At 43.6% G+C, this 144,179-nt stretch overlaps 2 long non-coding RNA genes across 2 annotated transcripts; one reads left to right on the top strand and one right to left on the bottom strand.

Annotated features, from left to right (window-relative positions):
• Positions 1-31,054: 31,054 nt before the first annotated feature.
• On the bottom strand, positions 31,055-44,457 carry LOC140074947 (uncharacterized). Its single transcript, XR_011849317.1, has 3 exons — positions 44,372-44,457; positions 34,836-34,913; positions 31,055-31,186 (listed from the first exon to the last, which is right to left on the bottom strand). It is a non-coding gene; the product is annotated as an uncharacterized lncRNA (long non-coding RNA).
• Positions 44,458-59,973: 15,516 nt separating this feature from the next.
• LOC140076020 (uncharacterized) lies at positions 59,974-128,581 on the top strand. Its single transcript, XR_011849496.1, has 3 exons — positions 59,974-60,063; positions 128,286-128,423; positions 128,509-128,581. It is a non-coding gene; the product is annotated as an uncharacterized lncRNA (long non-coding RNA).
• Positions 128,582-144,179: the final 15,598 nt, after the last annotated feature.

The following is a 144,179-nucleotide window of genomic DNA, read 5'->3' as shown; positions in this document are numbered from 1 at the left end:
ACAACCATACACCTGGGAGGTTACTTATACACAACCATACACCTGGGAGGTTACTTATACACAACCATACACTTGAGTGGTTACTTATACACAACCATACACCTGAGCAGTTACTTATACACAACCATACACCTGAGCAGTTACTTATACACAACCATACACTTGAGTGGTTACTTATACACAACCATACACCTGAGCAGTTACTTATACACAACCACACACCTGAGCAGTTACTTATATACAACCATACACCTGGGAGGTTACTTATACACAACCACACACCTGAGAGGTTACTTATACACAACCAAACACCTGAGAGGTTACTTATACACAACCATACACCTGGGAGGTTACTTATACACAACCATACACCTGGGAGGTTACTCATACACAACCATACACTTGAGTGGTTACTTATACACAACCATACACCTGAGCAGTTACTTATACACAACCATACACCTGAGCAGTTACTTATACACAACCATACACCTGAGCGTTTACTTATACACAACCATACACCTGAGCAGTTACTTATATACAACCATAAACCTGTGCTGTTACTTTTACACAACCATACACCTGAGCAGTTACTTATACACAACCATACACCTGAGCGTTTACTTATACACAACCATACACCTGAGCAGTTACTTATATACAACCATAAACCTGTGCTGTTACTTATACACAATGATACACCTGAGCAGTTACTTATACACAACCATACACCTGAATGATTACTCATACACAACCATACACCTGAGTGTTTACTTATACACAACCATACACCTGAGCAGTTACTTATATACAACCATACACCCAAGAGGTTACTTATACACAACCATACACCTGAGCAGTTACTTATGTACAACCATACACCTGGGAGGTTACTTATACACAACCATACACCTGAACAGTCACTTATACACAACCATACACCAGAGAGGTTACTTATACACAACCATACACCTGAGTGGTTACTTATACACAACCATACACCTGAACAGTCACTTATACACAACCAAACACCAGAGAGGTTACTTATACACAACCATACACCTGAGAGGTTACTTATACACAACCATACACCTGAGCAGTTACTTATGTACAACCATACACCTGGGAGGTTACTTATACACCACCATACACCTGAACAGTCACTTATACACAACCATACACCAGAGAGGTTACTTATACACAACCATACACCTGAGTGGTTACTTATACACAACCATACACCTGAACAGTCACTTATACACAACCATACACCAGAGAGGTTACTTATACACAACCATACACCTGAGAGGTTACTTATACACAACCATACACCTGAGCAGTTACTTATGTACAACCATACACCTGGGAGGTTACTTATACACAACCATACACCTGAACAGTCACTTATACACAACCATACACCAGAGAGGTTACTTATACACAACCATACACCTGAGTGGTTACTTATACACAACCATACACCTGAACAGTCACTTATACACAACCATACACCAGAGAGGTTACTTATACACAACCATACACCTGAGTGGTTACTTATACACAACCATACACCTGAACAGTCACTTATACACAACCATACACCAGAGAGGTTACTTATACACAACCATACACCTGAACGGTTACTTATACACAACCATACACCTGAACGGTTACTTATACACAACCATACACCTGAGCAGTTACTTATACACAACCATACACCTGAGCGTTTACTTATACACAACCATACACCTGAGCAGTTACTTATATACAACCATAAACCTGTGCTGTTACTTATACACAACCATACACCTGAGCAGTTACTTATACACAACCATACACCTGAGCGTTTACTTATACACAACCATACACCTGAGCAGTTACTTATATACAACCATAAACCTGTGCTGTTACTTATACACAATGATACACCTGAGCAGTTACTTATACACAACCATACACCTGAATGATTACTCATACACAACCATACACCTGAGCAGTTACTTATATACAACCATACACCCAAGAGGTTACTTATACACAACCATACACCTGAACAGTCACTTATACACAACCATACACCAGAGAGGTTACTTATACACAACCATACACCTGAGTGGTTACTTATACACAACCATACACCTGAACAGTCACTTATACACAACCATACACCAGAGAGGTTACTTATACACAACCATACACCTGAGAGGTTACTTATACACAACCATACACCTGAACGGTTACTTATACACAACCATACACCTGAGCGGTTACTTACACAACCATACACCTGAGCGTTTACTTATACACAACCATACACCAGAGAGGTTACTTATACACAACCATACACCTGAGAGGTTACTTATACACAACCATACACCTGAACGGTTACTTATACACAACCACACACCTGAGCAGTTACTTATACACAACCATACACCTGTGCGGTTACTCATACACAACCACACACCTCAGCGGTTGTTTGCTTGGCCAATCATGACCATGGTTATTTGCTAGGGGCATAAAATTGTCCTAGTCAGGTGGCTGAACACCGAGCCCACACCCGACCATCTCATCTTTGTGTCCTGCAAAATTCTGCCACGGTTTGGGTCCGCTCATCACAACTGACTATACATTTTTGGAGATTTTAACCTTCACTTTTGGATACTCAGTACACAAGTCCTCAATCCTACGTTTTTACACATCCACAATAACGGATCACGTCGGACTGACACGTGGACCGCTGTTTGCACCCTGTTCACACTATTAGCAGAAATCTTCCAGGCTCCTAAAGCTCCATAATAAAAAAAACTGACCCGAATCCGACTCACTCCCCGATCCTCCTGTCACACCATGATGTCAGTCTACAAGGAGGACATTAGGTCGACTACATTGATGTCGATAAGTTGTCGCTATTTCGAGGCCGTGACATAATCGTTAGTTTGGTTTCCAGGGTAACCGTGCCAAAATAATTAATACAAAGTTGCAAGTGGCGGAGAGTGGCTCTACACGCGGATGTGTTACGGAGCCCAATAGTACCGGTGCTGAATGAAATCACTTCCTCTCCCAAGATCGCGGCCAGTCACTGACTCCAAGTGTTTCACAAATTACGTATTAACCCTTGCCGGCCTGGAGATGGTTTGAGTTAGTTGCTAGGCAAAGGGTCCCCTAACATTGCGTTTAATTGGGTTTAATAACGGTGCTCCAGGACCCATCGTCGCCCCACCCAAGCCTCACTATACAACATCCACATTACGAGTTTCCAATGAATCCCCTCCAGTGGAGTGAGTCATTTTTGAAAACATTCCAGAGAAAGAAATAATTAAAGCGAAGCTGAAATTGATGTCATGGTGTTTTCACGAATTCTCTAACGAGGCAGCGCGAGCCCTGAGCAATGGTCTGGCGGATGTAATGGCCCCCAATATCACATTACACCACTGACCACCAAAGGAGGGAACCCCTAGAGCCCCAAGATGACAGGTTACCTGCAAGAGGAAATGTTTCTACAAGCCATAAAATATGGATTATACTGGATATGTGATGTACATACATTTATTATAAGGAACGGTTTAAAGCGGAGCTGAGCAGATTGTACATAGTGTCCTATCTGCAGGCAGCATATTATAGAGCAGCAGAAGCTGAGCAGATTGCACATAGTGTCCTATCTGCAGGCAGCATGTTATAGAGCAGGAGGAGCTGAGCAGATTGTACACAGTGTCCTATCTGCAGGCAGCAGGTTATAGAACAGGCAGAGCTGAGTAGATTGTACATAATGTCCTATCTGCAGGCAGCATGTTATAGAACAGGGGCAGCTGAGCAGATTATACATAGTGTCCTATCTGCAGGCAGAATGTTATAGAGCAGGAGGAGCTGAGCAAATTGTACATAGTGTCCTATCTGCAGACAGCATGTTATAGAGCAGGAGAAGCTGAGCAGATTGTACATAGTGTCCTATCTGCAGGCAGCATGTTATAGAACAGGGGAGGCTGAGCACATTGTACATAATGTCCTATCTGCAGGCAGCATGTTATAGAACAGGAGGAGCTAAGCAGATTGTACAAAGTGTCCTATCTGCAGGCAGCATGTTATAGAGCAGGATGAGCTGATCAGATTGTACATAATGTCCTATCTGCAGGCAGAATGTTATAGAGCAGGAGGAGCTGAGCAAATTGTACATAGTGTCCTATCTGCAGGCAGCATGTTATAGAACAGAGGGAGCTGAGCACATTGTACAAAGTGTCATATCTGCAGGCAGCATGTTATAGAACAGGAGGAGCTAAGCAGATTGTACAAAGTGTCCTGTCTGCAGGCAGCATGTTATAAAGCAGGAGGAGCTGAACAGATTGTACATAGTGTCCTATCTGCAGGCATGATGTTATAGAGCAGGAGGAGCCAAGCAGATTGTACATAGAGTCTTATCTGCAGGCAGTATATCATAGAGCAGTAGGAGCTGAGCAGATTGTACATAGTGTCCTATCTGCAGGCAGCATGTTATTGAGCAGGAGGAGCTGAGCAGATTGTACACAGTGTCCTATCTGCAGGCAGCATGTTATAGAGCAGGAGGAGCTGAGCAGATTATACATAGTGTCCTATCTGCAGGCAGCATGTTATAGAACAGGGGGAGCTGAGCACATTGTACATAGTGTCCTATCTGCAAGCAGCATGTTATAGAGCAGGAGGAGCTGAGCAGATTGTACATAGTGTCCTATCTGCAGGCAGCATGTTATAGAGCAGGAGGAGCTGAGCAGACTGTACATAGTGTCCTATCTGCAGGCAGCATGTTATAGAGCAGGAGGAGCTGAGCAGATTGTACATAGTGTCCTATCTGCAGGCAGCATGTTATAGAGCAGGAGGAGCTAGGAATGTAGTGAAAATAGTCTTCCCTATGTTATCATATAACCCAGCAAGGTATTGTAACTCTCTAAAATAGGAGTACCCCTTTATAGTTTTGTTCCCCGACCTGCTAGCGAACTATAGGTCCCAGGAAGGTAAGACATGGTCATGTGGTGGATTCAATAATAATGGAGTTAAATTTAGCGAAGTGTTTGTCCTGAAAATTCCATTAAACTTTATATAAAACTATACGCTTGGATGTAGTTTTATGTACTTGTTAATAATCAATTCCACATGTGCAACTAATTACAGTGCGGTCTCAGGGCTGTGCGGCTCTGGAAGAGATTCTCAGGCCTGATCTTACTCCATCCAACCCTCAGCCAGATTTAAAGGGACATCTGTGCATTTGCTGGTTATAGACGATCTGATATAGATGTGTCAGTATATGGGAGGTACAAGTCCTAGAGAGATCCATAATCACAGCGTTATGTATGTAATGATAATTTATACAGTATATAGATACTTGATAGATAGATAATAGATGGACAGATACAGTATATACGCTGCCTTGTCACAGAGATGTGTTGACAGCGGCAGTGATGCGCTCAGTACAGTATATCCCTGTATATATTTATATATTCTGTATTTTCCGGATTATAAGGCGCACTGGATTATAAGGCGCACCTGATTATAAGGATGAATGACCAGAAGGTGGCAGAGCTGTGCACAGTACAAGGCAGCTGTTGTCTGTAAGTACGGTTCATATATAAGGCGCACCGGACTCCGCACCATCCTCCATGTGTATATATATACGCTGCTTTGTCGGAGTGATGTGTTGGGAGCGGCAGTGACGCGCTCAGTACAGTACACCCTCCCTGTATATATATATAGGTGCAGGACAGTATATACGCTGCTTTGTCGGAGTGATGCGTTGGGAGTGGCAGTGACGCGCTCAGTACGGTACACCCTCCCTGTATATATATATAGGTGCAGGACAGTATATACGCTGCTTTGTCGGAGTGATGCGTTGGGAGTGGCAGTGACGCGCTCAGTACAGTACACCCTTCCTGTATATATATATAGGTGCAGGACAGTATATACGCTGCTTTGTCGGAGTGATGCGTTGGGAGTGGCAGTGACGCGCTCAGTACAGTACACCCTCCCTGTATATATATATAGGTACAGGACAGTATATACGCTGCTTTGTCGGAGTGATGCGTTGGGAGCGGCAGTGACGCGCTCAGTACGGTACACCCTCCCTGTATATATATATAGGTACAGGACAGTATATACGCTGCTTTGTCGGAGTGATGCGTTGGGAGTGGCAGTGACGCGCTCAGTACAGTACACCCTTCCTGTATATATATATATAGGTACAGGACAGTATATACGCTGCTGTGTCGGAGTGATGCATTGGGAGCGGCAGTGACACGCTCAGTACGGTACACCCTCCCTGTATATATATATATAGGTACAGGACAGTATATACGCTGCTTTGTCGAAGTGATGCATTGGGAGCGGCAGTGACGCGCTCAGTACGGTACATCCTCCCTGTATATATATATAGGTGCAGGACAGTATATACGCTGCTTTGTCGGAGTGATGTGTTGGGAGTGGCAGTGACACGCTCAGTACAGTACACCCTCCCTGTATATATATATAGGTGCAGGACAGTATATACGCTGCTGTGTCGAAGTGATGCATTGGGAGCGGCAGTGACGTGCTCAGTACGGTACACCCTCCCTGTATATATATAGGTACAGTACAGTATATACGCTGCTGTGTCGAAGTGATGCATTGGGAGCGGCAGTGACGCGCTCAGTACGGTACATCCTCCCTGTATATATATATAGGTGCAGGACAGTATATACGCTGCTTTGTCGGAGTGATGTGTTGGGAGCGGCAGTGACGCGGCTGCTCGTATCTCGTGAAGTCCTGTCACTTATCCGTTGAGTGGTAAGTAGGTCTCTCCCTTCATCTGGCGCGCTGATGGGGTCTTCACACTCGGCTGGGCCTGAGGTGCGTTTGTGTAAAGCCAGATTGTTTTCGTTAGCATAATCACTGAACTCACTGTTCTACCTGGATGTCTGGGAAAATTGCCAAAAGATTTCTCCACATTTCAATCAGAGGCAGAGTCTATAAAGCTGTCACATTTCTTGTAGGTCAATTTACGCGCACAATGGCTTCAGCGTTGTCTCCATTTACGAAAAAAAAAAAAACCCTGGGCACGTGTTGGTGGCGGCCATAACTCATATCCTGCTCCAAAGAAGAAGAATTACTACAAAATCTCCAAACCATTTCCGGATATTTTATGTCTTCTACGCAAGAAAAATCGTAAGAGCGTTAAAACATTTTCATTTAGGTTTGCAAATGTGTTTCGCAAAGCGACGTCTTAGACTCAGAGATTTGGCCGTGACTTATTACAAACAACCTTGCACTTGATATCCTTATTGAAAATGTATTTATGGGCCATTAAACAGTAAAATATTTCATACTGATGGATGAAGCTCCGGGAAGACGCTCCCTCCAAAACCTGAGAGCAAATACATCTACTCTGGGCTCCGGAACTTTAGGGGGAAACCAAATTTAAGGGGCAAGACCACTGACCTATCCATAGTAGAGGTCATTGACAGCCCCTAAGACTCATAGGCCACAAGTGAAAAGTTTAGCTTAGAGCAGTGATGGCAAACCTTTTAGACGCAGAGTGCCCAAACTACATCCAAAACCCACATATTTTTCGCAAAGTGCCGATACGACAATTTAAACAGTAACTTATTACTCCCTGCTCTGTCACAGGATTAAATTGTATAGGCACCTGAGGACACCAATACAGTAGAAAGAAGGAGAAAAAGCTTTGGTTATCATTGTAGCTTCCTTCTAGGGTCCTGGGCTGCCTGGGACTGCAAGAGGCCTTGAGTCCTGACTGGTGCACTCTGCGGTGGGGTTATGGCGTGGGTGCCCATAGAGAGTGCTCTGAGTGCCACCTCTGGCACCCGTGCCATAGGTTCGCCACCACTGGCTTAGAGCCTCACAAACAGCTTTGGAGCTGGAGTTTTCTTGGGAAGATCCTACAAGTTTCTCCCCCCCAGGATTTGGGGATCCTCTGCCTCTGCCTTGATTGCAGATCTTCTCCGGTTCTCTCAGGTTGGAAGGTGAAAGTTAGTGGAGGCCATTTTCAGGTCTCTCCAAAGATGCTCAATTGGGTTTAGGTCCTGGCTCTGGCTGGGCCAGTCAGGAATGGTCACAGAGATGTTCTGAAGCGTTTGCTTTGTTATTTTAGCTTTGGGCTTAGGGTCATTGTCTTAATGGAAGGTTCAGCCCAATCTGAGGTCCAGAGCCTCTGGGAGAGGATTTCATCCTGGATATCTCTGTACTTGGCCGCATTCATCTTTCCTTCAATTGCAACTAGTCATCCTGTCCCTGGCCCCATAGCATGATGCTGCATCTGAATCTCTGGAGCTCAGCTACGGTGATCCTGGGGTTCTTCTTTAACTTTTTTTTTTAGTTTGGCTGGACGACCAGGTCGAGGAGGATTTGCAGTCGTCCCAAACTACTTCCATTTAAAGATTATAAAGGCTACTACACTCTTAGGATCTTTGAGTGCTGCAGAAATATTTTTGTAACCTTGGCCAGATCTGTGCCTTGCCACAATTCTGTCTCTGAGCTCCTTGGGCAGTTCCTTAGACCTCATGATTCTCATTTGGTCTGACATACACTGTGACCTGTGAGGTCTTATATAGACAGGTGTGCTCCTAATAATCAAGTCCAATTAATTTAATTAAACACAGATGAAGGAGTAGAAACATCTCAAGGAAGATCAGAAGGAAATGGACAGCATGTGTGTTAAATATGAGTGTCAAAGCAAAGGGTCTGGATACTTATCACCATGTGATATTTTAGTTTTTCTTGTTTAATAAATTAGCAAATATATTTAGATTTCAGTTTTATTCTGTCAAAATGTGGGCAGAGAGCACATTAATGAGCAAAACAATGGGGCACATTTACTTACCCGGTCCATTCGCGTTCCAGCGGCGGCTTCTCCGACGAGCATTCGGGTCTTCCGGCGGTTCATGAAGGTCTTGCGCCCAATGTCCACCAGGTGTCGCTGCTGGGCCGAAGTCCGCCGAGGTGCCCCGGAGTTCATCGTCTTCATCGTGGTGCAAGTGAGTATGGCCCGTGCGACCAATTTTTTTTTTTTTAAATGCGGCGGTTTTTCCGAATCCATCGGGTTATCATTCGCCCCCCGATTTCCGGCGCGTGCATACCAGCGCCGATGTGCCACAAACCGAGTGCACCAAAATCCCGGGGCAATTCAGGTGAAATCAGCGCAAATCGGAAATATTCGGGTAACACGTCGGGAAAACGCGAATCGGGCCCTTAGTAAATGACCCCCAATAACTTTTACCAATTGCCTGCAATAAAACAACTAGTGGGTCTGAATATTTTCTCTACTCTCTGTATATGTCATTTGTTGCCCAGTAGATAACTTTTGTTAATAAAAATGTGAAAAAATGCCCCCAAACTAAATGCAGTTTATTTCTCGGCCATATCCTGCTGACTGCAGACGTCATGTAGTAACATTCGTAGTGCAAGGATACAGTATCCCAATGGTGGCTACGGAGTGCAGCATTGGTCAGTATCAAATCTTCTATCACCCCTGGTCAGAAAATGACATCACATTTTACTTCTTATGGCTCAGAGTTCTCCATGTTCTTCTCTTTCGCCTTTAATGATGCGATGGGTGTAAAAGAGACTCAAGCTTTTCCTCTTGCGCTTCTTGCATCTGCCGTAATCTGTTTATAGAAAGTGACATGTGACAAATTAAAGTGACATTTCTGTTTATTTTTACATGTAATTAACCAGTCGTGTTCCACTAACCGGCCTTACCCTTAAGATTTATATCCTAAGCAGAACAGAAGGATATAACAAAAAGCAGAATCTGTGCAATCAATGCCGGGTATTACGTCTCTTATCCATAGACCTACAGCCATTATTAGAGTATGACTGGCTCCCGAACCAGACTTGGTAACACAGTCTGCACTGTTAGGTATACAGGGAACCCCTCACCAAATAACATACAGCACCTAAGATCATGTAAAATTGTACTACTACTTCAATCCGGTATATGGACACAGTACTACTACTCCTATCCTGTATATATGGGCACAGCACAGTACTACTACTCCTATCCTGTATATATAGGCACAGCACAGCACTACTACTCCTATCCTGTATATATGGGCACAGCACAGTACTACTACTCTTACCCTGTATATATGGGCACAGCACAGTACTACTACTCCTATCCTGTATATATGGGCACAGTACAGTACTACTACTCCTATCCTGTATATATAGGCACAGCACAGCACTACTACTCCTATCCTGTATATATGGGCACAGCACAGTACTACTACTCTTACCCTGTATATATGGGCACAGCACAGTACTACTACTCCTATCCTGTATATATGGACACAGCACAGTACTACTACTCCTATCCTGTATATATGGACACAGCACAGAACTGCTGGACACAGCACAGTACTACTACTCCTATCCTGTATATATAGGCACAGCACAGTACTACCACTCCTATCCTGTATATATGGGCACAGCACAGTACTATTACTCCTATCCTGTATATATGGGCACAGCAGAGTACTACTACTCCTATCCTGTATATATGAGCACAGCACAGTACTACTACTCCTATCCTGTATATATGGGCACAGAACAGTACTACTACTCCTATCCTGTATATATGGGCACAGCACAGTACTACTACTCCTATCCTGTATATATGGGCACAGCACAGTACTACTACTCCTATCCTGTATATATGGGCACAGCACAGTACTACTACTCCTATCCTGTATATATGGGCACAGAACAGTACTACTACTCCTATCCTGTATATATGGGCACAGTACATTACTACTACTCCTATCCTGTATATATGGGCACAGCACAGTACTACTACTCCTATCCTGTATATATGGGCACAGTACGGTACTACTACTCCTATCCTGTATATAAGAGCACAGAAGTATACTACTACTCCTATCCTGACTATATGGGCAAAGCATAGTACTACTACTCCTATCCTGTATATATTTTTCAGCACATCCCAGTACTACTACTCCTATCCTGTATATGTGATAGACTACAGTATTACTCCTCCTATCCTGTATATATGGGCACGGTACAGTACTGCTACACCTATCCTGTATATAAGAGCACAGCACAGTACTACTACTCCTATCCTGTATATATGGGCACAGCACAGTACTACTACTCCTATCTTGTATATATGGACACAGTACAGTACTACCACTCCAATCCTGTATATATGGGCACAGCACAGTACTACTACTCCTATCCTGTATATATGGGCACAGCACAGTACTACTACTCCTATCCTGTATATAAGGGCACAGCACATTACTACTACTCCTATCCTGTATATATGGGCACAGCAGAGTACTACTACTCCTATCCTGTATATATGGGCACAGCACATTACTACTACTCCTATCCTGTATATAAGGGCACAGCACATTACTACTACTCCTATCCTGTATATATGGGCACAGCACATTACTACTACTCCTATCCTGTATATAAGGGCACAGCACATTACTACTACTCCTATCCTGTATATATGGCAGCTTTTCGCTTGGGGGGAGTGGGGCTCCCAGCTTTATAACCTTTGCACTTTCCCACCAATGTGTTACATCTCTGTTACATTACACTATTACAATAATATAACATTATTACTATATTATACCCTCCACTAAGGCAAATATTTAGATTTCACTATATTTTGACTTTAAATATTTGTACTTCAGGTTTATTTTATGTATAATATTTATAGATCGTGAGACAATATTGGGCAATTCTCACAAGGACGATGACTCCCCCCCCCCTTTTGCCTCTGGGGGTCGTGTCCTTCCACCACCCACTAGATGAAGGTGATAGACTCTGAGGTCTCCATAGACATCTTCAGGTTTCCGGAATAAGAAAAGGAGACAATTCTTTGATTTTCTGTTTGAAAAAAATCTTAAATATTAGTTTTAAATATTAAGCAATTTACCCCAAAAATAAGCGAGGGATAAAACCAGGGGTTTGGCTAATGGAGTCAATGAATGGAAGTGGTCGGAGGTCGTGAGCGCCGGTGCTAAAGAGCGCAATCAACATCCGAGGAAGAGATGAAAAGCCGCCGTTTAGTGCAGGTATCTGACAACCTCAGTGCGAGGAGCCGCTGCCTCCACTAGACGCTCGCAGTTCATTATCATCCCTAGAGGCGAGAGGAGAAAAAAACCTGAAAGAATCAGGAAGATGAAAAGAAGATCTGCTGTAGGAGGAAGGTTAAAAGCTTCATGCAGCAGGGAATCCTGACACATTAGGAGAAGCCACGAGGGAGAAGTGAAAGGGATTCCAGGTAGTCTTTCAATATTGCAAGAGCTCAACACAAGGAGGCGGTTTGCGCTATTTTACATACAAGCTACAAATGTGTCAATGGATATTCCGGAATTTTAAGATTTAGGCGTCGATAGTCAGATACGACCAGTTCCAGTACAGAAGATTCTCACGTATCCCTCATGCCGCCGCATCTTAAACTTTCAAGATTTTAAAGGGGTTGTCTGAGAGTTCTGAAAAACACGAAGGTTAGCCGGGAGGGCGCTGCTTAAAAAAATAAAGTCCTACTTACCTTCCGGTGCCCTCCAGTATCCAGCGCTGTGGTCGCTCCGGTCCGGGCGCCATGTAAACAAACATGGCCGCCGGAGCAGCGCTGGATTCAGCTTCCGGCCGGCCGTGGCCGGGTACGCCTATCCGTCCCTATACACAGCATTGTGTATGGGGGCCGGAAGGTTGTCAGGTCCGGCCGGAAGCTGAGTCCAGCGCTGCTCCGGCGGCCATGTTTGTTTACATGGCGCCCGGACCGGAGTGACAGCAGTGCGGGACACCGGAGGGCACCGGAAGGTAAGTAGGACTTTATTTTTTTAAGCAGCGCCCTCCCGGCCAACTGTAGTTTTTTTTGCAGAACTCGGACAAGCCCTTTAATTGTGTCTATTGAACAACGGTCCTTTAAAGGAGTTTTTAGAAAATCGAAAAACATGGCTCCTCATGCTCCATTCAGCTCTATACAGCTAAGCTGCAATACCAGCGCATGCCACGATCAGGTGTGGCACTGTTTCTCTGGACAACCCCTTTAACGGACATTACCACCAGGATGAAAGATTGTAAACCACGCGCACTGATATACTGGTGTGTGCTCCCCTCTGGCAGGATCTGCTCTTCTTTTAGCTTCTTGGTACCCTGTTAATGAAAAAAAAGTTTTTCAAAATTATGCAAATTAGTTCCAGGCTCTATTGATATCTATGGAGCCGCAGAGCCCCTCAGGTTCACTTTCATGATTTTTGAAACTTTTTTTTTTTAAAAGCACAAGGTCCTCAGAAGCTAAAAGAAGAGCAGATCCTGCTAAAGGGGGCACACACCAGTATATCAGTGTGCTTGGTTTACAATCCTTTATCCTGGTGGTAGATCTACCACCAAAATCCATCAAGATAAACCCGGGACATTACACATAGATCCAGGCACCGGGACTGTGGTAATCCTCTTATATTTGTTATCCATGGCCTCCTTCCTTCTACAATCAACTTTAGAAATTATGCTAATTAGCTTCACAGGCTGTCTCCCTCCCCCCATCTGTTCCTGCTCAGCACTTCTCCCCTCCACCTGCCTGATGTAATCTCACTGCAGCACAGGAAGTTGCAGCACACAGTGGGAGGGGGGAGTGCTCCTTGCACAGTGTAACAGCCCATGAATTTGCAACACAGAGAGACTCTGGTAATGCCCCCCTTCGGGCTCATTAGCGTAATTTAAAAAGTTGATTTTAGAAGGACGGAGGTCAAGGATAACACAATATAAGAATATTATCACAGTCCAGTTCCTGGATCTATGAGTAATGTGCCTGGTTTATCATGATGGATTTTAATGATAACTTTCCTTTGAGTGAGCATAACTAGATCTGATTGGGCCCCAAACGTGTACCCATTTTGTTTTAGACCTTCTTTTACACCCCATTTTCATAGATTCCCTTCCTCTAACCTCCCCCCTTTTGTGCTTAAATTAGAAAAGAGAAATCTGATACTCACCTCTCCCCTAGTGGTGGCAGAATCTGTAATACCTGGAGGTAGAGCAGAACATCAAATGCCCTAAAATAAAGTGATAATATTTTGTCTCTCTTCAGCCACCACTAGAGGGCGCTGAGAATCTGTCTGCATACATGTTCATTATTGACATCAAAAGTGTAATATATACAATGAAATAAACCTGCACAGAAATGTTGCCTTAGACCAATGTAATGTAACAAGGTGGAGATTTTCTTATGAACGTTATTTTTAAAAATCCAGGATAACACTGTATCAAAAAAACAAGGTTACATCAACCTCACGGAGATCCTGACGGCCACGTCCTTGTGTTCCAGTTCACTAATCTACATCCAAGGTTTTCTGCATAATTCTAATATTTTATATCATTGTCCATGACACCCATAAGACAGAGAGCAAGCAGCGGTCAGTGATGTAGTTCTGCGGGTCAGGGGTCACGGGCGCTTCTCATCTAAATGCATTTCATATGTTATTCCGGAATTTTTGATAAGACTTCTATATACTTAGCCAGAATTTCTCCCAGAAACAGCGCCCCCCCTTTTCCATGGGATGAGTCCGGTATTGCAGCTCAGCTCCATGTACAAATGTCATTTGCTGTTGTCATAAAGCCAAAAAATACATAGAAATAATAAGCCTTATGCTCCAGAGCTGCATTCACAATTCTGCTGAATACTTCCTGCACAGAGCTTGGTTATTATTTATTATCTTATTTTTTTTTTTTTTTGTAATTTGCATTCAGGGAACTTTAATCTTTACATCAAACCCTGTATTAGAAAAGATAAAGGATGTGATGCTCTAGAGCTGCACTCACAGTTCTGCAGAAGCAGGAGCTGAAATCGTATTGCAGTTACATTGTCTAATCAGATATTGTATATTTTTCAATTTGCACTTTGGAAAGTTTAATCTGTTTAACTGTAATGTAATAGGAAAAAAATACAGACGGTCCCCTACTTAAGGACACCCGATTTACAGACGACCCCTAGTTACAGACGGACCCCTCTGCCCACTGTGACCTATGGTGACCTCTCTGGATGTTACTATAGTAAACTTAAGGTGTCTGTAAGCTTTATTGATAATCCTTGGTCCCATTGTTGTCTGGAGTTACAATTATTAAATATACAGTTCCGATTTACATACAAATTACGTATGTACGTAATCTAAGCATGGTAACACTTACTGATAGATCCCGGCACAGTGACTCTGGTAATCCTTATATATTTGTTAACTTTGGCCTCCTTCCTTTCAAAATTATGCTAATGAGCCAAATGAGATTGTAACCAGAACCCTTCCATGCTGTAGCTTTGCATGCTGTTACACTGTCTGACCTTACCATCTGCTCTCTCAGCAATTCCCCCTATTTCTCTCTGCTATAATCTCACACAGTGGGAAGAGCGAAGTGCTCATGCATAGTGTAGCAGTCTGTGAAGCTACAGTATGGAGGAGCTCTGGTAACACTCCCCCCCCTTTTCCTGGCATAATTGTAATGTTGTTTTCAGAAGAAAGGAGGACATGGATAACAATTAAAAGAAGATACCACAGTCACGGTGCCTGGATCTATGAGTAATGTCCCTGGTTTATCAGGATGGTAGATTTCCTTTAAGGAGAAAATACCTTTAATTGCTCAGCACTGACAATATACAAATGGGTCAAAGATCCGTATAATAAAACCATGTATCACTAGAGTCACATGACCCATGGAGTTGGAGAACACTTAAAATTTAATGCTCACACAGTGGGAAGGGGAAGTGCTCCAGCACAGTGTAACAGCCTGTCAAGCTAAGAGTAGCAGCATAATTTAACTGTTGATTTCAGAAGGAAGGAGGCTATTGATAACAAATATAAGAAGATACCACAGTCCCGGTGCCTGGATCTATGAGTAATGTCCCTGGTTTATCAGGATGGTAGATTTCCTTTAAGGAGGAAATGCCATCAAATGCTCAGTACTGACTGACTGAGATCCACAAAATAAAATACAAACTGTGTATCACTCCAGCCACATGACCCAAGGAGTTGGAGAACACTTAAAATTTAATGCTCACACAGTGGGAAGGGGAAGTGCTCCAGCTCAGTGTAACAGCCTGTGAAGCTACAGTATGCAGTAGCTCTGGTGTAACACCCCCCCCCCCCCCCCCAGCATAATTTAACTGTTGATTTCAGCATGATGGAGGCTATTGAGAACAAATATATGGAGATTACCACAGTCCTGGTGCCTGGATCTATGAGTATTGTACCTGGTTTATGATGATGGATTCTGATGGGAGATTTCCTTTAAGGAGGAAATGCCTTTTAATTGCTCTGCACTGACTATATACAAATGGGTCAAAGATCTGTATAATAAAATAGAAACCATGTATCACTCCAGTCACATGACCCACGGAGTTGGAGAACACTTAAAATTTAATGCTAAAGGTATTGATTGCAGCGTATGAAGCTGAGAGGATAAACCTGGGGTCACCTCTGGATTGTAATATCCCTTTCCCTGTATATTATCTTTTCCATAGTCAATAATCCTTCCGCGGGTTGAACATAGGAAACGATTCGCTCGACTTGGCAGATACACCATGAACAGGTAACAGTCGTAAAAAGGCTCCGGAGAGGGTGAAGCTGAGATGTTATTTTTGGCAGGGTGCTGGACGTGGCGGGAACTCATTTGCTCTACTAGGCAGATCGCCCTCCGTAATACAGAGTCAAGCATCGGGGTTAATTGATTTAAAGTGACAAAGTTAAAACGATTCAGCGCGAGTCACTGACGGGCGTAATCACATTCTGTAGTCATATTAAGGACAATCTATGAGTTATTAAGCTGTGAACAGTCCATCCATTTTTCACAGTCCTGCTGTTACTAATGGTATATATAAAGTTATTATTGGGCCAATCAGTAACAGAACAGGTAACCAAAACTTGTCCTATGACCCCACTCCCCCATGACCACCCCCAGCATATAACAAGGTCACTATTAGAGGCTCTGATCCTAGTAGTCTCCTACACTTTGATTTCTCTTCTATTTGTATCAGTTTTCATCCATTTCTCTTCTTTTGATCCTCTCGGCTTCCCCCTGGTAGAAGCAGAGAACTGGTTAAAGTATGTGCGAGGCTGCACGGGACTGCTCGGAGAACAACTCGAAAATGTGTTTTCATTCCTGACAGGGGATTATATGAAACAGATGACTTGCGCTTCTAATTTGTGGCCTTAAATTGCAAACAGAATTTCAGGAGTCGAGGAGAGTAATAAATGGCTACGGAGAGAGCCACACACACAGCCAAATCAGTATGTGGTGCTTGTAGGTTAAACTAAATGGGAAAAGACAGGTTATGACGGTTTAGTGTGTTACAAAAAGGGAAAGGTTTAAATTACTGTTACTGAGAGGTCGTGATTGGGCCGTACAAGACAGCGCTGCACCGGGACCGGCAGGGGACTGCAGCCAAGCCGAGGATTGATACATAGAAGCCGTCATGTAAGGATTTGTAATAACCCCGAGATCATCATGTGTTCTCCTCAACTTCATCTAAGAATATATTACCCAGTGGCACTCATATGGGGGGCACATAAAAATGCAGCCCCCAATATAGTGTTCCGCTATACCCCATCCACATGGGTCCTGGGCTGTACGAATATTATTGCCCCTACAAGTCTCAAATCACTTCCTAAACCTGGTGCTAGAATCAGCTTCTTGGGGAATGGAGGATGCGTCTCTTCTGCCGATTCAGGAACTTTAAGGGTCCTGAAATGGCTCATGTGTACATGTAGAAGAACATAAGTATGAGGATTTCATGGATAGTATAAAATTTGGTGGGTAGTTTAGGTGGCCATGGCCCCCTAGAAGGCTTCGGCCCCCGGGCTACTGCCCAAAACTGCCTATAATGTATTCCAATACCACCTATCCATGACTATTGTACTCATGCACCCAACCTCATTGCAATTCAGTTTCCTAATGAAGAGGGTCTTGCACAGTTTCTTATCATAAGGGTATGGGCAGCTTGGTGGCTCAGTGGTTAGCACTACAGCCTTGTAGCGCTGGGTTCATATCCCATCCAGGTCAAGTTCTGCAGTGTTGTATGTTCTCTACATGTTTGCATGGGTTTCCTCCAGGTCCTCTCCGGTTTCCTCCCACACTCCAAAATAGACCGGTAGGTTGATTCGATTATGAGCCCTGTGGGGACCGGGACTGATTTGGCAAACTATGTGCAGTATTGCAAAGGACAGATTTGACTACAAAGCAACTGAACCAATTGTTCAAGATCAGGGGGTCCTACATGGTAGGTGGATATAGCCACTTCTCCCACACCAGTTGTTGAAATATGTGAGATTCATTTTGGTTATTCTCCCTACAGTGTTGGACTGTCCCACCAAAGCACCAGAAGATCTTCCAGTAGACCCAGGCTCTGCCCTAATAGAACAGATACTGCAGAAAAAAAGCCTGGAGGCTGATAAAGTCTATTTCTGGGGGATGATGAACGGTGGAATAATTTTATATGGTGGACTCAAGGAACCACAGTCCAGCACTGTCTGTCTCTAAGCTTTACATTTGTGACATTTGTTGTTTTAAGTTATAGATTTGCAATGCATTAGGGGCCCCAGATATAAATGTGCTTAGGGCCCCAGAAATGGGAAATCCACCTTACGGTAAAACTTATAATGGACCCCTAATAATAACAGTACTCCAAACATTCAGCAATAGATGTCCCCATCTACATGTGACTTGGGATCCAATGACTTGCGATCTTCTGTAAATTAGCATTTGTCTCCGGATTGGGCACGTGAAGTTCTACATCTGCTACTCCCTTTGCTTCAAACGGCCACCAACTTCTGCAGTTAAGATTTCCATGTAGTGTAAAACTAAACCAACTACTAGGAAAAACAAACTTAGACTACACAGTCTTAAAGGGGATTTCCATGAAAACCCTCAGATGGGCGGAGCTATGACTGTAATAACCCTGCTAAGGCTCCAGGTTTCCTGTTCTTTGTCACTGCCAACTGGGTCGAAAGTAACGGACAACCGGAATGTCAATGTGCGGAACTGTGCTACAATGTTGCAACCACAATGTAACATGAAATGAGAAAATCTCAACACCTTTTGAAACGGAAAGTTGTAGACCCCGAAAATACGTTCCTTAAAGTTACAGAAATTCCTTTAAAATTTAGGGAGAAAGTTCTGGTTTCATTCTGTGTCCTTTACGTCAGGAAAAATGCAGGTTTCTCTAATGACAGTGCAACCGAATGTAAGAAGGTCTAAATCCGGTTGATGTGTAAGTGTGGTTTACATAACTCTACTCTCTCCGTACACTCAGAAACCTGATCATTTCATTATACGTAGACTCAGAATAACAGGTTTGCTCAGTAAATACCGTTGTCAGGCCCGGCCTCACTTTACCAACTTGCTAACCGCGGCTCCAAATAGGACATTGAGTAGCCAAGCTATAGGAAAGACAGTCGGGAAGGGTCACAACGGGTTGTTATAAGTGTTCCTGGCTGTATATTATTATAATATAGTAATGGGATAGTCTAACAAAGGAACATGGATGTCTACATAACAGCATATACTGTATCCGCAGTAGTTACAGATTGTGAGTATTATTTATAAACAAGGGGAAAATTGATTTGCATGTTGAAACTTTTATTGGATTGGGCCGTGTTGCTCTTATCGTATTATCTTCTTGACCCATTCTTGGTTCCAAAGAAAGCATCATGCCATGTGTCAGGGAGGCAACACATCCTTCTAGTCCATGTAACTGATCCTACTGAGAAGTTGGTGGTTGGTCTTTACAATGCCATGGGTCTGTAAGAGGGTTAGTGCTTTTGGTGGTCTTTGGCCTATAATTTTGGGTCCTACTCAAGGATGGAACAGTAAAGAGGCTGGTTTTAGTTTAACTTCAACAAAAGGCACAAGGCTTGATGGTTACTACATTATAACAAAAAGTCTTTGTTGCTTTCGGCGACTACACATTCTTCTGGTGGTCCCCATAACGGATCCTACTGAGAGGTGGGTGGTGGTCTTTACAATGCAATGGGTCTGTAAGAGGGTTAGTGCTTTTGGTGGTCTTTGACCTATAATTTTGAGTCCTACTCAAGGATGGAACAGTAAAGAGACTGGTTTTAGTTTAACTTCAACAAAAGGCACAAGACTCGATAGTTTCTTTATAACAAAAAGTTTTGGTCGTTACTGGAACAGAGCTTGGCAGGTAATGATGGTTATGGAAAATCTAACATAAGAGGGACTCATGTATTAGGTGTTTTTTGGGAATATTTAATGTGGTGGGGAAAAAGGAACACATGCTTTCTGGCTCCTGGTTCCTGTACGATTTTGATTTTTGATGTGGAAGTCCTGGGGAGTTATGGGACCTGCTTCGACCAATGAGTGGTCACTTTGGACCAGGGGACAACACAGGAAGTGAATTCCCCTGGAAACTGAAGTGACACCCCCTAGTCTTAGGAGACCACTAATGGATGAAATGAGTAATGTGACCCCTCCTTGGACAATGGCCCAAAAATTGGAAGTGCTGGAGAGTCGTGGGAATCGGCAACCAGAAAGGGGTATGTGTATTATTATTTTCCCCCCAAAACACCTGGGCTTTTCCATATCCCCAGGAATTATTTCCATATACCCTAGCTGCAGGGTACCAGAACAAAGTTAAAATGATCATAAGGGATGTAAGTAGCTGTACTTTCCTTTGATAGGTGGAAAAGGGTTGCCCCAGACTCCTTTCACCAACATAAGTAGAACGACTGAACTTGTAAGTAACCATTTCCTCTGTAGAGGGTGTTCCGTAGGTAAAAGTTAATCTAGGGGACATTAACCCCTCTGACTTGAGAAGAACCATTACAAATTACAGCTCAAGGAACTTGCAGCGATATTCATTCCAGACGTAACTCCCACCATATATTTTCTGTGTCAAACCTGGTCATCTGGATTTTTTTTTTTTTTTTTAAAGTCTTGTTCAGCTCGACAAAGTTTTTGACAAGTGAGATTAACCTAGCCTGAGCCCTAGGATTATCCTGAAAAGGATGTGTGCACGTAGGGGTCTGCATTGTAGCTTAATACACTTAGGGTGTAAATGACCCCCTCCTGGATGGTATGCGGAGAAGGCTCATTGCATGAAAATATATTACGGCTGTGATTTGTAGATGGGTTTTCCTTTTAAAGAAAAAATCAAAAAGTTTGGGAAAAAAAATTCAAATATTTACTGACGTTAAAATGGTTCTTTTTTGAATCTTTTTCTATGTGGAGTCTTTTATTTATTTGCAATTAGTAAATATTGACACATTTAAAAAAAAAAAAAATATATATATATAATTTAAAAAAATTGAAAATAAAAAATTGTATGGATAGTAATAAAGTGTCATCTGGGTTTTAAGGCTATTAAGGATTCACGCTGTGCAAAAAAACTGCTTCCCCAGCCGAGGAGATATTGTTTTAAGCAGAGCTATTGATTATCTTGAAAAAAAAATAAGAGCCTGACTAAATACATTTGATTAGTCTGATGGAACAATGCTGGCGGTCAGGCCCGGCTTTGTATTCTCCATCGCTCTCATCTCCTTTCAATGTTTCTTTTATATCTGTTATGATTTTAGGAAAAAAAAAAAATCACCTGGTGGGAGAGCAAAATAAATTTTAGTTGAAAGCTTTTGTCGGAGGCGCAGTCTCTATTCTTCCATTTTCATCCCCTTAAAATGCTCAATTACTGGCCGTGCCACAGGGAGAAAAACGCAGCCTAGACGGGACCTAAACCTGTTTTGAAAAAAATTTTTGTTTTTGGTTTTTGCACCCCATCAACACATCCCACCTAATTAAATCTGATGCATCGGGTCCGAGAAATAGACGCGTCCGGAATTTGTTTTATTTATTTTCGAATTCGCTTAGTGAGTTTTGATATATATATATTTTTTTTTCCGTTGGGATTAGAGTTGTTTTTTCCCTCCCAAAAATTAGGGAATAAAGTCAAAATAATGCAGTCTGATCCTCCCCTCCGCTTCCCGATTCCTCTCAGAAGAAAAACAAGCCTTATTTTATTCAAATATTGGGGCACATTTACATACCCGATCCAGCCGCGATCCTGCGGCCCGTTGACCGACGCTGATTCGGGTCTGCTGGGATTCACTAAGATCCATGCGCCCGATATCCACCAGGTGTCGCCGCTGCGCCGAGGTCCGCCGGAGTTCACCTTCTTCTTCCTGGTGCATCTGAGTGCTGACCTTGCAAAGCAAATTCTTTTTTAAATTCTGCATTTTTTCAGAATCTGTCGGGTTGTCCGATGGCCACGCCCCCCGATTTCTGTCTCGTGAATGCTGGCGCCGTTGCGACATAATCCCGGGGCAGATCGGAAATATCCGGGAAACCCGACGAAAGTGCGGCGTTCGGACCCTTAGTAAATGAGCCCCATTGACTTGCTAGAAGATAACTTAAAGGGGTATTCCAGGAATTGGCATAAATCATATACAAAAGGGTCAGTTAAACAAAAGCTAATATGTAATTAGTTGTTATTTAAAATTTTGCTCCCCTCAGCAGAAAATTCTGCTGACACACCCAGCAATACGGAATTCAAATACTATTGGCCCTTCAATCAGTCCAGGGCAGGTCATGTGATCACCACTACGTTTGGCTGTAGTCGGTTGGTTGAAGTGCATCCAGTATGGCCGGTGTTGTGGTGATGCATCCAGTATGGCCGGTGTTGTGGTGATGCATCCAGTATGGCCGGTGTTGTGGTGATGCATCCAGTATGGCCGGTGTTGTGGTGATGCATCCAGTATGGCCGGTGTTGTGGTGATGCATCCAGTATGGCCGGTGTTGTGGTGATGCATCCAGTATGGCCGGTGTTGTGGTGATGCATCCAGTATGTCCGGTGTTGTGGTGATGTATCCAGTATGGCCGGTGTTGTGGTGATGCATCCAGTATGGCCGGTGTTGTGGTGATGCATCCAGTATGGCCGGTGTTGTGGTGATGCATCCAGTATGGCCGGTGTTGTGGTGATGCATCCAGTATGGCAGGTGTTGTGGTGATGCATCCAGTATGGCCGGTGTTGTGGTGATGCATCCAGTATGGCCGGTGTTGTGGTGATGCATCCAGTATGGCCGGTGTTGTGGTGATGCATCCAGTATGGCCGGTGTTGTGGTGATGCATCCAGTATGGCCGGTGTTGTGGTGATGCATCCAGTATGGCAGGTGTTGTGGTGATGCATCCAGTATGGCCGGTGTTGTGGTGATGCATCCAGTATGGCCGGTGTTGTGGTGATGCATCCAGTATGGCCGGTGTTGTGGTGATGCATCCAGTATGGCCGGTGTTGTGGTGATGCATCCAGTATGGCCGGTGTTGTGGTGATGCATCCAGTATGGCCGGTGTTGTGGTGATGCATCCAGTATGGCCGGTGTTGTGGTGATGCATCCAGTATGGCCGGTGTTGTGGTGATGCATCCAGTATGGCCGGTGTTGTGGTGATGCATCCAGTATGGCCGGTGTTGTGGTGATGCATCCAGTATGGCAGGTGTTGTGGTGATGCATCCAGTATGGCCGGTGTTGTGGTGATGCATCCAGTATGGCCGGTGTTGTGGTGATGCATCCAGTATGGCCGGTGTTGTGGTGATGCATCCAGTATGGCCGGTGTTGTGGTGATGCATCCAGTATGGCCGGTGTTGTGGTGATGCATCCAGTATGGCCGGTGTTGTGGTGATGCATCCAGTATGGCCGGTGTTGTGGTGATGCATCCAGTATGGCCGGTGTTGTGGTGATGCATCCAGTATGGCAGGTGTTGTGGTGATGCATCCAGTATGGCCGGTGTTGTGGTGATGCATCCAGTATGGCAGGTGTTGTGGTGATGCATCCAGTATGGCCGGTGTTGTGGTGATGCATCCAGTATGGCCGGTGTTGTGGTGATGCATCCAGTATGGCCAGTGTTGTGGTGATGCATCCAGTATGGCCGGTGTTGTGGTGATGCATCCAGTATGGCCGGTGTTGTGGTGATGCATCCAGTATGGCCGGTGTTGTGGTGATGCATCCAGTATGGCCGGTGTTGTGGTGATGCATCCAGTATGGCCGGTGTTGTGGTGATGCATCCAGTATGGCCGGTGTTGTGGTGATGCATCCAGTATGGCCGGTGTTGTGGTGATGCATCCAGTATGGCCGGTGTTGTGGTGATGCATCCAGTATGGCCGGTGTTGTGGTGATGCATCCAGTATGGCCGGTGTTGTGGTGATGTGCAGTGATGGCAGTCACACAGGGTGCAGTTACCTGTTTAATGTGCAGGGGGCGCCAGATTCAGGATTTCTGGCGCACATTCTTCATGCATCTGCACCCCCTGCCCCACCAACTTTTTTTGTGCAACTTTTAACATAGGCCATGCGACACACTTCTGTCAGACAGTGCATGATAAATGTGGCGCACGGTACGACTGAGCACCGGAACGCCCCCTTCAGTGCAGAATTTCGTGTTACATCGGGTATAGTGCAGCTGTGACACAAATGTGTTTTTTCTCACAAGTGAGAGAAGGCCTACGGCTATACTTGGCTCTTTCAATAGTCCCATTGGCAGTAAATTGAGGGACAGGGAGCATATTCCATTGCCGATCCTTTGTAACTACGACAATTGGCTTGGGACTTCTGCTGTAGTGATCAATGGAGATGCTAGTGGGGTGAGTCCTAGTAGAGATGAGAAGGATTGCTTGGGTTCGTCGTATGCAACTTGGACATATATTGCCGGATTGGCTGCCATGCAGCCGCTGTGCCCCTGGCTACTACCCGTGGCTGTGATTGGTCGGGGGCGTCAATTCGCTGGATTGGCTGCACGACCGTCAGTCTGGCAATATGTCCAGGTCACTTAGGATGCTCCTGAACCGAAACTGAATTGAACCGCTCATGTCTAATCCCTCGGGAAAAAGGAGCAATGTATAAATATCATGTAAATAAATACAATTGAGTACAGGCGGTCCCTTACTTTAGGACACCCAACTTTCTGATGTCCCTGACAGACCTCTCGGCCCACTGTGACCTCGGGTGAAGCTCTCTGGATGCTTTAGTCCCAGGCTACAATGATCAGCACAAAACTTTGAAAATCCAAATGGGACAAAAGAAAATTTGGTCTGGAGCTACAATAATAAAATTTACAGTTCCAACTTACATACAAATTCAACTTAAAACATAAAGAACCTATCCTGTACGTAACCCAGGGATTGCCTGTAATGTGTTTTGTTTTAGTAATAATAATGAAAACAATAATACTTCAATCAGAATCGGTATTTTTATTATAAAAAACGTATTTTATTACTGCTGTTCATAATTATTTATTTTTTATATTATGTTATGTTATTCATAGTATAAACACACATATATTTAAATGAAACTACTAGTATTCTTCTAAGATTTTTTATTGTTATATTTTTATAAGTAATAAAAATGTTAGCAATAATAATAGTAATAGTAATAATATTAATAAAAATGGATTATGTATAATAATGCAACTGAAAATTATCTAAAAATACTAAGAATAATAACAATACTTTCTTTATAATAAGAAGAATATTGAAAGATCAATACAATTCATTGTATTAGTATGAATGATAATAATAATAATAATAGAAATAATAATAATAATAATAATAGTAATAATAATAATAGAAATAATAATAGAAATAATAAAAATAATAATAATAGAAATAAATAATAATAATAGAAATAATAATAATAATAGAAATAATAATAGAAATAATAATAATAATAATAATAATAATAGAAATTAATAATAATAGAAATAATAATAATAATAATAATAATAATAATAATAATAATAATAATAATAATAATAATTTATTTATTTAATTTTCAACAATAACATTTCCAGAAGAAACAAAAATATTTTCCATCCCCTGTCGGTTTTGAAAACAAATCAGAAACAATCTTGTTACCGTGCTCAGAGATTCTGACTGCTGATCCGCTATTTGCCCGTGGTAACAGCGTCAAAGCAGAACTTTTATATAATTGCTATATTTGCAGTCTGGGGAGAGAAAGTCGAGTAGATGCTGAAGCGGCTGAAAAGGAAAGAAACTGTTGTCTTGGAAATATAATGCAAACGTGGAGAGAATATACAAGATTTCCCAAATCTAATTGTGTGGAAGTCGGAGCAGATTCCGAGGTTTTTCCTACCTGTGATCAATGTTTAGACGCATCTCCTGATGCCAAATACAGGGAAAAGAAAGGTGTGAAAACTTCCTGAAGACGTTATCAGGTTCCAGGTCCAGTTTGCTTCACAGAACTCCCGTACTTGTTATACATTTTCTTCGGAAGTTGGACACAAGGAAGATTTTTCCTACTACAGCAAAATACTTTTGTCTTGTGACAATCATATGGTTATTTGCATCAAACCGAAAGGATCTGGGCCCCATTTGTGTAAGATAATGATAATGTTTTAAAAGACTTTATTTTTACTCAAAACAACCGGAATTCAGAACCCTTTCTTCAGGGACGTAATAAAGTCACAGTTCAACTATGATTGGTCAGCACAACAGAGTCAAACCCCTTATTGGTCGAGGTCTACCCCTGATTGGTCGATCAGCACAACAGCATCACTCCTAATTGGTCGATCAGAAAACAGGTACACCCATAATTAGTTGATAAGCACAACAGGTCCATCTCTGATTGGTCGCTCAGCAGAACAGGTCTACCCTTAATTAATTGATCAGCACAACAGGTTCACTCCTGATTGATCAATCAGCAAACAGGTTCACCCGTCATTAGTTCATCAGCACAACAGGTCCTCCCCTGATTTGTCGATCAGCACAACAGGTCCACCCATGATCAGCACAATAGGTCCACCCATGATCAGCACAACAGGCCAACCCATGATCAGCACAACAGGCCCACCCATGATCAGCACAACAGGCCCACCCATGATCAGCACAACAGGCCCACCCATGATCAGCACAACAGGTCCACCCATAATCAGCACAACAGGCCCACCCATGATCAGCACAACAGGTCCACCCATGATCAGCACAACAGGCCCACCCATGATCAGCACAACAGGTCCACCCATGATCAGCACAACAGGCCCACCCATGATCAGCACAACAGGTCCACCCATGATCAGCACAACAGGCCCACCCATGATCAGCACAACAGGTCCACCCATGATCAGCACAACAGGCCCACCCATGATCAGCACAACAGGCCCACCCATGATCAGCACAACAGGTCCACCCATGATCAGCACAACAGGCCCACCCATGATCAGCACAACAGGTCCAGCCATGATCAGCACAACAGGTTCACCCATGATCAGCACAACAGGCCCACCCATGATCAGCACAACAGGCCCACCCATGATCAGCACAACAGGTCCACCCATGATCAGCACAACAGGCCCACCCATGATCAGCACAACAGGCCCACCCATGATCAGCACAACAGGTTCACCCATGATCAGCACAACAGGCCCACCCATGATCAGCACAACAGGCCCACCCATGATCAGCACAACAGGCCCACCCATGATCAGCACAACAGGTCCACCCATGATCAGCACAACAGGCCCACCCATGATCAGCACAACAGGTTCACTCCTGATTGATCAATCAGCAAACAGGTTCACCCGTCATTAGTTGATCAGCACAACAGGTCCTCCCCTGATTTGTCGATCAGCACAACAGGTCCACCCATGATCAGCACAATAGGTCCACCCATGATCAGCACAACAGGCCAACCCATGATCAGCACAACAGGCCCACCCATGATCAGCACAACAGGCCCACCCATGATCAGCACAACAGGTCCACCCATGATCAGCACAACAGGCCCACCCATGATCAGCACAACAGGTCCACCCATGATCAGCACAACAGGCCCACCCATGATCAGCACAACAGGTCCACCCATGATCAGCACAACAGGCCCACCCATGATCAGCACAACAGGTCCACCCATGATCAGCACAACAGGCCCACCCATGATCAGCACAACAGGTCCAGCCATGATCAGCACAACAGGCCCACCCATGATCAGCACAACAGGCCCACCCATGATCAGCACAACAGGTCCACCCATGATCAGCACAACAGGCCCACCCATGATCAGCACAACAGGTCCAGCCATGATCAGCACAACAGGTTCACCCATGATCAGCACAACAGGCCCACCCATGATCAGCACAACAGGTCCAGCCATGATCAGCACAACAGGCCCACCCATGATCAGCACAACAGGCCCACCCATGATCAGCACAACAGGTCCACCCATGATCAGCACAACAGGTCCACCCATGATCAGCACAACAGCATCACTCCTAATTGGTCGACCCATGATTAGTTGATAAGCACAACAGGTCCATCTCTGATTGGTTGATCAGCAGAACAGGTCTACCCTTAATTAATTGATCAGCACAACAGGTTCACTCCTAATTGGTCAATCAGCAAACAGGTTCACCCGTCATTAGTTGATCAGCACAACAGGTCTACCCATGATCAGCACAACAGGTCCACCCATGATCAGCACAACAGGTCTACCCATGATCAGCACAACAGGTCCACCCATGATCAGCACAACAGGTCCACCCATGATTAGTCGATCAGCACAACAGTTCCACCCATGATTAGTCGATCAGCACAACAGGCCCACCCATGATCAGCACAACAGGCCCACCCATGATCAGCACAACAGGTCCACACTTGATGAAAAAAGTTACAGTGGGAGCAAGTGGGAATATTTGGGCAAAAAGTCAAACTAAACAGTGTTAATACCATTTTTATTGTAAGAGCTTATTCTAGATGATACAATCAATTTATCTTTTAAATGTCTATTCTATGTTTATACCATTTACAGCATTGGCAACAAACAATGGGCCTGGTGCTGTTGCTTGTGGCCTGATCCACCGCGCCGCTCGCCCCACCGATGTCTTCACTGCCCTGGTCACAGAGATGGGGATAGGCCACAGGAAGGAATAGGATGGTCAGCACGGTTCCGGCGTGGTGATCAGAAGGGCCAATGTTCCACATGTGATACATCTAATTCATACCTTATGTATAATGTTCCCCTCCCGAAACCCTGTGAATCCTAAGCTTCTATTATTTAAGAGTTGCTATTTCTTTGTCCACAATTCTTGTTTGCAAAAGCTTCTAATTTGATTTAATGCCTTAATTAATTTCAAGCCCAAATGTCTTAATTAATACATTAATATTTAATGTCTATTCTTAGCTTAGGAAGGGAATATAATTGTTTACATACATGGAGGGATACACTGTATTATTGTCATTGTGAAAAGAAGGGATGGGAAAGTCTCGGAAAAGGGGTTTCATTATCCGTGGGCTACAATTTGGGAGTGGGAAGGAAGAAGTGAAGGGTCAAGACCTGATCCAATGGTAAGACAGAGACAATAGTGATATTATTATGTAGCGTGCTCCATATTTCTTGACTTCTTAAAGGGGTTGTCTCAGGAGGTCAACAATGTCTGTATGCCTTAGGAGACTTTAGGGATGTCATAGGATGGTGGTTCCTGACTGTGGACTTCTGCCAGGACCTGTCATCTAAAGGCTACCAGGCCAACTTGCTGACTCTGCTGCTTCTTTGTCTAAGCTCTCAAAACCTTGAGACACTGGATCATTCAGAATCACGGAGCAGGTGGAGAATGAGACAGTGTAACAGTCTGTAAAGCTATCGTAGCCCCTCATGCTCATTAGCCCTTCAGGCTCATTAGCATCATTTTAAAAGTTGATTTTAGAAGGGAAGAGGCCATGGATAACAAATATAAGAAGATGACCACAGTCCCGGTGCCTGGATGTATGAGTAATGTCCCTGGATTTTGGTGGTAGATTTTCTTTAAGAGCAAGTCATGGCTGTGATTCTTTTTATTGCAACTCCTTTACACTTCAATGATATTCAGATCAGGGAGCCACAAAAAAAGTGTCCCTGGAAGACTTGGTCAGTTGTGTTTTACTCAATTATGCATTTGGCATCATTATATTTCGTCATAATATACCTATTTACTGCCCCCTTCAGATCCACGTGTGCCCTCAGATTACTGGGAGTAATCTACTTCTGTCGTGGTGGGATGACTTCACTTCTTCTGGTTTCTCCATGGCACCTACTAGAATTATCGGACATTACAATAGAACTAGAGATTCACATATTCGGACCCTTTAAGACCCAACATTTCAGTTGCTATTGACATTTATGGACATGTATGTGTCTCATTGAAACAAAATTGGGGCAACACATTTTGGGCACCTTACAGATGCTAATTCTTCCTTGCTATTGACCTGACATGAAATAGAAATCATTCTAAAGAAACGGAAGTAGAGGAACCATTTGGGGTCTCTCCACAATTTATGGGAATGTAGTTGTCATATTACAATAGAACTGGATGAACGCGGTTGGAATTACCGGATATGTATTTGCCGCATTGCCACAAAACTTGGAGAATTTTTGGGATATGATGTATGTTACGTGATATTGACCTATTAGGGGTAGAATTTGTCACAATGCAAAGAACCGCATGGAGACACTTTGAAGACCCTAGACTTACCTAGGATTGTAAACTCTTTCACACGCTACGTGTCCCTTGTTATAGATCTATATTTGTTATCATTGCAATGGACTTGGAGGCGGTGGGACACATGTTCGGGGCCCTCTTTGACCCCATCATTTCCATAGCTTGATATCACGGTATTCCATCCATACCGGCTGCTTCGCCTCTCCTTCTGCAGCCCTCATTATACTCGCCAGCGCTGCTTCCACTGTCCCTAACATTATTAGGCCTTATTTTAATTATGTGACGATCAAAAACATCAACTCCTTGACATTCACACTTATTATCGCCTACCTATAGAACCCCCTGAATCTTTCAATATTCCTGCTAGAAGGCGCTGGAGTTTATTGCAGCGAGTAACCTGAACAGAACTTCAGATTATGAACTTTAGGAAAAGATGAATACGTTTTACGGACATGGAAACCGCCGAGAAAGGGCTTTGATGTCGGGCCATTAAAATATCAAATGCAAAGATCACTTACTCATGTGCATAATTCCAGGGCTCCGCGTAGATGACAGGTTTCATACGGGGGGATCCCATTCAGCTTTCAGGATTGAATGTATATGGCAGTCGGGTTTCATCAGGATACCTGACGTTAGATGGCTAATTAGTTAAGATAGGAGTCGCGGGCACGCAGGCGTTCATAGAGGAACACAGCTGACGGCGGGTAAACAGCAATCTGTTACAGAAAACATCATTTTTACTGCACTTCAAACACGGAAAACGTTTAACATCACTTTTTTTTTAGGCTGATATACAAGGGGAGGACAAGGAAGGGAACATGAGAAAGAACATTAACGTAAATTGGTGTTTGACGTCTTTATCCGTGAGTATAATCAGCATGGCTATGTATGTGCAGCAGTTTGGCTGACTTTACCCGTTTTTGATAACTAATAGGCATTCCTGTTGGGACCAAGGTCATTACGGACCTTATTCTACGATAGAAGAGGAACACAAGACCAGACAGAGCCCCTGTAAGGTAGGTTTGTTGAATACTTGATGGCCCTCATACCCACACCCTAAAGGTCTTCACCTGAGGTTCTCTTTGTACAAAACCAGAAGTTTCGGCTTCAGAAACGACCAGGTTGGAGGCATCTGTCTAACATCTGGATTGAAAGATGAACCTGACTGTTGCATTAACTTGACCCAAGATGACCCACTTTTAAACACTTCTTATACTTTGGAACGTTCCTTCAATGGAACCTGGTTACAATAGTCTATTTTTTTAAAATCAATATGTATTCATCCATCTTGCTCAGATACTGTATATGCTCGGATGCATCCAGTAGCCCTGTAGACCCTTGAAGATCCAGCCACCTCATCACACTGCCACCTATAGATCTCACACAGTTCCATTTCACATCTTCTTTCCATTATCCAAGGCTCCTAATTATAAGCAGGGAACTGGAAGTTCCTTTGGAACACAACGAAAGAGATTTTTTTTGGACTTGTCTTGGCCAGGTGGCATCAAGATGGTTCCTGTCAATTATTGATGAACTTCTTAGGAAGGACACTACCCGTTAATGACTCTAACCTACTGAGCAGATGAGTAGAAGTTAGTTTCCCCCATTGACTACTACAATATAGAGATTAAGATAACTTATACCCCAGCCGTAGAGGGAACAGCTTGCTATTTGTAACCAGGAGCGGTAACCTGGCGAGAGCCCGGAGAGGCGGCTTTCTATGGAGGTTGTGATTTACATGTTTGTGGACGTTGATTTGATGCAGGTTAATTCTTAATTTTTGTAGATATAAATCAACATTTCATCTTAACATGCAACCTCTCATTCATCTTTTCTCTTCAGTGCCTTCTACACCATCTGTTCCTATTTCCCCGGGCTGTGCTGTTGACATCTGTTGGGCTGTCTCTCAGGCTGTTCTATCTCCCACCGATACTTGGCCACTGCATACTTTTCGAGCAAGGGCAATTTATGCTTCAATTGAAGAATGTAAGATATACAAAATACTGTAACTGGTCGGACTACACTGCAAGACATCAAAGCCATATACCGACGACGTGGACATTAATGCAATAATAGGGCAGTGATGGTTGCTGGAACGTAAGGTCTATGCAAGGAGTTACGATGTACAATGCTACTGCATCCCCACCCAATGCATTACCTATCCTGTACGGAACATTAATTGCATGATGTTTTCTTTATTGTTTAGAAATGAAGAGTTTATAGCATCTGGTTGAAGCCCATATGATGCACAGTTTAGACTTGCTATGTACAGAACACACAGTAGAACAGCTCCCCCACCACCATATCCAGAAGTTATATAACAAGTTATTTTTTTTAGCAAGTGGGTTTCCATGTGGAAACATCAGATATGAAAAGACACTATTTTTGTGTCCGCTCCTGTCCTCGATACTGCCACTTCTCTTGCAGAAGGTGCTGCTGCCTGAGGCAAGAGGCTCAACACGACTCATGGCTCATGATTAGTTTTCATTGGATTGTGAGCATTTTAAACTTTATAACATAACCCCTCAGATACACATGTATCCTATTCAGTCTTTGATTGTTAAAGGTCCAACTACTGGGATTCCCATTGATCACAAGTACAAGGACCAACAAGTACCTCTATTACACACATGGGTAATGCTCAGATTGGGCTTCATTCACTTCTATGGGAATCTGAGCGCTAGATAGCCTGGAAGTCCAGGTTGGGCGTGTTGACTAGCACTTTACAAATACACACTTACACACTTAGGTGTTGCAGAGTAACGTCCAGGGTCGTCAGCTCATTGCTCCCAAGTCACATTCTGAAAATAGTTGTATCCCTTGAGGCAACCCAAGTGTTGTATAGTTTTCTTCTATAACACCTGTCCATAGGTTGCATGTGGCACAATTAAAGTGCACTCCAGGATGTTTTTTGAGTGAAGACCCATCCTAATATCAGAACCATAGGAGTCCGACACCTGGCACCTTTGACCCACATATTACTGTTTTTGCTTCCTAGATCAGTGACATCAATACCCATTTGTTATATGGTCTGTTTAAAGCTCAGCCCCCTTCAAATGAATTGGTCTGAGTTTCAATAGTAAATATGGCCACTATACTATGTATTACACATTGGGGGTCATTTACTAAGGGCCCGATTTGCGTTTTCCCGACGTGTTACCTGAATATTTCCGATGTGCGCCGATTTCCCCTCATTTGCCCCGGGATTTTGGCGCACGCGATCGGATTGTGGCGCATCAGCGCTGGCATGCACGCGACGGAAATCTGGGTGTGTGGCCGAACGAAAACCCGACGGATTCAGAAAAACCGCCGCATTTAAAAAAAAAAAAATCTGTCGCGGAGCTTGCACTTACCTTCACTCAGCCCGGCATTTCGATGCTTTTCAGCGCAGCAGCGCAACCTGGTGGACGGCGGAGGAACTACCTTAATGAATCCCGGCCGGACCCGAATCCAGTGCAGAGAACACTCCGCTGGATCGCGAATGGACCGGGTAAGTAAATCTGCCCCATTGTTGAAAAAGGGGTGAAAATACTGACCCCCGTCAATCTAGTACTGATTTCCTAAGGAAAAGTGATCCATGAACAAATTTTGGAACTCCCTTTTCTTTTGAACAGACCTAAGCTGCAATACCAGACTCAGCCTGTACACAGGAGCGGCGCTGCGACTGGAAGAAAGCCGCCACATCCTCCTAGTCTTGTACATCCCCTTTTAATCAACCAATCTGAATGAATACAGTTCCTGATCTCAGAAATATTCTAGTGTCTGACTTCAGGACGGCTTGTGTGTGATGGAGCTGCATTGAAATCAGTGCAATGATTCCGCCTCCTGTACTGACCTATAGCACCGTCACATGTTAGCAATGACATTGTGTGGCCAAATGAGATATTTTTTTAAGTAATTTCTAATTTGCCCGCAGTCTTTAGGACATGTAATTTCACACCTCAGTGGAAGTGCTAGGTTTTATAGTATTATCGGAGCCCCTCGGAGGCTATTTGGCACTTGGTGTATACATGGAGCATCAAAGGGGAGACTTTTGTAACTTTTCATCGCCGCTTGGTCGGATGCTATGGTAAAGGTTAGTAGCGGAGATACATCGCGGGAAGGTTATGAGGTGTTATTCACAGTGTATAAGCAGACATCATGAAAATCTCACAGATCAAAGGAACCCCAGACTCTTTTTACACTTCGCCTTGTGTCAGGGAACAACTCAAGGGAGAGAACTTTGTCTTACATTTTATAGGCACTGGCAGGGAACGTTCACTTTTGAATTGCCACATATTACACAAATGGGCCAAAGGAGAGAAAAAATGCATGTGATAGCAATTTAACATTTCTTCCCTTTAAATTATGGGATAGACACTTAACCTAGTTCGATTCCCAGGTGGTCTGGCCGCCGTCCATACTATTGTGGTTTGCTTGAAGGATTCATTTTCTCTGAAGGAGCTGAAAAAGAAGGAAAGCAAAGCTTAAAAATACAATCCAGGGAGTCGAGACCTTGAGAACATGGAGAGTTATAATGTTGCAACCTTAGGTTACATTGTATCGCACTGGAAATAGAAGATGGGTGTTAAAGGTAATGCAATGGAGTTATGTTTAACCTATTAGAGGGGTCACAGAGCTTGGGTTTGGTAATAGACGTCTTCGGCTACCTCTGAAACTTCCATAGAGAATAATTAAAACGACGGGACACATGTTCAACTAGTCGTTCCATCCATCAGATCCATTATCCGTCTAAAATTATTTAAGGGGGAATGTACAAAGTTTTCCAGGATGGGATAAGGAAAACTGCACCTCTTTTAGCTACCATGCAAGGCTGTCTACATTTGGGAATATGTTCCTTCTGGAATAGGTATACTGGTTTGGTTTTAATCCCACATCTTGTCATTAGGCTTCCTGAAGGTCATGCTTGATGTCAAGGGAGCTGTCTTACAAGGCAGCTAAAAGAGGCGTGGTTTTCCTCATCCCATCCTAAAAAAACTTCACACACCTACAAGGCAACCTTAATTGGCAGTCTCCATAAGGAGAACCTTTGGGTGCGGTCACACGTCGCGTTTACCGCATGCGTTTGAAAACGCATTGGAATAGCTGAAGAGTGATTTGCCTAATTAAACAGCTGTTAACATGTGTGTTTACAAAATGCAACCGTTAACGCATTGTTAACGCATGCTGTTGTTAACACAATGTCAACGCATGCGTTAACGCAAGCGCTAACATTTGCGTTTTGTAAACGCAAGTGTTAACAGCTGTTTAAAAAGGCAAATCACTCTTCAGCTATTCCAATGCATTTTTAAACGCATGCGGTAAACGCGACGTGTGACCGCACCCTGAATTTCTCAACCCCAAATTATTTAATTAACTCACAAATTGACATATAAAGCCCCTTTATCAACCCATAAATACAAAAATGTTGTTGGTAGAACACAAGACCAGACCCAAGTTAAACAGAGCATTAGATCATCATACCATAAATAAAGCCTCATTAACCAAGTGCTATACAGCACCAGAACCAAGCTCAGTGCTTACAGTAAATACAGCACGTTAGTTTTTACTCATGTGCTGCATCAGTCAATAAAGCAGGTCTGTATAAACAATGGTGAGTGCCACCTCTTTCTACTACAATGGACTAAACTAATTTTGTACACAAAAACAGCACCAGAACTTTGATAAGAAGAAAAATACAGCACCAGAAGCCAGTTCAGTAAATAAATAAAGCACCAGAATCCAGCTCAGTGCATAAAAATAGAAGAAAACTCAGTGTACAAAATATTGAGAATTTTTTTTATAAACGTTTTTCATTGAAGTTTTATAAATATAAGAAAATAAGACAAAATTCCAGTTTTGCAGGTCAGACACAGTCATAGACAAATGAGCGGAGATTGTAAAAATATTGGGGCACATTTACTTACCCAGTCCAGTCGCGATCCCGCGGCGCGTTGTCCGATGAGGATTCGGGTCTGCTGGGATTCACTAAGGCCGTGCGCCCGATATCCAGCAGGTGTCGCTGCTGCGCCGAGGTCCACCGAAGTTCACCTTCTTCTTCCTGGTGCATGTAAGTGCGTGATCTTGCGACACAAAACGTTTTTTTAAATTCTGCGGTTTTTCAGAATGCGTCGGGTTGTACGATGGCCATGCCCCCTGATTTCTGTCATGTGAAAGCCGGCGCTGATGCGCCACAATCCGATCGCGTGCGCCAAAATCCCTATGGACCCTTAGTAAATGAGCCCCATTGAGTATTAAGTGCAAAATTGTGAGCTCGTGTGTAATGCCAACACTTATTGTAAATTCAATGACATCTGATTGGAGTTGACTCTTTCAACTTCTTCTTTGTATACCTGGTCACCATTTCAGCTTCTTCCAGCCACAACTCCACTCTGTAGATTTAGCAACAAAAATTGTAAGCTCCCATGCTTGTGATCAGTGAGGTTACCAGGGCTTGGACCACCACTGATCCTGATCAGGGTAAAGGGGATAACCCAAAATAAGTCTTGTTTCCATGATTGTCAACCAAACGTTGACCAAGGAACTGGACTCATCACAGTCCTCTATAATAATGTGAACAGGCACAAGACTACCAGCCCGTATAAGGAGCATGATTACATAAAGCAAAGGTAGATCTGCGGGGAAGCTGTAACAAAATCTAAGATGACTATGATGCTGTGAGTCCTGGTCACCAATGTCTACTACGAGAAATATGGCCTGGGTCATATTTCAAGGACTGAATACGCTGAAAAATGGCTTAAGGTAAAATCTATAGGAAGATAAAGATAAAAATTAGTGCAGATAGTGTAACATTCTCATGGTTTGAAGAAGTGGAATTAGAAGAGAAATGTTTCTCTCACTTTGATCGGTTGTGAATAGTCACCACACCACAAGAGTGTTGAGTTTTACCTTAGTTGAGTAATTCCTTTCAAGGAAACCAATCCAATCTTTCGTATAAAGCTGCTGTGGTTCTCTGGTACTCAAATAACAAGGGGACAAGAGCCTTCTCGTAACACGTAAAGGAATTTTCTAGAAATTTTCAGCCCATATACATCAATTTCCCTAGAACAAAGAACCACTATGGTAAAGGCAAGTCATCTATAGGTTATAGGTATGGCCAATATTTTTAATGGCTGCCAGGTACAAACAGATGCCTTGTTGACCTTGGCTTCCCTTAGACATGTCTGCTGTGTGGCTTCTCTTTCCAAGAGGTTCTTTCCGCTCATACAGCCACTAAGAACAATGGTTTGAGCCCAAAAACCCACTGACTTGGTCTATATTTATCTCCAGCCCTCCGACATGGAATACTCTAGTGGCCGACCAATGCAGTGTCCTTAATAACAAGACCTTCCAAACACAAGTTGACATTGTCGGTTCAGAATAGTCTTACAGAGAAATAACTTTTTTGGAGTATCTGTTCCACCAGGTACATGTCTGACTCTATATAACTAACAATCAAGATTTAGGGCATCAGGTAGTCAAAGTAATTTGCACCTGGCCAGTAGATCCCTATCCCACAGATGTTTCCTCAAACACAGACATTGTGAATATAGAATATTCCAGACGGAGAGTATGGTAGAAATTAAGTGACGGATGTGATGAACTGCCTATAGCCCGAGGGGCTCTGCCACTGGTTTGATCTAAGTGATGAAAAAGCACAAGGGTCTTTAACAGTTTATTAAACATCAGGGTGCAAATAGGGTATTTTCTTAGGAACCTGACATGTAATATATACAGGTCTTTGTATACAACTCTGGGATGCTTGGAACAATTATTAAAGTCTATTACCGGTATAATGAAGCTCTTGGGGGTACAGTCAGAGACCACCAGTAGGTCCAGGGAGACTTACAGGTAATGCTCTAAGTATGCAAGTAGACACATCGAGAAATTCAGTATCTGAAGGGCCAACTTTAACTTTTAAGAGGCCACTAAATGAGTAACCGGTTCACAATGACTCCGTGACTCCTGCACAGGAGTGAATACAAGCAATGACCAGTTGTGTTACAGACCAGAATGGAGCCGGGCAACACAGACACCCCATGTGTATCATAACCGTGTGCTCGACTTTGTTCTGTTCCTGCAGGTTTGGCATCTTTGTAAAGGTCATCAAAAACTAAGCCTTTATTGAGAAACACTTAACCAGTTGCCTTACATTAGACTTTGTAACCATTAAGCTTGATACCTCATCATCTGCTTGCTTGCTCGTGTGATTGCATTCACCATCTACAGGTAGGGCTACAGACACACCAATCACTGGACCAAATATTTGAGTTTTGATTGGAGACCCTATCCATGAGGGTTGAGGAGCCTTTAATGTAGCTCCAAGAAGCTGCTGCTTGTTCTTCGGTCCTGTCTACTTTTCATTATGGTTGTATAGTTGTCTTGGTATGTTCTTTCTATTTAGCTCTCAGATTATTCTAATTTTTTTGTGTTTTCTCCTACTTGAATTTCCCAAGATAAAAACCACCTTTCATCCTAAAGGAACACTTTGGTGACCTCAAGGAACTTCTAAAGACCTTCAAGTGACCTCATAAAAAACTCAAGGTAGCCCTAAGAAACCTGTTTTGTTCCCAAGGAATCTTTTGTATCCCTCGAGTGAAAACCAAAATGACCAACCAGCACTTAGGTGACCCTCAAGGAACCCCTGCATCAAATACAGAAGAATAAAGTTATTAAAAGTGAACATGTACAATTTTAATACAAATTTAGGACCCTGGGGACTCTAAGGAACCCTCTGATACACCTAAGAACCATGTGGTGACCACAGTGAACTCTTTGGTCACCCAAAGGAAATATTCAGAACCCTCTAGAAACTTCAAGGAACCCTCAAAGTTCCCATAGTGACCTTAAGGAACATATGGAAACTCCATGATGAATGCGTAGAACATAGAACATCCTATACCATCAGTGTCTTTCACCTATCATGTATTTTGTATTTGTTAACAACAATGGACCAAAAATCTAGCAGGGAATAAAAGGGGATGTGATAAAATTTTAAACAAATGTAAAACTCAAGGAATTCTTAGGAACCCCCTGATTACCCAAATGAACCATTAAGAACCCTCTGGTGAAACCCTATGGTCTCTGAAGGGAACTCTTAAGAAACCTCTGGTGACCCTAAGAACTTCTAAACTCACCCTTCAGAAACTTGAAGAGATTCCTTGTTGACCATGTAGATATTGGTGACCCTAAGGAACCTCTAAAGACCCAAAGTACAAACTCTGATGAACTCAAGCAACCATATTATACATATAACATTCTTACATCTATAAAATCAGTGCCCTGAGGACTTAAGGAATTCTCCGAAACCCTATGGTTACGGGAGAACCCAACAATTAGCCAAAGGAACCCGTAAAAGTTCTCTGATGACCCCAAGAAATCCTATGGTTACTCAAAGGAACCATGAAGACTCTGTTGACTACTAGGAAAACTTAAGAAACTTTAAACAATTTCGAGGTATACATAAAGATTATGATATTATTATTATTACTATTTAAGGAACTTGTAGGCATTCTTTGGTGGCCCCAAGGAACCCTTAAAAACCATGTGATGTTAAGGAGCCTATAGAAAGCCAGTGAGAACACCGAGGATTCCAATTGTTGTACCATGTAATTATTACTGTGTGTAAAATATTCTCATATCCATATAATCTTTGGTCTTCTCTCACCTCATACTTTGTATTTGTGTCCATGACCAGGTCTAGTGGTTTACCAGAACTTCCAATGCCAAATAATTTACATAAAAAGTCCCCGGGAAAAAAACACTAAAAATAAGGGCAAAGCGCTAATATTAAAAGAAAAGCCTCCTCTCCTTCGCCGCCCCTTTCAAGTCAATTCTTTCATTCCTTTGCATTTTTATTACTGAAACCCGCATGCAAAAAGAGGCTTTGATATCAAAGATCAACCGAAAGGTTTCAAAACTATATATTTGTATAATATTTATAATGCAAATCTGAATTTAGCATTTTTTTGTCGGTTCATTTGACTAGAACCTGTGGAGCTCAGACATAAAAAAAAAGCCCCAATCCCCCAATGACACAGCATGTACCAGAGTTCAGTGAGACGGGAATGAGAAGTGTTTGTGTTTAAAATACCTTCTTTCTTCACAAGTTGAAAGGTAAATGTGTTGTTCCGACATACATTACTTGAATGGAAAGTTTAGACTGGATCTCATTAAATTAGCCTATTTTACATGTCTTTCTGTGGAGATGTAAGAAATTTCTCCAGTCTGGGGGGAAAATATTGTTGCTCCAAGTCTAGAGGAGGGATGTCAGTGTAACAACGCCCCTTTAAGAATTACACATGTTTGGGTCCATATGGACATAACAGGTTGTCGTCTTTTTTCTTACGTAGCACCATAAATCCCAAGGATACTAGTAGGGTAGAGTGATAAAAATTCAACTGTCTAAACCAACCACTAGGGGGAGCCCTTAAGCTCAATGCATACTCCTATAATATGACAATCACTGAATAGGCAGTATGAGTAGGCTCACTAGCTCCCTCTATTGGAGAATCCTGCCAGGCAGAATTTTATCTTCTATTTCATTAGCTATGAATGCAAAAAAAAAGTTTGTGGTCCATAAAGAATGAAGGTTCAGTCTAAAATTATTGATAATATAGCTATAAAATAGGTCCTCCTCAAACATCAGGTCAGTAGGGGGTCCACTACAACAACACCACTGTTCTCACCAGCCCATGATCAGAGAATTAAACAGGAAGTAGCCTAGTGAGTCTAGTGGTCAGGCCAGGGTACTGTAGATCTGATCCCATTCATTTCCATGAGATCAATGATGCAGTGACTCAGTTCACCCACTACATGGAGAACGGCGCTGAATGCTCCATTCCCGTGCTGCTTATGAACAGCCAAGAACAGCTGTATTGGAGGTGCTGGGTGCTTATTACCGATGACCTATTTTATGGAAATGTTATTAATATTTTTAACCTGAAAAACTCCTTTAAGGAACTGACTGAGAATATAAAGTTTTATACATTTAATGGTGAACATTCACTGTAAATAGTTTGTTCCAATAATCCTACCCAGAAGTTGAGAAGAATGACCGGTGGAGCCGAGGGCTAGCCCCCAACCGATGCACTTCCTATAGCACGAGCCAAGAACTGGACCTGCCATTGCAGCTCACCATGTGCCAGCCTATTATCCCCCCCACCCCCCGGGATCAATAAAGTTGTATTATATTGTATATGAAATATCCCTTCAAATAGATCTTATCCATGTACAATCCACAAAGCCTCATTCTATAATATATACTCAACGACTACGAATCCTACGAGTCTCATCTCTCTGCTGTAACCAATAGTAAAAAAAAAAAAAAAATTAGCAGACAGGAGCTCAGCAAGTTTATCTGTAACATATTGACAACCTAGTAATCCTTAAAATTAACTCAAGGTATCGGTAACCGGTCACCTGCCAGAGTCACCTGAAGTCATCAGAAATAGGGAGACAGAGGTCAAGTTGAAGAGTTTTAGAGCTTCTAAATTTTAACCAAACGTTCATGTTAAATTATTTACAAAACACATCTATATATCTGATTCTTTGTATCTATCCATATATATATATATATATATATATATATATATATATATGTATCTCTTTCTAAAATTGAAAAAAATAACAGCACTCTCTTCTTATCTATCTATCTTTATGTATATCGAGCTATCTATCAATGTATATGTCTGCATAGTAAATTATTTGTAGGATGGACAGAAGCTTTAATTTTGGTGGGTGATTTGGGCCATCAGCTGTCCCTAGAATCAGCTGTATTGTGACCATCCACTCTACCGCCCCCCCTCAGGTATCTGCTTTCTGCCGCCTGAGGGGGGATTTTCATCTCATCTAATGGCAAAAGCGGCTCAGATCTATGAATTTTTAGATGGATTATGCGGATGGATTATAAATATGTATATATATATATATATATATATATATATATATATAATCCATCCACTTGAAGAAAAGAATGCTTTCTATCTATCTATTTAATAGTCAAAAATTGTTGGCACACCAAATTGTAGTGGAAAAACAGAATTTACTTTATTCCAAAAGTGTTACGTTTCAGCTCCTGCATCAGGAGCCTTTCTCAAACCAGGACAGAACAGATGTAATATGGAGGACCCCTTTAAGGTGACATATATATGTGACATATTATAAGGTGACATGTTGTATTATCTATCTGTAATTACATACATGCTGCTTCATCCTGACTCTTATTCGGATCTGCTATTAGCACTACTCTGCAGATATGTCCCGAGGCTTGTAATCCCTGAATCCTGGTTAGTTATTTGATGACGGGTTATCTATATGACTGAGCACAGGTATTTCAGGTAGATTAATAGTGTCTCTGTAGGGATGGGGTCAGTGATCATAGCGGCGTCACCTTGGATGCAGAACGTACAAGGTACAAACTTCACCTTCCAGACTGTTTATCTTCTTTTACCCACATCCTCGCTTCTACCTTCTGCACCTTGATACCTGATTTAAAGGTGACTCCGAGCCAAGGTGCGTGAACATCCATGAAATCCATAGCAATGCTTTAGAAACGGGAGACTAGGTAGAAAATCATTTGTCCCGCAGCGAAAACACATCAAAGGGATGGAACATCGGAATTATCTACAAAGGTGAGCGGAGCCGGGTGTAAATGGGAGATGTTTGCCGTAAGCTTTTTTTTTCTTCATTAGCCAATAATTGCCAATATGCAATTGACGTGAAGTACACTAATATTTAACGGGAAAAACAGCCGTAACCATCTCCGAATTTGGATGATTTACTCGTTTTCCTCCTTATCTGCTGCAATTAAAGCTCACTAAAAGGTAGGAAAATGAAAGCGAAGGAAAATTAAATTCAGCTCCGTAATTGCGGGAATAAGTGTAGTTTAAGTGGAGGAATAATCTCAACAAGACGCGGCGCTCATTTTTCTTTATCTGCTGCAGGCAGAAATTTGGAGAAGGTTGTGTTTTCGAGCGGAGAACGGTGGAGCTTTGTCTTAAGGAGAAAATCTCCCAATTTGTGCTGAGAAGACACTAGATGTAAAAGAGGAAATACAAAAGTGAGACCGCACCCCTAGAAATGTAGGGTCAATTTTAGTGCCTGTGCCCACACCATTCGGTGGAGATTTACGTTGGGTCCTCGTGGGGTAAGGCCTTCAAAAGATCCCTGTGTAGACCCTCCTGCAGTTAGAAATCCATGGTCCACATTTATTATGCAGTCTCCCCTTAAACGGAGTGCACAAGAAAAAAAACTGGTGCGCTCAGCCTACCAGCTATGGGTGCCCCCAGGGTGCTCCAGAATCATAAAGCTCTTACTCCAGTCTTCATGAATCTGGCACACGCTGCACGATAGTGAGGTGAACTGCAAACCTTGCAGTTTGCTTTACTATTAGTGAATGTGAGCCCGTATATTTAGGAGACATCTGGTTCGTTCAATATTTGCCAGAATTTGACACTCAATTTTTTAGAAACTTCAATACTTTTATTTTAGTGTCAGTCAAATCCAAAAATTCACATGACATTTCAGCCCAGGATGGACCATCACCCAGGATAGACTCTGACCTCTGGTGTGATACATCAAAAGCCCATTCTACTCCTTCCCCCACTTGGTCTCAATTGGTCCTCGAGTCACTTCAACTTGAGATTTTAGTGCTAACCCCTGGTCTCTGGGACCTCATATAGTTGCATAGAATGAGTTATAGGCTAATCTACTCCTGCCTCTATCCACTGAATTGGTGATGATCCCCACCTGTGAGAACCTACCTATAACAGAGAGTAACCCACTAATCAACAGAGAGTATGGTTGCACACAGCATAATTTGCAGGAGATAGATGAGAACAGCACTCCACAGCTATTTCCACCAGTCCCATAGAAATGCCATTGTTCTACTGGTCAGCGGGAGGCTCTACCTTTGGGCATACATTTATCAGCAAGTTATATGCTAACTGACTCCAACCAGTTGTGTTTTTCCTTGTTAAGGGGTGACCTCACCACCCCTTCACCACCCATTCACTTGTATTGAGCCATTCTGAAGTTCCTTGTGGAATCCAGTGACTAGAATCATTGTGACCTAATACTGAAGCCCCTTCATTATCATGGTCAATTAAGATGTTGGAGGTCAAAGCCCCAAAAATTAATAAAGTGAAATTTCTGGTTATTGATAGAATAGGTCATCAATATCCAATACTGAAGGTCTGACAGCGGACACTGACAACAATGAGCAATTACCAGGGCTAACACAACTGTAAGTAATGGGAACGAACCTGGCACAACCACTACAGTGGTCTGACAGTTGGGGGACCAGGCATCAGACCATCACTGATCTGATATTGATCATCCCGCATATGGATATGCCTTTAAGTTATGGTATATCCGGTCCTGAAATTAGGGTAAAACCATTAATAATACAATAATTACGGTCTTGGAGAGCAACAAAGTTTTAGATGTTACATTGAGACGTGAAAAGACGAGACCCTAAGGAATTACCCAGTTTGCCAACCTGGTATGGGTGTAGAGTATGTCTTAATAATAACCTATCAATGGATTAGAATGTCAGCCATATTGGTCAATTTGGTAAGGACTAGCGTTGAGTGGACCTGAACCCGGTTTTAACTGAATTTTGCGGGTTCGGTTTCCCCAAACTGAACTCGAGATTTCTGGGGGGGAACTTTGGGGCTTGGACCCAGTTCAGCTCAACTTCCCCCTGCGGTTTACACCCGTGATCAGTACAGCCACTGATCTCGGGCTTTAACTCTTTAAATACCACTGGTAAACAGGATTCAACAGGTCTTCTCATCACTAGTAAAGACGCCTTAACGGTAATTTACTGATTTTAAGAGGAAATGCTCTCTTACTCGGTGTAACTTGTATATTGTCCAAAAAACAAAAAATCTGGTGGAAGTGGAGATTTTCAGGGGAACAAAAGCAGCGAGAGCTTAGTAAAAGTATCTGGTAAGTGTTCTCTGTGGTCTTTTGAAAAAGTGAAACTCGATCGGGGTTTAATAGTGAGTGTTTTTCATACATTTTCCTGCTCTCGCAGCTGTTGGTAAAACAAAACAGATTTAAAGGAATATAAAAGAATATAAAAAGCCGGGAATAAACTGATTTTATTTTCTTTCGCGAGACATTATAATATTTTACTGAGATCACACACACAACACAAGCCAGCGGAGGCCCGCCGCGCGCACCACCAAACCAGAAGTGTCACATGATCGGCCTCAATTGTGGAGTCATAGATCCGGGAGTATAGTCAGCGAGGGATCATTGTGTTATGTTCTACATCTCATCTATTCATTCTGTGCCGATCCTGGAGCTTTGACAATGTTTCCCAGTGACTATTAGAGATTGAGGATATAATTGTAGCCCGCCACTTGACTCTCATACAGGAGATTATTGTCTTGAGTCAATGTGGGACCCTCCGTCGTCCTCCATCTGCCCTTGGTGATGTCATTCATTAGTCCTTAATTTGTTTCAATTACGACCTCAGTTCTTCACTCATTTTTTTGCTCCCAGGAAGATCAAATACAGATGACAAGATGACAACATACAATGTGAGCATTTGAAGTCCGAAGGCTGAAAGTATTTTGTGGACTCCTTACAGACGCCAGAAGTTGGTGCTTTAAAAAGTCGTGTGTGACACACACTGTGAGGAGACCAGCGGGATGGAGGTGGAATATGAAGATATAAAGAAATAGGCTTATACATAGCTGTGCTTGGTGAATCAATCCAATGTCCCATAGGGTTCTTGTTGTACGGCGCCATTGAGCTGAAGCCATAAGAAAACATCTTGTATAGTCCCGATCATGTACTAAGACCACACAGCGTTTATTGGATCCCATGAAATCATTATCACCCATGATGGAAACTTATTGAGACTTTCTTCGAGAATGGCATGACGCCACACGCCACTTTGCCTTTCTTCTTCCCCTGTTAAATCAACATCAACCATGATCTTTGATGGAAACATGTTGGGACTTTCTTCTAAAATGGCCTGACGCCATACGCAACCTGTGTAGTCACAATCAAGACCATGTACTAAGGCCATTTATGTACTAAAGGCCTTTATCGGCCTCCCATGAGATCACGATCAAGCATGATGGAAACTTCTTTCTTCAATGGCATGACGCCATGTGCATCTTGCATTGTCCCCATCAATCCAATGTCCCATAGGGTTCTTGTTATGTTATGTACTATATACTTTTCCATGTATGTTGTATCTGTGAGTGATGCATATGTTTAGTCTGGGTTATGTAGGCTGTTGATCTATTTGGATAGCCACTTGCTCTTTTGAGGTTTCTACAAGGTTCTACAAGACTTAACACCAACCAACATCCAACTCATTTCCTCTTCATCTTTGCTCTGGTGGAGGACAGATGGATGGTGAAAGTATAACCTAAAGCCTAAAACAACCTGCACTTGTGAAGCATTGGGTTCCAAAAGCCCCTACGTAATCAATTGCACCTATCCCTGCACCCATTACACAACTGTCACCCCAAAGACCTTAGACGCATCTCCATGTCTATGTAGAGGTAGAGGTCCAAGCTACATCTAGATAGAATATATACTCCTGTAATCCAAACTGAAGCATGCTCCTTGTCAGAAGACTCTAGTGACCAGTGACTGAAGTCATCTCCAAATAAAGTATTTTTGTTCTCAATTTTTGGAAGCCCGTTTCTATCTTCATAGAGATTGTGTGATGTGATGTTACAACTGAATACAACTGAAAGAGTGAAGATTTGGTGCTCAAGGAACTTTCTTTACCAGAAACAGTTTGGAACCAGAACTTGGATCTTCAGCAGGCAAGTCCATATTTCTTGATAAAGTTCCAAGTACCGGACAGAAAGGCGTAACTTTTAGCAATAAACGAGAATTTGATGGAATAAATTGTATCAAGTTAAGCAAGATCCTTGAGCACTGCTACTTCACGGAAATAATTTCAGTTGTATTTAGTGCCTATTCATCCACCGATCGTCCTGGAACGGATTTATTACATACACTAATACTAGTGGTGAGAGTCCACGTACACTTTTTTGTGGGGGGAACAATAATTTTTATTGAAATAATTTTTGGTATTACATACATATAATAACTGAAGAAGAGAAAATGTGAACGCAGCCACCATTGGATACATTTGTTATCTTACATACACTCTTAAGAGAAAATATATTTATTATTGCTGTAATACTCTAGGAGAGGGACCCAGTTTTTTGTCTTTATCTATTCTATCTTTACCCTTTGATGGTTAAACCTTGCCGAGCAAGTCTCTTCCCAGGATTCAGCCCTAATTTTGTAGAACAATTCATGCACCATTGAGCTTTTTCTTGACTCTTTTGAAGACTCTCCATATTACCAACCACTATTTTATGGAACATTCCTCATTGTAAATTGTCAAAATCAACCAGACACCTATTCAATAGAAACTTTCTACCTGTGTATTACTTTAGGGTGTAAATTGAGGTGCTTGTACACACAAAAAGTGCAAAGTTGACTCATCTGACTAAGTCAATGGGGCAGATTTACATACCCGATCCTGTTGCGATCCCGCGGTTTGTTATCCGACGAGGATTCGGGTCTGCTGCGATTCACGAAGATCGTGCGCCCTAGTTCCTGCATTGGTCGCTTCTGCCCCAAGGTCCGCTGGAGTTCACCTGCTTCTTCCTGGTGCTTGTTAGTGCATGTCTTGCGACACAATTCTTAATGTTAAATCCTGCACATTGTCCGAATCCATTGGGTTGTCTGACGGTCCGGCCCCCGATTTCTGTCGCGTGCAAGACGGCGCCGATGCACCAAAATCCGATCATGTGCGCCAAAATCTCTGAGCAATTAGGCGCAAAGCGGAAATCGACGGGAAACCTGACAAAAATGCGCCTGACGGACCCTTAGTAAGGGAGCCCCTATGTGTATGGTAGCAATACATGTTGAATTTGGACATTGTCTCATTGGACATAAACTGCCTCAATAGACACCTGTTAATAGCTTCTTTGCCTTTTGAGAACACATGCATGCTGGGAGGAACCAAGTATGGATGTACATATGGTATTTCGTTGGAAGATGGTGGTTGGGCGTTGTTTGACATGCATGCTGGATGGGTCAAGTATGGATGTACATATGATGGTTGGTTGGAAGATGGTGGTTGGCCGTTGTTTGACATGAATGCTGGATGGGTCAAGTATGGATGTACATATGATGGTTGGTTGGAAGACGGTGGTTGGCCGTTGTTTGACATGAATGCTGGATGGGTCAAGTATGGATGTACATATGATGGTTGGTTGGAAGACGGTGGTTGGCCGTTGTATGACATGAATGCTGGATGGGTCAAGTATGGATGTACATATGATGGTTGGTTGGAAGACGGTGGTTGGCCGTTGTATGACATGAATGCTGGATGGGTCAAGTATGGATGTACATATGATGGTTGGTTGGAAGACGGTGGTTGGCCGTTGTTTGACATGAATGCAGGATGGGTCAAGTATGGATGTACATATGGTGGTTGGTTGGAAGACGGTGGTTGGCCGTTGTTTGACATGAATGCAGGATGGGTCAAGTATGGATGTACATATGATGGTTGGTTGGAAGACGGTGGTTGGTTGTTGTTTGACATGAATGCTGGATGGGTCAAGTATGGATGTACATATGGTGGTTGGTTGGAAGACGGTGGTTGGCTGTTGTTTGACATGAATGCTGGATGGGTCAAGTATGGAAGTATATATGGTGGTTGGTTGGAAGACAGTGGTTGGACGTTGACATTTGTTCGACAGCTATTAAAGGTGTGTGGCCACCTAAAGGGCAGTAGGCTACCACCACTGTGTTTTAGCTTATTAAGGATTATTCCAAAAATGTACCAACAAAAAAAACCCAGAAACATGGTCACATCAGCTCACAATGTAGTAGAGCATCACAAAACGTATTGTATTAGCGCTTGATATACACGGCCTGTTGTGGATGGTAACCTTTCCTATTAGAGGGAAGTGACTTCCTTCCATGTAAATTATGGCTATAAGAAGATGTAAACACATTCATGGATTTGCTCCGCTTCTTGAGGTGTTGGCAGACACAATGGATGATGGGGTTGTAATTCTTATCACCAGTGTCACATGCACCCACCTGCTAAGAGGTGCAAGGCCTTAATGAAATTGTTTGACTATAACTCATTGTTGCTTGGTTACAGTGTTCCTGTTTCTATGGCTGTAATGCCGACCGACTTGTGTTATCAAATAATGATTAGAAATGTTCTAACCTCAAGGTGCACGGTGCAATGGAGGGTGTAGTGTGTCACAAATTAGTAAACTGTTTGCCTGAGCAGGTTCCTGCGGAGAAATCGTGTGCTCGCTGATTTATTCATCATTTTTACATATCCATGTGACGGGAAACATGAACAATTTTCATGCATGTTTTGTCCTTCTACATATTTCCTTTCAATTGGCCCCTTTGTCTTTAACATTCTCTTTCGAATCTTGAGGTTAAGAAGTTGTAGGATCTGTACGCCTTCGAGAAAATGAGCTGTGAAAACCTTCCCTTTGGAATTTTTTTTGTAACCCTTCAGTATCTAAGTCTTCCTACATGACATTTTTTTCTTTTTTGGATTTTTATATATTTGCGTCAACTTTCATGTGTAGGGTTTTTTGTTTTATTTCAGTTCTCGCCATAAATTAGGACAAAACTCTGTGATTATTTATTATTTTAAATTGTATTTTCCTCAGTTGCCAGTGGTGATTCCTGGGTTAGTTCAAATCCAACCAAATGTGCTGCTTGGAGTTTTTATGTTTTTTTGTTCTTGGGGGAGAGATGGGATCCTGGTTTCCATCCATACTCCAAAAATGTACAAATTTTAGATTACCACATTAAACATACCTATTCCTTGATGGATACTCTATTTGGTAGACAAAAATGTAAATCTTTATGAAAATGACTCCAAATTGTTGCACCTCTCCTCTTCATCATCGGTCTTGAAGGGGCTCCAACCTCTTGCTATTTGCAGATGTGAGCTCCGCCAGCTGGGAATCTAACCTGGGGGAGATTTCAGCTATAGTCTCCGACAGTTTTACTCACAGATATAGTAAATAGGGCAGGCAGGGTGTTCACACCCTAACCCTGCCACACCCAAAGTGCCATGTTGAGTGGAAAACCACCAAAACCGGTGATAATGGAGCTTGATACACGTCTTCTCTGCCACAAAACCAGTGGAGAAGGCATTATAAATTTTGACTCCTTCTATGTCTTCTTGTTCCCCTTTGTCCTAAAGTTCTCACTGGGGAAGATTAAGACTTGTATTTATAACGAAACGTATTTAGAACTCCCACCACGGGTGGTCCGGCGCCCATATAGACTAAAAGGCTCCGGTGTCTTAGTGAACATGGGCGCACACTCCTCCAGTTCTGATCTTTAGACCAGATCTGAGTGTGTTCCTATAGTCTCCGCCGGTTTTCCAGCTCCCTACCCAGTCTGCGCCTTGATGTGCCTATAGAGGGGTGACGGTTGGTGAAGGCAGAGGGATAAGCCATAATGACTTTCTCCCATTGTCTCCTGAGGAGAGTCTTCTGTACACGCATCCACATTAATTTAAAAGATGGGCAATTTTTTAGCCCTTAATCACATTTCAGTTTGAGCCAGCCCCAAAACATTTTCAATTTAATTAAATCAAGATACTGGATGTAAAGATATAAAAGCTCAACATGAAGCATTGGGAGATGTCTACTATTATTGGACCCATATAAAAAAGTGAAACGTCTACCAAACCTCCAAATTTTAGAGAAACTTGTCTTTTTTCATCTGCCTCATTCTCCCCAATGGTTAGATATGTTGGGCATGTTAAATTTCAATGACCAATCTTTTTTTTTACAAAGCCATGATCGAGCTGCCAGCCATTGACCTATTGTCGATGCTCTTCAAATTGACGAAACAACTGTCTACTATTGAGGCAAATGAATATGCAGGTCCGGTATAGGGAATGTTGATACTTTTACTTTTTCTGGATATCTTAAAGGGGTTTTCCCAGCCGTTTTACCACTAATGACCTAGTGGTCAGTAAGAGTTGGTCATGGGGTTGTGACACTGATCGGCAGGAAGTAGAGCCTACCGCCCTACGTCTACTGGCTAGACCGTCGGACTTCTGTGCCCAAACATTCAAAATGTTGTCAATGGTCGTTCCATGTAAAAATCTCAAAAATTATTTTTATTTTTTCCCAGCTTCAGAGTTTTATTGGTGTTCTGTATAAAGAAAGACTTGGCTTTCTAGATTTAGACATCATCCAGAATAAGAGAACTCCATGAACTTGGGATTGCTGGATTTAGGAGATGCTGAACCTTTAGCTACACTTTAGGAAAGTTGTTAAATTAGAGCAGTTATGGTTTATTAAACTTTCTTGGAACGCCGGGAATATCTGCTCCATCGCTACTGATGAATATTCCATTTAGCCTGTCATATCAGCGAAATTGGCCAAATGGCTGCTTAAAATTTTCTCCGAAGCCAAAAATCAGTGAACTCATTCAGAAACTTTTAGGGATGTACCAAATCCAAGATTCTGTCCAACATGAGGTCAAATACAAATGTTAATACTGTTATTTTTTATAACAGACATTTTTTTGTGCCGATTTAATCTGATAATATGTTTACAATAGCAAGGCCATATTTTCCTACTATTTTCTTTAGTTATAGTAACCATTGGGATATATATTGCACATCTACAGTCTGCCAGACGACCTCTCGACTGCATATAACAAACGAGATTGACATTCTAGATGTTTCCAATTTTAACTCCTTATTTGACTTTGCGGAGTGGCTTATTAAGAAAGGGGCGTGGCATGGTTCAAAAGGGGGGGGGTCTTAAGAATACACTAACACGTGAGAAAACATTGAGCCACATTTTTATGTGATGTAAGCTGACCAATAGGTGCCCTTAAGATATCAAAGATATGGGTCCGTGTAAGGTTCTTTAATCAATAGGAGTTGGCTGCTCGGTGATTTCATTAACTTCAATAGGGAGAGTTATCCTCATGTATGGTCACCGTTCTTTTCTACACTTGGATGACAAGGTCATGAGCTGCCTCTACTGATAAAAAAGCGGTAGAAGGTCTCTCATTCTAGACATGGGGGTAACTACAAGGGCAGAAGACATAGCAGCTACATCAACTAAGATATAGGGAGCAGTTATTATATTATCTCGGTGTGTATTATCCCTGTACTGTAACATCACTGCATTCCTAAAATTAGAACAATTAAGACTTCCTAATCTGATTGGTTCCTTCATGTTTTGAAGCAAAAAATCCCTATGATTTTAGTCTTAAGATGGGTAAGTGCTGCATATTAGAAAATTGCACCAATAAACTGCACCAGGGCAAATACAGTAAGCTAATTTTTTTTGCCCTAGGTCAAGGGATTCTTAGTAAAGTCTGGCAAGAGGACTCCTGGTTTCTTTCTCTTGCAGTTTTCTTGGCTCCAAAATCAGGAGTGGTGATGAGTGGACCCAAATCACAACGGGGCACATTTACTCACCCAGTCCTGTCGCGATCCCTCGGTGTGTTGTCCGACGAGGATTCGGGTCTGCTGCGATTCACTAACCTCGTGCGTCCGAGTTCCTGCATCCGTCGCTTTTGCCCCGAGGTCCACTGGAGTTCACCTTCTTCTTCCCGGTGCATGTGATTGCTTGATCTTGCGACACAAATCCTGTTTTAAATTCCACGGTTTGTCCAAATCTGTCGGGTTGTCCGATTGCCCGCCTCCCGATTTCTGTCGCATGCAAGACGGTGCCAATGTGCCAAAATCCGATCGCGTGCGCCAAAATCCCGGGGCAATTCGGTGCAAAACGGAAATCATCGGGAAACCCGACAAAAATGCGTCCGACGGTCCCCAATGAGCCCCAATGTTCTGGTCAGCAGAACATGGATCACCCCAGCCCCACCGATGGATAGCATCAGTGACAGCTGCTGGAAAAGCCACCCAAGGCATGTAATTGTCGGGTTTGCATGTGCACCTCTATTTTTCCGAGGAGCATCATGACCCGTAATGTCAAGAGGAACTACAAGAACGCTGCCAAACTGGTGGCATGCACGATCCATGCACAATCATGGATGTGAACAGTGTCTGAGCGAACCCATTTAAAGGGTTAACACTGCAAACCCACCGGACCCAAATACTGTTGGGTCCCCTTTTTCCTTACCAGGAGGAACACATATTAGTCTTACACTTTAGAATTGACCCTTCCATAGCCGGTGCCGGTAGCCACTCACATCCACAACGCTCTACATGTAACATTTGTTCTCAGTTCCTTCCTATGATGAGACGTGATCTCCGTGTACAAATCACGTTATTACACTGACAGCCTGACCTTACACTCGTAAGTGAATTGTATTTTTGTATGTTCAAGGTAAATGACTTCCAGTTTGCTGGTTCCAGTCACTTTCAGAACTATGTAACCTCTCGCTCAACTTTTGGCAATACATCACGATCTTTGGAAATCCAAGCGCCCTTGAAACCGTTTTCCTTTGGTGACCTTGTACCCAGTCAGATTTCTATAATATATAAATGTCATTCTCGGGGAATTGTTTCTCACTTATTTCTCAGGCTTTTTAACATTTCAGACATAAATTACTGTGATGGTTTTCGTAGTAGACGGTGATGAATAGACAGACCTGGGACCACCTATGGTTAGGACTTGTGGCCCATTGTAGTACATATAGTCAGGAGTCACCTATAGAATATCAGTAGATGTAGATGTCAGCATATAAGATAATATACCGGTAGTACATCATTTATTATATCAATTTTAGTGGGTGCTCTGTAAAAATGCTAAATAGGTTCTCTACTGTCAGGTGGGCGGTCTTGGGCAGGAGCTGGTGGTTGGGTTCCTCCCATCTGAGAGTGGACAGATGAAAATACATTGGGGCTCCTTTACTAAGGGCCCGTCGGACGCATTTTTGTTGGGTTTCCCGTCTGGATTTTGGCGATCGGATTTTGGTGCATCAGCGCTGGCTTGCTCGCAACAGAAATGGGGGGGGGGGGGGGGGCGGGCCTTCGGACAACCTGACAGATTCGGATAACGAGCAGGATTTAATATTTAGAATTGTGTCGCAAGACACGCACTTACATGCACCAGGAAGAAGCAGGTGAACTCCGGCGGACCTTGCCAGAGAAGCGACGGATGCATTAACTCGGGCGCACGAGATTAGTGAATCGTGGCAGACCCGAATCCTCGTCGGACAATGCACCGCGGGATCGCGACAGGACCGGGTAAGTAAATGTGCCCCAATAATTACATGTGAATAATTACTGTGTATATAAGAATGAGCGGACTTTTCAGGTACCAATCCCAAATACTCAACCCCACCGGTAACTCCACCATGGTGGATTAGTGGTTAGCATTACAGCCTTGCAGCGCTGGGGTCCTGGGTTCAAGTCCCAGGGTCAACATCTGCAAAGAATTTGTATGTTCTCTCTGTGTTTGCGTGGGTTTCCTCCAGAACATACTAGTAGGTTGATTAGATTGTGAGCCCCATGGGGACAGGGACTGATTTGGAAAGCTCAGGACAGCACTGGGGAACTGCCCTGTGTGCACTATATAAATAAAGGAATTATCTAGATAGATAGATATCCAACGAAATGAAAACAGGCAGCACTCCAAAATAGTGAAAAAACAAGGGTGTTTATTCCACCTCCCTCAAGGTTTCGGCTGTAGTCTCAGCCTTTGTCAAGATAGATAGATAGATAGATAGATAGATATGAGATAGATAGATAGATACATAGATAGATATGAGATAGATAGATAGATAGATAGATAGGAGATAGATAGATATGAGATAGATAGATAGGAGATAGATAGATAGATAGATAGATAGATAGATAGATAGGAGATAGATAGATAGATAGATAGATAGATATGAGATACCTTATATACTCGAGTATAAGCCTAGTTTTTCAGCACAAAAAATGTGCTGAAATCCCCAAACTCGGCTTATACTCGAGTAAAAAAATAAATATATCTAAACTCACCTTTCCGGCGACCCCTGTATATCTTCTGTGCGATCTGTCTGGCAGCGGCGGCAGGCTATATACACTGGGGCAGAGTCTGGCAGGCTATATACACTGGGGCAGGGTCTGGCAGGCTATATACACTGGGGCAGGGTGCGGCAGGCTATATATACTGGGGCATGGTGCGGCAGGCTACATACACTGGGGCAGGGTGCGGCAGGCTATATACACTGGGGCAGGGTCTGGCAGGCTATATACACTGGGGCAGGGTCTGGCAGGCTATATACACTGGGGCAGGGGCTGGCAGGCTATATACACTGCTGCAGGGGCTGGCAGGCTATATACACTGGGGCAGGGGCTGGCAGGCTATATACACTGGGGCAGAGTCTGGCAGGCTATATACACTGGGGCAGGGTGCGGCAGGCTATATATACTGGGGCATGGTGCGGCAGGCTATATACACTGGGGCAGGGTGCGGCAGGCTATATACACTGGGGCAGGGTCTGGCAGGCTATATACACTGGGGCAGGGTCTGGCAGGCTATATACACTGGGGCAGGGTCTGGCAGGCTATATACACTGGGGCAGGGTCTGGCAGGCTATATACACTGGGGCAGGGGCTGGCTGGCTATATACACTGGGGCAGTGTCTGGCAGGCTATATACACTGGGGCAGGGTCTGGCTGGCTATATACACTGCTGCAGGGGCTGGCAGGCTATATACACTGGGGCAGGGGCTGGCTGGCTATATACTGGGGAGGCTGTGACCAATGCATTTCCCACCCTCGGCTTATACTCGAGTCAATATGTTTTCCCAGTATTTTGTGGTAAAATTAGGGGCCTCGGCTTATACTCGGGTCGGCTTATACTCGAGTATATACGGTAGATAGATGGTAGATGATAGATAGATAGGAGATAGATAGGAGATAGATAGATAGATAGATAGATAGATAGATAGATAGATAGATAGATAGATGATAGGAGATAGATAGATAGATAGATAGATAGGAGATAGATAGATATGAGATAGATAGATAGATAGATAGATAGATAGATAGATAGATAGGAGATAGATAGATATGAGATAGATAGATAGATAGATAGATAGATAGATAGGAGATAGATAGATAGATAGATAGATAGATAGATAGATAGATAGATAGATATGAGATAGATAGATATGAGATAGATGATAGATAGATAGGAGATAGATAGATAGATAGATAGATAGATAGATAGATGATAGATAGATAGATAGATAGATAGATAGATAGATAGATAGGAGATAGATAGATAGATAGATAGATAGGAGATAGATAGATGATAGATAGATAGATAGATAGATAGATAGATAAATAGATAGATAGATAGATAAATAGATATGCTAAGGAAAAGCAATGGTAAGAGTTATGCAAAAACTCTCAAAAATATCAAATTATCTTCATTTTATATAGAGCCAAAAATACAAAGACAAATGAAGTTTTATAGAAACACAAAGCCTCACGAGAGAATCAGAAAGAGCTCAGGGAAGCGGAGGAATGATAAATGACCCCCTTTGTTGTAACTAGTTGTATAGGATACATGATGCTACGTACATCCACAAGTAGTTCTGCTAAGCGATCATTTTTATTTCATTTTATGTGCGCACACACACGGCTATTAATCTATAGAGTTACACAGTATAAAGAATGCGAAATGCGACAAGTTCTAAGCGTTGGTTACGAAAATAAAGTATATGATGACTTATCCTGAGGAGCAGAAATCAGCTGGTTGTGACATCATCGAATCCTATTAGTAATAATCTAAGATGTATTTATTTTTATATGATGTTTTACTATTATGTAACATTGTATTTCCCAGCTTTATCTATACGGATGTTACTAGGAGCCGGGATCCATATAAGTGGAATATGTTAAGATCCATTGGTTATTAATAGATGACAGGAGCTTTCGCTCCGTCCGCCTGACATTGGCTTTAATGCGTCTGACACTCTTCCATGAAGTGAAACGCGTTGCCAGTTGCGGGCGAAGCCGAACTGCACAGAAATCTGTTTTATCGCACGGCCTGACCTGACGTAACCTGCGCTAATGTAACACACATGTCTCATAAAATCTTCCCTCAAACTTCGTGACAGTCGAAAAACATGAAAGATGAAACGCGTTGAGACCTCTGGTAATGGACGAGTTTGTTTGTTTTCAGTGACAAATTATATATTGTTAAAGCGACTCCGTACAAACACACATTACTATGGGAATTACACTGTTTTCACATTTTCCTGTCCGTGCTCATTACAATGTATCCTGGTTGAACTTAGGATTTTTTTGTTCCATTTACCACGTTTGACCTACTTCACTGCAAAAATACTTAAAAATCAGAAGACTGGAACCAGTGACTTAAAGTGTACAGTCAGTCCCCGGGTTATGTACAAGATAGGTTCTATAGGCTAAGTTGAATTTGTATGTAAGTCGAAACTGGGCAACACGGTGGCTGAGTGGGTAACACTTATACCTTGCAGCGTTGGGGTCCTGGGTCCTATCCCACGCGGGTCAACATCTGCAAAGAGTTTGTATGTTCTCTCCGTGTTTGTGTGGGTTTCCTCCGGGTCCTCCAGTTTCCTCCTACACTCCGAAACATACTGTTAGGTTGTTTAGATTGTGAGCCCCATGGGGGACAGGAACCGATTTGACATGTTTGTACAGCTGTATATTTTATAATTGTAGATCCAGACCAAAAAAATTGACAATTGGAGTTTCTACCTTTTTTGCTGTAATGGGACCAAGGATTATCAATAAAGCTTCATAACAGACACCTCACAGGTGATCATCGCAGCCGGGAACTACAGTAAGGCATTCAGAGAGGTCACCAGAGGTCACATTGGACATAGAGCTCCGTCTTTAACTAGGGGTCGTCTGTAAGTCAGGTGTCCTTAAGTAGGGGACTGACTGTAATTCTTCTATAAACTGAGCAATCAGCATTAGCCTTAAGAGGTTTCCCCTAATTATCAGCTTTCCTGATGCATAAAGAATAGAACAGGAAGCAAACAGCGCCATTCTTTGTGTAGTGGTCAAACCAGGTTACTGCAGATTAGCTCCCATTCAGCTCCGAAAACACACCCATGTCCTTCCAGACTCATTAGCATAATCATAATAGTAGATTTTAGAAGGAAGGAGACCATGCATAACAAATATAAGAAGATACCACAGTCCCGGGGCCTGGATCTATGAGTAATGTCCCTGGATTTTCGTGATGGATTTTCATAGTAGATTTCCTTCAAGGACCTATTCTATGAATATGCTCTATTTTAAACTATTAAATAAACAAATTTTAGGTAAGTTCTCCTCTGAACTGGATGTGACTCATATGAACACTGTGACTTTGAGACCACTTGAAGTCTAAACAAGACCATGTATGGTCTCATAGATGCCAACACCCTGCTCTTCAGAAGAAGACAACGCCATAGTGGTCAGATATTTCTGATGGTCATGGTCCCCATGCCATGCAACAAGGCCCAAAGTTTTGAGGGCTGACCCCAGCTGCTGGTCTTTACTCCACCTTAAATGATGGAGAACCTCAAATCATCTCTCAAATGATGGAGAACCTCAAATCATTTCTCAAATGATGGAGAACCTCAAATCATCTCTCAAATGATGGAGAACCTCAAATCATCTCTCAAATGATGGAGAACCTCAAATCATCTCTCAAATGATGGAGATCGCATTATTTTTGATGTGGTTGGCACCCAATAGCCCTCTCTCTTACCTAGGGGGTACCTGTTAACTGGGACCTACCTACTGTAGATCATATTGGTCTCCTTTACAAAGTGAACTCAGATGTCCTACATAGACGCAACCTTCCATCTTGGCATGGTCCAGAGCTTCTCATGTCTTGTCGAAGAGAGAATGGTGGTATTATGTATGGTCTACAACATTGGTTAGATCAGAAGACTCCATGAAAGTTTATGAATCCTATAAATGATGGGTCAAGCTCAATTGGTCAATGTAGCAACTACTCTACTGTATGTCCATTGACCGAGGTCAATATGATGTTGAGCAAATCACTGAATTCGGCACAAAGGTGGGGGGTGGATTTGTCATATGTTGGGTCACATTTTGCCCCCTTCCTCTGTATCTTTCTGGATCCATCAGGAGGCTTTTGCCTCTTGGTACATACAGCTGGGGTCGTATAGCAGTCCTGAAGGTTCAGGCAGTGACCGGCTTGAGACGTTTCCGACTGGTGGAGGTAGTACAAGGGGGTAAATAGGCGCAATTCAAGCCCATACGCCAAAAATTCTGCCTATTTCAGGGCTTGTACGCCAGAGAGCTGACACATAAGCCCCGATACATCCCCCCAAAATTGTATCACATGAACAGGTAGGACAAGACTAGTGATTTTACGCCCTGTCTTATTCTTCTTGGGGTAGAATTATAGTCCAATTACCTAAAAGGACAAAGTTTAGAGAATTTAGAGAATGTTGCCTATAAATTTGGAAGACCCGATGATGTCACTGTGTCTTGGAGTGTTATAGTGATGTCATCAGTTCTCCCGGTGCTTTACGCAGGCGACATTTCTCCCGTTTTATGTCTTTTCATTTATTTCCAAGCTTCAAGAATGATCTCACTAGTGACCTGGACAGCGAGGGACGCACCAGTAAGGTAAGTGGGGCCGGGCTATAAATTCCAGACGTAATGTTTTAGGCTTCCAGCTCGTTTTGTCACTAAAACGCAGTAAATTGCAAACACACATCATTGCAGTTCGGGTCCAGACGTTTTCTAAACATTGGAATTGCTTGAAAGTGAAGCTAATACGACCTTGATTTTCTAATTTACTGTGATGTGTTCAAAGGTAGAATGCAGATGTTTGATTCGGCCGTGTCAGGAGCGAGTGCCCGACACATTTGGGAGATGTTGAATGCAATCAGATGGTCGGACGCTATGCCAAGATGGGGAATATCCGCTATACAGCGCTCCCTGCTCAATGCAGTGTGATACAAGGAAACCTGTCACGTGGACAATGCACTGCAGCATATTACAGAGCAGCAAGAGCTGCAAAGACTGTACATAGTGTCCTATCTGCAGGCAGCATGTTATAGAGCAGGACGAGCTGAGACGATTGTACATAGTGTCCTATCTGCAGTCAGCATGTTATAGAGCAGGAAGAGCTGCAAAGATTGTACATAGTACATTGTACACTGGTTACTGTTATAGAGCAGGAGGAGCTAAGCAGATTGTACATAGTGTCCTATCTGCAGGCAGCATGTTATAGAGCAGGAGGAGCTGAGCAGATTGTACATAGTGTCCTATCTGCAGGCAGCATGTTATAGAGCAGGAGGAGCTGAGCAGATTGTACATAGTGTCCTATCTGCAGGTAGCGTGTTATATAGCAGGAGGAGCTGAGCAGATTGTACATAGTGTCCAATCTGCAGGCAGCATGTTATAGAGCAGGAGGAGCTGAGCAGATTGTACATAGTGTCCTATCTGCAGGTAGCGTGTTATATAGCAGGAGGAGCTGAGCAGATTGTACATAGTGTCCTATCTGCAGGCAGCATGTTATAGAGCAGGAGGAGCTGAGCAGATTGTATATAGTGTCATATCTGCATGCAGCATGTTATAGAGCAGGAGAAGGAGAGCAGATTGTACATAGTATCCTATCTGCTGGTAGCATGTTATGGAGCAGGAGGAGCTGAGGAGATTGTACACAGTGTCCTATCTGGACATAGAATGTGACAGAGCAGGAGGAGCTGCACAGACTGTACATATTTTTGTACCTGCAGACAGCAATTTTGGAGCAGCTCAGCAGTTTGTCCATTGTGTCCTATCTGCAGGCAGCAGGTGAGGTTAGCTAATCTCCTCTACAACATGATTTCTGCTGATAGGACACTATGTACAATCTGCTCAGCTCCTCCTGCTCTATAACATGCTGCCTGCAGATAAGACACTATGTATAATCTACTCCGTCCCTTCTGCTCTATAACCTGCTGCCTGCAGATAGGACACTATGTACAATCTGCACAGCTCCCCCTGCTCTATAACATGCTGCCTGCAAATAGGGCACTATGTACAATCTACTCAGTCCCTTCTGCTCTATAACATGCTGCCTGCAGATAGGACACTATGTACAATCTGCTCATCTCCCCCTGCTCTATAACATGCTGCCTGCAGATAGGACACTATGTACAATCTGCTCAGCTCCTCCTGCTCTGTAACATGCTGCCTGCAGATAGGACACTGTGCACAATCTGGTCAGCTCCTCCTGCTCTATAACATGCTGCCTGTAGATAGGACACTGTACAATCTGCTCAGCTCCTCCTGCTCTATAACATGCTGCCTGCAGATAGGACACTATTTATAATCTGCTCAGCTCCTCCTGCTCTATAACATGCTGCCTGCAGATAGGACACTATTTATAATCTGCTCAGCTCTTCCTGCTCTACAACATGCTGTTTGCAGATAGGACACTATATACAATCTGTTCTACTCCTCCTGCTCTATAACATGCTGCCTGTAGATAGAAAACTATACGTAATCAGCTCAGCTGCTCCTGCTCTACAACACAAATCCTGCAGATTTCTGTTGCTGAGCTGCTCCTGCTCTATAACATGCTGTCTGCAATCTACTACATAGGCCGTGGAACCGCATTGATCTGATATCTATGTCCTATTGAAAGGAGGGTTCTTCAGTATCATCAAGATGGAAAACCCCTTTAAGAAACACAGTAGTTACATGTGAGCGGGGATGGTCGGGCACACGACTGCTTTCCATTATGTTGTGTTTACTGAACCTGCTCCATGACTTCACCCCCCGTCGGACATTGCTGTATATTTTACATGTCATTGAACCTTTCATCAGTGATTGAAGACGTACTTTTTCCATAGCGACGCATCCGAACTCCGTTCCTTAAAAAAAAAAAATCCCCACTTCCACCACCGGGATTATTCTCCTCTAAACCTTTTTGGGAGCTCAGACATAAAAGGCGCCATATATTTTCGTGTACTCAGAAATAGACACGTTTTATGATATTTGATAGAATTTACTGTGACAAGGAGCATAACTTTGAGATCTACAGGAAAACTTAAAGCTGTGAAATCATTTCATGTTTTTCCGGAAAGTGTCATATTCAAACGACTGACACAATGTGACAGATGAGGGTAATTTGCTGCTTCCCATCGCGTCCTCGCCCATATAAATGTCCTATTTTCGTGCACACGGAGCTGCGGCACGGAGCGCGGATTTATCAGGTGACTGGATCTAAGTTATTCCTCCATTTAGCGATAGTTTCCTCCAGTAAAACAGATATTAAAAAAGGATTGGGTATGCATCAGCTTCTCCTACTACTGGTCATAAAACGCGCGCAGCCCCGGAGTTGCTGATTTTATGACATTTTCATCACCCATCACCAGGTTTATGAAAGCGGAGAACATGTGTCAATAATACGATATTGTTCTCACTTGTCAAAGTTCACCCAGAGCGGATTTATTGTGGAAGTCAGAGCCTGACGCTGGATTATGTGTTGGCTCCGATCAGTATCCATAGGAAATATAGGGAAAGGAATCCTCATTCCACGTATGGAAAACTTTTAGATGGGACTGAAGAGTTCTCCTAAATTTGTAAGTGGAGGAAATCTACCACCAGGGATCTACCTATTAAAGTAGATCCAGTGGTAGGTGCATCTAACGGATGTACCTAAATCCTTTAGTCCCCACAATCTTTTAGACAGTTTAATGGCCTTGCTATGCAAATTTTCTAAAGAGGCTACTGGGGCTAGAGAAGCCGGAGATGAGGCTACACGGTGCGGCTACTCCACGCCCCAGTAGCCTCTTTGATCCTCCTAACAGATATCTTCAGTGTGCAGCTACAAGGAGCTGCACGCATTCGTCCATGAAGCTGGAGTTCTGCGCATGCGGCTAATCACTGGCTTTGGAGCCAAGATCGTACAGCTGCTGGCTTGTGTTTTGCGCATGCGCAGAACTCCGGCTTCGCGGATGAGTGCAAGTATCTCCTTGTAACTGCGTGCTGAAGATATCTGGTAGCAGGATCAAAGAGGCTTCTGGGGCGTGGAGTAACTAGAGCTGAGGCTACACGGAGCGGCTACTCCACGCCCCAGAAGCCTCTTTAGAAAATTTGCATATCAAGGCCTTTAAACTTTCTGAAAGATTGTGGGGACTAAAGGATTAGCCCTAAAAAGGGGCTATCCTTATATTCGTTAGATGCAGCTACTGCCGGATCTAACTTAATGGGTAGATCCCTGGTGGTAGGTTTCCTTTAAAGTTTCCAACCCAAAAACTAAATCTGTAAGAAGCCTATTGGATAAACCTGTGCTTATACCCAGTAACCAATCAGAAAAGTAGGATGTGCAGGAGGAAGGAGAAAGCAGTAGCCTAAAACAATGATGAGATAGGGGGTGTGTCTTAGACTACTACAGACTTCCCATAGCCACTATAGCTCAGAACTAGAACTTTGCTCTAATAGAGTTTAGGTCCATTTTTGCTGAGAGGTTCGCTTTAAGCTATTAAAGACTCTTTAACATGTTTTATTCTTTTCCCCCCAATATGGTCTTATAATGGGAATGCCCATTAGATGATTGTGATGTCAGCAGAATTTGTCTTTTTAAAGGGAAACTGTTAGCAGGAACCCATTTTCTGGCTCACCCATGTCCTCATAGTGAATAGTGTACCAAAGAGTTTTTATAGTGGAAAGAGTGGGGCAGACATGTTTGATGTCCTGAAGAGACAGGGGAAAGGATATATGGGGAACATGGGAGGTTTTAATTCATTTAAAAGGATGGAGCGGTTTAGGGCTTGGAGGGGAAACCGCTCCTCACTGGCCACTCCCATGGGACTGGGGACACAGCTCTGCATACAGAAAGTTAGACTTTCACATAACTTTTTTTTTTTTTGGAAAAGGCCAGTTTTATTATAAAAACTCTTTGGCAATGTGTACCCTATTCTCTATGGGGACATGGGTGAGCCACAAAAACGTCTCCTGATGACAGGTTCCCTTTAACCTCGTCTAATATGCATAAGCCCTGTTATACTTCTAATTCCTTTGTCCAAAGAGAATCTGTATCATGTAATAGTATTATTAATATCTTTCTTGTAGGGTTTTTCTCATCCTCTGGAATGCTATAAGTAGGGAGAATTTATGCGTAACCAGCTAATGCTAAATTCTGCACCGATCACAGGTGTTACTGGTTGGGGTCTGGGCCTGAACAAGTTTTTCAAATTGAAGTAAAATTCAGACAAATCTGAATTTTAACGCTCAAGCTCCCAGCTCATCTCCTCTTCTTAATCTAGAAGTTGAAAAAAAGTGTAGGCAGCACCCCAAAAGTCCAAATTTCCAAAAGAGTGAAGTCTATTGAAACAGTTGCGATGTTTCGGTGTGAACCACCTTCATCAAGGCTACTGAAGGATCTTGCCAGGATCCATGGAGGCTCTGCACCCCCTCTATTGAGCGGACTTGGTTTTCTTCTTTGTACTCTAGTTTCTTCCCCCTGGGTCGGCAGGGAGGGGGAGGATAGCTGTGCATTATACTAAGGGGTGACAGGGGGTTGTAGGGTAGACTTGACCACCACCTTGACAGTCGTGTGAGATGCATTATAGAGGAGTCCCCATATCTGTAGAAGTTAAGGTTGGACTTGGTAGACCTCTGTCTTTATTCAACCTTCTACTATGATACATATGGTCCAAAGCTCCGTCCCTAGCAGAGGACATGGGCAGTGGTTGTGTCTTTAAGTAGATAAGTAACAATTCCGAATAATTGGTAATAAATGTTGTATTTATGGGAAGTCCTCCACATAAACCCTACGGCTGTCTCCGACACCCGTACGACCCCCTTCATTTCTCGTCATCTGAGCGTGCCAGTTACCGTTCCGAGTTCATTTTGTAAATACTCTATTCCGGGGAGTATTCCGGTGACAGAATCTATAAAGGTAATTATATTTGGCCCGCTATGAAGGAATGTCTGATTATACAATTTCAATTTAATTTCATGTTTTCGGTGTCATATATCATAACCACGAATGCAAATGAAAGTGAGTGAGATGACATCAATTAATGTGGCCGCCGCTCGGCGCTGGAGTAAAACACCTTTCAAAGCTTTGAACGCCGACCAGCTTCTGCTATTCTCTAAATAAGCCTCGGTTGTTTGTTGTGGAGGTTTCTTTAGTTGACTGCCAAATTGATTTATCCTTGGCTGCTATAAACCCATGTGGTGGTCGCGGTCGAGGCAGGGAAAAGAAAATCCAACCAGAAAAGTCTTTGTAGACGCATCGATTCTCCCCTGGTCTCAGATACTTGGAGGGGGAAAAGGGACTGAAAAGTAAAGTAAACAATAAAATTAAACAAGTAACACTTATAATATATTATTTATCAATAAATAAGTTTTATATGACCCTAATTTGTCTCCTTATCCCTTCTTCACCAATGCTAACAAAGGGTGGAGGCTTAACGGTAAGATGACCCAGCAGATTATGGCAAGAGATTCTCCACCAGTTTCAGTTTTCCTTGTGTCCTACCCTATGTTTTTCATGGATGTAACTTAAAATAGGGTAAAAATGGCAGTAAAAATGTGTGGATGTGCATGCATGTGGATTTGGATGTTACACTCTTTGTTGTACATGCTTCGCAAGTCTGGTAGGTTCCATTAAGTCAACCGATACATTGAAGCAGATATCTAGCACTCTTCTTAAAGGGAACCTGTCACCACATTTTCACAAACACAGTTACTGACAGGTTCCCATAGAGCCCTACTAACTAATTGACACCCTTCTTCAGCTAAAAATTGTTTCCCTCATATGCCCTTAAATCAAAATTATGTTATAGTACCAGGCATCAAAGGGGGTATGTTCTGTTCAACTGTCTCCTTCCATCAATGCCTCCCCGTGGCTTCTTCTCAGCATGTCATGTGACCAGGACAACATTATCAGAGCTCCTTTAGCCTCCTAACATTAGCAAACTGTACACTATGCATATATCCGATCACATAGAATAATAATGGCATGATAACAGCATACCTCTTTGGATTCTACTCCTCCCCATCCTCCATGGAGGCTGCTGGGATTTCATGGGATCAGATATATACATGGGGTAGACTGTGCAAATGTAAAATGATCTTACATGATGTTGCCCTGGTCAAATGACATGAAGTGGCCAATGATGTAACAGAGCTCTTACTCAAGTTCCATTTCAGTTCCACACTGAGACTTGTCAATCAGGAACTTGGAGGCAGAACAATGCAAGTAACTCATGAATATGCAGGGCTTCATTGTATTTAAGTGGTGACATTGGACACACATCAGATGAAGTAAATATAAATGTACAAACTGATTTTTTTAAACATTGCAGTCATGGAAGGAAACCATTTAGTGATAACGGCAAGGCTTCTTAACCATAGTTTTTAATGAAGTATTTACCATATATACTCGAGTATAAGCCTAGTTTTACAGCACAAAAAAATGTGCTGAAAACCCAAACTCGGCTTATACTCGAGTAAAAAAAAAAAATATATATATATATATATCAAAACTCACCTTTATATACTGGGGCAGGGGGCTGGCTATATACTGGGGTAATGGGCTGGCAGACTATATACTGGGGGCAGTTGCTGGCTATATACCTAGGGGCAGGGTCCGGCAGGTTTATAATGGGGAGGCTGTGACCAATGTATTTCCCACCATTGGCTTATACTCGAGTCAATAGGTTTTCCCAGGTTTTTTGGTAAAATTAGGGGCCTCGGCTTATACTTGGGTCAGCTAATACTCGAGTATATACAGTATTTTCGGTGGGTTAATTTGTATGACAGGTTCTCTTTAAGAAGGTAACGTTTAAATTCTTTATTGCAGCTTGTTAAAATCCTTTAGATACAGGTTATGACCAACGCGTTTCAGCCATCCCGACTTTAGTCATGTTCATGTCTAAAGCCGTGATGGTGGAAACATGTGGATCGTAACTTGGATCTAATGGATTCTAATAAGCTGCAATGAAGATTTTAAATGTTACCTTCTTAAGAACATATCTGGATATCTGCATTGTTGTATCTACCTACCAATCATCTCAGGATGATCTGTGGACCTGGAAGAGGATTGGGTCAAGTGATAAGCTGGTTGTATAGATCTGTTAACTCAACAGAGTCCAAAGAGGGTCTTATGGGCCTTCCTTAAGCCCCTATGCATAGGTCAGGGGAAATCACTCGTTGGAGAAGAATATGGTGGCATCCAAGCCTGGGAGCCTTCATGGGCCCAAAAGGTGCAAGTCTCTCTCATATGAAAAACAAGATTTTCCATACAATCCCATCCAATTCAAAAATTTGCTAATATTTTTTGATGTTAGAGCACCTTATCAGATCTTTTACAAGAATCCATCTGGGGTTGACCTTAAGAGGTATTCCAAGTATATGATGCTTAAAGAGTCTTAGACTACCCCCATAAATGTATCCTATACCACTGAGCGCTTTGTGACTCTTTACAGGAAACAAAGCTTTTAGACCCCAAAGTGCTAAAGCCATGAAGAGATAATTAGAGATATGCAAATAAGCTTCCAAGTGCATCAGGGGCGGGATTAATTTGAAGGGTTTGCCTACACAGAGCTACAAGAATTTCGGCTCATCTGTACAATTGTTACCGTTAAGTCGTGATTGACATTTGTCATGTCTGTCTGTAGCCAAATCTAGAGTTCGTTCCGGTTGCACTTGCAAACTCATTTGCATATGTATAAAACCTGATTGCTTCTTCAGTTGATGGCCTCAAAGGTATGTTTCTACTTCTCTTACCATCACCTTCATAGCACTATAAATGGTTTAGGAAGTAGTTGGGGTCCGGTAGAATGCCCGAAAGCTCCGCCTCTTCGGTGAGGATAAAAGGAATTTGTTTTCATTATTTTGTGTCTCGATTTTTTTGGGATGAACTGTTGGAACTACCAGGAGATATTACTGAAAAAATGTTTACTTCTACTTTTCCTTTTTCTTTTTTTGTATGATTCAAAAAGATTCAAAAACATCAAATGGCACCTATAGCCAAAAACGTGTCGTTCTCCTATAGTTCTACAGCAATTTAACGCTCTTCTTCTACCGTATGTGACTATTTTTACAGGATATCTCCCAACACCCCGAAATGATACGATCTTTAATAAAACAGCTGGTCACCAGCTACGAAATGCGCGTTTTATCCGCGATATCAAAGTAATGTATGAGCCCAGCCAAATTGTTTGGCTCGCCTGTTACAATTATCACCTGATGAAGAAATTAAACAACAACACCCAAGATGGCCACTAAATACGCTCATTTTCCGTCGTCTGCAGCTAAGTTAAGTAAATTTGGGACGGCTGCGTGGTGGAAGCTATTTAGTAGTTGTGTAATTTGCCGATCTCTCCAAGTGTAATGATTGAGCTATAAATATGCAGAGCGGTGGAATGGCCGCTCACAACTTCTACTAATTGTACAATTCAGTGGAAACGCAGAGGTAAAAATTAGGTTTTTAGCTGTAGCTAGCACATTATAAAAAGGCCGAAAAGTTGGAATTTTCATAAAAACTGGATTCCTTAGGGAAAATTATATATATATAGTAAGGCAGTGCATGGAGAGGTCAATGGCTCCCCCATTGATGATTCATCCAGGTTTTGGGTTAACCTTAATGCAGCTCGATAGCCTGCGCCCGGAACATCTGCACCATAGGAGGGTCTCTCTCTGGATAGAACTGAAGGTTGTTCTGGGTGAACCAAGCCTAAAGGTATAGACTGTGACTGTGTTTGTTTTTTGGGAATTTACTACGTTGGAAAGGGAAAGCTGTGGTGTTCGCTTGTGCTCAGACGAGCAGGTCTGTTGTTTGTATTTTGTTTAGTTTCTTGGTATCATCGTGTATATAGTTGGGCCTGTGGTTGCAGACTTCTAGTCACAAGCCTCTCACCCAGCCAAACCAGTTCCCTACCCTGTACTGAGGAGACCCAACAAGGTCGAAAAATTGATGTCTACAGTTGGGAGTCTGTACCTTCTGGAATATATATACTGGTTTGGTTTTAATCCCACACCATGTCATTAGGCTTCCTGAAGGTCATGCTTGATTTCAAGGGAGCTACCTTACAAGTTAGATAAAAAGAGGCGTGGTTTTCCTTATCCCATCCTGGAAAACTTTGCATATTTTCCAAGACTCCCCCAGCAGGGCACATATCTGACCAGTCACTCTGGTGATAACACTAAATATTGGAACAACCCCTATAGGTCCTGTCTATCTCAATGTTCTAATATGTGATATTGAAATATGGGGCCTTTTAGGATCTGGTTAAAAAAGTGGGAAGTCTGTCTGGCCAAATGTAGTGCACTGTCATGAAAGGAGCTATGTAGAAGCAATTGCCTACAAACTAGTTGAGATTAGAAATGCAGGAGCTGGTCCTGGATAAGAGCACGGTTTTGTGCTAGAAACGCGTCGACGTTTATATCCTGTGTACCTGTTATATGCTGCTGGCTGCCATGTAAAGAAAAATAAAGGTGGTTTGATCCTTAGCAACAAGCTGGATCCGTGCAGTATTTTTTCGTATTGCTAAACTTGTGACAGCCAAGTTGGATCCGTGCTATCAGGAATTTGTTACCGCTAGACCGAGTTGAGCTGGAGACACTCTTATTTTGTGCTGGTGTCCACCTTCTCTGTATTGTTTGCATCGTTAAAGTATCCAAAGCCAAGGATGGATTATAATATATTATAATATTACAATTTGAGTATTTTGAGTGCCCATCTTCAGGACTCTTTGAAATTTAGAGGGTCCTTTAGGCATAAACTGGCCCAATATGCCCAATAACATTGCCTCTATTACAGATGTGCACTGGGGAATACGCAATATTATTTCATGTTTTCTTGCAAAACTATAGCTTTTTTATTGCCATTTGTTGACTACAATTTGGCTCTATTGGAACAAACTTGATTTAGTAGAATGGTGACCAACATTTAGAGACCAGATATTAGCAGAAGAAACCAGATAAACAAGACTTTACCCCTCTACCTAAGCTCCTCCTAGTAGGACAAAAACTGCGGCATTTTTACCAATTCCAACTGTGTTTCCATGAGAAAAAGTAAGAATTAGTTCACAAATTCAATTCTTATCTAATGTAATAATACTATAGATTAATGCACCAAACAAGACTTTTCCTACGGGTTAATTGGAAAAAAATAACCTCATACTATATAATTGAAGGTGTGATTTCCCAAGCAGTTGCCATGCAAGGAAACATCAGTGGTGAATATTGAGAATTTGTCAGACGGAGTATTAGAGAACATTCCGGATGTGTAGGGCTCAGTCATCCAGAACAAACACTGGTATAAGTAGGTGACTTCGTAGAGGAGTCTGAAAGTAGTGGGAGGATTATTGGCGGCTCTGTGGGGGCGTATGGAAAGTATTCTACAAAATATGTTGCACATTATTAATGTGTCATTAAAAGTGTAAAAAAAGGAAAAAAATAAAGATACAAATAAAACAATTCAGACTAACAGTCACCAGCGCATCCAACTCCACACGAATTACATGATGTAAGATGATTCACTGCTCAACAATCAATCATAGTGACTTCACATACATGGGATCGGAGTGGTCAACCTCACATAGGATAAGTCGGGTTTCACACACAACCCGAAAATATTGCCAAATATGTGGCCAAACAGCCAATACAGAAAATTGGCCAGAGGTTTCCCCTTGGACAATCACAGTCACAGCTGGTTGGCTAGGGAGGTCAATCTGGCAATATATCCAGGTCACAAGGTTCTCATCCGAAACCCAAATCCCAACGGAAACTTCTTGTACTCTCATCTTCAGATAGAATAACATTTTTCACCTGAAAAAGTACAAATAAAAAGCCCATGGGGAAAATATTGATAATATAGTTCTAATGGGGGGGGGGGGGGGGTACCTTCAATGTATTCTTTATAGAAATCTAAGAATAATTTGACAACAGGGCATTACTAGTTGTTAGAGCCAAGACTTAGGACTCCTACACCCAAATTGTTTTCCTACGGCCACAAAAAAATGACTCTATTGGCCATTGTGTGGCCACAAAGTAGACCAGTCCTTGTGTCATCTGTTTTTGCGGATTGTACAAAATGACAGGAGTTTGTTACCTAGCAACCCACCCCAAAAACGGATGAGAAGCTGATGACACACTTTATGGCACATTTACTTCCCTGTCCCGTTGCGTCTGGCAATCCAGAATGTCTGAAGAGGATTCGGAGCTGCCGCAATTCACTTACAGCGTACCCCCGATTTCTTGAATGTGTCGCTTCCCCGCTGAGGTCCGCCGGAGTTCACCCGGACTTCTTCCCGGTGCATGTAAGTGCTGGGGTTTGCGGCCCAATTTGAATTTTAAGTATCACGGTTTGTCCCGAATCAGTAAGATTGTCCAACGGCCACGGGCCAAAATCTGATCACGTGTGACACAATCCCCTGTGCGATTCAGCGCAGAACAGAAATAGTCGGGAAACCCGACAGTATCGCGGACCGTGGACCCTTAGTAAATGTGTCCCCTTGTGTCAGCCATAGTTTTCACAGCCCGATAGACCTCTATGGGAGAGCAGAGTCTCAAGAGTAGGACCTGATCTGAGAATTTTCTCAGGGGCGCTAAAACACGGGGCTAAGGAATCCTCACCTGGGTGTATGTGCCATAGATATACATGGAGCCACAAAAAACGTAGCACCTGAGAAAACAATGGGGCAGATTTGCTTAGCCGGTCCTGTCGCAATCCCGTGGTGCATTGTCCGACGAGGATTCGGAGCTGCCGCGATTCACTCCCCGAGTTCCTGTATCCGTCGCTTCTTCTTCCCGGTCTATGTAAGCGTGTGTCTTGCGACACAATTCTAAATGTTAAATCCTGCACGTTGTCCGAATCCGTCGGCTTGTCCAACTGCACGCCCCCGCGTGCAAGCCGGTGCCTATGCGCCAAAATCTTATCGCGTGGGCAATTCCGGCAATTCGGTGTAAAATGGAAAACGTTGGGAAACCTGATGAAAATGCGCTCCGCGGTCTCATAGTAAATGAGCCCCACTGTTTGGGTACATGAGGTCTTAGGGCCATATAATTAGGAATTTCCACTCTAAACGACCCCCCTATAATACACTGAGTACAGGTCAGTAAGTTAAAGGAAAAGCGGCTGTCATTGCTCCATTATAGAAATCACCTACAGTAACACTCATGGCAATGAGTCATAAAGAAAAAAAAACTTGTGCAACTTCTAGACCCACGTAGGATGGAATTTTTTAGAGCGGCAACAGTTTGACTCTTCGCTGCGGTTCGCGATTACACACACCTGTTCAACTCGCAGATTTTGCAAGCCAGAAAAGGGAAGCTGCAGACTATTTCTCCCCCGTCGTCAACCACACGAGTTTGAACAGTTAATAACCTTTCCCTATTACATAATTGAAGGCAACGTATTTTTTTTGTAGAAACGTGGGTAGACGTGACCTCCTGTCATTAGACTGTAGGTGAGACCCAATTTACATAACGTGTACTGCCATACTGTATGGATGGTCATGATCCGCACTGGTGTAATTAGTACTACTCCAAGCATTGTGTAAGGTAATTGGTAATTAGGAAGTCTGCCGGAGAATCCGCTGCAACAATATTATTATTATTTCACATCTTACAAGATCTGAAAACCGATAATTAAAACCTGTTTACCTGGCGTTTCCATCGGATAGGACAAGGACGAAAGATGAACCCCATTTTGACATGAATTTTTACATTTTAAATTACCAAAAATTATCAAAAATTTTAATTAATTAAAAAAATACAAAAAGTTATCAAAAATTTTAATTAATTAATTAATTTTGATTAATTTTAATAAAGTAATCACTTTTTTATGTAGAAGTCTACAAGCTCCCAAATTATCCAACAAGTAAAAACAAGAATTTTATGAGCTTCCCAGATATACCTTTTACTCTTTCTCAATGATCACAAATTCCATTTTCATCTCTATGCAAATGAGCGGTTTGGGCTCTGCCTCCTTGTTCACTCCTTTACTACTTTCTTCAACTAATTTCTATGGTAGATATGAGTCAGTAAGATCAGGAAAAGTGCTAGGTAGTAATGGACAGCACTGAAAGATGAAAATAAGTGCACCAGGAGGCAAGTTGAGCCTTTCGCCTCAGGGTGAAATCCACTCAAACGGGGGCGGCAGCATGAGTAGTGCAGTCAACAACTGTGCACCTCTGGGATTGTTCCCTTGAACATCACAGTTACTTGCCAACACTAGCATCCCTTTCGTGATTACAAGGATGGGAAAGATCGGATTGGGGCGCATCGGCGCCGGCTTGCATGCAACGAAAAACGGGGGGCAAGACCGTCAGAAAACCCGACGGATTCGCACTATTAAAAAAAGAAAAAAAAAAAAAGGGCCGCTTGATACACACTTACATGCACCAGGAATAAGTTGGTGAACTCCGGCGGACCTCGGTGCCGTAGCGACACCTGTTGGACATCGGGCGCACAACTTTAGTGAATCCCCGGAAGACCTGAATCCTCGTCGGAGAACGCGCCGCTGGATCGCGACTGGACCAGGTAAGTAAATGAGCCCCAATGTGTCAATTTCCAAAAAGGTTAAAGGAGTTTTACACTTTGTATATTCTGTACTGTGTCAGAAATTTCTCTGTGTTTGGACTCCCATCAATCCGATGAGTTATGAAGGGAAACCTGCAGTGCCCCCATAGGGGAAATACGGTATTACATAGACTGTGTGTGCATTATAAGACAGAACAAGTCCTCCAGAGTGGGAGAGGAAAAAAATCTTTTTTGTAGACCCCCCCCACCGTGGCCTAGAGAAACCCCTTTATTAAAATAGAACTCTGTGATTATGTATTTGAAGGTGGGATTTCTCAATTAGAAGCCCCTCCAAATTTTTGAACATGTTTGTTGAAAACGTTTGTTGAAAACTATTCGAGTTCCGAATAGTTACAAGACCAATAGAAGGAGATGTAGTAGTGCTTTTCCTAGTAAAAAAAAAAAAAAATTTAAACTATTCCTCGTAAATTATAGAGACCAAGGTTAGTCACCATCCAAGGTTTCCAGGGTTAGAGATCTGGGTCACCAAATATTGTGCTAAGGCTGGAGCTGTATTAATAGTCAGGTTGTCTCTCCTTCTCCCTTAAAATAGGTTGAACAGATTGTTGATAAGAATAGACGAGGCCTTAGGTTAATTACCGGCTCCTCCATTTTTTTCCGTATTTCCTGATTTAGATCCTCCTACGCCCCTCCTTAAATCTCTGGAATCTGACAGATCCTTCCCAACCCCTTGGATATTTGGCAGCGCCCGGATGACTTTCAGAATGGATTCACAAGTATCAACCGGGTTATTTTTATCAAGTGGAGAGAGGGATAATATTATAGGGTGGTAGCAGAGGGGTTAAGGGGTTATATATATTTATATATACTGCACATATACATAGACACATAGGGGCATGTTTGTGATATGCTGGCACTCATGCCCCAGTGCTGCATATTCACAGCAGCATATATGAAGAGGTGGAAGCCTCTTGATGTATCGGGGCAGCCGGCTGCTAAGCGTTTATTGTACACCGGGCAGGGTCTGGCGTAGAAAAAACGTAGCTGGAGACTTTTCACATATGAAAAGACGCCGGCAGCAGCAAGTGCGTCGGCGCAGGGAAAGTAACACCCCGCGCCAGCCCACTCACGGCTGGCTGCGCCCTCCACTTGGCCAGTCGCACCCCTCCCCCCTTCGCGCCTCTTCACGCCCCACTGGCATGAAGGTGGCGGATTGGGCAAACAATCACAAGTGATAACAATAAGCTAGCATTTGCGATTATTTTATGGCTGTGACTAAGAGTGTCTGATGACACTGGAAACGCGTTGGCCGGACAAGGCTAACCTCTGTACCTTACATTGTACCATATTGTGACGATGACGGTATTTTTATCTATTGGATTGCAATAAAGTATACAGAATTTTAATCATTTCCCGTTGCGACATTCTGGATCTCATTCCTTCCGTGATGTGCGGAACCGGCACAACATTTGGGTGAGCTACAGACATTGGGGCAAATTTACTTACCTGGTCCAATTGCAATCCCCAATTCGGATGGTCCGACGAGGATGAAGTCCGGCGCGATTCATGAAGATCGTGCGCCCTAGTTTCTGCATGTGCCGCTTCCCCGCTTAGATCCGTCGTAGTTCACCTTTCTCTTCCCGGTGCTTGTAAGTGCTTGATCTTGCGACACAATTCTAAATGTTAAATCCTGAGCGTAGTTCAAATCCATCAGGTTGTCCGACGGCACGCCTTCCCATTTCTGTCGGGTGCAAGCCGGCACCGATGTGACACAATCCCGCGATGCGGCGCAAAACGGAAAATGTTGGGAAACCCGACGAAATTGCGCTCCGCGGACCTTTAGTAAATGGGCCCCACTAACTTTTTTCATTTACTGCATATAACTACCAGAAATAGTCAGCTGTCTGCCAGTTACCATTGCCACTGGAAAGGGCCCTGGGGCACATGCCCCGGGAGCCCCTACCAGTGGCCCTTAGACTGAGTGTACCAAAGACTTCGACATGCATAGTTTTTGCTTCCATCTGCACAGTATGCATCGTATATTGCTCGATGGTCCTTAGGATGAATAAATGGGAGAGCGGTGCTTGGTGGAAGATGACTTACTTGCGCGTTTCTCATGTAATTTAGACAAATGCCCACGATCATCCGAAGGTCGTGGATCTCATTGACAGAGTATTATAATTAATGATCACATGCTTATGGTGGCAGTGGACGGCGGCTGTCATTAATCCAGCTCAATGGAGCCAGGCTCTGCCCGGGCCTCGCCAGAACTGTCAGACTTTCCTCTAATTACTCCACTGCTTTAGGACTGGCCTTTGGTTCAACTCTCCGACAACCGTCCCCTCCGTTAAGCAAAATAAATCGCTTTATATAGGATCCCGCAAAGTCAAAAGCGACCAAGACCAACACGGAGAGGACAGCGCGTTACTAGAACACTTCATTTAAGTTTTAATGACTTTATAGAAGAAGCATGATCCAATAATGTGCAGCTAATTACTACAGAGATTTCTGGCTGAAACCGGCTGTTTCTAAGAATAGAGACTTTTTTTTGGTGCGGCTGAGATTTTTTCGTAGAGTTGGTGGTAATAAATTTACTGTAGATGAGCAGAGATGACAGGAAGAAAAGACTTGTTTTGTTCTGGACAAAAAATATTTTGGGAAATCACATTTGGGGGTTGGCACATGATCTGTGGTGCTGGCGACATGATTGGCTCCAACTGGATATGGGGTTGTCTTCTGCTCAATCTTTGGTGCCCGTTATGGTGCCTGGTCCTGAGCCCAATGGAAGATTCCTCTCTATATATTCCTAAATATTCAGAATGTTCACCTATTAGAGGACATCTTCCATCAGGTTTACTAATGGCAGATGCCCACACTTACTTGCTTGTCGCGTCTGTCAGGGGATGATCTCGCGTTTATGAAGTCATAGGACATTGGCTTTGTTCTAAAAAAAGATTTTATAAAGATATTCAAATAATCCGTAGGCGCTCAGGGCTACTTCACCCAAGTGCCTCGCGGCCCCGCCCACCCTTCTGCTGACATCATGATCTGTGGGTGGGACCAGGTGCCATGAACATGGAGGAGACATGTGTATAATAGCAGGAGGAGGACCCGAGAGGTGAAGTAGCCCTGAGCACCTCCGAAAGTCTTTGTTTTTAGAACAAAGTCAATGTCCCAGGACTCCATAAACGAGCAAGATCATACCCTACCATAAACGAGCAAGACAGGACGAGCCAGTACATCTGGGACATCTACTGTCAGCAAATCTGATGGTAGATGTCCTTTAAGTAGCCAAAATGCAAAGTGGCGCAGTGGTCCATATAGTCCTACCCATTGGTCCCGCAGTGAATGTATTCAGTGGTCCACTTCTATCCTAGAGATGATCCAATCATAGAAGATTTGGAGAATTTCTCAAAAGATTTGGTGCGGGACTAAACCAGTGTTGATCCAATTGTCCTGGAAATCGGCATTTAACCCCCTCTAGTCCCCTGAAACACATAGGATTATTTAATAAAAAGCTTCTAGTTTTGTAGGAAAACCTAAAGTTTAAAAGATTAGTCTGAAGGAAATTAGGAAAGGTCCAACACTGATTCAGTACCTGAAAAATGGCAGATTGGTACTGAATCTACAGACCAATGAATAGATGAGCTCACCTCTAGCTCCGAGTCCACTCCAAGGTTCTCTTCTCCTGAACCTTTGGGCCAGTGGAAGATTCTTTAGTATTTTCACGACCAATGGCGTAACTAGGAGAAGCAGGGCCCCAAAGCAGGCTTCTGCAGAGGGCCCCCCTTCTCACTTAAAAATATACATATTTGTATACTCACACGTGCAAGTGATTGTATCACACATTTACACACACATATAGAGCATATATACATCACATATATGTTATATACATGTTATGCTCAACAATGTGCAGCATAATATGTATATAATGGTGCACATCCTCCACTCTTTAGTATGTCAGGTAGGATGACAGGGCCCCCTGACACTGTGGGCCCCATAGCGGCTGCTATGGCTGCTACCACTGTAGTTAAGCCCCTGTTCACGAACTTGGTGTTTGCAAGGGATGAATGGACCTGTTTAGGTTTTGGTTCGCCAAGTTTGGCCAAGCCCTGAACAAAGGTTTGATTCTGGTACCCAAACCTGAACGCTTACTGGTACCACCCATGATGGGTTTAGGCATTGATCAAGAGTTTTAACCATTTAAACGCTGCCAGTGGCTTTTAAAGTAATTGGTCCGCTCATTACTAGTTACCCCTTTAAATCTGTGACACCATTTTCCCTCGGATCGTCGCTCCACGTCCCAGCACCAATCATGGGTGTTACCGTGGGAGTGAGTCCAAACACCAAACCCAAACTTCCTGCCTGGGACCCAGACCCAGAATGTTCCTCACAAACCCACACTTTCTGGTTTGGTTCAGGTCCGTTCAACCCTAGTATTTACCTAGGAATTAGTGGCCCTGTCCATACAGTTGTCTCCATTGGTCCTCCAGTACATGTGTAATGCGATGAGACATTCATACAAGATTCTGTTTGTAGAAGTTTCCAAAGATTCGGTTCTTGTCCAAATTTATTCAATTCAAACAAATGTTTCTCCATTTGTCTTGGAAATCGGTATATAGCCCCATGACATAACTGTGGTATATAACCCCAAAACTACCATAATGTTAGGTAGTATCAGCAGGACTGTGCATTATGGATTTTTATTCCAGGGTTGCAGCTGGTCTAGGAGGAACATTCTCACACTGCTGTGCCCTTAGCTCTCTGCATTGAACTTCTCTCTAGAGCATCATTTCTGTTATGATAAAAAGCTATTGCAGGTCTTAACACAACATGAGTTCGGATTGTTAGAAGAGGGCTGTGGAAGCACACAAAAAACTAAGAGCACAGCATGCCCTGTCCTTTTGCACAAAGGACACATTTGAAGTGCATCAAGTCTAGCTGCAATCACGGAATATAAATCCATATTCGCAGTCTATACGCACAACACTATGGTTACACAGTCCTGCTGCTACTAACAACACAAACAAAGGTATGATTACACAATACCTGCAGGGACTATAGAGCACAACAGTGCAAGGACACACTCCAAGTACAGCTACAATCATGGAACATAAATCTATATTTATAGTCCTGCTTCTACTATGGTCTGATTACACAGATCTTCTGCGACAATACTTGACACCGACTCTAGTACGGCATGGTGTCAGCTGCTGGAAGATTCTCATTAGATTTTGTGGTGGTCTCTCGGGCAAGAGCAGCCAGTGGTTCCTGTGGTGCTACAGGTTGCACCCATACAATGGGGCACATTTACTTACCCAATCCGAGGAGATCCCCGAAAGTTGCCTTGTCTGATGATCATTCACTCTGCCACGAGTCACTAAGATCGTGCACCCGATATCCTGCATGTGTCGCTTCCCCGCTCAGGTCCCCGGAGTTCACCTTCTTCTTCCCGGTGCATGTAAGTGCATTGTCCGTGTATAATGGGCTGTGCGAGGAGTCACTAAGATCCTGCGTCTGATATCCTGCATGTGTCGCTTCCCCGCTCAGGTCCCCGGAGTTCACCTTCTTCTTCCTGGTGCATGTAAGTGCATTGTGCGTGTATAATGCGCTGTGCGGGGAGTCACTAAGATCCTGCGCCCGATATCCTGCATGTGTCACTTCCCCGCTCAGGTCCCCGGAGTTCACCTTCTTCTTCCTAGTGCATGTAAGTGCATTGTCCGTGTATAATGTGCTGTGCGGGGAGTCACTAAGATCGTGTGCCCGATATCCTGCATGTGTCGCTTCCCCGCTCAGGTCCCCGGAGTTCACCTTCTTCTTCCTGGTACATGTAAGTGCATTGTCCGTGTATAATGCGCTGTGCGGGGAGTCACTAAGATCCTGCGCCCGATATCCTGCATGTGTCACTTCCCCGCTCAGGTCCCCGGAGTTCACCTTCTTCTTCCTAGTGCATGTAAGTGCATTGTCCGTGTATAATGTGCTGTGCGGGGAGTCACTAAGATCGTGCGCCCGATATCCTGCATGTGTCGCTTCCCCGCTCAGGTCCCCGGAGTTCACCATCTTCTTCCTGGTGCATATAAGTGCATTGTCCGTGTATAATGTCCTGTGCGGGGAGTCACTAAGATCCTGCGCCCGAGATCCTGCATGTGTCGCTCCCCCGCTCAGGTCCCTGGAGTTCATCTTCTTCTTCCTGGTGTATGTAAGTGCATTGTCCGTGTATAATGCGCTGTGCGGGGAGTCACTAAGATCGTGTGCCCGATATCCTGCATGTGTCGCTTCCCTGCTCAGGTCCCCGGAGTTCACCTTCTTCTTCCTGGTGCATGTAAGTGCATTGTCTGTGTATAATGTGCTGTGCGGGGAGTCACTAAGATTGTGGGCCTGATATCCTGCATGTGTCGCTTCCCTGCTCAGGTCCCTGGAGTTCACCTTCTTCTTCCTGGTGCATGTAAGTGCATTGTCCGTGTATAATGCGCCGTGCGGGGAGTCACTAAGATTGTGCGCCCAATATCCTGCATGTGTCGCTTCCCCGCTCAGGTCCCCGGAGTTCACCTTCTTCTTCCTGGTGCATATAAGTGCATTGTCCGTGTATAATGTCCTGTGCGGGGAGTCACTAAGATCCTGCGCCCGAGATCCTGCATGTGTCGCTTCCCCGCTCAGGTCCCTGGAGTTCATCTTCTTCTTCCTGTTGCATGTAAGTGCTTGGGCTAGCAACACAATTTGAAAGTTAAATCCCGTGCACAGTCCGACACGATCCCAGCACAGACAACTGTTAAAAACCAGTCAAAGCTGCGCAAATCCATAAAACCTTTAACAGTCCGACAAAGGTGTGATCCGCGACCCTTAGTAAATAAGCCCCAATGTGTCCATACCTAGGCAGCATGACAGTCACACTCACATGTAACGCTCAGATCAGGGGACTATTATGGCACAGCACTATACACAGCGCTCATACACAGACACATTCCTTTTAATGCCCTCGCTAATAATTTATGAGATCATCTGTACCGAGCCGCAGAAATAAACCTGTAAAGGGAAACGGTAAAACCGCGATTCACTAAAACAAAATCAGTAAAATGTTCTAATTGGGCAAATAAATGGGAAATGGGACAGAAGAGTAGGGGCCGTTAATGCACATCTGCGGGCGAATCGGAAGTGACATGTTTATGCCGCGCAGGAGATCCGTGCGTTAGATTTCATTCGCTTTGGATTGTTCTGCTTCAAGGGCAACTCCAGGCGATAGTCATATTGATATCAGCGGTGGAGCGGCTCCATATATTACCAGGACACTCAGTGACTGCGGAGGACGGCAGAGGGCACATGTATCAGACGCTCGGCTTTGCCCGTCTGTTTTTTGGGACTCTTCTTGGCTTTTCTGCTGGTCGGATGCATCTTAGTGGTTTTCCCTTATTGATACTTGTGGCGTCTGGTCTTAAGTCTCCAAAAGTCGTGATCGGTTCTAAGCGAATTTCTATACATGGTCACGGGCAGCTGTAGATTTGTGCCAAAATTTGGAAAATTTTTGCTGCATCTGCAGTTCAAATAAGTCTGATGTGATCTGTCCATGCCAGTCAACGGTCCTTCTTAAAGGGAAACTGTCAGCAGGTTTTACCCCACTAAACTACTACTCCCCTCGGGTAGGGTATGAGTTGTCCTTTCTAGAATTCCCTCTTTTATGTGAATTCTCACTTGGTTTTTTTTTTTGTCAGAAGAAGTCAGAAAAATATGACTCTTCATCGCATTTTCACACAAGATAGGTCAAGTTTAGTGGTTGAAGGGGAAAGTAGCCACTATTTTTGGCTACTAGTATCATATTAAAGGTAAGAAGTTCATCTTTTAGTTCCCATCAGGCTTCTGGTTCAGCTACAGATACAGTGAGTAAAAAAATCGGTGGGATCAGAATATTTATCTGCAGCTTGCATTTCCAAATGATGTCTTTAGCGGTTTTTCGCTTGGTTCTGCAGCTCAATAAGCCTGATGTGATCTGAAAGATGAGATCCTTAACTTTAATATGACACCAGCAGCATGTTTCTGGGTGCTATAAGGCTACATGGACACGACACTGTGGCCCGCCGCACCGTAGCATGGCGGGCACACGGCAGCATGCGGGGAGAGGAGGAAGAGGTGAGCGCAGCTCACCCCCGTGCCTCTCCATAGGAACATATGGGCCACGGCGCCGTAATACGGGTAAAGATAGGACATGTCCCGTACCATGTCGTGAGCCCATAAAAGTGTATGGGGGACGTATATCAGCCGTACATACGTCGGACGTATATACGCCCCCATACATGTGTGTGAATGCAGCCTAAGACAGAAGATAGAGGCTTCTGAGGTGAGAAGAGTCATATTTGTGTGACTTTAAGGGGAGATTTTGTTTTAATAGGTAAATGGGTGAGATTTCACATAAGAAAGGGAATTTTAGAAAGGACATTTCATACTCAACTTTTTAAGGAATAGAAGTTTAGTTGGGTAAAACCTGATGACAGGTTCCCTTTAAGGCTGATGTGACCCTAAGATTGAGTTTGATTCCTCAGGTCAAAGGTCCGCCCCTTTAAAACATATAAATTTCAACTTTTTGAAAAAGAAATAAATCTGTTACATGAATCTCCCCTGCAGTCGTTAGGACCTGGTTGAGTTTTTGGTTTTCTAATGGGAACAGAGTTCGGTCTTCTGCACCATCATCAGATTTCCTCACTGCGTCTGAGACTCCCTGATGTTGTTTGACTCGATTCCAAGTTGAGAGTAGTCAAAAAATGTAAATCACTGCAACAATTTGAAATCTTTCTATAAATCGGTCTCAGTGATTTAAAATAATTGAAGCGGCTGCGATTTTCGGGTGTCCTTGAATTTACAAATGATGCTGCTCGCGACTTTTGGAGTTATTGAAGCTCCACAAATGTATCATTACTCATCTTTTAGCTAAAAAACGAAAGGGTGCTCGGGAGTTCTGGCATCTGACGTGATTGGAGATGCAGATGAAAGGATTCTTTATGTTTGGGCAATGCTTGGCTCTTCATGTAGCTTTCGTCTAATAGGTTTTTTAGGAGAATCTGGGGTAAAGGAGACGTCCACTTCTTCCTAATTAAAGAACCATCCTCACATCAACTTTACATCAAGTGATTTACATATATTTGTAAATGTCTCTGAGTCTGGAACACGTCTTAAAGGACATTTACCACCAGATTAACTGTGGTAGACTTTCCTGTAACGGATCCTCGTTACCTCTAGAGGAGGATGCAACTGTCTCTAGAGTAATCCAGGGTGCCCATAGTCCCGAGAAAATTACATTATCCATCTATCTATCTATCTATCTATCTATCTATCTCATATCTATCTATCTATCTATCTATCTATCTAATATCTATCTATCTATCTATCTATCTATCTATCTATCTATCTCATATCTATCTATCTATCTATCTATCTATCTAATATCTATCTATCTATCTATCTATCTATCTATCTATCTATTATCTATCTATATCCTATCTATCTTCTATCTACCGTATATACTCGAGTATAAGCCGACCCGAGTATAAGCCGAGACCCCTCATTTTACCACCAAAAACTGGGAAAACCTATTGACTCGAGTATAAGCCGAGGGTGTAGTATACAGCCAGTCTCTGTGTAGTATACAGCCAGTCTCCGTGTAGTATACAGCCAGTCTCCATGTTGTATACAGCCTGCCCCATAGAGTATACAGCCTGCCCCCATAATGTATACAGCCTGCCCCCATAATGTATACAGCCTGCCCCTTGCCAAGCGAATAAAAAACTAAAAAACGTAATACTCACCCTCCGGTGTCCCGATCTTCAGCGCGGGTCCCGATCTTCAGCGCGAGGCTCCCGATCCTCGGCGCGGTACCAGGCGGCGGCGGGTCCTCTTCTCTCTTCTGTAGCCGGCAGATCGCGTCCATGTGATCTGCCGGCGGGCGCGCACTAGGATACCGCAGTGTCGCGGCTGATGACGTCATCAGCCGCGACACCGCTGCATCTTATTGTGCGCCCGCCGGCAGATCACATGGGCGCGATCTGCCGGCTACAGAAGAGAGAAGAGGACCCGCCACCGCCTGGTACCGCGCCGAGGATCGGGAGCCTCGCGCTGAAGATCGGGACCCGCGCTGAAGATCGGGACACCAGAGGGTGAGTATTACGTTTTTTTTTTTTTTTTTGACTCGTGTATAAGCCAGTGAAGTTTTTCAGCACATTTTTTGTGCTGAAAAACTCTATCTATCTATCTCCTATCTATCTATCTATCTATCTATCTATCTCCTATCTATCTATCTATCTATCTATCTATTATCTATCTATCTATCTATCTATCTATCTATCTACTATCTATCTATCTATCTATCTATCTATCTATCTATCTATCTATCTATCTATCTCCTATCTATCTATCTATCTATCTATCTATCTCCTATCTATCTATCTATCTATCTATCTATCTATCTATCTATCTATCTATCTATCTATCTCTCGTATCTATCTACCTCACAGTGCAGATGTTTGCATGGGATCTAGATATAGTCTCGTGTTACTGTATGTTTCTTGCCTGGGAATGTACTGGACAGATGAAGCAGTTATGTGAATAATATATGCAAAATAAAAGCTCTGAGGATGTGAGAGACGTGAGAGATGGCCGGTGGCCCTTTCTGTGCATGTTATTTACCATCACCTCGCCCCCTGGTATTGATCGGGTGTGTGATTAGTACACCTGACCGGATTTATGATCCGCGGATATTCCTATGACGCAGGTGATAGAGACACTGGATGTATTGATCCGCTGCTGAAAAATGTTCTGGGCGGCTGCTGGAGCGTGTCCTTGTAACGTTCAGATGGACTAATCATGGATAGGTAAGTAGACATTCACTCCAACGCTCTGCAAATCCAATCGCTTTAAGGATATATATATTCAATTGGAGCCAATCCGTCTTTACAATGGATAACACAAAAATCAAACCAATGCCAGTCATCCATGAGATCAATGTAATTATAGGCAAGCGCCATCAATCTTTCCAGGAATTCACATTTGTTTCCTTCCTTCAAGCATTCCGCACATGCTCAAATTGTGACCCCTTAAAAACAGAAAGACACAGACAATGAGCATTCTGTATTATTTTTTACAGGTAGATATTACGGTAAAGTTTCTAAGAAATTTCAAGAGCAGCCAAAGTTTCTGTTTTAATAATACAAAGCTCCAAATACTCTGCATAGTTATAACGCTAAATTGTAACATACTGACTGCCTGCAGCCACCACTAGGGGGAGCTTAGATACTTAATGTATACATTGGCTACAGAATGCAGAAAACTTTTTAACTCTACCTAGTGGTGACTGTCAGTAGGTTTTTTTTTTTACTATTTTGGGGAATTTGGTGGTCTATTATGATGAAGGGGCTGGATGTTTTTGATACTGATCCCTATCCTCAGATCGTTCATTAATACATAACATATATATGGGGGTCTGACTGAGGCACCACACTGATGAATTTTCTGAGCTGCCATTATTGCCAGGCTCTATACTGGGGGCCAAGCCTCAAGCAGAAGGCAGCCAAGCTGGGGTCCCCAGGACCCCCACTTATCTGGTACTGATGTCCTGTCTTTGTGCATAGAACATTAGATTTAAAAACAGGATAGACATTGTGGCCAGTGAGTTTGTACAATGGTTTCCTACGGGTAAAAAGAGAACCAAAAATACTAAAATTTTTGCAATTATTGTGCCTCATAGTGATGAGCGGATCTGAACTGCAATGTCCGGGTCTGTGCTGAACATTGTAGGTTTGGGTCCTTGAATCAAGATTTCAGCCAGAAGTTCAGTTTTGGTATTTGACTCAATCCCTGCTACATTTACAATCCGTGGTGGCCCGAAAATGCTGCCGGCCACCATCTATTTAAGGACTTTCACTCCCCAATGACGGTACTGGGAGTTTCGATTCACTGGAAAATGGTGCTGCAAGGCTTTCAAGGATGACAACCACAATCAGTGCCCACATCGATCATGGGTGTTACCAGGAGCAGTAGCCCTACCTGAACCTGGACCAAACTTGTACGGATCCACTCATCCGTCGTAGAGAAGACTCGTCATGAAACAACTGACAACAACCCCCATAAATAATATATGTTCCTCCCGAAATAAGCACGTCATATACAAATACGGCAACATTCAGCTATTGCCAACTACTAGTTATGTTCCGTTGGACAAGTTGTAGGTGTTCGTCTTTTAAATGTTTTTGAGGCAACTGGGTGGCTTCTTCTTCTCTTCATCCTGATTCAGTGGAACTAAAGCTGAATTTTTTTGTCACTGGCTTTAAGTGTTGGAGCCAAAAATCCTGTGAAAGCGTCAAGTCGCAGGCGTCTGCATGTGACACAAATGTCATGAAATCGGATCATGTACGGACAGATACTTTCACCCTCAGTGTCAATGTGATGACAGCAACAAAAACAAGTTCTCTTGTGTCGTCGAAAAAATACCTGTAATGTTAGTGAAATGTGCAGGAGATAATGAGACCCAGAGGTGGACTAGAACTGAGCGGGACCATGGGGCATTAAAGGCCCTCAGAAGCCAAAAGCAAAATTGATTTGGGACAAATAAAATAATTTCAGGAGCAAATCTTATCACTTACTCCTCCGTATCACTTATGGATAACTCACAGTAAATGAGGAGCTGGGGGTCCACTTAGGCTTTGGCCTACAACCTAAATGTTCAGTCCATGCCAAACGGGGCCAGTATGCATGACGTCTGGACAGAAATCGCGCCTATCTACACCCCTTTCAGGACACCTGCCAAGTGGGAATGGAGGGGCGCAATGGCGTAACTTAAAGCAGATGGGCCCCAGTGCAGAGTCTGTGCCGGGCCCCCGACTATAATGTATGGTTTAAACTACTAGTCTTCTCATATGGGAAAGTGAGACCTTATGGGCCCCCTAAACCTCTTGGGCCTGGGTGCGACCGCAACCTCTGCACCCCCTCAAGTTACACCCCTGGATGGGCTGAAGGGGCATGCCTGGTAGTGGAGAGAGCCAGCACATGGCATGCACACAACCCACAGCATGAACCAAGAACAGGAACTGCACAAGGAACTGGATTCTAAGCTAGGCCAGAGCTGATGTAGAATTGCCCGTGGTGCTACCCCCGCAGAATCTATCAGGAGCCCAGAGACTTCTGATATATCCAGCAGGTGCCAGAGGTGGGGTTAACATGTAACCATGTGACAGGGTATGATCAACCCTCTCCCCCCAATATGCTGAATATGCCTTCTACTGTCGGATGAGGTTGCAGAAGACAGTCTTGCCCCGCCTATTTGACAGTAGAGATCATCAAGATAATCCATTTGACAGATAATTTCTTGGGAACTGTTGAGGCTAGAGAGAAAATTCCAATTTTCCTGGAATCCATGGAGAGACACCTATTAAAGCATGGAAAGAGTTGGAGGAGGAGGTCCTCTTTAAGGAGAGTTCTCCAATTTTAGTAATGGTGATATATCCCTGGCATCCTTAATTGCCCCTGCTCAGCACTACAGTTAATAGATATTGAAATTAATGGACACTCATTGGTTGCTGTTAATGCTAAAATGTGACTATAGCCTAGAGGTAGAGAATATTTTTCCCATTGCTCATTTAATTTCGGTTAATCTTGGGTTTCGGCAGGGATGTCATTTGAAACTTCTGGGATTTTGGGTCGCAAGGCTAAACATGTTCTGAGACCTCCATCTATAACTTATCATTTAGAGTTCTGGTCTCGTCTCGATCTATTGGAAGGACAATTGGATCCAGGTAAGACCGCACCCTTTACACCCCCTTAAGTTACCCCTATGGCCATAGGACCCCCTTCTTTATCCTGAGGAGATATCAATCTTAAAGCAAATTGGACAAAACCTTTAAAAAAAAATTGGATCTCTACCTTAGAGAAGAGACACAGAGAAGTCACTGCGATATTTCTGAGGCTGTAAAGTCGTTTAATTAGACCCCGGCCATATTTTTAGTAAATTGCATTTGTGCTCACGGTTAAGGAGATGTTTGGCAGTAAAATAACTTCATAAGAGTTAAGGAGACAACTGTGACAAATTCTGCCGTCGTCTTCCTCTCGTGACACTTTTTATATAAAAATAAATCTCCATGTGTTATTCATTGCTCGGCAGAATCCTCGTACGGCCCAGTTCAATGAAGTCAGTATCTCCACATCAGCAGCTATAAATACCGGGGATATATCTGTATTAGGGGCTGGGGGATTGCATGTGATGGAAGGAGATGTCATCGGGGATCTGTCCGGTTCGGTAAATCCGCACCTTCCGTCATTGGGTGAGGGGGGGGGGGGGGTTGAGAACGTCATCTCTGATGGCCTTCAATAAACCCACAGATTGTATGGAGATATCTATGACACAGACTGAAATAGTATAGTAAGGAAATAGCCCCTGAGGCATAAGCTACGGGATTTAGGGCTTTAATAGATAGGAGGATGGCGGCCATATTTAAAGGGCGCTCTGGGCTATACCTCGTGGCTGAGGTCGCTGTGAGTTTTTTTTTTTAAGTTCAGTTCAGCAGTTTTAGAGCACAGATCTGCTAACAGATCCCCTTTAATAAAAGGTGAGGTCTGTGTTCACATATTAACTCTTTCACGAACAGGGCTCATTGGTACTTGAATGTCCAGGTCAATTTTTTGTATTTCTGCTCTTCATTAAATGATGATATTTTTGGAACCGCTTTACTTTATCTTTTTTGGGAAAGTTTTATTCTTTATAGAATTAGTCATTTTCCCCTTTATATCTCTAAGAAATAAAAATTTATAAACCTTTAACATAATATGTATGTTGTGAACCCATCTCCCCCTTTCACTACAGATGCAGAGGGTGCATGTATTTCTGAAGGCGTTCAGCTTTGTCTGCCTGTAGCTCCTCCTTTATTCTGCCTTGAGCTGACCGCCTGGGAAAGGAAAGGTTCTGGTATCATTTTAAAACATCTAAATAACCCCTTTTTATATCCCCAGAACTGTGTTTTTAGGTGCTACAGAATCGGAGATATACACTGTTAGGCTCATGCACACTGCCGTGTGCCCGCCGTACATCGTACATCGGCGCTGCAGAGAGGAGCAGGGGATGAGCGCCGCTCACCCCTGCCCCTCTCCACAGGAGGTTATGGCGCACAGCGCCGTAATACGGGAAAAGATAGGACATGTCTTATCTTTTCCCGGGCTACAGAGCGGTACGGTGCTGCACGTGTGTTACAGTTAAAGTTGGTTAAAGTGTGTTAAAGTTACAGTCGGGAGTGGGGGGTTGTATGTAAAAATTACATTTTGACAGCAACTTTAACAGTGGATTTCTCAGGTTCTGCTTTGTGGTCTAATATTAATAGAGGGGTCTACTTTGTCTTTAGTCTGGGGTCCTAGATTTATCATCAGGGTCTGTGGCTCGAGTTATATTTGAGGGTCTCCTCTGAAATCGGATGTTGATGATATCTGGTCTATGTTCTGATATTACTATATATGGTTACAATATATTATAGAGTTCTGTTGGGGTCTTATATTGATCATAAGGGTCTGGGGGTCTAAATAGATTTCAGGGTCTCCTCCCAAGTCTGATATTAATATAGATGTCTTGTCTATGGTCTGATATTAATATGGGGGTCTATGGCCGGTATGTTTTATGGTGATCTGTTCTGGTGTCTTGGGTCTCATTTTGAGAATTCCGAAGAGATACATAATTGCTTTCCGACGAGCTCTGTAACATTGTTCCTAGTGTATGATATGATCTTCTCCTCTAAGATATCCCCCACCCGCTTTAATATTAAGGTGGTCTCCCATGTATTCCTGCTGAGGTCTCCTGTGAGTCATCGCCCTCCAGTTTAGACCAAGCAGTAGCCGGGACACACGATGGAACGTTCCGGTAATTACGTTCTGTAAACCACAGAAAAATATTTGTGTCGTGTTGCAGTCTCCGACTTTCCTGTCTGTCTTCCACTAACACAAAGGTATTAATTTGTAAATTATATTCAGTGTTTACTGGAAGGAGATCCGTTCTTGAGCGGCTCCTTCTTTGGCACCGGCTGAGACGAGGCAAGGTATTACTGTTACCCAGAAGCTGCGCTCTGCCAGGAATCCTCCGGTGAAGTAAAAAACTGATATTACAGGAACATTTTTCTCCAGGGGTCAGCAAAATAATTAAAAAATACACATATTTATGTAAGAATTTCATTGATTTGTCCTCGTCATATACAAGTGACACGTCTTACAGCTCCATAAATCCAGGAGACATAAAATGTTATTCACACAGATCCATAATTGGCTTCAATGCTTTTATTAACAGATCATTTAGGGAAAGTCTTAAAACTATCTAGATTTTACAATTCGGGAATGGACTGGGGGTCTATGTGCATTTTAGAGGATGAACATTTTAGTGGGCATGAAAAATGCTTCAAGGGATTTTTTTATGGAAAACTGGAAAACCATCTGGGGGTCGGAGCAAGGGATAGGCTCCAAATATTAAGGGTCTTGCACCGGCATCTGGTTCCAGTTTTTGACTATGGTTGCCTATATTTGCCACAGTAAGTCCAAGATCCCCGACACTTACAGCCGGGAAAAAAGATGTCCGCCACTCAACTGAAACTGGGAGCCGATGGAAGATTCCAAAATTCCTTGAAAACCCCTTTAATATGGACATTTTGAAAGTTATACAAAAAGTTTGTTGGTGGACTAAAATATTGATGACCGATCCTGAAGATAATGGGGGGCATTTACTATGTCTTCTCTGCTAGTTTTTTGTTCGAGTGGAGAGGAGGGTAGGCAAGAGACCCCATTGTTTTCCATAAATTCCTTCCTCATCCAATCCCTTCCCTTCCTTGGTTGAACTTGATGGACATGTGTCTTTTGTCAACCGTATAAACTATGACTATTAACTATAGTCTGAGCCTAAAAACCTGCCGGGACTATCTCCTGGTGGAGAACCCTTCTGGATCTACGAAGAGGCTCCTACAGGGGGGGGGAATATTGAATCTGTTGTGCAAAATGCCAGCCTTAATTCATTTTCTCCAATGGCGTTGGTGGAGGTCCAACACCTAGCACCCATCCATCTGATGTCTTAAGAAACTGTAGCATTTGGAGGACTCTTCAATCCTATCCAGGAAAAGTTCTAGAGGTTATGTTTGGTGTTTCAGTCCAGCCAACAGACTATGTGACCGATGAAGTTGACGTCACACGACTCACTAGAGTGCTCCAGCTGCCTAAATTATCTGCTCATGAAGGGTGCTGGGTGATGGGTGGCAGAAAGGTATAAATTCCTTGTTCTTAATTTCATGTTAAAATACCTAACAATATGTGTATAATGTGAAAGGTCCCTTCAATTGTAAGAATCTATACAAACTTAAGGTGGACGTCTCACCACTCCAACCAACGCTTACACTCCAGTGTGTCTGACACCGCTGGGATTTTTTCTCAAGCCTTTGCAGTTCCTGAGCAGTCTAGTAGCTTTTCCCCCTCCCTCATATGCTAATGAGCATCTCTACTGTCAAGTGGGCAGCTCCAGTCTACACACTATAGTTCAGAGCCACCCACTTAACAGTATGGGGCCTAATTAGCATATTGGGCACCAAAAACAATGTGGATAATTGCTCAGGAACAGAGAAAACGATCCAACTGAATCAGTGGAGCACCACCGGACGGGAAGCAAAGAGGCGGAATAAGGAAAGGTGGTGAAAAGACCTTGTTACAGGGGATCCTGATACACCCTGAATACAAACTTTTACAGAAATTATCTTTCTTTATAATACTCAGTAATGTGTCTTCAGTATAATTCTTATTATCAGCAGTGTCCCCAATCTACACCTTAAATGGGGATCCTTGGATCAGTGTCATACTGGGGATCCTTTGGCCCACAAAAAGAAATTAGTGTGTGGACCCACTCGTTGTCTCCTTCTGGACCCTTGGGGTTCAATATTGGGTTGAACCAGGGCCCACCGGAGGATCCTCTAGTACTCTGGTGAGCCAGTCCAACATTGCCTGGGATTGAGGGCAACTACTAGTGATGAGTGGATCCATTCCGGGGTTCGGGTTTGCCAAGTTTGGACAAACTTTGAACAAATTTTTATTTTTGTGTAACCAAACTCTGGAATCTGTTCCCTCCTAACCTGTTTTGTGACACTACAGTAGTAAGGTATATGGTGAACTGCCTACTTATCTGTAACAGTGTGCCACCGGCACTGAATGACGGGACAGAGACCCCGGGCTGTCATGGGTGCAGTAAACACCCACTGGTAAAACCCCCAATGGCACAAATAGCCGGTGTTAACCCTTTAAATGCGGACTATGCATGAATACCACCATTTTCTCCAGAATCGGTGCTTCTCATGACATCATCAGCTTTTCTGGTGGCATTTTATGGGTTAACACCCAGCAATGATCACAGGTTTTACCAGTGGATGGTTGAAGAGGGCTCAGCCTGTGAAAGTTGCAAAGCGGGTGAGCCGGAGCCCGAACTGCTGGATTTTGGGGACCTGAACCAGTAATTTTCTGCACAGACCTGAACATTGTGGTTCAGGTCCACTCCACCCTACTAACTACACTTACCCATGGGGGCGCTATGGAACTCTCTTTGTAGAGTCATTCCTGCATCCAAGGCTGATTATTCATCGCCCAGCGATGTGCCCGGCTCATCATACATTGTGTGTCTGGAATGCTGCCCTGTCACCCCTCAGCCCTCACCACCGCGATTAGGATGACTATTTCCAGATCCGTAGAACATACACAGCTGATAGGAAACTCTGCCAGAACTGACCAACTGTGAATATTTCACAGCAAATTCACAAAATAGTTTCACTTCTTTTTTTATTGACAAATGTTTGATAAAAAAAAAATTATCAAAATTTCTTACTGACCTAGAAAAATCCATGTCCAGAAACTTTCATTTGACTGGGATGTCATCCTGTACATAATAGGGCAGATTTACTTACCCGGTCCATTCGCAATCCAGCGGCGCGTTCTCTGCGGTGGATTCGGGTCTTCCGGCGATTCACTAAGGCAGTTTCTCCGACGTCCACCAGGTGTCGCTGCTGCGCTGAAGTCCGTCGAGGTCTGCCGGAGTTCACGATCTGTTGCTGGGTGCAGGTAAGCGCGTGCCCAGCCACACTTTTTATTTTTTAAATGCGGCGGTTTTTCCCGAATCCGTCGGGTTTTTTCGTTCGGCCACGCCCCCCGATTTCCGTCGTGTGCACGCCAGCGCCGATGAGCCACAACCCGATCACGTGCGCCAAAAACCTGGGCAATTCAGGGAAAATCGCCGCAAATCGGAAATATTCGGGTAACACGTCGTAAAAACGCGATTCGGGCCCTTTAATGACCCCCAATGTGTACATCTCAGGAACACAAAGACCATTTTCTCTCCGTCTAGAGACATAACTGTGGTCAGTTTGTAAATGATGAACCGGGCGATGGACTCCAAGCATCCTAGTGATATGTGATGCAAGGAGAACCCTTTTTTCCATAGAACAGCAGCATTTTGGTTATGCTTTTTGTGGGGATTCCTTGCATCATATATCACAATGATGCTCCCTGCGTTATGCTGTATGCACACAGGTGCATTTTTATTGATGCACAATCCGGATGCGTATCGGGACTAACTCCCCGTTCACATATTCGTTTACACCAAAGCACCTAAGATCGGAGAAACAATCACCTGGGGTTTTGCATTGTTTATAGACAAAACACGTGTTGGATGCAGAGTATCGCAAGGGCTTTAGTGTAAATGAATATATTTCTAGGCTATGGTCAGCTCCAGGTCGCAGTAGGCCCCTTGGCGACAGAGCCTCAGTGGGCCCCTTTGCGGTGAGCGGCATTTCAGAAATTTCTGAAATTCAGAAACCAAAAAAGTTTCCTGTTCTCTAGAATATTCCCTAATTTATCATTCCAAACAGCGCCCTCATGGATTATTATATATAAAGCCCCCTCACCCCCCATAGAATCTTTATGTACAGCCTTATGTGGGCCCCTCTGCAGCATTGGGCCCAGTCCATTGCCCAGGTATGCCCAGTGCTGGTGCCGGCCCTGTCTGGGCCAAGATCTTTCTTGTTGCTTTTGAAATGCGTTTCAACACGTAATTCAAATGCAACATGTGAATGTGGCCCAAACTTCTTGTACACCCCCTGGATGGAAGCTAATTCATTTCTATTGTATCTTTGGATTTTTATTCATTTTTTATCATAAACATTGTATTTCCTATATCTGAAGTTTGCAGCCTCATCTCTAGACAGTTTTTACAAGTTCTGCCCTAATACTTGGAGGTGAAGACATTCTGTACCTATAGGAAACACATGGCAGGAAATAATAGCACAGGATACATTACACATCCATCACCTGGGGCTGTGCCCTGCTGATACCACTGCCGGCGGCCCCCGGGGAGAGGCGATTTCACAAAACCTGCTCCGCCGTTCTGTAAGTTGCGTGATGCTCATCCCCTCCTGTAACCGTCATTCTCCAGAAAAACGAAAATGTTGTGAAAACAAAGTCATTAACGTTGAAATATTTATTTTATATGAATCAAAATATAAAAAAAAATATTTAATATGATTGGAAGAATTTACAGTAAGGAATTCATGCTACAAGATTACACCAAAATATAGTCATAGTTTTTGCAAAAATCTGCTGTGTTTTTATTGTTAGTAGCTGCAGGACTGTGTAATATGGATTTGTATTCCAGGATTGTGCTGGAGATGTAGCCTGACACTGCTTTGGTCTGTGTTCTCTGCATCCACTGGGTTGGGTATTGTTCCTGGAAAGATGTGTAACCATATCTGTGTGCATTCTGATAGTAGCAGCAGGGCTGTGAAATATGGATTTGTATTTGGGATGTGTCCTCACACTGCTGTGCTCTGAGCTCTCTGCAGCCAGTGTTAGGTATTGGCACTGAAGAGATGTGTAATCAGACCTTTGTGAATGTTGCTAGTAGCAACAGTATTGTGAAATAGGGATTTTTAAATTCCAGGATTGTACTGGAGGTGTAGCCTCACACTGCTTTGGTCTGTGTTCTCTGCAGCCACTGGGTTGGGTATTGTTCCTGGAAAGATGTGTAACCATATCTGTGTGTATTCTGATAGTAGCAGCAGGGCTGTGAAATATGGATTTGTATTTGGGATGTGTCCTCACACTGCTGTGCTCTGAGCTCTCTGCAGCCAGTGTTAGGTATTGGCACTGAAGACCTTTGTGAATGTTGCTAGTAGCAGCAGTATTGTATTTAAATTCTAGGATTGTACTGAAGGTGTAGCCTCACACTGCTTTGCCCTATGCTCTCTGCAGCCAGGATTATGTATTGTAGCTTCTCCAAGTTCTCTGCAGCCAGTGTTATTAACTATGGATTTATATTCCAAGTTTGTACTGTGGTTGTAGCCTCACACTGCTTTGGCCTGTGTCCTCTGCAGCCAGGGTTGGGTGTTTTCCCCGGAGAGATGTGTAACTATATCTATGTGTATTCTGAGAGAAGACGTATGACTGGAGAATTTGGATTTATAATTCAGGAATGTGGCTTCTCCAAGTGCACTGGGGCTGTGTCCTCACACTGCTGTGTTCTGTGCCCTTTGCATTGAGGTGATGCACAGCACCTCTGCTCTGAGTGAAAGCTGTAGTCATATAACCAGTTTAATACTACAGCAGTTACTCAGTCAGTGCAAAGGGGATGGGCTTTGAAGCAGTTCAAAGAGATTTAAGAGCACAGCAGTGTGAGGAGTCACTAGTGCCCTTAGGAAACATCTCTATCCTCTTTGTAGTGGCCAAACTGTGTTACTGCAGCTTAACTTCCATTCATTTAAATGGCTGATGAGCTGCAGTAACTCTGCTTGGCCACTGCACAGTGAATGGAGCTGTTCTCCGTGTCGATTCTGGTTCTGGATGCCTTTACAACCAGGAGTCTGGACCCAACTTTAAAGTTGCATTTGATGAATCCAACATAAGAAATAAACAAGCCAAACACATGACTCGGATTGAATGGTAAATGTAGCAAAGTATTTGTGCATCAGGTCAAAAAGTTGCCAAACTCTACACTGCAAATTTTTGAGATAAATAAAAAGATCAATAAAAAAAACCAATTTTTTTTTTGTAGAATTTTATGCAATGATTTTCTTTAATAATAATAATAATAATAATAATAATAATAATAATATAATATAACAATAATAATAATAATATAATATAACAATAATAATAATAATATAATATAATATAATAATAATAATAATAATACAACAATAATAATAATAATATAATAATACAACAACAACAACAATAATAACAATAATAATAATAATACAATAATTATAATAATAATATAATAATTATAATAATATAATAATAATACAATAATAATAATAAAAATAATAAAACAATAATAATATTATAATAATAATAATAATGATATTAATAATAATAATAATAATAATAATAATAATAATGATAATAATAATATAACTGATCTGTTTTATGACTTCTTGATCTTCTTTATGTAAGTCAGATCTTAAAGTTTTACCTCCCATCCTAAACTTCCTGACGTCCCCCCTCGTGATAGTGCAGACCCCTACAGGCTCCATTAGATAAAACTTCTATTAATTGTCATTTTAATCCCCAAATACTGATGTGTCTGCCTGAGCCTCCTGGACATTCTTCATGTAAGACATTTTACACTCGGTTGGGTTCATACACAAATTATCAGCTAAGGAGCCGTCCGTCTTGTGTCTGCTCCGGCCATTATCTCCTACAGTTACACAACTTATAATCCTGCATCAAACTTGTTATCCTTAATAGGCTGTTACCAAGTTAACGACTTGACGGATACATAAAATTAGCACCGAAACGTTCACCCTCCTTATTACAGGGACGCAGTCATTAACAGACACGGCTGTACACAAACTTACATAGGCACCGGCGTAGGCACTAGGGTAGTCATGGCTGCCATGTGGCCCCTGGTCCATAAGGGTCCGGGGGGTCTGATCATTTAGGAGATAGAAAGATTCAAACTTTTGTTACAAAGGTCAATTTTATTTTGGTTCCGTCCCTTTGATAATTGGAAATGGATAATAAGCAAGAATCAAGATTATTTCTCTTAGTTTGACCGGAATATTAATATTTCTCCATATCACAACAATTACCCCACCTCAAAAGAGAGAGAAGGTCAAATGTTCTGGCGCTGCTGGTATATACAGGGACCGTACTGCTATATACTACAGAGATATTTATATGTGGACATATCCCATCCAGAATACATGGACACATCTATAGATTAGAAGGGTTTTCTGGGATTGGACATTTTTTATGGGCACCTGGTGGTTTAGAAAGTTATACTTACCTTGGTACTTATCTATGATCAGTGTGGCTCCCCCTCCTGTCATTGCCAACTTCTGTTTATATTTAGGTGCACCACTCTGGAGAGGAGGAGCCACTCTGGGGAGGAGGAGCCACTCTGGACAGGAGGATCCACTCTGGAGAGGAGGAGCCACTGTGCACAGGAGTAGCCACTCTGGAGAGGAAAAGGCACTCTGGAGAGGAGCAACAACTGTGGACAGGAGGAGCCACTCTGGAGAGGAGAATCCACTCTGGAGAGGAGGAGCCACTGTGCACAGGAGTAGCCACTCTGGAGAGGAGAACCCACTCTGGAGAGGAGGAGCCACTGTGCACAGGAGTAGCCACTCTGGAGAGGAGAACCCACTCTGGAGAGGAGGAGCCACTGTGCACAGGAGTAGCCACTCTGGAGAGGAGAACCCACTCTGGAGAGGAGAAGCCACTGTGCACAGGAGTAGCCAGATAGTACCCTGCACCGGCTCTGCATTTGGGTGCATGCAACCTAAATTTTAAAGCAAATCTGTCATCAGTAATGCCATCTTTAACTGGTGGCAGGTTCCAATTGGTTATGCTGATTTTCAAAAAGCCTTTCTGAGTCATTTCAGTATTTTATAAAACTTAATTTAACATTATCTAACTACCTGCCTGCAGTGCGTGGTAATTCCTGGGGGAAGGTGGGGGGATTTCAGATGCAGGGAGGAGGGAGCTGGATGAGTTTAGTAGAGAGGAGACTGAGACACAGAAACACACAAGTGGCACTTCACCCCTCCTTCTCAGGACTCACCACAAACTGCTGGGGTAGGGGGGCAAGTAATGTGAAATAAAGTTTTATTAAGAACTGATTCAGAATGTTAACAAAGCCATTTTTCAAATTAGCATATTTTGAAACCCGTCACCAGGTAAAAATGACATTCCTGGTGACAGGTTCGCTTTAAGTCTACATTGTATTTGTGCAAAAAAAAAGACCCCAAAATGGTAACGCTGCCTCTACAGATTGTTGTGAACCTTCGAGTAAGTCACTGACGGATGAGCCTAATCTCAGGAGCGGGACTGTTTTTACAGTCTGTGAAATATTCATGACATTAGTGATAGAACCTAATGCCTGCACGGGGGGGGGAACCAGTCTGCACTTAAAAACCCACATTAAAGGAGATGTAAAAATTACATAGAACAGATGTTAACAAGAAACCCCGACTCCTTCCACGCAGTTATCTGTAAAATAGTGCCGGCAATCTCCTCTCCGAAAGAGCGGAAAAAAAGAGAGAAAGTCATTTTAATTGTTTTTGTCATTTGCGCAGCAAATTTTACTCGTGAATGCCTTGTTTTAGGCAGAAATTAATAAAAAGTGCCGGTGCTCCAGGTGCTGCTGAGTGGCCGCCTCTTCCCCGGCGCGGCCCGGAGCCTTCGCCTCCCCCCCTCCTCTGCCTCCTCTGCTCCTTATCAGTTCATAATTCCTTCTTATTGAGGCAAATTAGAAAACTTGACTGTGTTAGAGGAGGCCGGAGCCTCTGCTAGAGGCGAGAGGGGCTCGGAATGGCAGACATTCCTCTCCGAGCAAGACGCATGAAGCCAAACATTGTGTCCACCACAAAAGACGCTCTGTGCTTAGGATCCTTTCTAATTTAATTAGCCCAAGAGGTAGCGCATTAATTTGCCAAGAATTCTTCTGATGCGAAAGCTGCCCCTCGCCGGAAGAAAAAGGGAGAAAATAACCTGCGTGTTAAAGTGGCCCATAATGAAGGGGGCTATTTTTATGTTTGCGAATGACACGGCTCGGAGACAAGAGACCTGTGTGTGTCCCCCCCCCAATCCCCGTGACTGTGAGGAGGTCACATGGAGCTCAGGCGACGGAGGATCAGTCACGGCTGAAGATTTGTCCCCAGGTGATAAAATAAGGGGATCACAATCATAAAAACACACAAAAAAAAAGCATAAAAGTAAAATTAAGTTATAATTTAAATTGTTGTATAGTGATCCAGGTCATAGAGACAAAGATTAAAGGTTAAAGCGGCAACTAAACCGAGGGGCAAATGGTGCAGCTGCAACAGGTCCTGTGGCACCAAAGGGCCTAATGGCAGTACCGATACCAACTCTATCTGCGCCCTCGACTTTACACTACAGTATAGTAAGTGGATGTTCCTTACACTGCCAGGTCATGGTACCTGCATTGACCTTTCATAGCAGGGGCGTAACTATAGGGGGTGCAGAGGTTGCGGTCGCACACGGGCCCAAGAGGTTTAGGGGGCCCTTATAGAGTGTCATTTTCACATATGAGAAGACTATTACTATATACCATACATTATAGACGGGGGCCTGGCACAGACTTTTCACTGGGGCCCATCAGCTTCTAGTTACGCCACTGTTACAAAGGGTCCTCCAAAGGGTCCATTCAGTTTCATAACAAATTACCATATAATCCTAAAGGGGAAAAATCAGGGTTTTTAAAAAGCATCAACCACCAAGATTAAAGACTGTGTGAAAATGAGCCTGAGGGGCTCCAGGCTCTATTAACAGCTATGTAGCCTGGAGCCCCCCAGGCTAATTTGCATAGTCCTTCACCCAGGAGAAATGAGGAATGACACATGGTTCATTTCATTCAGTTGATTGCTTGTGTCCTACAGGATTCTTTGAAATGTTTAGTTATCTTTAACTCTGCTTCTCCATATGGTGATGTCATTGGTTGCCTAGTAGCAAGTCACTTCCTGTGTGGGTGACCACCGCCTGAACACACTTCCTGGTGGCCACAGGAAGTGATAATTATTCTATTACAGGTTTCCATTTCCACCAAAATGAGGAGGGGTCCGGTCGTAATATTACTTTATGGATTTGTGGTTTAAGCATTTACCCTCTTGATTCTCCATGGACCTTTGCGTTGACCATGTAGCCCCCTATACAGAACATTTACCTCTCCAAATAATTGAATATCGTAGTGATACAAATCCCCCCCCCCCCCCCTCAGAGGAGAAACCAGAAATTTTACATGTTTTTCAAAAATGTGTTTTATAAAACTGCACAATTCTGTAACATTTTAAAAACATATTAACAAAAAAAGTTGAAATGAAATAAAAAATGTTCAAAATTTTTGGAGCAAAGAGTTTGTTTTCCTCCTCCAACGTATCATAATTTATTCTCACACGATTCGGACTTGCGTGAAATGTAAGTTTTGTTATTGTGTTTTGATGCCGATGATAAAAGTTGGAATATGTAATGGATCACAGGCCGCATTGTGTGAAGAAACTCGGCCGTACCCTAAAAATATTCATCTATTCTCTTTAACCCGCGATGTCAAAGGGGCGACCCACGGTGATATGCATCGGCAATCAGGCATATGTAACTACAGATGTAGCAGAGCTGACATTGTTAACCCCGGTCTGTGCATGTTTGGGGCAAGATAGAAAAATAGCGTAAATTAAGATGACATTTTAGACATCTGATTACATCTTTTGTGGGATCTAGATTGGGGTCATTAGGAGCCCTTTTCCTGACTCCTCCATGTCCCAATGTCTCAATGTGCATATTGCACATATTGGGGGTCATTTACTAAGGGCCCAAATCGCACGATTCCGTTGGGTATCCCGACGGTTTCCGATTTGCGCCGGATTCCGCCGGGATTTCGGCGCACGCGATCGGATTTCGACGCAATTGGCCCAGGTTGCATGCAATGGAAATTGGGGGCCTGGCCGTCAAAAAACCCCACGAATTCGGAAAAAAACACGGAATTTTTTTTTAAAAAAAAAGCACTTACCTGCACCAAGTAATAGAGGGTGAACTCCGACGGACTTCAGCAGACCTCGGCGCAGCAGCGACACCTGGTGGATATCGGCGCATGGACCATAGTGAATCCTGGCAGAACCCGAATCCTCGTCGGAGAACGGGCCGCTGGATCGCAACTGGACCGGGTAAGTAAATGTGCCCCATTGTTTTTATAATAAAACTGGTCTTTTCCGATAAAAAGAAGTTAGATGAAAGTTTACCTTTCTATCTGAAGAGAAAAGTTCGGTGTCCCGTGGGAGTGGCCAGTGAGAAGTGCCCCCCCCCCCCCCACCTTGGGAAACTGACCATCATGCGTCTATTTCAGATTTTTTTAAAACACCAGTATCCCTCCTGTGTGAAATAGACACATGATGGATCGGTTTCCCAAGGGTGGGGGTGGGGACCTCTTCTCACTGGCCCATGGGACAAGAGACATCGCCCTGCAGTGAGAAAGGTAGACTTTCATCTTTCAATTTTATTGTAAAAAGCCATTTTTTTAAAATAAATTTTATAATTTTTTTAATGTAAAGTAGTGATAAGCAGATCTGTTCAGATTCGGGTTTGACGAGTTCAGTCGAACCTCAAACAAACGTCTGGATTGAAAACCCTAATACCTTCTGGTAACACGCGCAGTTGGTGCTGACACCGATCATTGTTGTTAAATAGAGCAAATCCGAAGAGCAGGCTTGGCGTTCTAGCACGTTCCTCACGACCCGGACATATTGTCCCCCTGGCCAATCGTAGCCATGGCTATTTGTTCATTTTCTGTAGTGACTGCTTGGTAGCCAATCCAGCAATAAGTCTGGGTTCGGGAGGAACACTACTGCACCTTGGGTTCGCTTATCTTTCATATTAATACTTTAAATTCCACCGGCAAAACCATTTTGCAGATGGCATTTAAAGGTACGGGTCCCCTCATTACTATTAAACACCCATCATCAGTGCCAGCAATGTCTTCAGGGAGTATACAGCCCAAACACTCAACCCAAACTTTGGCAGGACTTCAGTCCTGGATCGGGAACCAAAACTGGAAAATGTTCAACACGGACTCAAGCAGTTTGGCTCTGCTCATCCCTATTGTTAAATAGCAAACATAAAGAATACTCTATGAATACAACTCTACCTTTTTTACCACTGTTATCCAGCTCAGAACTGTGGTTGACCATTTTCTGGTCTTGGGTTAGAGGCATCCAGACAATGTTGGATTGGCCTACAAGACAACCAGCGGATCCTTTGGTGGTGTCAGTCTTTATCCTAATACTTATCCTAATACCCCAGAGATACATAAGACCACCAAAGCTTAGGCTACTAGGGTCTATGTTATAATGGTGGTGAGGGTGGCTTGGCCCCAGAATAATTTTATCTGATGGGCACAAGAAGTCCTAGTCCAACACTGTGGTCAGCTACAGCTATACATAGTGGCACTATACAAGTGCCTTACAATACACGGGATACAAATTACAGCCCATGTGATTGGCAGTAGCAGTAATAATAATAATAATACAAGGATGGGCAGGGGATCACTGATCTTAGCCGGATCGGTGGGAGACTGAGGAGGTAAGTGTGGGGCCCTTTACTCACCCCTAGTTCCAGTTTTGGAGCTCTGGTGGTCTTTTTGTACTAAACCTGATGATGTCATAGGATGGGTCACCCCACCCTTCCCCTCTGATTGGCTAAATCAGCACACGCCCAGCAATCATGATGACATCACTTCCTGTACAGTTGAACCCAAAGGACGATAGTGCCGGCCTGGACAGGAGAAAGCTTTGTATACAGTATTTTTTAATTGTTTCCCCATTACCTTCCCTCTACCAGTTTTAGGGATTTTTAAAAACAATTTTAGATATTTCTTTCTTTTTAAAGGATGAAGTTAAATTTGAGATGTTATATAACAGGTTTATTGAAGGATCTCCATAAAACCTCAGCTAATACAAGGTGAGGACGTGATGACTCGCCCCGAATGACAAACCCAACCCAGCTGCTTTATGTCTGCTGATACACGTTAGCTGTAGGAGGTTCATTTTCCTCACTTCTGGTTTCTTTTTATTTCCAGGCATTAATAATCTACTGGAAAACATTTCAAGAGGTAAATTGCCGGGGCTTTAAAACGTGCTATTATTATAAGCCACTTCATTAAAAATAACTGTAATAAAAACGCTTTATTTAAATCGCTGGCACTGCGGTCGGGGAGGTCATGGAGCAAAACAAGTCTAGAAGAAGTAAATAGATGTACATGACGTGACTCCATGTGGTGTGTCACTGCGAGATTCCAGGGGCTGGTGCAGGGTTAAGACAACATGGTTACTTATAAATACATCAATAATAACAGTGCCTCCTCTGTCTACAGGATACGTGTAGTATTACAGTTGTTTTATTCACTTCAGCAAAGTTAAAGAGTAACTTTCACCACCTGACACCTGGTAATCATTCTGTAGGGGCTGCCACAAAGATTCAGGGACACTTTGAATTTTCTTTCTAGCCCCCACTGTTGCGGAGATATCAGTTCAAGTATCTGACCATTGTGATCTTCTCCACTGTCAGAGAGGAGGTGCTGGAGACAAGGAGGGGCGTGTGTCTTGGTAAACGTCTCTGACACTGTCCAATCAATAACAGACATTGTCAGAGAGGAGGTGTTGAAGCAGGTAAGGGGCATGTGGTTTGCTAAATTTCTCTGACACTGTTCAATCAGTAACAGCCAGTGTCAGAGAGGAGGTGTTGAGGCAGAGGAGGGAGCATACGTTTTGCTAAACTTCTCTGACACTGTCCAAGCATCAACAGCCAGTGTCAGAGAGGAGGAGGGGGCAGGTGTTTTAATCTTTTCTGACACTAAAATCCTGAGAAGATTATCAAAACACACGCCCCCTGCACTAGCTCCTCCTCTCTGACAGTGGAAAGGATTATAATGGTCAGATACTGGGACTGATATCACAGCAACCGTGGGGACTAGAAAGAAAATTCAAAGTGCCCCCGGAATGTGTGAAGCATCCCCCGAATTATAGAAGTTGTTGATGAAAGGTTCTCTTTAAGCTGCAATACCAACCCTGGACAGGTGTAAGCTATTATTATGAAACCGCTGCTCTGTTCTATTAACAGCAGTTCAAAGTTTGCTTTACAGGAGTCTCATGGAACCGTAGCAACCTATGTATTAATACTGCTTGTCAGCCCAGTGATGTCACTTCCTTGGTTCACATGGTCATGTATTTAAATGAATAGGACTGAGCTGTAGTACCAAGCATGGCCACTGTGCAATGTATAGCAGTATACAATATATACTTGATATGTATGGAGGAAACTGAAGCACAGTTAAACATCTAACAAGTAGGTGTTCTGGTAATCAGCCAATTGGATCATTGCTACAATATTAGTAATTCAATCCTTGTATTATATAATAGATCCTCCATAAACTATAAGGCTAGGGAATTCTAAGAAGTTCCACAGCAGCTACGACAGCTGGTGGAAATACCTATAGATCGTAGCTGTCATTGCTGCAAAATTAGTATTACCAGTCATTGCATTGTACCATAGAACATCTATAAACTATGATACATACACATTCTCTGATGCCAAGAGGTTCAGCAGCAGCTGTAGCTGTTAATGAAAAGCCATTCAATCACATTCATAATTCAAATTATAAATTCAGCCTTTGAATTATACTATAGAGCATCTATACACTACAAGCTAATGATAAGCATGTTCTGCAGCAGCTGGTACGGTCCGTACAGAGACTGTATAATACATCCTATATTTTTGTGTGTAAATCAGCAGTGTCTGTGTTTATGTGTGTATGTATGTGTCTGTGTGTGTGTGTATGTATGTGTGTGTATGTGTGTGTGTATGTATGTGTGTATGTGTGTATGTATGTGTGTATGTGTGTATGTATATGTGTCTGTGTGTGTATGTATGTGTGTATGTGTGTATGTATGTGTGTATGTGTGTATGTATGTGTGTCTGTGTGTGTATGTATGTGTGTGTGTATGTATGTGTGTGTATGTATGTGTGTCTGTGTGTGTATGTATGTGTGTGTATGTGTGTGTGTCTGTGTGTGTATATATGTGTGTCTGAGTGTGTATGTATGTGTATGTGTATGTATGTATGTGTGTATGTATGTGTGTCTGTGTGTATGTGTGTGTATGTATGTTTGTATGTGTGTGTATGTGTGTCTGTGTGTATGTATGTGTGTATGTGTGTATGTATGTGTGTATGTGTGCGTATGTATGTGTGTATGGGTGTGTATGTGTGTGTTTATGTATGTGTGTGTATGTGTGTGCATGTATGTGTATATGTGTGTCTGTGTGTGTGTATGTATGTGTGTATGTGTGCGTATGTATGTGTGTATGTGTATGTATGTGTGTATGTGTATGTATGTGTGTATGTGTGTGTGTATGTATGTGTGTATGTGTGCGTATGTATGTATGTATGTGTGTATGTGTATGTATGTGTGTATGTATGTGTGTGTATGTATGTGTGTCTGTGTGTGTATATATGTGTGTGTGTATGCGTGTCTGTGTATGTATGTGTGCATGATTGTCTGTGTGTGTTTGTGTGTATGTATGTGTGTCTGTGTGTGTGTCTGTGTGTATGTATGTGTGTATGTATGTGTGTATGTGTGCGTATGTATGTGTGTATGTGTGTGTATGTGTGTGTTTATGTATGTGTGTGTATGTGTGTGCATGTATGTGTATATGTGTGTCTGTGTGTGTGTCTGTGTGTATGTATGTGTGTATGTATGTGTGTATGTGTGCATATGTATGTGTGTATGTGTGTGTATGTGTGTGTTTATGTATGTGTGTGTATGTGTGTGCATGTATGTGTATATGTGTGTCTTTGTGTGTGTATGTATGTGTGTATGTGTGCGTATGTGTGTATGTGTGCGTATGTGTGTATGTATGTGTGTATGTGTGTATGTATGTGTGTCTGTGTGTGTATGTGTGTCTGTGTGTGTCTGTGTGTATATATGTGTGTATGTGTGTGTATGTGTGTCTGTGTGTATGTATGTGCATGTGTGTGTGTCTGTGTGTATGTATGTGTGTATGTGTGTCTGTGTGTGTATATTTTTTGTGTATGTGTGTGTCTTTGTTTGTGTGGTTTTTTTGTAGGCGAGATCAGTCTGAACTTTGGGCATTGAAACGTGACCCAAATATGTCATCCTCCTGCACTTGTCTGTAACCTGGTGGAGATCTCCTCAGAAAGGTATATAATGGCATAAACATGTTCGAGGCATTTCTGAAGAGCTTCATTTGAGATGTGATCTGCGTACACGACCCGAGGCCACGATGGAAGATGCAGCTTTTCTCTCCCCCCGTCTCTCGCTTGTCATTTTTCTGTAATTCCCCCGAACCAGCAGTTATTGTCGGGGCTGGAGCGAAGACGATGCCATGTATATAAGTGGATGTTCTCTATGACAAAGAAGAATACAACACACAGGGATAAACACGAAAATAACAAAAAAACATTCATAGGAATATCACAGCCATCGGGGGCAGGCAGTAAAAAAAAAGGGATTGTTAAAAATATCTGGAATACAGTGAGAAGCGGCAGGATGGGTAAGTGGTGGTCTAAGGAGACGGCAACAGACCAGAAGAATGGAAGCCCATGGCCATATGCTCTGTAGAACCAATGGCTTTTACTCAACACCGGCTCTGTAAAATAGAACAGAGAGCTAGCTCTACTCTGTTGGACCTGACGTGACCCAGAAGAACCTTCACATCCTCCTTCTATTCCAGTTTTCTAAAACTTAACATGGACAAAACGGAACTCCACCGATCTTTCCTCCATCTAACATTTCCTCCGACCAAACCTAACAGTCACGACTCACGGCTCCGCACATTCCCTAGTCCAGTGACGGCAAACCCTTTAGACAGCGAGTGCCCAAACTACAACAAAAAGCCACATTTTTCTCACAAACTGCCAATGCAAAAATTTAAGCAGTAACTTATGGCTCTCTGCTCTTTCATAGGTTTAAATTGTATAGGCACCTGAGGACACCAATACAGTAGAAAGAAAGAGAAAAAGTTTGGATTATCATTGTAGCTTCCTTCCAGGGTCCTGGGACTGCAAGAGGCCTTGCGTCCTGTCTGGCGAACTCTGTGCTCGGGTGATGGCGCAGGTGCCCATAGAGAGGGCTCTGAGTGCCACCTTTGGCACCACTGTCCTAGTCCCTAGTCCGCTGACTTGGGGACATCTTTGACTCTGCCTTATCCTTTAAGACGCAAATCCAGGACTTTACTACAACCTGCCGCCTCCATCTCAAGAACATCTCTGACATCCGACCCATCCACAACCCCGAGTCTACAAAACTACTAGTCCATAGTCAATAGTCATCATCTTCAGATTGGAGTACTGCAACAATCTTCTCTGTGGTCTCTCAGCTAACTATGTAAAGCCCCTTCATTCCCTCCTCAACTCTGTTGCAGAGGTAATCCATCTGTAATCATCAGTGTTCAATAATATCACAAAAATTCCAGAAGGCCCAACTATCTCTTAAAGGTGTTTTGGTTGCTGAGTTCTCCAGAGCCCAATGATGTTCATAGGTCCTTGTGTGGCACATAGAAAGTGACATCCCTGAAGAGCAGCTTTGTCAAAATCTACTTTAAAGTTGATCATCACTAAAATGTTCCTGGTTTCGAAGCTGGTAACATACTTCATTTGTCAGAGTAAAGGTTTCTGCTCCACATTTGGTCTTTCTCAGGAACTGGTTTGAAGTGTCAATCGTTCAGATTTGGAAACAGTCTAGAATTCAAGGTGGCCATATATAACAGTTAGCGGGAGATTAATGGTCATACAGTGAAGAGGAATCTGTCCCTGGCCGTGGTCATGGTCATGGTCAATGACAGTGGATGAAGGTGACACAGAGTGGAAGGTCATGTATGTTGAGACTAGTGAGAACTCGATCCTATGAATGGGGAACCACTTATCTCCTTGTCTTGACTTACGAGCTTTGACTGACCCTTTAAACCCATCCAGAAGTCGTTTTGAAGTCAATGGAGTGCAGTGCAGAGCTGCCTCTGGTGCTCCACTTGCTTCTCTTTGACTTACAAAACCTGAAACTCCCACTGGCATTGAGTAGATCATGGGGAAGATTTATCAAGCAGTCTGAAAGTCAGAATATTTCCAGTTGCCCATGGCAACCAATCACAGCTCAGCTTTCATTTCACCAGTGCTCATGAATATTTTAAAGGGGAGCTGTGATTGGTTGCCACGGGCAATTGGAAATATTCTGACTTTCAGACACTTGATAAATCTGCCCCCATGTGTCTTGCGGTCCCCAGTTTTGCAGATCACGGGGGTTTTGTCATAGGATTGTGAAAATAACAAAAGTATTTGGTTATATTATATTTGTTTCTGTTTGTTACTCTTTTTGATCATAGAATATCCTAACCTAGACTAGAACATCCACATGACCTCCATTGAAGATACAACCTCAATAAATTCTTAAACATATAGAAATATACATTAAAATCATTTAAAAACTTAAAGAGGTCGTCCCACACCAGCTACATATCCATAGGATACAACATTCCCGATAGGTGCGGGGAACGGAGCATGAAGTAAAAGTCTATTTTTGTGGCTTTCGTGGACCTGACTGGAGAGTGTTCAGTCAGTCGAATAATAATAATAATAATAATAATAATAATAATAACAACTTATTATTATTATATAATTATTATATTTATATAGCGCTTACAGATTACGCAGCGCTGCACAGAGTTTGCCAAATCAGTCCCTGTCCCCAATGGGGCTCACAATTTAATTAACCCTCCAGTATGTTTTGGAGTGTGGGAGGCAACCGGAGGACCCGGAGGAAACCCGAACAAACACGGAGAGAACATACAAACAGATGTTGACCCTGGGACTTTAACCCAGTGCTGCAAGGCTGTAATGCTAACCACTGAGCCAACTTCAGCACCTATTCGGTACTCATCACATATGGACCCAAAAAAACAAACACCTTTACACCACTTTAGATCCTATCCAAGACGTACAGGTTCCATGTGTTTCAGTCTAAGCAATAAATCTGCTGAAGTGTTTCATAAAGTTCTACGAATCCGTCCAATGAAGGTGGCTCTCAGCGGGGAACGCTGCCCACGGTTGACCCACATTTGCCATAGAGAATAATGGTTTGAGCCGTAGCCAGCTGGGCTCGCAATACCTTTTGGATCACTGTGCAGTCACGTAATTTGTATACAATTAAGCCTGACATTTCATCATAAGCCCTAAGTGTAATTAAGCAAATAAATAACTTGAAAGTAGATTTAAATGTGTTTTCTCTGGAGCGGGGCTGAAGCCCATTAGAATCGACATGTTTGGCAATATTAGCCTATTGGCAGAAATCCATCGCGAACAGTCAATAAGTAGGTTTTTAGAGAAAAATAAATATTTTTGTTCTGTATGTTGGGGGGGGGGGGGGGGTTATAAGATAATTTAGAGGTTTCCCTCATTATTTGTATATCAGGTTGGGATTCTCCGCACTGATTTCTCGTGCTTAATTGTAGCAGCGCAGGTTTAACGAGATTGTTAATTGAAGAAAAAAAAAAGTTAATTATAATTTCCGATGTGTATTTATCAGCGGTATTAATGCTTGTATGCAAATACGAGGATGGAGGGGAATGGAGGGGGGGGGAGACAATGACAATTATTTATTAATCAATCAGAATACAAACACTTTTTTCATGCGTTTGTATTTTCTTTTTATAAATTGTATCAGCAGGATGGAAATGTTTCATTTGTTTTTTTAAACAAAGTTTCAATTTAGGAGATTGATTGAAGGAAAAACTCCTAAGCTATTTCTTTATAGCTGTCAGTCTAATACTACAGCTATCCCTGCAAATCGTCTAGACACATGCATGCTTGGCTTGGTTTGGCTGAGCATGCACGTGTTCTGGATAGACAGAGGGAATTCTAATATTTCCTTAAATCTTATTTTTGCATCTTAAATTTAACAATCCAATCCCACTGGTAAAAGTTTGGACACGTCCATGTACATTAGATGGTCATCTGTTTCCAAATACATTAATGGGTTCACCAAATTTTCTATTGATTAATTGGGTTCCTATGAGATCTTATGATCCGTGTATCCTATTGGGAACATGGATTGACTAAATGATGACAATGCTATATAAGGATGTATTCACACAGTGTGCACAGTGTACATTGAAGGTTTATGTTGGGTACATTCCAATGGACAGGACTGATGCATTGCCCATAGGATTCCATAAAAATTCCCATGTTTGGGAGAGTGCGGGATCAAGAGTCCCACTGAGCTGCCCAAAACTGACTCATACTTCCAGGATTTGCCATCTGATAATCTGAGCCAGAAATCCCATTAAAATCAATAATGTAGTGTAAGAAGAACTTCTCCAGATTTGGAAGTCCTATTTGTCATAGGGTGGGTGAGGGAGATTTGGGATAAATGGCATCAACAATCATATTCCATACGGAAAAGATTAAATAAAATGAAAAGACAAGGGGGCACTGTCTCTGCCTCTGTCTCTGAGAAAACAAGGTTTAATCACCAGAGGCAACAAGACTTCATTAATATAAGAACTGCCAATCTGTGAAATAGCTGTGCTCAGGCGCAGGTCACAGCAGGAACAGCAGAGAGCATTAAGAAGGGTCTAGATGCCTTTTTACACCTAAATAACATTGATGGTTCTGTTATATAGAATTGTTTCCCATAAATCCCTTCCTCATCCAATCCCTTCCCTTCCTTGGTTGAACTTGATGGACAAGTGTCTTTTTTCAAACATATAAACTATGTAACAAAAAACTGAAATATATTTGCCCAACAAAGAACCTCTGACCTATGCACCCTTAGATATGGGTAAGGTGGTGTATGCACAACATACATGGATAGGTAGGCTATCCTCCAGCCAATGGGATGATGACTATTTGCTCCTCCTTGGCACCATTAGAAGTCTATGGCGCCTTTCCCTTTATATGTATCCAATTTCCTCTCTATGAATCCAACTGGAAGAAGAAACATGAATGGCAGGATTCTCCATCGGATGCCATATTAAAGAGATATTCTCCATTGTAGGGAGAGATAATATGGTGCCATATGTGTTGACCAGATGGTGACACATGGAGAACCTATAGCAGGGACTAAATGGATCACCCAGACAGGGCTGTGCACATCAGACCACAAAACTAGAAGGATCCATGTAATCTACTACACATAGTATCCGGGATCGTATCCTCCATGTGTGAGCTGGAGATGACACCCGGCATTGGAGGTTTGTCCTCATAGTCGCAGTCCTCGGGTTGATCCGTCATTAAGCATTGGGTAGAATAAATGAGAAGTGGCAGAGTAATTACTCCGCATTATCCGGGAAGACGGCGATGGCTGCTGCGCCGCGGAGCTTGGTTTTTGCTGCTCCGCTGTATAGTTTGCTGCCTCTGGCCTTCATGTCTCCTGAGCTGCAGGTCTGTTACAGGGGCATATGTGTGCGGCAGCCGGAGACTCTGCCCTGCAGGGGGCGACCTGGGAAGACGGGGAACGGGAAAGATTGTCTTTGTTGCTTAATATTAAGGTGCATGTGCTATAAATATACTCAGATACACTCATGTATGTATAGTACACAAATAGGAATATTACTGACATATGTGACTCTGGCTGCTCTCTGTTACATTGTATATGTAGCAGGAGGACTGTAAAATGTGAATTTTTGTTCCAGGATTGTAGCTTCACCAAGTGCACTGTGCACATGTCCTCACACTGCTGTGCCACAGCCGCTCCTCCATATATGCTGATATAGGTGGTGGTCTAGGGCAGTAAATGGATTAATATCAGTATCCCAGGTGGTCTAGAGCAACAAATAGATTAATATCAGTATCCCTGGTGGTAAAGTATAGCTAATGAAGTATAATATCAGTATCCCTGGTGGTCTCGGCTAGAGAATGGATAAATATCAGTTTCCCTGGTGGTTCAGGACAGTGAATGGATGAATATCAGTATCCCTGGTGGTCTAGAGCAATAAATTCATTAATATTAGTATTCCTGGGAGATTAGGTCCATGATTGGATTAATATCAGCATCCCCGCTGGTCTAGGAGAGTGAATGGATAAATATCAGTATCCCTGGTGGTCTAGAGTTATGAACCGAATATTAATGGTATTCCAGCAGGTCGCAGGCCATGATGGGATTCATAGTAGTATATATGGTGGTACGGAGCTGTTATGGAGCTAGATATGGTGCAATAGTATCTGAGGGGGGCTCAAGAAATGTGTAAAGCTAAAAGTGTTGCAGTAGTGGTAGAAGTTCACTAATCACTTGTCTTCAGATAGAGTCATGTTCTGATCCATATACTGTATAACGGGCCGTGCAGCACCTCAGGCGTCAGCATGTCCATCACTGGTTCCTATTAGAGATGAGCGAACACTAAAATGCTCGGGTACTCGTTATTCGAGACGAACTTTTCCCGATGCTCGAGTGCTCGTCTCGAATAACGAACCCCATTGAAGTCAATGGGAGACTCGAGCATTTTTCAAGGGGACCAAGGCTCTGCACAGGGAAGCTTGGCCAAACACCTGGGAACCTCAGAAAAGGATGGAAACACCACGGAAATGGACAGGAAACAGCAGGGGCAGCATGCATGGATGCCTCTGAGGCTGCTTAAACGCACCATTATGCCAAAATTATGGGCAACAGCATGGCCATGACAGAGTGACAGAATGAAGCTAGATAGCATCTAAAACATCCAATAATTGACCCTGACACTATAGGGGACGGCATGCAGAGGCAGCGGCAGCAGTGGCAGGCTAGAGAGTGTCTTGGCGACATACCCTAAATGGACTCAGGCTTCAAACCAATGGGTGGCAGAGAGGAACCAAAGGAGGTGAGCAAGAAGTGCTCAAATAATATCGGTACATGATAAAAGTTTGCCAGTATATTTTGTGGATTACACAGCAGGGTGGCGACAAAGTTAACATGGAAGCCATGAAAACAACCCAAAATTCTGCCTGACACAGCTCGTTTGATAAGGGGACCATGTATGGAGGCAGTGAACTAGTAGTAGATTAAAGGTGCTGCAGTTAAAACTATGTTAGTTGGATCTTGGCATGGAGCTGGCGCTCCGCTGCCAGGCGAGCTTTCGCCAATCCAAGCCCCTGTCTCTAGGCTACTCCCCAAACAGCACTTCTAAGAACCTTTTGTATAAGATCAAGTGTAGTAGCGTTCTTATAAGTTTAGGATATGCCGGGTGAGGGGAATGTAAACAGATGCGCAAGAAGCGCATGATGCGCATGGAGCTGGCGCTCCGCTGCCAGGCGAGCTTTCGCAAATCCAAGCCCCTGTCTCTAGGCTACTCCCCAAACAGCACTTTTGTATAAGATCAAGTGTAGTAGCGTTCTTATAAGTTTAGGATATGGCGGGTGAGGGGAATGTAAACAGATGCGCAAGAAGCGCTGAAATAATATCCCTAAATGGTAAAAGTTTGCAAGTATATTTTGTGGATTACACAGCAGGGTGGCGACAAAGTTAACAACTTTGATGTGGAATCCATGAAAACAACCCAAATTTCTGCCTGACACACCTCGTTTGATAAAGGGACGATGTATGGAGGCAGCTATATGGACGACTTTTGGAGGTAGCAATGGAGACAACGTGTGGAGGCTGCTATGGAGACAATTTAATTTGGATAGTGCCTGTATGTGGCAGTCCCAAACATTTTTCAAACCAGAGGAGCAGGTAGGTGGCCCTCCAGTAAAATGGGATAGATTGAGTGCCTGTATGTGGCAGTCCCAAAAATTGTTCAAACCAGAGGAGCAGGTAGGTGGCCCTCCAGTAAAATGGAATAGATTGAGTGCCTGTATGTGGCAGTCCCAAAAATTGTTCAAACCAGAGGAGCAGGTAGGTGGCCCTGCAGTAAAATGGAATAGATTGAGTGCCTGTATGTGGCAGTCCCAAAAATGTTTCAAACCAGAGGAGCAGGTAGGTGGCCCTCCAGTAAAATGGGATAGATTGAGTGCCTGTATGTGGCAGTCCCAAAAATGTTTCAAACCAGAGGAGCAGGTAGGTGGCCCTCCAGTAAAATGGAATAGATTGAGTGCCTGTATGTGGCAGTCCCAAAAATTGTTCAAACCAGAGGAGCAGGTAGGTGGCCCTGCAGTAAAATGGAATAGATTGAGTGCCTGTATGTGGCAGTCCCAAAAATTCTTCAAACCAGAGGAGCAGGTAGGTGGCCCTCCAGTAAAATGGAATAGATTGAGTGCCTGTATGTGGCAGTCCCAAAAATTCTTCAAACCAGAGGAGCAGGTAGGTGGCCCTGCAGTAAAATGGAATAGATTGAGTGCCTGTATGTGGCAGTCCCAAAAATTGTTCAAACCAGAGGACCGGGTAGGTGGCCCTCCAGAAAAATGGAATAGATTGAGTGCCTGTATGTGGCACTCACAAAAATTGTTTCAAACAGAGGACCGGGTAGGTGGCCCTCCAGAAAAATTAAATGCATGAAGTATAGCAAGAGCCAGTGGGCCCTGTCAAAAAATAGCCATTTTCCTCTGCTTTACTGTACAAAGAGCAGGAGAAGGAGGAAAATGAGGAGGAGGAGGAGGAGTGGATCAATTATTCAGGTTGAGCTTCCTTCACCTGGTGGAGATTGGAAATTCTGAGAAATCCAGCCTTTATTCATTTTAATAAGCGTCAGCCTGTCAGCGCTGTCAGTCGACAGGCGTGTACGCTTATCGGTGATGATGCCACCAGCTGCACTGAAAACCCGCTCGGACAAGACGCTAGCGGCAGGGCAGGCAAGAACCTCCAAGGCGTACAGCGCCAGTTCGTGCCACATGTCCAGCTTTGAAACCCAGTAGTTGTAGGGAGCTGTGTGATCATTTAGGACGATGGTATGGTCAGCTACGTACTCCCTCACCATCTTTCTGTAAAGATCAGCCCTACTCTGCCGAGACTGGGGACAGGTGACAGTGTCTTGCTGGGGTGACATAAAGCTGGCAAAAGCCTTGTAAAGCGTACCCTTGCCAGTGCTGGACAAGCTGCCTGCTCGCCTACTCTCCCTCGCTACTTGTCCCGCAGAACTACGCACTCTGCCGCTAGCGCTGTCAGAAGGGAAATACTGTTTCAGCTTGTGCACCAGGGCCTGCTGGTATTCATGCATTCTCACACTCCTTTCCTCTGCAGGGATGAGAGTGGCAAGATTTTGCTTGTACCGTGGGTCCAGGAGAGTGAACACCCAGTAATCGGTGCTGGAATAAATTCTTTGAACGCGAGGGTCACGGGATAGGCAGCCTAGCATGAAATCTGCCATATGCGCCAGAGTACCAACGCGTAAGAATTCACTCCCCTCACTGGCCTGACTGTCCATTTCCTCCTCCTCCAACTCCTCCAACTCCTCTTCTTCTGCCCATACACGCTGAACAGTGAAGGACTCAACAATGGTCCCCTCTTGTGTCTCGCCAACATTCTCCTCCTCTTCCTCCTCATCCTCCTCCACCTCCACCTCCTCCGATATGCGCTGAGAAACAGACCTCAGGGTGCTTTGGCTATCAACAAGGGAATATTCTTCCCCCGTCTCTTGTGACGAGCGCAAAGCTTCCGACTTCATGCTGACCAGAGAGTTTTTCAACAGGCCAAGCAGCGGGATGGTGAGGCTGATGATGGCGGCATCGCCACTGACCATCTGTGTTGACTCCTCAAAGTTACTCAGCACCTGACAGATATCAGACATCCACGTCCACTCCTCATTGTAGACTTGAGGAAGCTGACTGACCTGACTACCAGTTCTGGTGGAAGTTGACATCTGGCAGTCTACAATCGCTCTGCGCTGCTGGTAAACTCTGGATAACATGGTCAGTGTTGAATTCCACCTCGTGGGCACGTCGCACAACAGTCGGTGAGCGGGCAGTTGGAGGCGGCGCTGCGCTGCCCTGAGAGTGGCAGCATCTGGGCTGGACTTCCTGAAATGCGCACAGATGCGGCGCACCTTCGTGAGCAAATCAGACAGATTGGGGTATGTCTTGAGGAAACGCTGCACTATCAGATTTAACACATGGGCCAGGCATGGCACATGTGTCAGTCTGCCGAGTTGCAGAGCCGCCACCAGGTTACGGCCGTTGTCACACACAACCATTCCCGGCTTGAGGTTCAGCGGTGCCAGCCACAGATCAGTCTGCGCCGTGATGCCCTGTAATAGCTCTTGGGCGGTGTGCCTTTTGTCGCCTAGGCTCAGCAGTTTGAGCACCGCCTGCTGTCGCTTAGCGACGGCACTGCTGCTGTGCCTAGAGCTACCGACTGATGGCGCCGTGCCCACGGATGGTAGTTCGGAGGAGGAGGTGGAGGAGGGGTGGGAGGAGGAGGAGGCATAGTAGGCCTGAAACACCTGGACCGAGGTAGGCCCCGCAATCCTCGGCGTCGGCAGTATATGAGCAGCCCCAGGGTCAGTCTCGGTCCCAGCCTCCACCAAGTTAACCCAATGTGCCGTCAGCGATATATAGTGGCCCTGCCCGGCAGCACTCGTCCACGTGTCCGTGGTCAGGTGGACCTTGTCAGAAACGGCGTTGGTCAGGGCACGGATGATGTTGTCTGACACGTGCTGGTGCAGGGCTGGGACGGCACATCGGGAAAAGTAGTGGCGGCTGGGGACCGAATACCGAGGGGCGGCCGCCGCCATGAGGTTGCGAAAGGCCTCGGTCTCTACTAGCCTATAGGGCAGCATCTCCAGGCTAAGCAATCTGGAGATGTGCACATTAAGGGCTTGGGCGTGCGGGTGGGTTGCACTATATTTGCGTTTCCGCTCCAGCGTCTGGGGTATGGAGAGCTGAACGCTGGTGGATGCTGTGGAGGATCGTGGAGGCGACGATGGGGTTTTTGGGCCAGGGTCCTGGGCAGGGGGCTGACTAGCAGCTGACACAGGGGAAGGAGCAGTGGTGTGCACGGCCGGAGGTGAACGGGCTTGTTGCCACTGAGTGGGGTGCTTAGCATTCATATGCCTGCGCATACTGGTGGTAGTTAAGCTAGTAGTGGTGGAACCCCTGCTGAGCCTGGTTTGGCAAATGTTGCACACCACAGTCCGTCGGTCATCCGGTGTTTCCTTAAAGAACCTCCACACTTCTGAAGATCTAGCCCTCGCCGCAAGAGCCCTCACCACGGGAGCTTCACTAGTTGACAGTGGCGCTGATGCACCAGCTCTGGCCCTGCCTCTCCGTCTGGCCCCACCACTGCCTCTTCCAACCTGTTCAGGTCGAGGACTCTCCTCCGTCTCAGAAGCACTGTGTTCACCCGGCCTCTCAACCCAGCTTGGGTCTGTCACCTCATCATCCTCCGATCCCTCAGTCTGCTCCCCCCTCGGACTTCCTGCCCTGACAACAACTTCCCCACTGTCTGACAACCGTGTCTCCTCATCGTCGGACACCTCTTTACACACTTCCACTACGTCAAGAAGGTCATCATCACCCACAGACTGTGACTGGTGGAAAACCTGGGCATCGGAAAATTGCTCAGCAGCAACCGGACAAGTGGTTTGTGACTGTGGGAAGGGTCCAGAAAACAGTTCCTCAGAGTATGCCGGTTCAAATGCCAAATTTTCCTGGGAGGGGGCAGACTGGGGGGGAGGAGGCTGAGGTGCAGGAGCTGGAGGAGTGGGGATTTCGGTGACATGGGTGGACTGCGTGGAAGACTGACTGGTGGTGGACAAATTGCTCGAAGCATTGTCAGCAATCCACGACATCACCTGTTCGCACTGTTCTGGCCTCAACAGTGCTCTACCACGAGTCCCAGTAACTTCAGACATGAACCTAGGGAGTGTAGCTCTGCGGCGTTCCCCTGCTCCCTCATCAGCAGGTGGTGTCTCACCCCGCCCAGGACCACGGCCTCTGACCCCTGCAGTAGTTGGACGCCCACGTCCCCGCCCTCGTCCTCTACCCCTAGCCCTGGGGTTAAACATTTTTAAAATGAGAGTTATAACTTTTTTTTTTTTTTTACTTTTTTTTTTTTTTTTTGTGTGTTTTTTTGTGTTTTTTGTTTTTTTTTGTGTTTTTTGTTTTTTTTTGAGTTTTTAGAACCAAACAATCCTATCCTATTGCTATGGCTATTTTCTAGCCAAGTATCAAAGGAAGCACACTACTATGCCAGATGAGATGACACTGAGTTATTGCCTAATAGAAATCCAACCCCTACTGAATTTTGCCACTTCAGCCTTTGCTATGGATATGTGCGCCACTAAGCGCAGAACACAGCGGTCGCAAGTCTCACTACAAATTGCTCAGAATTGGCAAGTACATGCACTGCAGAAACTACAGCCACCAGCAGATCAACCAGAAATCAAATATATAGAATGCTACTGTAGGCTTCAAGAAGCTATTTGTATTCTCCTATGGCTATTTTCTAGCCAAGTATCAAAGGAAGCACAGTACTATGCCAGATGAGATGACACTGAGTTATTGCCTAATAGAAATCCAACCCCTACTGAATTTTGCCACTTCAGCCTTTGCTATGGATATGTGCGCCACTAAGCGCAGAACACAGCGGTCGCAAGTCTCACTACAAATTGCTCAGAATTGGCAAGTACATGCACTGCAGAAACTACAGCCACCAGCAGATCAACCAGAAATCAAATATATAGAACGCTACTGTAGGCTTCAAGAAGCTATTTGTATTCTCCTATGGCTATTTTCTAGCCAAGTATCAAAGGAAGCACACTACTATGCCAGATGAGATGACACTGAGTTATTGCCTAATAGAAATCCAACCCCTACTGAATTTTCCCACTTCAGCCTTTGCTATGGATATGTGCGCCACTAAGCGCAGAACACAGCGGTCGCAAGTCTCACTACAAATTGCTCAGAATTGGCAAGTACATGCACTGCAGAAACTACAGCCACCAGCAGATCAACCAGAAATCAAATATATAGAACGCTACTGTAGGCTTCAAGAAGCTATTTGTATTCTCCTATGGCTATTTTCTAGCCAAGTATCAAAGGAAGCACACTACTATGCCAGATGAGATGACACTGAGTTATTGCCTAATAGAAATCCAACCCCTACTGAATTTTCCCACTTCAGCCTTTGCTATGGATATGTGCGCCACTAAGCGCAGAACACAGCGGTCGCAAGTCTCACTACAAATTGCTCAGAATTGGCAAGTACATGCACTGCAGAAACTACAGCCACCAGCAGATCAACCAGAAATCAAATATATAGAACGCTACTGTAGGCTTCAAGAAGCTGTTTGTATTCTCCTATGGCTATTTTCTAGCCAAGTATCAAAGGAAGCACACTACTATGCCAGATGAGATGACACTGAGTTATTGCCTAATAGAAATCCAACCCCTACTGAATTTTCCCACTTCGGTCTTTGCTATGGATATGTGTGCCACTAAGAGCTAAACACAACGGTAGCAAGTCCCCCTGCTAATTCCTCACAAAATGGTAAAAGATGCAAATTAAAATAAAAAAAGTAGAACGTTATTGTAGCCCTAAGAAGGGCTGTTGGGTTCTTTGAGAATCACTCCTGCCTAACAGTAAGCTAATAGAACACCCTAACGCTTTCCCTGACCAGCAGCAGCTCTCTCCCTAGCGGCATCCAGAGACAGAATGATCCGAGCAGCGCGGGCAGCGGCTAGTCTATCCCAGGGTCACCTGATCTGGCCAGCCAACCACTGCTATCGACGTGTAAGGGTACCACGTCATGCTGGGTGGAGTGCAGAGTCTCCTGGCTTGTGATTGGCTCTGTTTCTGGCCGCCAAAAAGCAAAACGGCGGGAGCTGCCATTTTCTCGAGCGGGCAAAGTATTCGTCCGAGCAACGAGCAGTTTCGAGTACCCTAATGCTCGACCGAGCATCAAGCTCGGACGAGCATGTTCGCTCATCTCTAGTTCCTATATGTTTACTCGTAGCTCACCCCCCACCCAGCGTCTGCCCTGGGCAGGTGGCGGGGGTCCCTCCTGACCACAATCACCCAATATTCTGAACGCTGTGTAGACAATGGCTCCTAATTCAATTAAGCCCCAATTCCTTGTGCACGGCAAATGGCCCACATAGACCGGAGGCCTCGCGCAGGGTCTCTCAATGGTCAGTGGGCGCACGGAGGGAATAATTAAGAAGATCCATTGTCCGGATGTGATTGTCCTCTCTATATTTGCATATATAAACAGAGGAACCAGGAGGCATCTTTATTACTGGCAAATACCCCTCTGACCCCTGGACCTTAGGAAACTCATGCACGGAAGTTTCCAGAATATACAACACAGCACTTTATGTCTTGTCATTTTTTTACGGGTTTTTGTGTTATTCACCATAAGCCGAAAAATCCGAATTTTTTTTTTTTTCAAAAATATTGTGCTTTATGCTAATCTAGTCACTAGTCATTATTAATGTAAGTTATAGTCAAAAGAAAAAAAGATAAAGATTGCTCAAGTACAGAAATCTACACTTTAAATCGGGGAACGGGTTAGATCTGCCTCGGCAATAAGTTGGACACTTAACCCCGTGGCCGCCGGTCCCTTTATGGACACTCTTTACTGGTCGTTTCCATTTAGCTTTTTGTGAAATCTTCTCTTGATTCACCTCCCAGTAAACCTGGAATAGTCTCAGGGGTGTAGCTATAGACAGAGGTGAAGCTAAGCTCCCTGCTGCCTGAAGCAAGCTACAGAACAACTCCTTCTACACCCTATCTCTGCTCAGACTAAGCCTACATTCACATTTTGTTTTTGTGATACACTCAGTGAAAGCAATTGTTGTATACACTGAGCATATCCATTGACCTATAATCTTCATTCTGCTCCCTCCTGGTGAGTGATGTACACTCACCGGCCACTTTATTAGGTACACCATGCTAGTAACGGGTTGGACTCCCTTTTGCCTTCAGAACTGCCTCAATTCTTCGTGGCATAGATACAACAAGGTGCTGGAAGCTCCTCAGAGATTTTGGTCCATATTGACATGATGGCATCACACAGTTGCCGCAGATTTGTCGGCTGCACATCCATGATGCGAATCTCCCGTTCCACCACATCCCAAAGATGCTCTATTGGATTGAGATCTGGTGACTGTGGAGGCCATTTGTGTCCAGTGACCTCATTGTCATGTTCAAGAAACCAGTCTGAGATGATTCCAGCTTTATGACATGGCGCATTATCCTGCTGAAAGTAGCCATCAGATGTTACAGGGTACATTGTGGTCATAAAGGGATGGACATGGTCAGCAACAATACTCAGGTAGGCTGTGGCGTTGTACCAAGGGGCCCAAAGAGTGCCAAGAAAATATTCCCCACACCATGACACCACCACCACCAGCCTGACCCGCTGATACAAGGCAGGATGGATCCATGCTTTCATGTTGTTGACGCCAAATTCTGACCCTACCATCCGAATGTCGCAGCAGAAATCGAGACTCATCAGACCAGGCAACGTTTTTCCAATCTTCTACTGTCCAATTTCGATGAGCTTGTGCAAATTGTAGCCTCAGTTTCCTGTTCTTAGCTGAAAGGAGTGGCACCCGGTGTGGTCTTCTGCTGCTGTAGCCCATCTGCCTCAAAGTTGGACGTACTGTGCGTTCAGAGATGCTCTTCTGCCTACCTAGGTTGTAACGGGTGGTGATTTGAGTCACTGTTGCCTTTCTATGAGCTCGAACCAGTCTGCCCATTCTCCTCTGACCTATGGCATCAACAAGGCATTTCCGCCCACAGAACTGCCGCTCACTGGATGTTTTTTCTTTTTCGGACCATTCTCTGTGAACCCTAGAGATGGTTGTGCGGGAAAATCCCAGTAGATCAGCAGTTTCTGAAATACTCAGACCAGCCCTTCTGGCACCAACAACCATGCCACGTTCAAAGGCCTCAAATCACCTTTCTTCCCCATACTGATGCTCGGTGTGAACTGCAGGAGATTGTCTTGACCATGTCTACATGCCTAAATGCACTGAGTTGCCGCCATGTGATTGGCTGATTAGAAATTAAGTGTTAACGAGCAGTTGGACAGGTGTACCTAATAAAGTGGCCGGTGAGTGCATACACTCAGCAGCGGCCATGGATGCCTATGAGGACAGATGCAGCAGTATTGCATCCTCCCTTGGCCTCCGCTGAGCGTATCCATTGACTATTAATGGGGCATCTCTTCATTCTGCTCCCTCCTGGTGAGTGATGCATATACTCAGCAGCGGCCATGGATGCCTATGGGGACGGATGCAGCTGTATTGCATCCTCCCTCGGCCTCCGCTGAGCGTATACATTGCTCAGCAGGAGAGGTCACAGGTGACATCATTAAAGGAAACACCCTGGCAATCACTGGCTTCTCCTGATGGTCCCCCTTTCTGTTTTCAGGGGGTCGGGACATTGTATCTCACTGTATATGCATCCTAGCCCTTCATTGTGAGGATACACTGGGGAGAAAGAAATTAGTGGGAAAGTGACTTCCTAGTGACTTCCTGTAGACACTAAGCATATCCTGAATAGGATATGTTGCAATTAAAAATTACAACTTTTTGGAATCCAGGAAACTAGAAATCACATTGGCACAAACAGGGGTTGCAGCCATAGCGGCTGTAATGGGGCCCGCTGTGAAAGGGGGCCCCAGCATCTGACCTGACACTAAAGAGTGACGGTTGTGCAAAATTATCTACATATTATACTGCACATTGTACACCATATTATGTATATAACATATATGTGATGTATATATGCTGTATGTGATAATTTGCATTCTGATACCTGAGTCAGGAAGGTTTTAATACATTTGTATAGGCCCCAATGCTGTAATAATTCATCCATCCCAGAATAATTACAAATCAGGTGAATTTACTATTGAATTCCTATATAAAACACCCGTAAGTGGACGGGAAGGTGTGACCGAGCCTATAAAACCTACAAACCTAAACATTATTCTCCAATATTGATGTAACTCTAGTGTTATTAGCATCATGGCCGTCCAGGGCTTGGCTCAGGGCCAGAGATTTCCAATTTTATGGCTCGTTGGGAGGTTTCATTGTGTTCCCATAATAACAATCAGCCAATGAATAGAATAATAGGGCAGTGGCCCCATAAGGGAGACACTGACCGAATGTCAGGACACAGGAATTCTATACAATGTAACTGATGTAAATATTTCTATGGAATCTGTTCATTTTCATTTTCCCTGGACAGAGGAGAATCTTCTTCTAGAGAACCGGGATATTAACCAGTTCGCGACCGCCCGCCGTGTATTCACGGCGGCGGTCGGGTCGCGCTGCATGGAGAGGGCTCACGGGCTGAGCCCTCTCCATAGCCGGTAAGTCTTTGCTGCATATTGCTAGCACCAATCGCGGGTGTTATCACAGCCTCAAAAAGATAGCGTCATCGGGGGGCGGCGATCCATCTCCATGGTAGCCTCGGGTCTTCCGAAGACCCGAGGCTATTTCGTTTTAAGCCCTTCATTACAATGTGCTGATAGCACATTGTAATGAATGAGGAGGAAAATCCCCATATACTGCCATACTGTAGTATGGCAGTATATGATAGGACCGATCAGACAACCTAGGGTTAAAGTACCCTAGGGAGTCTGAAAAATAGTAAAAATAAAAATAAAAAAAAGTTAAAAAAAAAATTATAATAAAAAAACCTAAAATTTCAAATCACCCCCCTTTCCCTAGAACTGACATAAATATAAATAAACAGTAAAAATCATAAACACATTAGGTATCACCGCGTCCGAAAATGCCTGATCTATCAAAATATGATAACGGTTTTTCAATGCGTATGACCCCGTAACAGAAAATAGCGCACAAAGTCGACAATGGCACTTTTTTGCCATTTTGAAAAATATAAAAAAATCTATAAAAAGTGATCAAAAGGTCGTACAGTCCTAAAAATGATATAATTGAAAATATTATAAAATTTCGCAAAAAATGACACCACCCACAGCTCCGTACACCAAAGTATAAAAAAGTTATTAGCGCCAGAATTTGGCAAAATCAAAAAAATAATTTTTGTACAGGAGGTTTTAATTGGTATCCCCTTAATCGTACCGACCCAAAGAATAAAGTATACTTGTCATTTGGGGCGCTCAGTGAAAGACGTAATATCCAAGCCCACAAGAAAATGGCGCAAATGCGTTTTTTCACCATTTTCACTGCGTTTGGAATTTTTTTTCCCGCTTCCGAGTACATGGCATGGAATATTTAATATCATCACTGTGCAATTTGTTATGCATAAAACAAGCCGTCACACAGCTCTTTATGTGTAAAAATAAAAAAGTTATAGATTTTTGAAGGTGGGGAGTGAAAAATGGACATGAAAAAACAGGAAAGGGCCCGCAATGCTCCAGTAATGTATTATAGAGCAGTAGGGGCAATGCATCTGCTCAGCTCCTCTGTTCTATAACATGCTGCCTGCAGATAGGACACTATGTACAATCTGCTCAGCTCCTCCTACTCTATAACATGCTGCCTGCAGATAGGCCACTATGTACAATCTGCTCAGCTCCTCCTGCTCTATAACATGCTGCCTGCAGATAGGACACTATGTACAATCTGCTCAGCTCCTCCTGTTCTATAACATGCTGCCTGCAGATAGAACACTATGTACAATCTACTTAGCTCCCCCTGTTCTATAACATGCTGTCTGCAGTTAGGACACTATGTACAATCTGCTCAGCTCCTCCTGCTCTATAACATGCTGCCTGCAGATAGGACACTAAGTACAATCTGCTCAGCTCCTCCTGCTCTATAACATGCAGCCTGCAGATAGGACACTATGTACAATCTGCTCAGCTCCTCCTGCTCTATAACATGCTGTCTGCAGTTAGGACACTATGTACAATCTGCTCATCTCCTCCTGCTCTATAACATGCTGCCTGCAGATAGGACACTATGTATAATCTGCTCAGCTCCCCCTGCTCTATAAAATGCTGCCTGCAGATAGGACACTATGTACAAGCTGCTCAGCTCCTCCTGGTCTATAACATGCTGCCTGCAGATAGGACACTATGTACAATCTGCTCAGCTCCCCCTGCTCTACAAAATGCTGCCTGCAGATAGGACAATATGTACAATCTGCTCAGCTCCTCCTGCTCTATAACATGCTGCCTGCAGATAGGACACTATGTACAATCTGCTCAGCTCCCCCTGCTCTATAAAATGCTGCCTGCAGATAGGACACGATGTACAATGTGATCAGCTCCTCCTGCTCTATAACATGCTGCCTGTAGATAGGACACTATGTACAATTTACTCAGCTCCTCCTGCTCTATAACATGCTGCCTGCAGGTAGGACACTATGTACAATCTGCTCAGCTCCTCCTGCTCTGTAACATGCTGACTGCAGATAGGACACTATGTACAATCTGCTTAGCTCCTCCTACTCTATAACATGCTGCCTGCAGATAGGACACTATGTACAATCTGCTCAGCTCCTCCTGCTCTATAACATGCTGTCTGCAGTTAGGACACTATGTACAATCTGCTCATCTCCTCCTGCTCTATAACATGCTGCCTGCAGATAGGACACTATGTATAATCTGCTCAGCTCCTCCTGCTCTATAACATACTGCCTGCCGATAGGACACTATGTACAAGCTGCTCAGCTCCTCCTGGTCTATAACATGCTGCCTGCAGATAGGACACTATGTACAATCTGCTCAGCTCCCCCTGCTCTATAAAATGCTGCCTGCAGATAGGACAATATGTACAATCTGCTCAGCTCCTCCTGCTCTATAACATGCTGCCTGCAGATAGGACACTATGTACAATCTGCTCAGCTCCCCCTGCTCTATAAAATGCTGCCTGCAGATAGGACACTATGTACAATGTGATCAGCTCCTCCTGCTCTATAACATGCTGCCTGTAGATAGGACACTATGTACAATCTACTCAGCTCCTCCTGCTCTATAACATGCTGCCTGCAGGTAGGACACTATGTACAATCTGCTCAGCTCCTCCTGCTCTGTAACAAGCTGACTGCAGATAGGACACTATGTACAATCTGCTTAGCTCCTCCTACTCTATAACTAGCTGCCTGCAGATAGGACACTATGTACAATCTGCTTAGCTCCTCCTACTCTATAACATGCTGCCTGCAGATAGGACACTATGTACAATCTGCTTAGCTCCTCCTGCTCTATAACATGCTGCCTGCAGATAGGACACTATGAACAATGTGATCAGCTCCTCCTGCTATATAACATGCTGCCTGTAGATAGGACACTATGTACAATCTACTCAGCTCCTCCTGCTCTATAACATGCTGCCTGCAGGTAGGACACTATGTACAATCTGCTCAGCTCCTCCTGCTCTGTAACATGCTGACTGCAGATAGGACACTATGTACAATCTGCTTAGCTCCTCCTACTCTATAACATGCTGCCTGCAGATAGGACACTATGTACAATCTGCTCAGCTCCTCCTGCTCTATAACATGCTGTCTGCAGTTAGGACACTATGTACAATCTGCTCATCTCCTCCTGCTCTATAACATGCTGCCTGCAGATAGGACACTATGTATAATCTGCTCAGCTCCCCCTGCTCTATAAAATGCTGCCTGCAGATAGGACAATATGTACAATCAGCTCAGCTCCTCCTGCTCTATAACATGCTGCCTGCAGATAGGACACTATGTACAAGCTGCTCAGCTCCTCCTGGTCTATAACATGCTGCCTGCAGATAGGACACTATGTACAATCTGCTCAGCTCCCCCAGCTCTATAAAATGCTGCCTGCAGATAGGACAATATGTACAATCTGCTCAGCTCCTCCTGCTCTATAACATGCTGCCTGCAGATAGGACACTATGTACAATCTGCTCAGCTCCCCCTGCTCTATAAAATGCTGCCTGCAGATAGGACACTATGTACAATGTGATCAGCTCCTCCTGCTCTATAACATGCTGCCTGTAGATAGGACACTATGTACAATCTACTCAGCTCCTCCTGCTCTATAACATGCTACCTGCAGGTAGGACACTATGTACAATCTGCTCAGCTCCTCCTGCTCTGTAACATGCTGACTGCAGATAGGACACTATGCACAATCTGCTTAGCTCCTCCTACTCTATAACATGCTGCCTGCAGATAGGACACTATGTACAATCTGCTTAGCTCCTCCTACTCTATAACATGCTGCCTGCAGATAGGACACTATGTACAATCTGCTTAGCTCCTCCTGCTCTATAACATGCTGCCTGTAGATAGGACACTATGTACAATCTACTCAGCTCCTCCTGCTCTATAACATGCTGCCTGCAGGTAGGACACTATGTACAATCTGCTCAGCTCCTCCTGCTCTGTAACATGCTGACTGCAGATAGGACACTATGTACAATCTGCTTAGCTCCTCCTACTCTATAACATGCTGCCTGCAGATAGGACACTATGTACAATCTGCTCAGCTCCTCCTGCTCTATAACATGCTGCCTGCAGATAGGACACTATGTATAATCTGCTCAGCTCCCCCTGCTCTATAAAATGCTGCCTGCAGATAGGACAATATGTACAAGCTGCTCAGCTCCTCCTGGTCTATAACATGCTGCCTGCAGATAGGACACTATGTACAATCTGCTCAGCTCCCCCTGCTCTATAAAATGCTGCCTGCAGATAGGACAATATGTACAATCTGCTCAGCTCCTCCTGCTCTATAACATGCTGCCTGCAGATAGGACACTATGTACAATGTGATCAGCTCCTCCTGCTCTATAACATGCTGCCTGTAGATAGGACACTATGTACAATCTACTCAGCTCCTCCTGCTCTATAACATGCTGCCTGCAGGTAGGACACTATGTACAATCTGCTCAGCTCCTCCTGCTCTGTAACATGCTGACTGCAGATAGGACACTATGTACAATCTGCTCAGCTCCTCCTGCTCTGTAACATGCTGACTGCAGATAGGACACTATGTACAATCTGCTTAGCTCCTCCTACTCTATAACATGCTGCCTGCAGATAGGACACTATGTACAATCTGCTTAGCTCCTCCTACTCTATAACATGCTGCCTGCAGATAGGACACTATGTACAATCTGCTTAGCTCCTCCTGCTCTATAACAGTAACCAGTGGAAGCTTTACTGGAGCCTATGGAGGTTGTGCGGCTGCATAGTACAAACTGAGGCCTCGTGGCTCCGCAAGGTCTTTGGGTCATAGAAAAGGAAAGTGCTGGGAATGTGCAATTATATGTAATTTAAGTGAAGTGACATCCAATTGTAATATTGAATATAAATAAAAAAGATATATATATATATGTGTGTGTATATATATACATATATATTAGGGCCAGGAGTCTAACTGAATTGTTTCGTGAAAAAAATTCCTTTCACTTTTTTCTTCACTAAGGGCCGGAGAGAATGAAAAGTCTCTGTTTACCCGACGTCATTTAAAGTTTTATTTCCCCAGATAAACCCTATTGTTCCCCTGATGGGAAGGACAACACTCGCTCTCAGGTGAAGGCAAGGATTGAAATGTTGAACAGAAAAGCCGCCGTCTCCTGAACAGATGGTGATGGGCCTGTTGCTAGGATTAGGCTTCAAGAATGTAGGTTTTTTTTTTTGTTTTTTTTTTTTTTAATTCCAGATTATTTGCCTCAATACCATGAATATCCCTGATTTTCCTAAGGCAGAATACACAGAAAGAGACAAAGATGCAGAAGACAGCAAGAAAAACAACCCAGATAGGAAAAGCTAAAGAAATGCCAAAATAAAGGAATAAATGAAGAAAATAAAATAAATTAAAAATTATTAATGTTTTTTATGAGAAAAAATCAAATAAAACTAATTATAATATTAAGAATATTTATATAAACAAACAATAAAATAATAATAAAAAAATAACAATACAATACAAGAATATGAACAATAACAATACAATTCAGGCAGTCCCTGGGGGTTACATACAAGATAGGGTCCGTAGGGTTTGTTCTTAAGTTGAAGTTGTATGCAAGTCGAAACTGTATATTTTATAATTGTAGTTCTAGACAAAATAATTTTTTGCCCCAGTGACAATTGGAGTTTCAATTTTTTTGCTCTAATTGGACCAAGGATTATGAATAAAGCTTCATTACAGACACCGTACAGCTGATCATTGCAGTCTGGGACTATAGTAAAGCATCCAGAGACTTCACCAGGGGGCAAAGGGGTCTTTAACTAGGGGTCTTCTGTAAATCGGGTGTCCTTAAGCAGGAGACCGCCTGTATATGAGAAATAAAGGAAAAAAAATGTAAAAAATATTGTAATAATAGGAAATCAATAATCAGATAAAACAATAAATAAATACAAAATATCTGTGCCGAACAATAATAAGAATAGTAAAGGATATCCAATAAAAATAAAGAATAATGAATCAACTAATGATAATAATAATAATAATAATAATAATAAGAAGAAGAAGAAGAAGAAGAAATACTTTTTAAAACTAAACAAAACAAAACATCTGAATAAGATAAAATAAATTGATCAAAATCAGAATATAAATGAGAATAAGAATAAAGCTCAAAAAAGGTAAAAATTTACTAAAGTAAATAAATAAAAGCAAATGATTATTATTATAATATTATATTATTTTATATGATTAAATGATTATTAGAAATAATAACAATATTCTTCTACTACAACTACAAGACATAAGCGGTTCGTGTGTCCAGGGTCCAGGTTTGGCAAGTTGCGAAAGGTGACGATTTGCTGCATTGGCAATTCTGGCAATATGTCCGAGTTGTCACACTCCAGGGAATGTGGAAAGTCTCTTTGGGAATAGTTTGTGGACCCTCTGGACCCACCGCGAGGGTTGGTATTGGACCTGCAGTGGCAGCCAAGGAAACAAATGCACAAAATAGTCAGAGCCTGGGATGACAGCAGGAACACAGAGGAACACTGGTAACGCTGGTAGGGACTGAAGACACCGTTGGGCTGGAACCCTGGAAGGCACAACAGGAGCATAGGACCACAAGAATGGACCACAGGAACGGAGCACAAGGATGGACCACAGGAACGGAGCACAAGGATGGACCACAGGAACAGAGCACAAGGATAGACCACAGGAACGGAGCACAAGGATGGACCACAGGAACGGAGCACAAGGATGGACCACAGGAACGGAGCACAAGGATAGACCACAGGAACGGAGCACAAGGATGGACCACAGGAATGGAGCACAAGGATGGACCACAGGAACAGAGCACAAGGATGGACCACAGGAACAGAGCACAAGGATAGACCACAGGAACGGAGCACAAGGATGGGCCACAGGAACGGAGCACAAGGATAGACCACAGGAACGGAGCACAAGGATGGACCACAGGAACGGAGCACAAGGATGGTCCACAGGAACGGAGCACAAGGATGGACCACAGGAACGGAGCACAAGGATAGACCACAGGAACGGAGCACAAGGATGGGCCACAGGAACGGAGCACAAGGATGGACCACAGGAACGGAGCACAAGGATAGACCACAGGAACGGAGCACAAGGATGGACCACAGGAACGGAGCACAAGGATGGGCCACAGGAACAGAGCACAAGGATAGACCACAGGAACGGAGCACAAGGATGGACCACAGGAACAGAGCACAAGGATAGACCACAGGAACGGAGCACAAGGATGGGCCACAGGAACGGAGCACAAGGATGGGCCACAGGAACGGAGCACAAGGATGGACCACAGGAACGGGGCACAAGGATGGACCACAGGAACGGAGCACAAGGATGGACCACAGGAATGGAGCACAAGGATGGACCACAGGAACGGAGCACAAGGATGGACCACAGGAGGCTTTCACTTCAGGGGGAATGACTTGAAGATCCAGCAGGGGTTGCTGGGAGCCGCCGGATTATATAGCAGAGCCGTAAATGCCAGCGCTAATCAGGAGGGCGCTGGCCCTTTAAAACCTAAGGAGACGGCGCGCGCGTGCCCTAGTCAGGAAGCAGGAGAGTTGGAGATGTGAGTATGGCCTTTCCGCCAGGGGCGTAACTTGAGTGGGTGCAGAGGTTGTGTTCGCACCCGGGCCCAAGAGGTTTAGGGGGCCCTTATGGTGTCACTTTCCCATATGAGAAGACTGTTACTATAAACCATATATTATAGTCGGGGGTCTGGCACAGACTTTGCACTGGGTCTCATCAGTTTCTAGTTACACCATTGGTTGCCGCGCCACATAGAAGGGCACGGGTGTACCTGCAATCCGTACCAAGGATCGCGGGTGCGGCCGTGACACAAGTCACGTGGTCCAACCTGAACCCTGGTTCACTTATCTCTAACTACTATTACTAATAATAATAATAGTAATAATAATAATAATAATAATTAAATAATAATTGTAAAACAAAAACGTAAAAATATAAATTTGAAAAAGTAGAAAACAGGCAGGTTTTTCTGAGCACAGACAGACGTGAAGGCAGCGTCCGCCTTGTCAGGTCCTGTCAGTGTAAGATGTGGGGAATATGGCGGCTCAGCTGTCTGCAATCACCTGGGCTCCGCAGTCAGACAGGAAGGAAGATGGGTTTGGCACCAGCACAAAGTCTTTGATGCTCCCGATACCGCAGAGTAACGTCCCCGCTCCCTTCCATTAGACGTCTGTTGACTTTCTTAATTAAGACAAACAAGTTACTTTAAAACCGACTCCCTGGAAGCAAAACATGTGGAGAGGGAAAAGAGGGGCTCGGGGGGCTCCTTTTTTTCACTCGTTCAACATTTTGGGCCGGAGAATCGTATAGGTGGTCCCGCAAAACTTTTTATGGGCCTGTTTTTAGATCAGTCATTGAATTTAATTTCCTTTATGCAGTGAAATATTGGGCCATAAAGGTATTTTAGGAAGAGAATGAAATCTCTGCAGGAACATGTGTTTCAGGGATTGGGGTTTTTTTTTCTTGTGGTTTTTCTCTTTCTTGACAGATAGAAAACCTAGAATGTGTTTCTGTAAGGAGGCGACGGAGGCGGCTCAGGAGCTCACGAGAAAGTAACTGAACATTAAGGCTATATTCACACTGCCGTTGCCCGCCCGTACCGTACCGTAGCGGGCAACGGCAGTGTACGGGGAGAGGAGGAGGAGGTGAGCGCAGCTCACCCCCGCCCCTCTCCATAGCAACCTAAGGCGCACAGCGCCGTATTACGGGAAAAGATAGGACAGGTCCTATCTTTTTCCCGGGTACGGAACAGTACGGTGCCGCACGTGTGCTGCACCGTACCGCTCCCGTAGGGTGCCGTGCGCCCATAGAAGTGTATGGGGGCCGTATATACGTCCCCCATACGTTCGTGTGAATATAGCCTTATAGGAAGGAATATACAAGGAGAAAGGGAGATACAGAATAGGGAGCGCAGGGACTTTGTGTTTCTCTGCCTAAAGAGTTTTCCCCCTTAATTAGGGGTGTATTTGATGCAAGGGTCGTATTCCTTAAAGGGATTGTCTAATATAAAAGTCTAAAACCTGTGGGTGCGTCCAGTTTTTCAGATGCAGTTTTTGAAGCCGAAACCAGGTGTGGATCATAATGGTCCAGAACTTAAGAAGTGGCTGCTCCTCCTCTATTCTCACTCCACTCCTGGTTTGGGCATCAAAAACTGCATCCGAAAAACTGACCGTGTGAACGCTGGACGCTCATATCCAGCCTGACTGATATTTCCCCATCAAGTCTTGTTGTAGGGAAATATAAAATTGCTGCCATCCACAAGTCTGGCCATTCACAAAATTCAAGGATTTGTTAAGTGACAGAGAGAGAGAGAGAGAAAAGTCATCTCCTGGTAGTGACCTATTCATACAGTGCACTTACATCAAAAAATAAAAGAAATATGTGCTTAGTTTTAATGTGGAGCATTCCAAAAGCCGACAAAAACAAACATGTAATTGGAAACAGGACATAATGCTATAGGCTGCAGGTACATTCCATTCTGGCAGTGTGTTATAGAGCAGGAGGAGCTGAGCAGATTGTACATAGTGTCCTATCTGCAGGCAGCATGTTATAGAGCAGGAGGAGCTGAGCAGATTGTACACAGTGTCCGATCTGCAGTCAGCATGTTATAGAGCAGGAGGAGCTGAGCAGATTATACATAGTGTCCTATCTGCAGGCAGCATGTTATAGAGCAGGAGGAGCTGAGCAGATTGTACACAGTGTCCTATCTGCAGGCAGCATGTTATAGAGCAGGAGGAGCTGAGCAGGTTGTATACAGTGTCCTATCTGCAGGCAGCATGTCATAGAGCAGGAGGAGCTGAGCAGATTGTACATAGTGTCCTATCTGCAGGCTGCATGTTATAGAGCAGGAGAAGCTGAGGAGACCCTACATAGTGTCCTATCTGCAGGCAGCATGTTATATAGCAGGAGAAGGGGAGCAGATTGTACATAGTGTCCTATCTCCAGGCAGCATGTTATAGAGCAGGAGGAGCTGAGCAGATTGTACATAGTGTCCTATCTGCAGGTAGCATATTATAGAGCAGGAGGAGCTGAGCAGATTGTCTATAGTGTCCTATCTGCAGGCAGCATGTTATAGAGCAGGAGGAGCTGAGCAGATTGTCAAAGGTGTCCTATCTGCAGGCAGAATGTTATAGAGCAGGAGGAGTTGAGCATATTGTACATAGTGTCCTATCTGCAGGCAGCATGTTATAGAGCAGGAGGAGCTCAGAAGATTTTACATAGTGTCCTATCTGCAGGCAGCATGTTATAGAGCAGGAGGAGCAGAGCAGATTGTACATAGTGTCCTATCTGCAGGCAGCATGGTATAGAGCAGGAGGAGCTGAGCATATTGTACATAGTGTCCTATCTGCAGGCAGCATGTTATAGAGCAGGAGGAGCTCAGAAGATTTTACATAGTGTCCTATCTGCAGGCAGCATGCTATAGAGCTGGAGGAGCTGAGCAGATTGTACATAATGTCCTATCTGCAGGCAGCATGTTATACAGCAGGAGGAGCTGAGCAGATTGTACATAGAGTCCTATCTACAGGCTGCATGTTATAGAGCAGGAGGAGCTGAGCACATTCGTCCTATCTGCAGGCTGCATGTTATAGAGCAGGAGGAACTGAGCAGATTGTACATAGTGTCCTATCTGCAGGCAGCATGTTATAGATTAGGAGGAGCTGAGCAGATTGTACATAGAGTCCTATCTGCAGGCTGCATGTTATAGAGCAGGAGGAACTGAGCAGATTGTACATACGAGTGTCCTAAGATCTGTGTTATACTTAATTTCCCCTGTGATGGCGCTATAGGAAAATAAAACTCCTGTTCATAGGCTCCTCTGCTTTTTAGAGTTTATCTTTGGAGCTCATAGCAGCAGGACAATTGTTTGAGCCGATGGAGGACGTAGACCCTCACCTTCCATTCTGTAGGTTCTTTCCATAGACACAGTCCAGAGCCTTTGGCTTATTTTATTGATGTTCCTTCTTTAAGTTCCTCTTTAGGTTTCTGGAATTGACATGGAGACTGACTGGCGACCCAACACATCCCCGCAGCCAGTTACCCACCTCCTAAACAAAAGCCCCTGTGATGGCCGGGCTGCACATGAACACTCACATGTCTATTCTCCTATTAAATCTAATTCCATTAGTGCATTCTCCTTCTGCCGTGTAACTCGTTTTGCAGGGATCTAATTGCCGGCGTTCCCAACCCCATTCATCGGCCAATTGTCTCATTAAACCAGTTCTTCCTTTTTGGACCTGAACATCTTCTCTGGTCGTTGACCCTGCTATTTATCACATGCAAGAGGGGACATGTATGTGGACAATGTCTCCAACTTCTGCCTCCCCAGATAATGGGAAATTGCATTCTCTATCATGTATTGATACATGCTAGCAGGGCATGCTGGGAATTGTAGTTTCTAAGCACTATAAGGCCTCTTGCCCACGAGTGAAAATATCTCTGTGTGCTGTAGGGGTCTCCCCAGGGGTGTTCCTAAATTCTCTGCTGCCTGAGGCAAGCTATAGAATAGGGCCCCCTCAGCCCCATTCAGTAGTAATATATCAGGTTATTTTTTAGTAAGTCGTCCTACTTTGTAGCACATAACTGCCCCCTATCTTGTTGCAGGTGGTGTTGCCTGAGGTAAGAGGCTCAACTCCTGTTCATTCCTCTGATCAGAGTTTCATGTTGGAAGATCCCTTCAGCTCACAGAGCAATTTTCATAGACTGCACTTGCTCGTGGGTAATAGGCCTTATAGTGCTGAAAAACTACAACCCCCAGCATCCCCCACTTGTTCGTAGGCAAGAGGCCTAAAGTCAAGGTTACAGATTTCCCACTACAAGGAGTCGTAGTATTTCTCTAGGATAAGGCAAAGCTTCCTGATAGATGGTGAACTGACTTCACAAACTTACAATGATCTTCATAACTGAAGGGGTTCTCCAGTGACAAACAAGTTAGCACCTACCCACCGGACCCCCAAAGATCATGAGAGCTGTAGCACCCCTGTTGTTCCCCGAGATGTATAGATCAGCCAGTCGCGCATGTGCCAGCTCCTCCAGACTGGTTGGTTTGGGGGCTGAAGGGGTACTACAGTTCTTGTGATCCATAAAGGTTCCATCACTGAGACTCCCACTGATCTTGTTAACTTGTTGCCACTGGAGAAGACCCGACGGCTCTTGGAATTTTCAGCATTTTCAGAGATTGGAGCCACACCATCAACATTTCTTTATGACATACCGTCACCTCTATGTATACCATGATATACCATCCCTGGCTGCTGCATGAAGGTGAGGGATCTACAGGAATAGATGCACCATATGTATCCTGCCTACATATGATGGCTGTAAAACCAGGCAGGAACGTGGTCAGAAGATCCCAGTTGTAGAAGTAGTTTTGGATTCCAGAGATGAGATTTACATTAATCAGACACTGGAATCACTTTATTTTTGATGACCTATTCAATTGATTCGATGGAGGTCTGGAGTCAAGCAAACCAAATAATTACCTGGCCGAAATGTCAATCAAGCTTTCTATATGATTCTTAGGAGCTCAGTCCCTTTCAAGTAAATGTGACTTTGCTTGTTACTAAGAGCAACCACTTTAAAATGTAAACTCTGTGCCTGGTGAACTTTTCCGAACACTTGGGTATTTCTAAACAGCTGGTGGAGGTGTTAGGAGTTTGGTCCCTACTGAGATGATCAACTCTCCTTCGGATGGGTCTTCATCTTTTGATTCCCATTCCAGTGGAAACTGAAACTGTAAATGGAACTATTCATGAAAAAGGTGTCAACAGGGATTTTCAAGTTATTACTTGTAATGACTATGGATGCGTGGACCCCAACCAGGTCAGGTCTGGATGTAAAGGAAATCAACCATTTAAAAAAACGCCTCTTGCGTGACCTCACCTTCCTTTCCCGGCACAGACTTCAGCCAGAAGTTTGGGTTCCAAGTTCAGGCTGTCCCAGCATTTGGGCAAATGGACTTTTGGCGACCAAAGTGTTGACGTTGACTTCGCCTAAATGCTGGGACCCCAACTTCAATCTGAAGTCCGGGTTCAGGGATGCCGGCCCACAATGTTCGGCAGGGACCCTTACATAACTCTTTGGATGCAACATTCCCAGTGTTTAAAAGGTTAACGTCCACAATCGATGCCAGTGCGGATCATTGGTGTAAAGCGACCGGTTTTGGTTCATTTTAGGGTTTGGGTACTCAAACCCAACCTTTTATTTTCAAGGACCCTCCAAACTCGAAATTGGTGTTTAGTGATAGGCTATACTATGGCTATGCCATCCATGGTTGATCACCGGTCAACCCAACACCCTGATCAGCTATTTGGACTCTGAAAACTGAGCACACGGAACCAGAAGCAGTTGGCGTCGCATCCATGTAACGGTCAAAAAAGGGAATTAGAGTCACAATTACAATGATGGCTTCTACAGTAACACAGAGGCAACTGATTGGTGGACAGGCTCCCCCATCGGCACTATATGTCATATACTGAGGATAGTCCATAAATGGTTATTACTGGATAGTTTAGTGTATCCAGTAAGATGCCACTTTACCTTTAAGAAATTGAGACTTCCTAGTCCCAGTACGACAGACACGGTTCTGCGTAATGGATCGCTGCTGTTTAATATATGTATCAGGTGTGGGCAGACTTATTACTGCGCCGCATATATTTTGTCTCAATTCTCCGAGGACGGGGGATGTGTTCGCTCTTTGCTTTCTGTAAGAAATGTATATGTATTCAGGCTGGAAATCCTACAATACTCCAGAGGATATTTACCGAGCCTTCCTTTATCCCATTAATGATGCAGAATCTGGGGAAAATGTATGCAACCTAATCCGTATGGGATCCACCTCATGTAGATTCAGAAAATGTCCAGATACTTCTATATTATTGCTACATAACTGACATCCTCTGCTGGAGAGATTAGAGGATTTGGGGAAAATCTTCGAGGAATCAAAGTTGATGAAGAAAGAGAAATAATGTGACTTCTCCGATCGGGTTTTATATAGGAAAATGTAATGTAACATCGGAGACAAACGCAGCTCAGTGCCGTCCAGAGTGGATTGTTTAGTACAAAGTGATTCGATAAAGTGCATTAGGTTGTATCACAAATGCAAATGTAAAAGAAATCGGAGGAGAATGAAAAATAGAAATGACAAAAATGACAAATAAAGTTCATTTTTTTTTGGATAAAATGTTGCGATAAAATGTATTACATTCTATTACAGCTGCAGAAAACAGAAAAAAATGACAATTTCCCAAAAAGTTAATTTTTTTTGTACAAAATGATTCCATCAAATTTATTACATTGAATTGCAAAAAATTTGGAAAAGTAAATTTTTTTTACCATTTTTGCTAGTTTTTCTCCTATAGTTTAAAGGAAACCTACCATCAGAAATCCTCTGATTAAGGTGGATCTGATGGTTGTAACCCTAATTTATCTTTACCTAACCCTATAATACTTTCATAGCTAAGCTATACATTATCTACCTAACATGCACATTTTTCGCGGAGGCTACTGTGCCATGGAGGAGCCTCTCTGGGCAGTGGGAGCAAAGACTACTCTACATCCCAGTAGCCTCTCAGGTCCCTCATACCTTAGCGTATTTGCTAAGTCATACTGCTCCCTTAGGCCCGGGTCTCTCAAAGCTCTGCGCATGCGCAGTAGCTCCAGTTTCAGTGCTTACGTAGGAGCAGCTGGAGCTACTGCTCATGCACAGAGCTCCGAAGAAGGTGAGACCACGGCAGGAGTGCACAGCGGTGTTCACACTGGCCTTGGAAGCCAGAGCTACTGCACATACGCACAGTCCCGGGTTACTTTGCATATTTTAAAAAAACGATTTTTAAACTTAGTGGAAGCCTGAAAACAACAAAGTAGAAAAGATTCTGCATCATGGTGCCATTAGGAATCTACAGCTGGAGCTGCTTTAGTAAGTATGATCCAGACAGTAGATTTCCAAGCAATGTGTTTGTCCTTTGGTCATAAGGCATAGAAGATAAAGATATCAGTGCCTTATGGTGTAGCAGACCCCCAAGTAGGTAAAATTGTAGGGGTAGGGGGCGTCTTGTGTTGCTGGTGATCGGTGATGAAATATATGACAGTCGGTTCTCATTGTGGCCTCCAGATTTGCTAATAGATTCTTCCCTGGACTGAAGGAGCATCAGAAATCCAGAAGAACATTGGTCAGGAATCATGGAGCACCGATGAATCGAGTCATTTCAACTTTTTATAATCAGAAGGTGATGCGCTTCGATGCCTGATTAGGCTCTTCTCCAGGCCTCAAACAAAAAAAGGATCCTGGACTGAAGGCGCATCAAGAATCCAGAAGAACATTGGTCAGGAATCATGGAGCACCGATGAATAGTTTTTGAAACTTTTTGGAATCAGAAGGTGATGCGCTTCGATGCCTGACTGGGCTCTTCTTCAGGCCACAAACAGAAAAGGATCCTGCACTGTACGCGTGATTCCAGAATGGTAACATGTTATACTATAGCATGGATCCCAGCCTGAAGAGGTATAGAGGAGGCTGAGGTAGTGACTACACATGGGACCTTGTACCCTGTGGCTCAGGTGAATCTGTGCTACATAAGTACAATCCCCTTTATAACAATTGAAACAAGGAGGTAATGGCTTTGTTGAGAATTTTGTGCCAGAAGCTTCATGTTCCACCTCTTCCAGGTTATCCATGTTGGGGACATTGGGGAAGAAATCCCTTTAGCATCTGGATTGTCTTCTCCCACTGTAAATTGATAGGGATTATGTATATGAGACGTGAACATAGAGGTCTTCTACGCGGTTGGCATCAGCGGGTGTCTCAGAGTGTTGCAGTCTTGAGGACATGTGAAACAATGTAGCCAGATCTGTTTGAAGTCGATTCTAGGTTCATTGTCAGCAGTTCACATCTGGGCAGGGGTCCAGCTTTACAATCTGGTCTCAAATGTCTCATCCATTAGGAAACAGTTTATGGTCTCACAATTACTTCTTATTTTTTACTACCACTACCTCAAAGGTGTATCAGGAAGACATGATGGAAGTAAAGTGGGCAACGTTTTAAACAGAATTCTCTTTGTTCTTTGCCGTCAACTTATCTTGGCTTCCACATTAAAGCCCCTCGGACTGCATGTTATTTATCCATTAGTGTTGGTCTAATGTGATGCATACAGTGCAGCGAGTGGCCGGGTAGCAGGGCTCTGCCTGGGATATACATAGGTGTTTATTACATTGTACCGTATAGAGCCTGGAAATTTCACATGCCAAGCTCCATTGTGTTTGATCCGCGTGGTCCATTCTATTGTGTATTATTTTTGTCTCTTGGCATCAATCACTGAAGTGGGAAAATGGTACAAACATGGATTTTATATCATAACTTATATTTGTAATACCATCCTGGAAAATCCCTCAGAGCCCAGGGTCAAAAACCTGGTGCCACTGGCCGAGAACTTTGGAACAATATGTAGAGATCTTCCCAAAGTGTCTCTACTGAATTGTCTTGGGACTGGGTAAACTCAGACTTTTAAGCTAGAGAAGATATTGGGGCACATTTACTTACCCGGTCCAGTCGTGATCCAGCGGCGCTTTCTCTGACAAGGATTCAGGGTCTGTCGGGATTCACTAAGGTCCGTGAGCCCGATATCCACCAGGTGTCGCTGCTGCGCCAAGGTCCGCCGGAGTTCACCTTCTTCTTCCCGGTGCATGTAAGTGCGTGATCTTGCGACACAAATTCTTTTTTAAATTCTGCGGTTTTTCCAAATCCATCGGGTTGTCCGTCATCCACACCCCTCGATTTCTGTTGCGTGAAAGCCAGCGCCAATGCGCCAAATCCGATCGCGTGCGCCAAAATCCCGGGACAATTCGTTGCAAATTGGAAATCGCCGGGAAAACTGACGAAAGTGCGTGATTCGGACCCTTAGTAAATGAGCCCCATTGGGTATGGAAACCATGTGCCACAAGGTGCAGACCTCCTAAAGAGTAGATGGACACCTTCCCAGCTCCTCCCTGTTAAGCCTGTGACTTCCATCCCAGGGAAAAGTTTTAGGACCTCAGTTGTGGAGATCTGGTACTATTAATCGTGAATGGAGACCATAATGGGGAGATGATGGATGATGGTCCTTCTTGAATGATCAATTAGAGGCCTACAATTTTCACCGATTGCTCGATAATTTGAGGGTAGGATTAGCCGACATCTACACCTTTATGGGTCTGCAGGAGGCATCTGTCTCATAAAGTCCCATTAAAGTGAGTAGAAATCTGATCAAGCTTAAATATAGAGCAATCAGGGGCAAATCACTGGGTGTCCCAATGTCCATCCATATGACCTTTATTCCTTATCATGTGTGTAGAAGCAGAGTTGGACTGGATGACCAAAGTACCAGAGGATCCTCATGTAGGCCAAAGCACTAACCTGACACTGAACCCTTAGGAGATAGCAGCTCAGTTTAGAGACTACTACAGGAGTTGATGGAGGCTCGGCCCACGAATAATTTTACCTGATGGGTCCAAAACAACCCCATTCCGACAATGTGTAAAAATTTACCGAGTGGGAAAACTCCTTTAATCTAATATTAAGCAATCTTAAAGGGGTTGTCCACTTTCAGCAAATATTTGATATGGCTTGTGTAAGGAAAAATCATCCAATTTTCCAGTATACTTTCTGTATCAATTCCTCTAGATCTCTGCTTGCTGTCCTGCTATAAAAGCTTCTATGTTTACATCCAGTGGATAGAAATCTGTCCATGTGATGTGATGGATGAGCAGGTGCATGAGCCGTTACTATCACACAACTCCTATTACTCTCTGTGATACTAACGGCTCATGCACCTGCTCGTCCATCACACCACATGGACGGATTTCAATCCACTGGAAGTAAACATAGAAGCTTTTATAAAATGACAGCAAGCAGAGATCTAGAAAATCGTGAGGATTTTATACAGAAAGTATATCGGAAAATTGGATAACTTTTCCTTACACAATCCATATCAATCAATATTTGTTAAAAGTGGACACCCCCTTTAAGATTGATTAATATTAGATTAAAGGAGTTTTCGCACTAAGCAAATGTATACCCATTGGGGCACATTTACTTACCCGGTCCAGTCGCGATCCCGCAGTGCGTTGTCCGATGTGGATTCGGGTTCTGCTGGGATTCACTAAGGTCGTGCGCCTGATATCCAGTAGGTGTCGCTACTGCCGAGGTCCACCGGAGTTCACATTCTTCGTCCTGGTGCATGTAAGTACTTGATTTTGCGACACATTTTGGTTTTTAATATTCCGTGTTTTTTCCGAATCCATCGGGTTGTCCGACGGCCACGTCCCCTGATTTCTGTCGCATGATTGCGCCAAAATCCAATAGCTTGCGCCAAAATCCCGGCGGAATTCGGCACAAAAAAACCAGAAAAATTTGGGAAACCCGACGAAAGTGCGGCCGCGGAGCCCTTAGTAAATGAGCTCCATTGTTGGAATGGGGTTGTTTGGACCCATCAGAGGAGGCGACCCCTTAAAGTGGACGACCCCTCTAACTATTGTCTCAGATTTTCTCAGAGTTTCCCTTAAAATGTGAATTTTCCAGAACATTCAATATTGTGCTAAAAAAACGGAATGACTGCAACATCCATCACACGAGATTCTCCATCGACAAAGACGCCAATAATTTGATCATTTCAACCCCAAAAATGATGATGATGCCGGAAGAAGCGGGGACGTGGCGCTAACAACTCTGCTGGTGAGTGATATATTGATTTCTATATTCCGAGATAATTCCGCCGTCTTCTGTATTCATTATTGCGCAATCATAGACCGGGGCCCAAGTTGTCACCATAAAGGCATTTATCATGTACGAGAATATTTCATATTTTTTCTCACCACTTTAAAAGTAATAAAGCTTTTCCCTTCTATAGATCTTTGATCTTTTCTATCCTGGGGGGGAAGATTAATTTGTAAATATGCTAATGGTTTTGTGTAATATTAAACCTTCATAAAAAAAAAAATTGCACTGGTTGATATGAATGAACAAATCCATCTTATTCGATCCGCGGCTCTGTGGCTGAGAGCGCTGATCCGCTCTCACACTAAATGTGTTATAAATAATTCCATCATTTACTCTTGGAATTTCAGCAACTGTATTTTTTATTTTTTTTATTTTTTTAGGACAATTGGTTTCGGTTTACTGAAGTTTTTTTTTTTTTTTTTTCCAGCCATTTTTGCATAATGTCTCATTTCTCGCGCGGCCGCAAATATATTGTCAGTTTGAGCGGCAAAGAGTAACATGAAGCAAAAACAGTTTACAGTGGGAAGTATTTGATTTTTTAGCAAATATGAAAAGCGAAACTTTTTGAAAATTGTTTTAGATTTGTTTGAGATTTGAAATAATTTTTTAGGGGTTTTACAGATTTTTGTATATTGTTTCATTTTTAGGGCAATTATAAGAGTTCTCCAGGGCTAGAAAATCTTAAGGGCTCATTAAAGGACACTTACCACCAGGATGACAGGCGGTATGCAAATGAGCCTGAGGGGCTCCAGGATCCATTAACACCTATGGAGCCTGGAGTCCCTCAGGCTCATTTTCATACAGTCCTTCATCCTGGTGGTAGATGTCCTTTAAACTGCTTCTGATTTGGCATTTTGGGACACCAAGCAAACAATAACCCTCATAGGGATCTCAAGTACAGATGAACGGACCCAAAAGAGCTCAGGTTTGGTAGGTTCAGTATCCGTAACAGATTACATAAGAATGTTGTTGGCAGGGCCGGATTAAAGGAGGGGCTCCTGGGGCTTGACCCCCCGGGGGCCCCCACCACTTTCACGTTTTGAGGGGCCCCCACCAGTTTCTGACAGTCAGCGACTCAGCCCGGAAACTGAACCCAGACTTCTGGATGAAGTGGATCCAGCAACCGTGACTGTGATAATCTTCTTATATTTGTTATTAATGGCCCCCTTCTTTCTAGCATCAACTCTTACAATTATGCTAATGAACCAAAAGAGCTTTTGTGGTCCTTTTCAGAGCCAATCTATGCTGTAGCTTCACAGCCTGTTATACTGTCTCCCTCCTTTGGGACTCCACTCTCCCTCTGCCTCAGACAGAGTGGGAATGTGCCTGTAAAGCTACAACATGGAACGGCTCTGGTAACACCCCCCATAGCTCTACTGCCTCATTAGCATAATTAAATTAAAGTTGATGTTAGAAGGAAGGAGGCCATGGATAACAAATATAAGAAGATACCACAGTCCCGGTGCCTGGATCTATGAGGAATGTCCCGGGTTTATCAGGATGGATTTAGATGGTAGATTTCCTTTAAATAAAGCAGCTCCTTCTATAACAATGTCTGACTTTCTAGAGAGTTAGTGACATGAAGTGAAATATTACCCAAGCCAGTTGCTACATGTATAGGTAGGGCAGCACGGTGGCTCAGTGGGTAGAACTACAGCCTTGCAGCACACTGGCTCAGTGGTTAGCACTACAGCCTTGCAGCGCTTGGGTCCTGGCTTCAAATCCCACCCAGGTCGACATCTGCAAAGCGTTTGTATGTTCTCTCCGTGTTTGCGTGGGTTTCCTCCGGATCCTCCTGTTTCCACCAAAACATACTGGTAGGATGATTAGATTGTGAGCCCCATTGGGGACAGAGACTGTTATGACAAGCTCTGTGCAGCGCTGCTTATCTGTGTGCGCTATATAAATAAAGAATTATAATTATTATTATAGGTGAGAGATCATCAGAAAAGGATTCACTGTCTTAATCAAGTTGCTCTTCAGGCATACAATCATAAAGGCCATGCATGCTCCACTGGGAATCCCGAGGGAAATATTGGAAAAGATAAGGATTGGGCAGGTGTTACTGTTGTTGTATTCAGGGGTGTAACTGCAGCTGTAGCAGCCATATCAGCTGCTATGGGGCCTGCAGCGCCATGGGGCCCCGTAAT

Source organism: Engystomops pustulosus, chromosome 8 (genome assembly GCF_040894005.1).
Source record: "Engystomops pustulosus chromosome 8, aEngPut4.maternal, whole genome shotgun sequence".
Lineage (NCBI taxonomy): Eukaryota > Metazoa > Chordata > Amphibia > Anura > Leptodactylidae > Engystomops > Engystomops pustulosus.
The sequence above is the reverse complement of the archived record's forward strand: the minus strand, read 5'-3'. Positions and strand labels throughout refer to the sequence as shown.